This window comes from Gallinula chloropus (assembly GCF_964237585.1).
Source record: "Gallinula chloropus genome assembly, chromosome: 3".
Taxonomy (NCBI): domain Eukaryota; kingdom Metazoa; phylum Chordata; class Aves; order Gruiformes; family Rallidae; genus Gallinula; species Gallinula chloropus.
The window spans coordinates 86,077,543-86,221,721 of NC_140087.1; the positions used below are offsets into that span (position 1 = coordinate 86,077,543).

General features: G+C 42.1%; 2 protein-coding genes across 26 annotated transcripts; one reads left to right on the plus strand and one right to left on the minus strand.

Annotated features, from left to right (window-relative positions):
- Positions 1 to 32,553: 32,553 nt before the first annotated feature.
- Positions 32,554 to 101,063, plus strand: SNAP91 (synaptosome associated protein 91; the record flags this gene model as incomplete). Of its 25 annotated transcripts, XM_084261594.1 has the most annotated exons (28): positions 32,554 to 32,683; positions 56,850 to 56,992; positions 58,077 to 58,152; positions 59,938 to 60,040; positions 61,966 to 62,059; positions 64,097 to 64,208; positions 64,365 to 64,471; positions 65,569 to 65,610; positions 69,191 to 69,261; positions 70,603 to 70,630; positions 72,668 to 72,777; positions 73,851 to 73,951; positions 78,596 to 78,610; positions 78,756 to 78,926; positions 85,016 to 85,123; positions 85,663 to 85,932; positions 86,139 to 86,216; positions 86,317 to 86,388; positions 86,829 to 86,912; positions 87,818 to 87,901; positions 91,300 to 91,437; positions 92,730 to 92,879; positions 94,202 to 94,232; positions 95,434 to 95,545; positions 96,326 to 96,349; positions 98,576 to 98,659; positions 98,730 to 98,834; positions 100,971 to 101,063. In XM_084261594.1, the coding sequence occupies 28 exons, from the start codon at positions 32,554 to 32,556 to the stop codon at positions 101,061 to 101,063; spliced, it is 2,736 nt and encodes a 911-aa protein (XP_084117720.1). The 25 variants fall into 25 exon arrangements, with proteins under 25 accessions (XP_084117720.1, XP_084117731.1, XP_084117713.1 ...); XM_084261605.1 differs by lacking the exon at positions 96,326 to 96,349 and having other exon boundaries at positions 85,016 to 85,127; positions 85,688 to 85,932; XM_084261587.1 differs by lacking the exon at positions 96,326 to 96,349 and having other exon boundaries at positions 91,300 to 91,449; positions 92,790 to 92,879.
- Positions 101,064 to 123,268: 22,205 nt separating this feature from the next.
- On the minus strand, positions 123,269 to 124,525 carry PRSS35 (serine protease 35; the record flags this gene model as incomplete). The annotated part of the gene is made up of 1 exon (XM_084261545.1): positions 123,269 to 124,525. Exon 1 carries the CDS (start codon positions 124,514 to 124,516, stop codon positions 123,269 to 123,271), a length of 1,248 nt encoding a protein of 415 aa, XP_084117671.1. The 5' UTR covers positions 124,517 to 124,525.
- Positions 124,526 to 144,179: the final 19,654 nt, after the last annotated feature.

The following is a 144,179-nucleotide window of genomic DNA, read 5'->3' on the forward strand; positions in this document are numbered from 1 at the left end:
CAGAGAAGGACCTGAGAGTCATGAGCCAGCAGTATGTGCTCGGGGCCAAGAAGGCCAATAGTATCCCAAGGTACATTAAGAAGAATATGGCCAGCAGGTCAAGGTAGGTTATCCTGTCCCTCTACTCTGCCCTGGTGAGGCCACATCTGGAGAGCTGTATCCAGTTCTGTGCTCCACGGTTCATGAAAGACAGGGAACTATTGGAAAGAGCCCAGTGGAGGGCAACAAGGATGATGAGGGGACTGGAGCATCTCTGGTATGAGGAAAGACTGAGAGAGCTGGGGCTGTTTAGCCTGAAGAAGACTAAGGAGGATCTCATCAAGGTGCTTAAATATCTAAAGGGTGGATGCCAGGAGGAAGGGGCCAAGGTCTCCTCAGTGGTGCCCAGTGACAGGACAAGGGGCAGTGGGCACAAACTGGAACACAGGAAGCTCTGTCTGGACACATTAAAAAAAAAACTTCTTTCCTTTGATGGTGACAGAGCACTGGGACAGGCTTCCCAGAGAGGTTGTAGAGTTTCCTTCTCCGGAGATATTAGTGACCCATCTGGACACATTCCTGTGCAACCTGCTCTAGGCAGGCAGGGGGGGCGGGGGAGGGGGTGGACTAGATAATGTCCAGTGGTCATGTCCAACCTTGACTGTTCTGTGAATCTGTGAGCCCAGGAGGAAATTTTTGTTACTAACCTCTGATTTTGTGTGTTTCAAGCCTGAAGAACCTTTCCTCAGGCATTCAGCACAGGAACACATAAATCTGAGATTATTTTTGTTATACCTAGAACATTGTGCTTTCTAGTGCTTTTCCTCATTAGAGAACTGAATGTTTTACTCTTCATCCCATTTGCTACCATAGGGCTGACTCTGTATCATATAAACTGAGGAAAAAGATTATACAATGTGGTTGCTGGTGGTCCTGAGTCAAAATGAGCTTTGCCATCAGTGAGAATAGCTTCGTATCATAATTCCCACGACAGATCATGATGACAAACAGGATTACAATCTGTGGTTTAGTATAGGAAAGAAATAGTGGAAGGAAACAAAGTCTTAAGAAACAAAGGTCTTGTTTTCTTTCACCTAGAGTTAACAGCACAAAATAAAGCAATGTCCTGAGAAATTTTATTCATTGGTCCCTGACAGGCAGTTTATCCTGAAATTTTCATCATCTCACATTTGTTACAATTGTTAAAGCTTCAAAGGTGGGGTTTGCTGGCTGTGCAAGTACAGCTGTATCTATTCTATTTCATGATACAAAGTAGAAATAAAGAATCTGAAAAACTGAAACCTAATAACTCATTCTAAAGTAGAAGAAGAAAGTGTAGGTCTTAGACCTGTTATTACATCTCCCCTAGTCTCTTCAGTGGAGTTGAGGACTCACAGGGGTGTTGGAGCATCTAAGACAACAAAAGCTGAAGTTCTCTAATGCCACAAATCAGGAGGCATCATTTGAACTTCTCAGCCATGCAGAAAGCCTCAGAAATGCCCATTCAGCCTGTTCTAGTGCAGATTTATTTACACTGGACCCTTGATTAAAAAAGCTTTTTAGTGACAAAGTTTCATTCAAGCACGTTCTGTGCTTTAATGCTTATTCTATCCTTTCTGCTCTACTAGCTTAGACATGAATATCTTTTTTTGCACTTCCTAAAAGCAACCCATTCATTCAGAACCTGCTACCAGTGAGGAGTAACTCCTGTGTTACGGTCTCACCTCTTTTAAGTAAAGCCTCGCCTTTTAAACAAACTGCACCATGTTACAGCTATAACACCCATACGGGTACCTCTGGGGAAGCATCATCAAAAAGATATTCTTCTTTCTGCATTCAGACCAGCTCACTGAAAGCAGCCACCTTTGATTTCAGACATTCTTGGGGTTTGCCATCATTTCAGGCCAAGGCACTGCACAGATTGCTGAAGTCCCATACCCCATCAAAAGGACTTGGAGACAAAGCCTCCCTGTCACTTGCCATCTTTTGGGACTTGAGTATTGCAAGCTTTTGCATCCTCTGTGCTTCCTGCAGAAGGAAGTAAGTGACAGTTTGGAAAGTTAATTGCATTTCCAAGAAGAAGCCAGGGAAATACACCTTCTTGTCTTAAACTGTGTTTTGTTTGTCATCGACCCCTCCATGTCTAAAGAAAAGTGGAGTGGAAGAGCCCCCACACAAACCAAATGCATTTACAGATGTGTTTTATAACAAAAGCGATGCTTTTCCAGATAGATACCCAGAGTTTTGTTGCCCTACAAATGCATGTGTGACTTGTGTTAATGTTCTATCTATTGAACTGCTGCTGGTCTAGAGAATCTGGAATTGTCACGTATAAAAAGCAGAGTGACCTAGAAAAGCTCAGTTGGGCTGTTTATTTGTTTTGATTCTATGGTTCTCTGATACTTTAACAAGACCACAACTCAGCTGAAAGAACTGCCAGACACAGAAGGGCAGAAACTGCTCTCAGCCTGTGTGCCGATCCAGTGTCAGTGACAGCGCCCAGGTTTCACAGCTCTTTGAAGACCTGACTTGGTTCCTTTAGGATGAAGAATCCACCTTTAATTATATATTTATGATTATATTGTTCTTCAGATGCTCCACATGCTTGCCCAACATAGGCCAGCATTTAACCAACATATTTTGGCATTTCTTGGCTGTACTGGGGACACTAATTATAAAAAAAAAATGTTTGTGTTTAATATTTGCCATTAGTATTATATAACTTCCTCAAGAATGTGAGATCACTTATCAGGAGCGAGAGATTAAATGTGGATGCTCTAACACAGTAGGAATGAGTTCAGCTCACAGTTGTATGCCTTCATGAACATGCTAACTTAAAAAAGGTGCTGTCAAGTCATTTAAGTAGAAAACAGCATAAGGCAAAATTTTAAATTTATCTGAGCATATCCCTTTCTCTTATCTGGACATGCTTTTGTCTACTTGCTTGTCTATTGTGGAAAATTTGGTTACAACATCGGAACTGTTTTGCAAAATGATCTGACAGCAGAAAGCCTTTAGGATTTATTTTAATATCTCAGTTAAAGCAGCTGATGCTTACAGTCACAACTGTAGTACATGAGAACCAAACACTTAAACCAAGCAGTAATAGAATTAGGCTTGAATGAAATTCTTGTCTTACTGACCAAATGAAAATAATATTGTCAGAACTGGAGCCTTAGCTAGGATTCTAGTCTGATTGTCAGGCATACCAACCATCTGGCTCCATCCACTGAGCTTAGCAGAAAGTGAGGGCAACTTCACCAAAACCTTGATTTCTCCATCCCAGCAGCTCCTATGGGAACAAAACTATGAGGAAAGGAGACCATACCTTGGAGCCAGTCAGTCCATCTTCTCTGCTTCTGTGTTTTCGGGAACAACACGTAGAGCATCTTCCAGCGGCCCTTTCCTCACCCTTCTGTAGACTGTTGAGAAATCCAGACTGGAAAATATCTTTCGTTGTGTGTCTGGGGTATTCTGTCTGTGTCTTGCCTAACAGGATAAAAGGATGGCAGGTTTGTGAATGTGACCTGGTTCTTTACTAGAGGAAATAATCACAATGGTGCTGCAACAGCAGTTACGCTGCAAGCCATACACAGCTGGGCTGGTGGACCTGACATTTCCCCAGCCCTTCCCTCCTGCTGCTTTTCCTTCACCCTCCAGTTCCTGGCACTTTCGCATCATGCCATGGATGTTGTTCTTCTTCAGGTTAAGGGAAGATTTCTGGTTAGAGAACTATATTATGGTTTTTCATTAGTGACGATAGTCCAGAGAAAAACCAAGGATGGTTGTAGCTCATGGGGAAGCTGTTGGAGTGCACTGAGCAATCCCAAACCATGCCAGCAGTTGCCTGCTCAGGGTTACTGTGGCTACGGTGTGATGTCCCCACAAAATCCACTCCAGGGATGGATGTAAGCTGGCCCATGAGTCTCAGCCCATGGGTGATATCTTGCCAAAGCCCACTCCAGGGATGGATGTAAGCTAGCCATATGAAGCCTATTTCCACAGTGAAGGCAAAGCAATTTAAATAATCTGCTCCCATTTATGTAATTTAAAATTCAATACACTAAAAATTATAATTAGGATTTGGTGTAATCTGAGAGCAAAATGCCCTACCACAACAGAGAGGCAGAATTCCCAAACCACAGTCATCAATAACATCAATACCAATTAGTGTCTCTAGAGGACAGCCTGATATAACTATCTTAAGTAATAACTGTGGAGAGAAAGCCAGACTGGTAATGCAATTACTGCCAAGATACACAGTAGCTGCTTTGCAATCCGCTAAATTTTCTAGGGCTTAAATACACCCTGAAGATCAGAATTAAGTGTCAGTGAAAATAAGAAAGCAAGTGGTAAATCCACATGTTCACAGACAGGTCTCAAGCTATATGAGAATGGACACCTCTGATGAACTGGGATGGTTTTGTTGGGTCTCCCAGAATTCAGTTTCTAGTCCAAGGATATTCAGAATTTATGCTGGTGATTCACAGTGTGAGTCACAAAGTCTTTACTGACAAGATTTTTGGATCTCAGAAGACTGCATCAGTAACATGTACTAGGAATTGGCTACTGAGCACTATGCATTTGCTGTGTACATGGTTTTGATGCAGTAGGGTTTCTTCTCACATCTGCAAAAGACAGATGCAGTTATTGGGGGGGAGGGGGAAAGCTTATTTCCACACATCTTCAGTATGACAAAATACTCTGGAAATGAACAGCTCTGTGGAGAATGAAATGGGAAAGGAAAGCATGGGGCAGAAGACAAATTGTGGTTCAACCCTGCTTCTGCAGTTGTAAGGAAAGAGAGGGCAGCTCAGGAAAGAGGTGACCTGTGAGCAAGAAGACAAACCTGCCCCTTGTGCAGTCCACCTGGGGGACCTCACTCGTTGCACCAGCCTTGAGAAGATATCCAGGAATGATCCAGCGGTTAGGAAAAACAAGAGGAAGCTAGGAGGTGACTCATTAACTGTGTCTCACATAGAGAAGCTGCTCTACCGCTGGGGTGATTTCATCCTTGGAGATAGGAGCAAAATGTGGCCCAGGAATTCAGGAATTACCAGCTGAGCTTAGTTGAAATGAAGTTTCCTTTGAGCAGAAAGTGGAGAGAAAGAATGATCACTTGACCCAGGAAAGCAATAGATGCTGCTCATGTGTCTTGTGGTAAATTAGCTGTCTCCCTCCTGCCTGTAGGGAAAGCTGTGTGTGTGTGTGGGCTTGGTACCTGGGGCTCACCCCATACACCCACTGGTGGTCTTCTATAGAGGAAAGAAAACTCACTTCGGTGCTTTTAACACTGATAAACTGTTCATCTCTGCAATGGGACAATGATTATAATCCAATCTCATGCTTCAAGGCTTCAGGGTCAGGAAAAAATAACACCCTCCATGCCACCACCAGTACATGCTCCAAATCCCCCCGGGGACCTGACGAGAGAGTCTTTTTATTTTCTGTGAGCTCAGGCATGCCAGGGACCTTGGGAGCTTCCTACCTCTGCATGTGGAAATGGTTTTACTGTCTGAGAGCATACAAGCCTGTCCTCAATGCTGCTAGGCTTTAGAAAATGAATAACATTCAGTCCATCTAAAGAGCAACAGTTCGATATTAGGTGCCCTGGGATCTGCAGGAAGGCAGGTGAAATTATCTGATACTCTGCTTTGGACTTCATTTCTGTGAAGGAGATGGTAGAAAATATATTCCAAAGTGCAGCTGAAAATGTTCTGAGTTGTTAATACAAATATAAATTCACAGGGGGGTCATTGGCAATCAAAAAAATCCCAACTAAAACCAACAAAAAAATAGCGGCTCAAAGGAATAGAAGGACAGAAATTTGGGGAGCACTATAAAATAAAATTTCTATTAAAATATGAAACAAAGGAAGGATAGACAATAGTGGTTTAATTCCAGCAGATTCAGATAAGGGTAGTGGCAAGCCTAGTTATTCTACCTCGTCCCATTTTCTGTAGTGAGAGGACATTAATCAACATTTCATTCTGTTGGACAGTAATGGAGAAATGCACTTTAAAGAAGAAAATATACTAATACAGAATACAGTAAAACTTGTGAACATGGAATACAGCTGCTATTTGTACTTATCACAATAATCATGTATGACCAGTAGCAAATAAGCAAATATATTAGACAAGGGATAATTAGGATATTTTACTTTGTGCTGAGAGAGAATCTGTGATATTTGAGCGCGGGTATCAGTTTGATTATCTCACATATGCAATCTTACTTATGCATCTGCTCAAATAAATGTTGGAGTTAGTCAGAGGCCTTGAGACTGTGTTAGCTTTGCCACCACCTCATGGTCAAAAGGAAAGAAATGGATGCCAAGACATGAAATGTCTAAGCAACACATTTAACAAGATGAAGCTTCTCAAAGTGCATTTTACTACAATATTGAGATGATCTGAGAGTAAGCAAAACATGAACTAGAGCAAAACCCAGATTCCTGGAAGCTGCATATGTAAAGCAGTATCCCTTTATGTTCTCCTCCATTGCTTCTTTTTTCTTTTCCTTCTCTGAATTTTTGGGTTGAGTCGACCAAGACTTTTTTATATTCTAGTTCTGCCCTTTGTGTTCAATCTTTAACAAGGCAAAACTACCTACAGATTTATTATAGATTTCAAAACTAAAGTGTCCTACAGAATGCATAAGACAATCCTTGATTTCTGGAGTTTATAATCTATGTTTGATGAGAGACGTGTGCTGAAGAAAGTCTTAAGGATTTTAATTTATGTTTGCGAAACAGATTTTCCCATCCTGTTTCCATATCCATGTGGTACTTTCCTCCTCTTAGTCCCAGGAGCAATCACTCAGTATTAGTCAATATTCTTTGACTAAAATGAAATGGCAATGGAATGAATGGAAAGGAGTCCTCTCAGGTGTAACACCGCACATCTGAGTTTGGGATTATGAAAACAGATACTCAGCCTCAGCAACATGCAAATTTCCCAGCCCTTGGTCTCGACAAAAACTTTGTTTCAGTGAGTGCATTTAAGTTTGTAAAAAGAGTAGTAGAGTTGGACCAAAGCAGAGTAGCTGTGTTTGGGGACAAATTGCCAACCTGTGGGTAAGTGCGGCAAGTGAACATCCGGTGTTGTTGGCATGATAGGTTGTTGTATAATCTTTCTCTGTTTCCCTTTTTTAAAATAAATGACCTATTTTAGAGAGGAGAAAGATCTGACCAGACCTCCTCAAAGTATTTAATAAGCACTCCAAATGCAAAAATATTAGGTCAGTTGTACAAGGAAGGCATGATAAGGAGAGTTTCAAGATGACCATAGCTGAGGAGGAGGGAAGAAGAGATGTGACAAGAACAGCTTGTTGTACCCAGAGGCAAGCTAATGATTTGACAGAGGCCACTCTCAGAAGTGCTGAAGGTTGACCAGTGGGATCCAGTGTAATGGCCAAGTCTAGGGTATGGGTGTGCAAGAAGGTGCACGTAGCCTCAGGATACCAGCTGGTTAGGGGAGCATCCGGCAAGCAAGTCAGAGGACACTGATGACCCTATTGGCAAGAGAGGCAATAACATGTAGTGAATTGAGAGAAGCCTTGAGCTCACGTGCAGACTACAACCACTATTTTATAGACAGGCAGTTATGCTTGAAACAGGCAATGGCAGAAGCCTCCAACAGCGTTGAGGACACCGTGTGCCCTAAGCTATCTGTATCACTGCCCAGCCCACCACCTCTTCTCCAGAGCTCCCATCCCTTCACTTCTTTCCTTGCTACTTAAACGCTCATCTCACCTGGCTCACACCTTATGGACAGTCCTCAGCAAACTGATGTTTCTAACACCTTTGTCTGGGTTGTAGTGTTCCAGCCCCAGTGGCATCTGGGTATTTTCTGGGGTCAAGGAACAAGAGTCCCTGGGCATATCTTCATGGTAGGGAGGTGGAGGCTGAAAGAGTATGTGTTCTTCCTCCCAAGCCTGTGAGCACGTGGCTGGGAGTCACACTGTCTAACAGGCCCAGTGGGAAGCTCTATTGAGCAGGAAATATTAGGTAAGGAGAAGAGCTGTTCAAGCTAAAAGGCAGCGTTAGTACAGGATAGAAAAAGGATAATATGTCCACAAATTAATCTTGGCTGTAAATTAAAATCTTTCTAAGCTGCAGAGAGGCCCAGCTGCAAAACACCATCCCAGTAGCTGCTGCGGAAATAAAAGAGAGTAATTGGATTTTAAGATAGAGCTTCATCAGTTTATGAATAAGATTACCTAACTGCTTGCAAAACCAAAAATTAGGCTGCATGACTCTGAAAGTCCCTTACCATCCTGTGCAACAGCCTATTCAGAACAGTAATAGTTCATTCCTGTGGTGCTTCAAAGTGCCATCCATGACCATGGTAGGGCTTTTTTGCTGTTGTATTAAAAACAAACAAACATGAAAAAAAAAACCCCATGAAAAAAATAGGTTGTATTTCTTGAGGATAAGTAGAATGTGTGGGCTGGAAGAAGTTATGAAATTTCTAGTGCCTCATGGCAGACAGTCTGTTTGCGGGGGCTCCTCTGGGGTACAGCCCAAGCCAGCAGCCTCAGCAGGGATGCTCCAGCAACAAGAACGAATTACTCTGCTCGTGGATGTTTGGTGCCATCTATGGCCAGATAATGAAAATCGTTCACACATCCCAAAATCATTTTAGGAAGACAAGCATGCAGATGCCTTAACGAGATCAACAACTACACTGATACACAATGCATCTATAAATGTGTCTATGGCTATTAATGTATTATTTCTCTGTCAGCTTTTGGACGCTACCAGTGAGGTCCTATAGGCTATTAGTAGCTTCTGAAGCTACAAAGCCCTTTTCAGATTTGCCTTCGTAGCCAAAGCACAGTATGTTAATTTGGGGTGAGGAATTAGGAAACTTAACAGGAGAAAAGGAAACATTGCCAGAGAAGATAGAGAATTTGTTTTTCTACATGAATAATGTATTCGTTACAGACATCAGTTGCTGCGTCTTTCCCCCTTCATCCTCAAGGACACACAGCAAGCCATGCCATGGTCAGAGGTCAGTGCTGTTTTGGGGGATGCTGTCTGGCTGTGCCCATGGCTTTGCAAAACCATTCTCTATGTAAAAGCCAGATGCCTTGAGAGCATCATTTGTCCCCAGCTGTGCTCCAGGATGTCTGTAGGTCCACTTCTTGATGATCAGTGTCAGCAATACCATCGACTGCCCGCCCAGCAGCAGCTCCTCCATGGGGATCAGCCAGCAGTGCTGGCAAGAGCATGGACCCAAACCCAGGGCTGCCTGGAGACCCTCCCCATCCTGAGTTATGGGTCTGTGGCTACCCTTTCCTCCCTTTTGGTTCAGTCCCGTTGTTGGCATTTGTGGACAGCTGTGAGGCCTCCCAAAGCAATTTAGGGTACACCAAGGCTAGGACCAATTCTGGATCCTGACTTAAACAGCTTATTGAAATGAAATTAAGGTATGCCTGAACAGTTTATTGAAATGAGTCTCTCTCCTAGATGGCATATAGGGAAGGATAAAAACACCTGCATGTAGAGGTCTGCACATCTAGGTCTATGTGAGGGCCAAGTGTCCAAACACCCTCCACCATGGAGAAAGGGCGTAAGTGGGCTGCAATGCCCACACACAGGCACCTTGTGCCACTCAAGATGCCCTTGTGTATCTCATTCATCCCCACAGAGCTGCCACACACCAGTGAGACCTGCAAGACCACCCAACCCTTCTGCAGCAGGAGCTGGTGGCCCAGCAGGACACCTAAGGGATGTTTCAAAGGCTCTAGATGCTTGCATGTGGGCAATGGAAGACACTTAAAGTTCAGGTGTGTTGACCTGGAGCTGAATCCTACTGACTGTATTGCTATCTTTTCAGAGCTACTGGCAACATGCGACCAGCTGGTGCAGCCTCTATGTCTACAAAATTGTCTACAGCCTCTATGTAAAACAGACCTTAGAATTTCCTCCAATTACTCATAATATTGCACTAATAATTTCTACTGACATAATTAATGTCTGCAATGCCAGTTAGTTCAGGTGGTGGGACCTTCTAATGAATTTAATAGAAGAAGGATATTTTAACAAATTATTTGTTCTTAAGAGAAGGCTTCAGAGGACCAGATAGTAGCCTTCCAAAGCCTGAAAGGTGTCTGTAAGAAATCTGGGGAAGAACTGTTCACAAGGGCATGTAGCAATAGGACAAGGGGTAATGGTTTTAAACTAGAAAAGGGCAGATATATTGAGGTTGAGTATTAGGAAATAAAATTTTCAATGTGAGGGTGGTAGATCACTGTAACAGGTTGCCCAGAGAGGTAGTGGAGGCCCCATCCCTGGAGATATTCAAGGTCAGGTTTGATGGATATCCAAGCAACCTGATCTAGTGAAGCTGTCCCTGCTCACTGCAGAGGGGTTGGACTAGATGACCTTTAAAGGTCCCTTCCAACCTAATGCATTCTATGATTCTATTTAGCTAGCCAAGTGACGAAAAAAATGTCTACAGATTGTTGTCTATAGTCTCAATCTGTTGCAGTGTATCTCCCAACAACATCTTGAGATTTCTGGTGTAATACTCAAGTGAAAAAGGTGTTGTGCACATACATGTTGTCTGTGTGAGCCAGAGAAAGGAACAGGGGAAGGGGGGAGATGTATTCCCATATTTTGACTATGATCATCTGTTTCACATTGATAACAACATTGTGGTAGACTACATATGAACCAGAATTTTACTAGTCAGGGGTTTGAAGGCTCAGAATTTGAAAGGCCCACACTATTTGTACCATCTACTTTGCCAATAGACCACAAATTGCTTATTTGGATTTTAGAAAATGGTAATACTTAGAAAGAGGTACTGCTTTCAAGTATTCCAGCATCTGTAGGAACCAAATTTAATGAACCAATGCTAGTTATCTAAACTGTTTAAGAGGGAGACATTTGCCCAGAGAAGCTGTGGCTGCCCCCTCCCTGGCAGTGTTCAAGGCCAGGTTGGATGGGGCTTTGAGCAATCTGGTCTAGTGGACGATGTTCCTGCTCATGGCAGGGGGGTTGGAACTGGATGATCTTTAAGGTCCATTTCAACCCAAGTCATTCTGTGATTCTGTGATTCTATATAATAGAAAACAATAAATATAGCTGGGAAGTATATAAAAAAAGGAAAGGAACACTCCACCAGGTGTCTATAAAATATGCAAGTATATTAAAAAAATAAAAGCCTATTGTGAATATACCAGAAGTGGGTGCAGGATCACTGAAAGAGAGTTTAATATGAAGCTGTCAAATTAAAAAAAACCCATAGTACCAGGACCTTTTCCTCTCAGGCATATGCCAGAGTGGGTTGGTAACCTGGAACTTATACATTTACACATCTTTTTCTCTCCATGCTCACAGCAGGAACTGGCATTTTCAAAGACCTAAAGCATAAACTTAATCATAATTGTTTCACAATTCTGATGGCTTCACTGTACACACGATCAAAAATATTTGAAGTATTTGACATTGAAATCCTTTTGGGGGATGCTTCATGGGCTTTCCAATCAACTGTATGTTTATGGTTTTGCTTGTAGGTGAGCATTCAGCTTGGATATATATGTCTGTATTTTACTGGATAGCGTTCATACTTAGAGGGACCTCTTGCATTTCATGATCTAGTGCCTCATAATCCAAATCTAAGGGGAAAGCAGGAAAATAAAAATATGCTTTCAGTAACTGCAGGCTTTTCAGAATATTTGTTGTACTTGACCTTTAAACCCAGAATATTTTTTAATTGTAGCAAAGGTTTTAGCTCTTCTTAACATGGAAGGGGTTAAATGGCTCACCAGCCTTTTATGTGCAGGGTATGCTGTGGAGACAGAAAGGAAAGAAACATTTGCAGATTTGTAACATTTGAACATGTCTTTTTTAAAAGAAACTAGTACATAGCCAGCAGCCTCACTTCTGGCAAGGCAGCTAAATGTGGTTATACAAATAAGCCAGTTTCTGAAGTCGAAGCAATAGTCAACCCCGCTGAAGCAGAAGAATCTATCCTTTCTCAGCTCATGGACAGTGACGCAGCCATCTCCAAAGCCCAGAATTACCCACTGCTGTTAATCCTGTGTTCCCTTCACTGAGAACACAAATGACCTTCAAATTGCCCCATCTTTGACAGCTTTGCTCGCTTTCAATTCCCAAAATTGCATCCGTTCTTTCAGGGAAATCTGGATCATTAGGATCTCTCCTAATGCTGCTTTCCAAAGCCTGTATGCTGCCCTGATTCACACTGTACAAGGGGTTATGTCTCAGAAGCGCTCTATAATTAGAAGTGACCACACAGATGTGCTTCAAGAGACCAAGCAGCTGAAATACAGAAAATACTTATTTAAAAAAAAAAAAAAGTTGGTTTTGACTTGCAACACTGCTGCTTTCTGTTGGCAGCCTTCCCCCACAGTACTGTACAGCATTCTGCCTCCATTCGAGCAGTGGTAATTAATGCCTTTTCCATTATTAAAGCCTTGGAAATAGAAGATGAAATCCTGTCTTCGTTAAAGTCAATGGCAGAACTCCTGTGAACTTCAGTTCCTTGAGTGTCAGGCCAAAAGGGATCATGAGATCGTCCTGTATATCATTGATATTGATGTTGTTTTGGACTACTGCCTATCCTCCAGATGGCATCCAAGCTGTGAATCCAAAGGGACAGAAAATCCACCGCTATCCTTGGCGATGACATGTTCCCATGATTAGCTACCATCCCACAAAAAAAAAAAAAAATCATCTTTTATCCTATTAAGCTTGCCCAGTTAAAAAATTCAGGCACTAATTTTTTTTATTGCTTTCCTTCCCAAATTGAAGAAACTTATCCTACTTATACTTTCTCCAGAAAGATGTTGATTAACTGTAAATTAATCTATTTTAAAAATTTTAACTTCTTTACCCTAAGTAACAACTGCAATTTCTGGCACTTTGCCAGAAATGACCTCATTTCTCTGTCTTTTGCCTGCACTTTTTTCATTCTCCCTTGTTTTTCGAAGATGTGTACAAGCTACGCCCTGTGGTGTTTCAATATCCGTCTTACCAGCTCCACCTTCAACATTGTCTTCCCACACTTCTGCTGGTTGCATCCCCATCAAGCACATCATGTGTGGTACTGAGTTCTCACAACGTGCAGCTGGTCTGCTGTGGTCCTTACGTCCCCTCCCAGACTCATCTCCCTTATAGAGACACCACTGGAGTATAATGCTGCCGGATGTATATGCCTACTTTGGGCTACATGAAAATATAATTTGGTATATGGTTAACCTAATCTAAACTCCTGTCAGTGTGTATGGTAGTCCAGTCCTCATCATTGCCATATTTCCTGTCCTTGTCCACTGCACACCAGAAATGTTACAGGTCTGTTCTAGATCACAAAGAGCATAGCATATGCTGCAGCCACACATCCCATGTAGACCTGCATTAGAAATACTCACATTTGATAGCAATCCCCAAGGATAATTTCAAAATGCTTCATTTAGCTCGTTCTCAGTCCTGTTTAAACATACTTTATTGGGATTTTGAGCTCCTAAACCATGCTGAGAAAAACAGATAAAATGTCATTATGGAAGTTTCTCAGGTGGCCATCACATAACTGTATTTATCAGGTTAGAGTTTCATAGAAAGACAGAATACGCTGGGCCAAGCTCCTGGAGCCAAGGCTCCTATGAAACTGACAACGTTCAGGCTATAGCAGAAAATTGAAAAGGTAAAGAGTCTGCCAGAAGCAGGGTATTAAATACATAAAACTACAGTGAAATCCTATTTGGACTCCAAGTCATCCCAGTTAAAGACAAGCTGTATGTATGTACTTGGTGTTCTGGGTAAATACAGCTCTGAAGCCAGGCCAGTGATGCTGGACATTTTGTACCAGCCATCAGAGACCTTCATACCTAATCATCATGGTCAGGATAAGGAGAAATGATAATATTAACAAAGATATCTTATATAGCACATAAAGGATTTATGGAGGCTTATCTCCTAATACAATTATACCATTATTAGCATTTCATGAACCACTTTGTGTTTGACACTTGTGTTGCAGCATGCTATTGCATAATACTTCACACTTTCACAGCACATTCCACCTGAGAATCTGATCCTTTACCAAGAATAATGAGTCGAGCTCCACAAAACTGCCCTGAAGCAGGCCTTGTGCTACTCCCAACCTCAAGATGATGAAAGGCAATGACAGCAAGGATAAGGAGTGCCCAAGGTCGCTAAGAAAGTCTATGGCAGAACAAATTCTTGAACTAAATTTCCTATTTCCTTGCTTTAGGCTTTCACAAGAAGACAGTTCCTCCCGAGAGAATAACACTGGGGGAAAAAAAAGAAGAAGGAAAAAAGAAAGAAAGAAAAAAAAAAGAAGGAAAATGTAAAAAGAAAAAAAAATAATAATAAAAAAGAAAAAAAACCCTTTTATTAAGAAATAATTTCAACATTTTGCATGGAGATGCCCCAGGGCATTAGTGCATTGATGTGCTAGAGAAGGCGTAGCCAGCATGCAGTTAAAGCAAGCCAAGTTTGCAAAGTCAGGCTCTCAGGAGTTGGGAAATGCTAGAATGAAGGTTCAGGTGCAACTTGGTCTGTTTTCCTTATGGGATTTTTCTGCAGATCCCTCTCTCTCTGCACTGAACAGGCAGAAATAACTGGGAAAAAAATCATACGCAATCACATAATTAAAGAGTTTTTTTCAGGGTCATGTAGCTGGTCTGGCTGTTGTCAGCCTGACGACTCATTCACTAGCTCCCAAAGTTACAAAATGTGAAGTGACTGAGGCAGGGGACTGCAGGCAATAGAATGCTGCCCTGGAGAGATTGATGCTCTCCCTGCCTCCGTCATTTTGCATTTTCCTGTGGCCCAACGGGAGACATCTGGGTCTAAATTAGAAAAGGGCTGAGCATTCACAGCTGCATTTAAAATTGCTAGCTGTGATTTGAACACGTGGGAAAAATCAGGCTCTGAGCTTCTAAAATTGGGCACCCAAATTTAGACAACGCTTGGTAATTCTGGGTTTAACATCTCTTCTTCAGGCCTCTCTGTCTCTGGTCCCTGGGCATGAAATTGATGGTACAGTAACTTCAAAACAGAGCTGTAGGAATCCATTAATTAATGTTGGTAAACAGTGAAAATATTGCAGAGGGATCATTGTAGTAGATCTCATGAGGAGATTAATAATTCAATAGAGGGTTTGCACAATTGTGTTAATGTGTGAGTAAGGCTTACGCTTACTTAAAGTGGAATATTTGATTAGCTTGCCCCTCAGTGAGGTGTGTCCGTCTCCAGACAAAGCAAGGCAGGAATGCTGTGGGGAAAGGATGTGACTGTGTCATTAGGAATGGTATTATACAGTATTATTACTCACAAATGGACTAAAATCAAGACAGACTCCTAACTTTGGCACTCCATAACTTTTAAAAGGCTGAACAGCTCTTTGAAAACATTAATATTCTTTTATTACTTGCCTTTACATACTAACGTCTCTGTATATATATATTTTAGCATAATTTGGGTGTAATTACCCAATGGCAATTAGCAGCTCCCATGAACTTGCAATTCATGTGACAAGTACAGGGAATTACATATAAAGAAGGCAAGCCAGATTGCTGTTGTGAGCAGACTGAAATGTCACGTACAGATAAGAGTCAATAATGCCATTTTGTTTTAAGTATGTCTTTTTTTGCACAGCCTTCCTCCGGGAAGTCTATGAAAGTCACATGTTTCTGTTGCTCCTGAGAAGCTGGTATACTTTTCCATATGGAAAAATCTTTGGCCTCATGGTGGGATCACAGGCTGTTACACACAACATGCAAACTGCTGCCTTCAATTACAGGAGCGTTGCCTTCACAGTGCTACAGAGCAATCTCCACAAGGTCCTTGACATCCCACTGGTGGGTTTTGGCAGACCACACCCCAGGAGTGCCATACCACCCCTAGGAGTGCAAAACCAGGGATTTTTGTTAAATGATGCATGGATATTGTGTTTCAAAATACACGTGGTGGAGAGATGCTAAAAACTGCTAGTAACTGCTACGCTGCTCTTTCTCCACCCCAGGAAGAGTCCTTGTAAGGCTTTTCCACCACAAGCTTCATTGTGCCTCTCCCATGGGCCCTCCCCATCACCACAGAGAGCTCCCTAATGCTTCAGAGGTGCAGAAACCCAATCCCACTGTCAGAAAGCAGCAATATTACAAGGCTGGAATTTTTCACACTGATAGTCATCAGCCTACATACTGCATCTCCCTTCAGCTGGTGTTGGAAAACCAGGCTACGCAGACCTGTGGCTATGACAGACCACAGGGTAATATATCAAGGGGAAGATGTAGTTCAATGAAACACCGTGTTTCAGGTTTATCTTCTCTCTAGATGGTAAAATAATCCAAGCTCTGGTGGATTCTTTTGATGCCACCAACCAGTTCATTTCAACTGCTTTCAGGTGTCGGCAGCCCCTGTTTCAGTTTGGGGCCAGACCTTGCAGACCGACTTCCACATCACTAGGAAGTGGTGCAGTTACTTTTATTGATTTACATCTACCCAAATAAGAACAGGACTTTTTGCTTTTAAAAATAATTTTTTTATTCATTCACAAAATTAGAGAGTGGCCAAAACTAGAACCCTGTGGTCTATTCTGACACCGAAACAGATATGTAATGGCTTAATTATGACACCAACTTGTAATGAAATATTCTGTTTTATATTATTTCTGGTCTAACTTCATACGACATATTTTAATAGTTTGGGGTTTTCTCCAGTATGTGTTTTAATTTGGAGAGGAAGGACTTTTTCTTCTAGCTTCAGAGAACTTTTAAGGCAGCCAGCCAATATAGAAGGTGTATTTGGAAACTTTCCCTTTGTTCAATTAAGACAGCTGGGAGCAATCCAGATTCAATGTGATGCTTTCTTTAACCAGCTCTCATCAAATTTATTATTCATTTTTTTTAGCCTAGCTTTCAAGTAAAAAAGATGAGGATATTAAACTATGAAAAAACCATTCAGATGAAGGGCTGACCTCATCTCTCAAAAAGCAAGAGAGCCAAGGTTAAAACTGTCACTACTGGGAGACCTCGGTAATATTAAAGAGACACAATGAGAGCAAGCTAAAAATGGTATTTCAGGATTAACTCGATTTTTTGTGTGTGTTTGCAGATTTGTTACAGAACCAACTCCTACTTATGTTAGGTGACTAATCTCATTGCAATGTAATAACTCGCATAAATAAGGCAAATAGGACTTAGCCTTTACTGACTGCTAGCCTGCTGAATTAAATTATGGCTTATTTTAATAACTCTTTAAATATATATGCCCTTAACTACACTGATTTATAGTTTTGATATTTGGTCCTACCAATGACAGAATGAATTGGATTTTAGAGGGAAGAATTAGGAAGAATAACTGTGTAAATCAAGCACAAGCATTGCTTGGCATACTCTGAGCACTGCCATGACAAGTGAGCCAGAAAGCAAGCACATAAAAATCGATGTTGTATTTAACTCTGTTCCATGGTCTCACAGATTTTTAATTAAAAAAATAAAGGACAAAAAATACCAGTGTCTCCCACATGTATGCACAGATTGGGGTGAATTCAAGGTTTAGAGTGGTGAATTGTCCCATGATTGTTTTTTGATAGTAGAATTAGTATTATGTTTGAAGCTGTGGCTTCAAAACCTGTAGCAAGAATGCTGGCTAGCTGGTGATCAAATAACATTTTATTTTATTATAGAAGCACGACATGGTAATCTGGAATGGAATAGTACCTTATTGGTCATCTGTTAGTATATCAACAAAATTTTAAATGTCATAAGGTAGAATAACATCTATTACAAGTTTATGTCCTGACAGTGAAAGCATTGCTTTTTAAAACTAAATAACTAAGTAAAAGAAACAGATGTATATTTGCGAGCAATTAAACACATCTTGAAGTCACAGAACGTGCTGAATTGTAAAGAGAAGCATTAAATGAAATCACAGAGTCACAGAATTCTAGGGGCTGGAAGGGACCTCAAGAGGTCATCAAGTCCAACCCCAATAAAGAATCTTTTCAGTTCTGAAAGATTCTGCCTAAGTTATTTGTTGCAAGGGGGCTGGAGCAGTGTATGTTGTGATGATCTATGCCTGCCACTTCTAGGCTAGTTCAAAAATTGGTGAAGAAAAATCTAAAAACATTCAGGATGGTCTCTGAGATTCAAATTCTAAAACTTTTATTCACATCATAGAACAACTTATTCCCATAGTCAGCGCTCATCTTCCCCAGTGGGGGACTTTTCAGCAGATACATAGAGTGACCATCTATATTCTAGTTGCATCTTTCCTACCAGTTGCTTCCCTGGTGCTTACATATAAATTCTCTTCTCCTTCGAGGAAAGATTTTTTTTCTTTTTATTTCCCAAGTTTATATGAGCTTAGGAGAAGCAACGAGGGCTATTGTGTGGGCACATCTTCACATACTTCCCATGTGTTGTGGTCCCTTCTTGCTTTGTGTGATCGTGATTGCTAAACTCTCCATAGCATTATGTGTGCTCGGTTGCATGCTTGGGTGTGTGCATGGACACATGGAGTCTCTTGGTAGATTTTCTTCCAACACTCCTGCTAGTTAATAGGGTCTGGAGCTGCCACTGGGTCTGTGTCACTGAACTGGGTGACAGTACAGGGCGTCTTCTCTAAATTCTGAGGTTTCTCCTCCTAAGAAAAAATAACTCTGATTTACGGTGAATCTTAGTGTATTTCTAGTAATGAGGGAATGGGATGGTAATATGTGGGGAAAACCCGTTCACTCATCTTACACAGCGGCGTGGACAGGGTGGGGTGCCTGAGCAGTGAGAGACGGGAGTCCCTAAAACAGGTATGTAGATGGCTAAATAAATCACAGTCACTTTCCCTGCTCTAGTATTACTGGGTCATGTAAGTAGCAGGAGATAAAAGGACATGGCACAAATAGGTCAGAAACCCTCCTGATGGTCTCTTCCAGGGAAGCAGCCACTACTGTGGCCCACTGGAGGAGCAGATGTCCTGTTCCTCCTCCATCTGTGTCTTCAAAACAGAGGGAATTTCCTTTCCCTTCTCTTCCCTCACCCCTCCCACTCAGTTTCAAGGAAGAATATTAAAGCCCATTTATGCAGGACTTGTGCAGAGCTCTAATTTTGCCCCCTCTTGAATCTCTTTTCCTTTTAAAAGGGGACTGCAAAGGAGGATGATCTGGAGCACTTTCAGCAGCTCAGCAGGCCTCAGATTTTGTGACCTCTGATACAGCCTGGAGCCTTTATTATTGCTGAAGACCAGGTGTTCATCCTACACTTCAGCAGCCTCCAAAATTGTCAGCTATAAGGAACTGGTTATACTCCTGATATCCCCAGTGGAAGCATACAAAGCCACTGGAGAGGTTCCAGCATGTTATGTGCTTCCCAGAGCTAATGCTTGTCAAGCGTCCTATCCTATCGTCTCTGCTTTGCATCATTCATTCAGGGCTAATAACAGTGTTAACAGGGAAGCAGAGGCCACGGAGTTTTCCTTATATTTGTGAAGCTAAGACTAACATTCTTCTAAGGTCACTTTATATGCCCACACCATGGGTAATCGTGTGTGAACTTGTTACCTGGTTTTTCCTTTCTTGTCAAGGGAGAGAAATATGTGGGATTCATCGGATCTTTATGAAGATGTCTATTCTACTGTAAGATGGATTGTACCTCAGAATTGCCACTACTTGGCTAAAAAGCAGATAAATGGCTCAGATAGATGTCCACATTGCAACAAATGAATTACATCCCCAGAGCTAGATCTCCTTCTCTTCAAACCTGTGATATTGCCAGAGCAATGTACTCTGCTGTAATGATGGCAGGAGTGTAAATGAGAATAACACCACGTGTAACTTTGAAAAGGTTACAGAATACAGAAACAGCCAACGAAAAGGACACCACCCTTCCAAGGGAGAACTGGAGAGTAATGTTTCTGTAATGATCGTGTGCTTCCCCAGCTACAAGTATCTGGCCTCTTTTAATATTTTACCCATTTATTATTTTTTTTGTTATTTTTCTACAGTGCTTATTTTTCCAAGAAACTTCTCATTGTTTACTCAAAAGAATACTTATAAGTTACGTGCTGCAAAAATGCAACGTGAGTGTATTCTTTATTTAGGTAACATCCTCTCAAGAAGCTATCCCCAAAGTATCCTCAGCTGATTTCAAGCTGGGTATGACTCAACTCATCTTTTTCAGATCATTAAATGTTAAGTAGCTGGTTTTTTTACTTGTCCCTTGAGTGGGTGCTTGAAACAGGTTCACTGCAGTTTTTATTATTGTTTTAATAACACCCTATTTTATTTTCTTTGCTGTGAATTTTTGTGGTTTAGTATTGTCCTTCTGGGAGAATGGAAATATAATGACCCAAGATGAAATATATCCAAAGCCACTCAGAAATATTATCTAATTATTTATTTTCTATGTATGTCACATGGAGAAGAATCATAGAATGCATTAGGTTGGAAGAGACCTTTAGAGGTCATCTAGTCCAACCCATCTGCAGTAAGCAGGGACATCTTCACTAGATCAGGTCACTCAGTGCCCCATCAAGCCTGATCTTGAATGTCTCCAGGGATGGGGCCTCCGCTACCTCTCTGGGCAACCTGTTCAGGTGATCAACCAACCTCATATTGAAGAATATTTTCTTAATATCCAACCTAAATCTCCCCTTTTCTGGTTTAAATTGTTACCCCTCGTCCTACTGCTAGATGTCCTTGCAAACAGTTCTTCCCCAGATTTCTTATAGGCACCTTTCAGGTACTGGAAGGATGCTATAAGGTCCCTCTGGAGCCAACCAGTCTAAATTCTATGGTAACCTCTAACAGTTTGAATTAACTCTACAAACTGCTCTGGAATTTGAAATAAAGGTTTACCACATAATTCAGGCCCAGTTTCATCAATACAGCTGAGCTATGGTCTATTTGATGTATTGCAGTGACCACTAAAATTCTCTTTGGTGCCTGCTATAGGTTAGAAAAGCCATGATGAAGGGCTGTAGTGTCCCCATTGCTGTCACTCATGGTTGAGGTCAGCCATCTTTCCTACCTAAGGGCTGGAAAGAGACAAGGTGCCATCCATATATTGGTTTTATGCCAATAGAAATACTTGTGGGATGATCCTGGTAGGTTTTCATATCCTTTCTGGGGCAGAAGTGACATGAAAGGGCAGCAGAAGTCTGGAAATACAGCCCCACTGTTCTGCTCAGTTCTTTGTTTGCCAATGCAGATCGTCAACAGCTACTTTTAATCTTCAAAAAAGGGTGTTTTAAATTAATAATGATGTTGACAAGATGCAGTCTAAATGAGTTATTCCACTTCATTACATCTATTCCAAAGTCATTATCGGAGATCAGAAGGACTATGAAGCATTCTGGGTATCAAACTTTCACAACAGATTCAGCGAACCCTCCCACATCAGTCTCGAAAGGGTAAGAACAGTTCATCCCCATCAAAAAATGAATTTTTTTACCAATGATACTACTGTTGATGCACACAAACTGCCCACATTCCAGGTCTGAAGGCATGGTATGCACCTTCTGTCTTTTTCCTGAGTACTTATCAAATAGCCGCAGAAATTCAGTGAAATTCAGTGTTAAGTAAAAAGGAGTGTCTAATCCAGACATACAGAAAAGGCTGTGGATTCCAATGAGTGCTTACTAAAGAGACATAAATGCATGTGATTAATTATTAAAAAGACATATAAATATGTTAGCATTATGCAGTGGGTTGGCCTCACTCTACAACAACCCCCAGCTCAAACTCATGAGGATGAAACACCCACAAAAACTGACTGTTCTGTCCTGATCTGCCATGCCTGACACTGTAAATGCAAAAGAGAAGCAAAAGGGTAAAATTCCCTATTCTCCACTGTTAAGGATAGCTGCTAAGAGCGATTAACTGCCGCTTCCACAGCTGAAAGCCACGCATGCATCCACGTGCTTATTCACACTGTTTGTACACCGAAATATAAATGGAGTACAATATGGCATATGTGTTTTCTATATGACATCCTTGCTGTGTCTTTTTTTATTATTTTTAAACTCTCTGCTTAGAGGTTTACTAGCAGCATTGTTTCACACTGAACAAAGATATCCCTTTATTGGTTTTGCTCCTTAGGTATCTAGTGCTGCAAACAGCTTATTACAGCAGGTCTCTAGCAATGCCAGCAATATGGTAAGCACTTCCCTAGTTTAAAGAGAAGGCAGTCCCAGGGGGTAATAATACTTACCTACCACACAGTCAAGTTGGGAGGTTAAATTAGCATTTGTGAAGTACTTGGAGTTCTTTGAATGGAGGATGCCATAGAAATGAAGGTTAAAGCAAAGTACATGGTGAAGCAAAAATGTCAACAATCAATGCTATTTTGTAATGGCCATAATTTTTCTATTAGCAACACAGAGAAATGAGACTCATGTTAGATCTGGATCGGTTATTATTTTAGACTGAAGTCTTCCATACAGGCACTTAATTATATACCCAGGAATATGAATAAGTAGCCAAGTAAATATGGTCAGATGGGCAATCCCTGTCCACATCTTGGTCTGATCCACATTTGCTTCTAGAGGTTGTTCCTCTCTTCCAAGCATAAGAATTTGTTATTGTCTTTAGCCTCCTGCTCTTGCAAGCCCTACTATATTTCTTCTTTTGGCCTCACTCCGGGATAATCTGATGATCAAACCACTTCCCTTATCACAGTTCCTCCTAGAGATCATTTTTTGCCATCATACCCATTGGAAGCTGCATTTCTTGACTAAACTATGCATCCTGCATAAGTGTAAAGGCTTAACAGCACCACATTTTCTAGTTCTAGGCTTGAATTCCCTACTTCACCCCACACGTAGCACAACATTAGCTCCCACATATGTAATTTCTAATCTGAAGGCAGGGTCAATAACTTCTTCCTGTCAATCACTGGTTCTTTAAAAAAACACTACCACTTTCCAGACCGGCAAGACATCACTTGCAAGGAGAGTGCTGGCACTCAGCACTGCTAGAAAATGGGCCGTCTCATCAAATAGCTAAACAAAGATTGAAAAATCTCAGTAACGTTGGACTCGTTCTTCTCATAGGCTGAACTCAACCCAGCATCAGGAAATGTTTGGTTCTTTTACTGAACATAAATAATTAACATGTAATTGTTTCCTTCTGAGCGTGGGTATTCTACAGCAGCAGGATAAACACTGTTTGGTTTAGTTAAAGATGATGTTTAAACACCTCTTCTTATTTTGTATATTTTTTGAGCAGTTAATGTTGTTCTTACCCAACTGGACAAGGAGAAATTAACTTTGATGTGTTTTCTTTAAGTAATATATTAGTTTACAAACTAAAGTCAGGTCCTGCACCTGCTGTGGAAATGATGGTTTCCTGTCATGGCCCATGAGAAAACATTCCTACCACGGTCTCAAGAATAAAATGAACTCACCTGTCTACCCAGTGCCAAATCCATGCTTGTTTTTGTAGTCCTGATTTTCAAGAAGTTAAGGACTGTTTTTCTGGATTTCTATTCAAGAATAAGAAGCGTTGTCTAAGTGAGAAAATCACCCTACAGCCAGCAGTTTCATGAAAAGAAATGGGGAATGCCACATAGGCAAGGAAACATGGCCCTATTATGTACTCTGGAAAGAACTGCTGAAGGAAGAAGCAGTGGTGAACACTGGGGTTGCACTGGGCAATGCCTATGTCAAATACCTGTGTGGGATGTGTGCAAAAATAAGAGTGGTCAATTTTCCTCCTGCACTGAAATATATTGGATTTTTCCAAGTAAATGTTCATTATCAGCCTGCACAGTGAACTAAGGAATGGGCAGTTCTCTGTGTCAGGCCTGGAGACTGCAAACAGCCTGAGTACAGTCCAGCCCTTGTGAGAGCCAGTGGAAAATCTCTCTTTTGGCTTGGAAGAGCTTGAACCAACCATCCTGTGCAAAAGGATGCATCACTTGCTCTACAGAAATAGTAGCAACATCTACGTCTGGGCTGAAAAAAATATGCCAGAAATAATATCCTACCTATTATAGATGTTCCTGAGAAGGAGAAATATCTGTCCTCTTCTGCTTCCTCTCTCATCAATTGATTTAGCTAATTTGCAGACGAAGGAAAATTCTTCACCATTTAATGAAAGCAGCCTACAGCCACGGTCTCCATGTCTGTCATGAGGGGATACACAGACCTCTCTCTCAAGATGACAGAAAAGAGCCTCCCAAAACTCCAGTCCATTTTCTCAAAATTCTTCAACAAGGGCATGAAAATCAGAATTTGAGCAGTGTCATCCATGCCATACATAGAAGTGGAAATCCCACCCTGGTCCAGTTGGTGGCACCTGATCATAAAGTCACAACTCTCACCGGATCTTTTCACACAGCATCACACAGGAAGTTCAAATATGTTGTTTGCCTGCTATGACCCATAATCCTTTTTCAGAGTAAAAGCTTTCCAGCAAGCAATCTTATAGGATTTGCTTCTAGATAGATGCACTTGACTGTATTAAAGTATTGGTAATGATCCCAGTTCACCAGGCAATCCAAAATCAGAAGGGCTTAGTCCTTTATATGGTTGTGACACAGTCAACGTTGTGAAAGACCAGTTGAATGCATAATGCATAAAATCAAGAAGAAGGAGCTGACTGACTACACCCCACCATCAAAATGACCCTGAGGTTGCCACTGTAGGCCAGGACAGTCAAAAGTGTCCTCCTGTGGGTGGACAAATAGGTTAAAGAACAACTTCAAGATTGGAAGCATGGGAAGTGACAACTTACCAAGCCATACCAGTTATGCTACTGCTTCAGAAGCATAGCTGAAGAATTTGGTCTAACATTAGCAGACTGAGCTTCATGCTCAGAGGCCTGAGCAATATTATAATGTGTGCTGAAAATGCCAGAACTATTAAAAGAGTAGGAATTAAATACTGCTATTGCTAAAAGCATAGAAAACCCCCCGGTGTGGTATACATATCAGCATGTACAAGTTTTAGCATACCTTCAGGTTTCTAATTGTCTAACATAGCTTATTTTCGAGTGAACAGAGGCCATATTTGTTTATAAGGTATTACAATTCATAATCTCCCTCCCCTATTAAATATGCGCTTAAATTTAAGCAATTTTTTGCTTAAAACTTATTCTACCCTCTGGGTTAAAAATTCTGCTGTTTGTTTGACATGTAACTGACATCTATTGAACCTGTGCTGAACAAATCTGTCACTGAAATTATAACTTCAGAAAATTTTAGCAGACTTTGACAGTACTTTGCTGTCACCTTACTGTATGGCTGTATTTCTGAGCCTACAGTAGTAACAGGACATGTGGTATGCAGTCGAAAGCTCAGTACTGAAGCTTGGACCCTTCCACTGACCCTGAGGAAAACACATAATGCTGAAGACCAGCAACTTCTTCCTTGTAGTGCAGCTTCATCCTACAGTACAGCAAGTCCTTGTTTCGTTAAAACCTGCTTCCAGGATGCCGAAAAGCTCAAATAAACAGTTCATGACACTTGGCTGAGCTCTTGAACAGGATGTCAGTTATTCTTCCTGGCCTTGACTGAAGGTCCACTGTCTTTTGCCTAACATTCTGTCTGTCAGCTCCTGCAGATGCTGGACAACATGTAAAATCAAAACATGCAGTAAATGCACATAATTTACCAAAAAGTATTCATCACTGTCTTACGGCAGCCAGCCTTCTACTGAAATGGACAACTTGCCACCAATATTTTCTGCCAAGGGCCAGACAAGTAGGTGAGAAACCAGGCTTAGGCTTCAGGAGGGCAGGTATGCTTTACTGATTTGGCACAGTGAAGAGATGAAATTGCCTTCTCTTGACAGGCTTTTTTTTCTTTCCCCCAAGAGCACAGAGCAGTTTTCTCCTTTGCAGATCACAGCTAACTGCTGCTCAGCTGTAATTTCAGGCCCTTGTGCTGCTTCCCCTCAGTGTAATCTCCAGCAGTGTAAGGCTTGCGCTGGCAGAGCAGACAGCAGTTGGACAAGTGACACTCAATAAAGACAAGAGCCATAGTCAGAATGCGACCGCAGTTGTATCGAAATGCAATTATTACAGTTGTGGAATTATTGCAATTATTAATACAAAAGCAATTCACCACTGGCAGCAAAATGCTGGCACTGGATCACTATGGAAAAGAAATAACGCACCTTTTAGGAAAAAAAAAAGTTGTTTTTTGTCAGACATGAAAATGTAATGACCACAATGCCAAGGTAGGTTGTGTTGTCTGTTCCATGGATCACAACTTCTTGTTGAAAAAGGCATAGAGAGAAATGAAATTTGGACTTTATTTCAGGCAGCAGCATTCTCTCTTGAGGAAATGATGCAGCTGTGATCAATGCCTTCAGAGTTACCTTGTGTTCAAAGACGGGACTAGCAATTAGTCAATAAGTAATAAATTTTAAAAGTTAATTAGTAGTGAATTATCTGTTTGTGTATACTCCTGCAAATCTGTTTCACGCTAATGTCTGTGAGGCCTAGCATGACTTTGCCTAAATTGTTCGACAGATGTTCCCCTTCCTGCTACCAGCAGCTTCAATGGAATAGTAAATATTTGTATTTAAGCTGACCTGCAGACTTTCTCAAATTAATTCTCACATCTGTCTAATGTCAATATAAAGCTGCTATTTCTACATTGAATATATTAGAATACACATCACCTATAGAAGCAGCAAGTTAGGCAGCTTTTGGTACACAGACGTGCTTAAATTAATCCATAGAATTACATTAATGCTCAGTACAAAAGTTTAAAAAAATATTAAGCGTAGCTTGAGTCTGTTGTATAGAAGTGTAATACACGTCATAATTCCACACTTTTGCATTGGAAGCTTACTAAGATTATAAGACTAATGTCCATACTGGATATTAAATAGTGAGGAGTTTCATGGGTGCTGACTTTCATGTTTACAGGACTTTGGTCCCATTTCTGATACGTGTGTCCATGTGTCCCACTTCTATTCACCTCAGCATTATTGCCAGGCCCAATCCTAAAGCTACTCCAGCAGCAAAAATTTATCCTTGTGTAGTGGGTGACCAACTCCACTAAGCATCAGAGGTCTCTAAGATTACACGGATTTTAAGGTTGCCCTTGTGGGAACGAGCATGATGGATAAGGGGAAGGAACACAGCTGGTTGCTTTGTATCAAAAAGCACAACATGAGCTAATTACCACTTTTCTGTAATCACCAACTCTACACTATGCCAATCGCTCCATATTCTGCAGAACATGACCTCAGTTTGACATGGCTTAGCGATGAGTAAAAGAGCCAGTTAGGTATTCTTCTTGTAACTTTCTCCCTCATATCAAACTCTCTTCCTTTTCTAAATTGCCTTTTCTGATTTTTGAAGTTCTTCAAACATACACAAAAGGACAGTTTCTATGGGATATGGAGTATGTACCCACACCTCCTGGCCTGCACCTTTACCACTGCGTATTGTTATTCTCTCAAGTGGTCCCCCAAAACTTAATGAATAGCTTACTCAGGATGTATGAGCACATCCAGGCTACGTCTTTCTTGGACCATCATTCTGACCGGAAGACTGACAGACTGCTTTAATTTCTCATTGGTGCTTTTTATCACAGTAACCAAAGGAACTGCTGGAACAGCTGCCATTAAGGAGGGTGAGTACAGAGGCCGAATGAATTATTGTGGACAGAAGCTGCACAAGACCCAGCAATGAGGTTATATTTAACAACAGGAACATAGGAACTCCCGGGTATCACATGATTTGTGTATCTGCTGGTGTTTTGCAACTTCTGCTGCACGTGCTGTAGAAGAAGAATATTGCTACCTACCTGGCGCTCTCAACCTGACACAAAGTCAGGAAGAAAAGTAATTTTCTCCCCCTTGCAAGAGATAAACAGATCGGTTCAGGACTGCTGCCATCACTATGGTTACAGCCAGCCTCTCCAGGAGGTCTTCTTGTACCACTGGCCCTAACAGCAAGAAGGAGAAGCAAAGCAACAGGGCTGGGCTTGATGCTGGCTCTGGCACGAAGAGGATGGGGTCTGAACCTCTGGGCTGTGAAGAAAGGGACATCCAAATTGGCTGAAGAACTGGAAGACTTGAGAGAGAAACAAAACAAAAGTAAACAAAAAGCAGAAACATGGTGAGAAATATGCTAATTTAAAGTGCAGGAAGTAGAGTCCTATATGCTTTACATCACCTGAGACACAGGCATCTCTGCTACAGAATTCAGGTGTGAGGTGTCACACCTCATAGCCTCTAGACATGCATCCTTCCCTATACGTGGATGTCTGAATCCAAGATTAATACAGACCAACTCTTTTTACTTGTCTCAAAATGAGTTAAGAATTATCCTCGAGGATTTGTCTCAGTGTGGCTGTTCAACTTGCCATTAAAGTATCTTCTCTCCTCTAGGGTCTTCACTATAACCTGTGAAGTCACAAGCAGAGTTGCAAACAGTCAAGAAAAATCCCACAATTCTGGGTTATTCTTAAGAGCAAGAACCCTTTCCAGCAGTTTATATGGCTCATGTCCAGACCTCCTGTGTCCCACCAGCCAAACTGTGAACCTGGGTTTCACAGAGCGAGCATACCAGGTGACTTCTCAGGACTGAGCCTAAAACTACCTTGCCAAATGGAAGCCCCTGTCTATTTAGGCCTGGGAAGCTCTCTCTGTGGCCTCTCCTTAGGAACCCTCCTGGTTCTTATTTCCTGAGTGGGTTTTGTTAGAAATCTGACCTGGTTTATGAGGTTATTGGGGATTTTATTTTGGGTGGTGGTGGTGGTTGGTTTTAAATCAAAAAGCAATAGACCTTCCCTTTACTCTAAATCATGTCCCTTTACTCTGAATTTTAAGAGTGTGTGTGGTGTCTTCTACTTTCACCCTCCTAAAGCATCTTAGGTTTCCAGAAAGATCATCATGCACCAAAAATTTAGACAATATGCTTGTCGAGAATGAGATTTGTCCGAAATACCTCTTGAACCTCTCAGGGTTAAGTGATCCTGGTTTTGCTCTACACAATCTCTGTATGCGGTGGTCAACGGAAGTCCATCCACTGTCTTGAAGAAGAAACGAGGAGCCCGACATAGGGCAGCACTGGCCAAACACAAAGCAGATGTAAATAACACAATTTTCATAGTGGGCTGTGTTCATGACACTGGTTATTTGTTGCTGAATGTGCAAGCCACGGGAGATGAATTAACATCTTTGAAATACTTCTGTAATTGTAGTCTTGCCATGTGTTCCTTTTGCATTCTCCAGCTCATGACTTGGCAACCTGCTGGCGCATAACAAAGGTACTGGGGAATCTCTTTATTCTTTGCATTTAAATTCAGTTTGCAAAACATAGATCTTAAGGCAATACTGCAAATTGTCTAACTTCTCTTTTGCTTAAATACTTTGACAATACAAAGATATAAAATGAGCTGAGTATTAACAATGGTAGTTTTTTTGTGACACAGCCAACAATGTGAGTGACAGAAACTCCTGATAACAATACAGACTAGTTTAGAAAATATCCAGATTTTCATGTTAAACTTGGTTCAGAAGATGCACACGAGACATTAATAAAAAGGTTGCACCACTGATTAAATACTTTGCCAGCGTAAAGTTGAAAACTATCTTGCTTGCAGCAAGTGAAGCTACTCCCAGTGTTTGCTGGGTGAAATCAGCAAACTCCAACAGTCTTTGTTTTTGGTTTTGTTTTCTTCTTCTTTTTAATACACTGGTTTAAAAGAAGCCTCCTGTCTTTTAGAAAGTTGAGCCATTCTAAACTGTCAGTATTTCCAAGAAGAGTTCAGAGACACTCTTAATGCCAGTAATGGAACATGGAGTATCTGTAGATCCCAACTAGTTCTTTCCTCTGAAATCAATTGGCACTCGTGGCCCAAATAACTGAGCCTGAAGTGTAGAGGGAAAACAGTTTGTGGCCCTCTGCTATGATGTGCTTCTAGCTCTCCCAAATCACCCCATTAACGATGAATTTCTAGGAATGGAAGCTAATATTTCTGTGGGAAATGAAATGTGATTTCCAAATATGACTAAAATTTGTCTGTACTTGAGCAGCAGACCATTGTAATGTGCAAGAACATGGTATTACATTATCTTCCTGTGCAACTCCAGCATTTATTCATTTGCTACTCATTACCGAATAGAGCTGAGAAGCACGGACACGTTCTCAGTATTGGAGTATCAGTCTCACTTACGGGAACATTCCAAGTTTGCAGACTCCTGAGGTTTATTGCTAGCAGTTAGCAACATATGTTTTACATAATTAAAAAAAAATAAAAATCCCTCTCTATATTCAATCACCGCATTTGAGAAAACATTTGAATCTTGACATCTCTATCTGCTCTGTGAAATTTAACCAGTATCAAAAGCCTGAAAATCAGAACACCTTTCTTTAATGGAAACAGGTACCACTGGAAAAGTTATTTGGGCAGAGATTTTCCATAGAAACGGTAACTTGAGTTTTTGAGCACTATTGTAACGGGATTCCCAAGCTTTCAGGCTACCTAGGGGTTTGATAGGTTAAAAGAAAGGGGGAAAAAAAAAGTAGTAGTAAAAAAGCTGCTGTTTCATACTGTCACAGAGCACAATCCCTTGTCAGTATTCTGCTCTTGGCATAATAAATGAAAATGGTGCCGTATGGCTTTGTGTGCAACACAACCCAATTATCGCCTTGTATGCACAAACCTTCAATGCTGACTGTACGTACTGTTTTCTCCAGCTAATTAATAACACGCACTTACATCGCCGTCTGAAATTTGTTCTAACGGCAGCTCGAAGTAATTGCTACCCAGTACCATTTCATTCAGACCCCACCCACTGAAATCACTTCACTCCGAAAACTAAGTTCAGCCAATTTGTGGCGATACGTGTGTGCCACGTCTCTCAATACTTCATGGATCACTCCGTTAGGCTCTGATTGCACTATAAGGTCGTGCCAATACTAATCCTCCCTAGCACTGCGCTGTGTCCTAACCAAGACCTTTAGGATATCTTAGGTAACAGACAGAAAACCCTTCTGGGGACATATTTCGGATACCTTTGGTAACTGTAACAACATCACAAAAGGATTCTGGAGAAATCTGGTGTGCGTGCAGTTTGGGGGTCCGCTGCTTATTATTTTAAGCCTCCACGACAGGACCACACTGCAGACAGGGGAAGCATCGGTGGCTTCGGCCCCGCGTCCTGCCCTCCACCCCACAGCCCACAAACCTCCGGGCTGCTCCCCCAAACAGCACCCAGACGGAAGCAGCTCCGGCCGGCCGCCCCGGCCACCCCCGCCGCCCCCTCCGGGAAGCGGGAGGCGGGGGGGGATGTAGGCGGCGGCCCGGGCCGCGCCTCGCAGCACACCTCTCGCTCGGGCCGCAGCGTCCCCTTTAAGAGGCGCGGCGCGGCGTAGCGGGGGGCTCTGCCCCGCGGTACCGGGCGGCCCGGCCGCACCGCACCGCGCGGGGTCACCTGACTGCGCCCGGCCACCGACCTGCGGCGGTAACGGCAGCGCCGCGCCGGTCCGCTCCGCTCCGTCCCGCCCTCTGCACCGGGGTAGGGGGCGGCGCTGCTGCGGCAGTAGCGCGGGGATTAGGCTGCGGGAGGATTAAGCCGCTGGCTGGAAATAGCAGCGGCGGCGGCGGCTCCCGGGCGTGGACGCCCAGCGCATCCCCGGCGGCAGCCGCGGCGGGAGGGGGCAGCCCGCCCCGCACCTGGGGCTACTGGGGCCGGGGGGAGGGAGGGGGCTACGGGCGGGCGGACTGCTGCGCCGCGGGGCGCCTCGCCAGCAGGCAGCGCGGCGGGCCGGGCCGGGGAGCGGTCGCGGCGGGAGGCGGCGGTGCCCTCCCCGGAGCGGTGGCAGCAGCAGGAGGACGGGAGGGAAGGACGCACTGACAGGTCGGCCGCTAGCGCTCGCTTCATCCTCTTCTCACCGCGCCGCCCCGGGCTGCTGCATGGCGCTGAGCGCCGGCCGCATCCAGCGGCGCCCCGTTTCCCAGCGCGGGGTGGGGGTGGGGGGGTTCCCATCGGGGCCGGGTGCTGGCTGTGGGGGAGGTACCGTGAGGGCATAACATGGCGCAACGGTGCCATAATCTCCCACCCGGGAGGCGGCGGGGCGGGCGCTGCGGCGGGGCCGGGGCGCGGCGGCGGCGGCTCCCCGCGGGCCCGCTGGGCGGGCGGGCGCTGCCGGGGCAGGTGTGTGTGTGTGTGTCCTTCCCCTCATCCCGGGGGCCCGTACGTTATGTGTGTGTGCCCCCTTTCTGCTGCCATCGCTTCCCCTTCAGCCTTTCCCCGCAGGGTTTAAAATACCCTTTCCTTTGGATTTTTAAATGTATTTATTTTTTAATTTTAATTTTTTTTTTGCCCCAGGCAGCTTCTAGCGAGGCAAAGGCTTACACAACGGGGCGGGGGGAGCGGGGGGGGGGGGGGGGGGCTGCGCCTCGGGAGGGGCCGGGCTGCCTGAAGGACCATTGTACGTGTGGCGTGGCTGCGTGTGTGTCCGTGTGCGTGTGCCCGTGTGCGTGTGTCAGCCGGGTCCGTCCGTTCTCCCCCGCCCCCAGCCTCCTCCTGGCGATAAACCCGGAATCTCCCCTTCCCCTCCCGTGTTTTCCGCCTCTGCAGAGCAGGCAGCAGCAGGCACGCCAGCGAAGATGTCGGGTCAGACGCTGACAGATCGCATCGCAGCTGCTCAGTACAGCGTTACGGGATCAGCCGTAGCCAGAGCCGTCTGCAAAGCCACCACGCATGAAGTGATGGGGCCCAAGAAAAAGCACCTGGACTGTGAGCATCCCTTTCCGTATTCCCTGCGGAGACCCGGGGCTGAGGAGCCTGCCCGCGGGGCTCTTCAGTGTGCCTTTGAGCTGCCTGGGGGTCGCGCTTGCCTTAATCCAGCTTGCAGACCATAAGGGTTATGAGAAACCTCCATGAGGGAGTGGGTTATTATTGCATTTCTTCTTTTATTGCATAATACTGCTCTTTCAGCCATTTTTTTTCCCCCCATATTTTTTTTCCCCCCTCATGACCTCCTGCCTTTTATCCAGGAAGGCAGGATGAAGTGTGCCTTACAGAGCAGGTGCTTGGAAAGGGGGGAGGCAATTGGATATAGGGTAAAATAGCTTATCAACACCTGCTTTGGTCAGAATGAAGCTAGGTAGAGGCCTAAATGCTTTGCCAGGAGCTGGCCAAGAAGCACTGGTTCTGTGGTAGGAGTGTGGCCATCTCCACAACAGACTTCGGAAGAGGTTTAGATGGTGGCAGGCTTAAATAGCAAAACACTTGGATGATGCTATGCTGTGGACTAGGACAACCTTTGGAGAGTTTAAGAGCTGGTGCTGAGGTCCCAGGTATCAAAGAGCAAGTTTGCCAACTGACCAATGCTTTGCATCATGCTTCATTGAAGATGACTGTAGTTTTGTCTCAAAGATTTATGATCTATTCTGGACTGGCATTAAAATCATGTAATTGTTCTGGTTCTAAGAGACCTTTAAGATCATCAGGTCCAACTGTTAACTTAGCACTGCCAAGTCCACTGTGTTGGTTACTGCATCCAACAAGGTTGAAGTAAAAATGCTTCTTAAAAAAATCCAACGAGCTAGTGATGTTTTGTCTTGACAGTTTTATTTATTTTCAACCCACTTAACTGTCAGTCCCTGCTTGGAGACACCAAGGAGTAGAATGATGAAATATTTTAATTGCATGGTGATAATTGCCCTTGTTTACCAGTAGTAACTGACCAGCATTGAACTTTATGGTTTTCTTTCAGATAAATAGTTATGGTTTTCTTTCTTTCTTTTTTTTTTTTTTTTTCATGTAAAAAGCAGGTTCAAGTAAAGATCAGCAGGTTTTATACCAAGCTGTCTCTTGGCTGCTGGCCGTTACTGAGTAGTGCAGGTGCATGCAAGTACCATTCTGATGATGCTGTGCTTCTTAAAAGGAGGTAGTATTACTTCTGGAAAATAATTCCAGTTCTCAGTGCTAATGAATTGATAGCTAACCCTTAAAGTGGCAAACAGCATGTTGGTCTCCCAGTATATCTAAATCTTGTATGTATGTCTGAGATGCTGATGTAAGCAGCATTCATTGAAAACTGACTTGGGTCTAAACTGTTGCTTAAACAGATTGACTGTCTCCATATCACTTATCTCATTTTCTTGTACATTTAAAAAAATCATCTTGGTTATTGATGTTTCTTATGTTACCGTTTGGTAGCTGTTGACACCTTTTAATCTGTAGGCTGTGTCTGGACAGTCCTGCTGCATCTGTTACTAGGAATTTTAGCTTAAAAAAGCTTAGCTCACATTTAAAAGCATGCTGTATATCTGTGTGCATATTTTAATATTTGTACATATCTATATGTATATGTGTGTGTATATAAAGTATTATCTGGAATAGGAGGGATTAAAGCAAGGTTGAAATAATTTACCAGTGATATATCAAAGTCTGAAAAGGGGTTGTGTTTGGATGTTGGTGCTAATATTACTACTTCAGAAAGCGAGCCTGGGAGAGACTGAAGTTGGTAGCATGTCATGTAATTTCATTCCCTCTTGCATATAAGACACACAGGAGGAAGAGAAATGATTATTTCCTAGGAAGATTCTTCTATCTTCCAAACTGTATATAACAGTTGAGAGCTTAACTGGTATCATTAATGACAGAATCTTGTTAGAGGGAGAGATGGACACTTAAAATTGGGGACTGTAAATGAAAATCCTGTTCATGTTTCAGAAGAAAAAAAATACTATCAAGCTCTTAAACCTGAGGCATCTCTGCAGAACTATTAATTGTTTGGCAATTCTTTGAGCTCTGATATGCATCTTGCGAACAAGTGTTAAAATGGGCCTTATGTATTGTAATGAGACACCTAATTAGAAGTTCATCCTTTGAAAGAGCAATATCCCTGTGCATGCAGGAGGTACTGCTGGGTGGAGGTAGATCTGAGCCACGTGGCTAACTGCACTTCAGGTTGGATGAGTAGCCTTTCAAGACATGGAGAAGGGAACAAAAGGTAAAACTTGTCAGTGCCTTAAGATAAGTTTTGAGTCAAGGTGTGGAGGGTTTAGATGATTGAAACTTAGGTACCAGGGAGCAATGTTTGGAGCTATGCTTTACGAAGCGCTGTAATTTTAGTATTGGTGTGAGAGTCCTGTGTCATTAGGCAACTCTGTAAGTTTGTTTAGTGCTGTAGTGGCCAGGTGTCACATCACATAACCTATCTTCTGCTGCCTTGCATAGAGGCTGAGCTTTGTAAATTAAATGGAGAGACCAACTATTTAATGTGACTTAAGTAGTCATGTGAGGATGGGACACAGTGATGCCTGTCCTCATGTTTTCTGCCAAAGATTTTAGTTCCAGAAGGCTATAAAAGATGATAGGTGACAAGTTATGAGGTTTTGTTTTTAATTTTCCTTATTGGTTTAGATTTGATCGGTTTTGGTGGGGCTTTTTGTTAGTGAATGCTACTTCAGAGGGAATAAAAATCATGATTTGGGTATGAGTGTGTGCCTGTGAGGAATGAACAGAATGAATGTCTCAGGCAAGCAGCGGCTCAGCTCTCGTTCACTTTTGTGTGGCTTCCTGTACTCACCTAGATGACGAGCACGAGCTCTAATGCGGATGCTGTGTAGTGACTGCTTTTGGGACGGGCTCTGGGTACTGCACAGGCTTGTCATCACATAAAGAACTTCTGAAGTACAATTAGGTTGCTGTCAGATACTCATTGGTAAGATTTACCATTTTCTTGAATTCTAGCTCTTGTACTAGTGAATTTCCAGCAACTGTGGGACGTGGTGCCAGCCAGCAATAAATGCATTTCCTGACTCCCTGTGGGGAGAAGGGGAACTGAAATTTAGGATGCTCCAATGGCTTGGGGCAAGCCATTGCCATCAGCATGTTAAGACCTTTGATCCTTTTGGACTTAAATTCGTCATCTTGAAGCTGTATCACTGTGGTGACTTTATCTCCCTCAGCTAACAGTGCTGTGCTAAATAAATTACGGTTAGATGCAGCAAGTGAGGAAAGTATTTCCATGGAGAAGTGGAGATGAGCAGCCTGATTTTGCTGCAGTGAGAAGGACCATTTCAGAGTGGGTGAATGAGATGTATGGACTACGTTAAAGATACACAGGCTGCAGTAATTAAACTGGAAGGGCAATCCTGCTGCACAGCATGTAAGCTTCATTCTTGGAATTGTTCTGAAAGGGTTTCTGAGGGTTTCTTTGCATGAAGGATGTAAAACACAGCTTCCAGCCTCAAGTGGGGGTGAATCTGATAGTATCAATAGGGAGAAACTTTTGGAGAACGGAAGTAACTTTCAAATGTTAAAAACACCTGATAAATGAGGGAAAAACAGGTAGTTCTGAACTCTGCTCCTTTTATAAAAGATCTTGCGCAGAAACAGACCATCAAGCTTTTGTTTAGAGAAGTGAATTGGAAACCAGTGAGATAAAGTCTGCAGCTGGTTGTAACAAGTTCCTGTTTCTGAAAATGATCAAAACGGATGGGATTTTCCTTGACTGACTTAGAGTGAATTGCTTTGCAGCTGAAGGAAGTTCCAGAGTGTGTGCTCTAAAAAGACCATGTGGTGCCTCCTTACTTCTTCAAAATAATTCTCATCAGGTAGAAGGCCCTTCTGGAGGCCGGCAAGAGCTGGGAGATTTTCATGAAATATGGAAACAAAGCAGATGAAGAGCAGGAGTTGATTTTTCTGTGGCTGTGGAGATGACCTGTGTATCCAGAGTAACATCTTTCCATCCAAAGTCTAATTTTGCGTATTTGTACATGACTGACAAAGACTGTAAAGTAAAATTTATAGTTTAATTCATGCTGGTGACTGTAGGGCTGCTGTTGGTATTTCACTTAGCAGACAGATTTGTTCCTGCGGTGTTTTGCCTTTCTCCTGCAAACCGTGAGGATGACCTAACAAGTTTGAATCACTCTGGTCTCTAGTGTTGAAACAGAAGTGGATGTTGACCAAAAGCAATAGGTTAAGGTTTTTTTTTCCATGGGGTCAGTAAAGATTAAGTTGCTAAGCCCCACAAGTTAGTCTTAGAAACTTCTATCTCAATCCTGAGGAGTATGTCACTGTCTCTTGGGGGTTTTTCTGGGGGATAGGTGGGGATCAGTGGAGATATCTTGAGTCACTAGGCTTCAGTGGCTGTTTAGGTTAACTTGAATGCGTATTTCAGAAGTTGTTTGCTGTTGAAGTGATTTGGGAAGCATTCCAAGTCTTCTGGCACTTGGGGCTCTTTCCTGCTGGGAGCAGTGTGGATGTGCGAGTGCTGCATTGCTCTGCAGTCCAGGTGACACTTTACCAACAAGAAAACTGCCGAGTATGGATTCTCTTTACAAACTGGGCTTAATCCTTCACACTTTACTAATGAAGCTACTTGTGTATATTTTGCTGTATCTTCTTACATGGCAACAATGTTACAGTTTCCACCTCTGAGAGAACTGACTTTGTTTAAAAGCTAGCATTGAAAATCAGCTGGAATAGTGTCTTAGTGTTTGTTGTCACAGCCGGGGTGTATTCTAAATTGGGAACTCCTGCTTGTCACCCTTGTCTCTTTCACACCTAAAAGAAAAATAATCCAAGCAAACAAGTATTTTCTTTAATTCATTAATAGATACTGGATTAGCATCTTTCTGTGTGTGTGTAAGGACTTGTCATCAGTCTCTATGTTGAATAACTTTTGTTTCCATGGGCTTCTACTGTGTCCCTTCCCAAAGTAGTTTTGAGGACTCACTTCATTTGCAGATGTGTAGATCTCTCCATAGGAACAGAAGTGTCTGTCATGAGTAAGGGGAGCTAATAAGGTGGCTTTTTGGATTTGTTGTTTGTATTTCATTTTCGTTAACTTTCAGCTCCCCCTGGGCCCATGCTGTTTTTAAAGCATGTGTAGTACCAAGAGAAGGCTGCCCTTTTAATTAAGCTGAGACTAATGGTTTGATAACTAATGGGTTTTTAAAAATATGTTTGAAGCTGCCTAGAGGATTGAATTCATGTTAAGGTACAGAGGTTGAAACATGGGCAGGATCACTTGGTCTTGTGCATCTGAACTGTTCTATGTTTAAGTTGTCTTATAATGCAGTGCCTAAGGAGAGGAAAAGGAGGATGAAGGAAACAGAAGAGTGGGTAGACAGTGTAATATTAAACTTTCTTTCATTCAAACAGTGTAACTTGATAAAGCTAGATTGACTAGTCCTAACCTCCCTCCCCTTGGCTCTTCCTCAGCTGAAGGTATATATTCTTAGTTTTCAATAGTCATCAAGATCCTTTTGTTAAACATGTTTTGTCAAGGTCATGGATGACAAATTCTGGGATTTCAGGTCTTATTGCTATACTGACTTCCACTAGTAGACCTTGATAATGGAGTAGGAGGTCTTTCTTTGAGGCCCCTTGTTTGTGAGATGGCAAGTATGGCAGTGATCAGTCCATAGTTTTAATCGCTTCTATTCAGTAGCTGAACATGTTTCATAATAGACTCGTAGTGTTACTCCCTTACAGCCTGGGTGGCAGCACTTGAGCATCTTCTAAACAGACAGACAAAATCTGCAGTTTGATTGCCAGTGGGTTGTTTTGATCTGTGCCTCTCTGACTTCTCAGTCTGGCTCTTAAACCCTCCATCTTCTGCATGTGCCTTACCTGGGTCTATCCCACTAGTGAGGAATTCTTATGAAGCCTCTAGGAAAGTTGGTGTGGTGAGGCTGGTCCATGCTTCTCTGTCTGCCCTGTGAAAGTGCCTAAAAGTAGATGACAGGATAACTCTGAAGGGCATAGAACAGTTTGGATGCTATTGGTCTTGTGCTTCTTCCTGGATAGAGAAACTGGTAGCCAAAGAGGAGAATTCACTGCCTTTTCTGTCCCTGATTATGATGAACCATAATCCAGCAGAGGCACCCTGCCTCTAGTATTTTTCTGCCTATTTTCAAGGTCTTGAGACTACTTTTTTCATTCTACCCTACTTGCCTTTCCCTGGTGTTGGGTGTCCATGACAAGGTGACTGCTGCAGGAATGGCCTTTGAGAAGAAGAGATCCTGCTCCATGCCAGACACATCCAGCTCCACAGTGAACCCACCTCAGGACACAACTGAGCCCATCTACAAAACTTGTGGCATCTCCAGGAAAATATTTGAGAGGGCAGGGAAATGAGGAGGAAAAAAGTGGGAAATGGCTCCAAGGTCAGAGGTGGAGCAGGAGGTACTACTCTGTGGTGCAGAAGCAGATATCCCCTGCAGCCTGTGGAAGTGACCCCTGTGCTCAGAGGTCACAGCTGCAGCATCCTCCCCTATTACTGAAACCTTGCCATGTGCACCCACTGCCTCTGAAGAAAAGAAAGGGAGAGACCTTCCTCAAGTCACCTGTGGACAGATTGTATTGCTTGAAGGAGCTGTCTCTGGTGTTTCTGGAGGTAGGGAAAAAATTGAGGTGGGCGGGTGACATTATATCCCTTCCTGTAGTCTTACTATAGCCTAAAGATGAGTCAGTGGTACCAAACAGTATCATTAAGTTAACATGCCCTGCTCCTTTTTGGAGCATCTTTTCACAGCACAGATCAGAATGTGATTAAGTACTGAAAAGCACAAGTTCTTGTTTGTGCCTGGGGGGTCACACAGAAGTCTCACCAGTGAATCTCTGATGAAACTTGACTCTCTTATCTTCAACACATGGCAAGCAGATTAGGAACAATATTCTGCCTGGCTTTGGAGAGAAGGGTTTCAAATACCCCCAAAACTAAAAAGCAAGGGGTCTAAATCTCAGCACGGGGCATCTAGTTTGCTGAAAGAACAGGTCATCTAGCACAGCGCTGAACCCTGAACTCAAACTAAACAATATGCCAGAAGAAGCCTTCCTAGTAGATCTGCAGGCAGTGATCTGCAGGCAGTAGAGCTGTGCAGTAGCACAGGGTTTGCGGCAGTACTTCTGTTTCCTGAGTCAGCAGTAGCAGCGAGATTGCAGTGTTGAAGCTTCACTGGTAAGTTGATATTAGATTATCCCACCCCATCAGACGAGGCATGGTTGCTTGATTTTTCCTACCGGCCAAAATTTTGCTTGGATGAGAGCTTGGTGGCTTAAATAAAACCTGAATAAACCAGATGTTGGCAATTGCTAGAAGGCAGTCAGAATACTTGGCAGAGGCTGGCTTGTCACTTTGCAGAGTATGCTTAAGTCTGCTTTTCCTGGACTCTTGCAAACAGCATGCTAAACCCTTAGGACTGTCTTTAATAGTTTTAACCTTGCTATTTTATCATGTTTGCTTTTGTAGAGCTGCTTGGAAACACTGAAAATCAATACAAAACAAGTTTTGAAAGCGTAGGTTCAGAGGTATATTCAACAGTCTTGGCTTGTAACTGGTCAGCTGCTTGTGCTAATAAAAATTTATTCTCTTCAGTTTGTGAAACACATTTGCTGGAGCAGTTAAGAGTTGTAGCCCACTAGGAGAGAGAATATATCAGCAATCTGGACTGGTGCCACAAATGGTATTGGGCATCAGCCTTGAGATGTCACTGGGAATGTAGGTGGAATACTAGAACAGTGTTTTCTAGGTTGCTGGTAAATGGTAGCACCCACTTGGGTGTCCGAGCCTTGTAGGTTAGTTGTAGGCACAGTATAGGAAATGTCAGTGCAGTGTATTACTGCTGACTTCCAGGTAAACCAGGTCTAAATACCCTTCTGTTCCTCCTCCTTGCCCAGGATAATGTGATCTCATGCTTTGTTTTAGATAATATTTGTATCTTGGTTTAATGAAAGGGATTGGCTGCTGAAAGGTCCTGGTGTCACGCTAATATTATGTAATCTGTACTCTGGCCATTTTGGTTGAGGCAGCATGTCAGTTGGTTGTCTTTCCTAGAGTCTGATTTTTCTAGTTATTGATAAAACTCAAATGCATTAGAACATTTCCTGTAAGAGGAGATTTTACAAGTACACAGGCTTGATCATGCTTGAAGGCCACCAAGAAAGCACACTCTGCAGCTCTTATGTACTGAGAACTGTAACTTGCTGACAGGACGTGTCTGCAGCTTGGGTCTGACTCTTGCCAATCGGCTCTTTTCTTGGCCATAAGCCAGTACGCAAAATTACCACAGGTAGAAAGCGAGTTGGCAGGAACTCGTGTCTTGCAGTTGGGCCACAGAGCTCTAACAAAACAGTTGAGCTGTGTGCTTTGCCAAGGTGGCTTTACTTTTTCGGAGAAGGAATGAAAAAGAAAGCAATGTCCTTTGTTAGTGTTTTTTTAGATACTTAGGTGACTAGGTTATGGCTGAGATGTGAAACACTGATGGGGTAGGTTGGAGAGCTTGGTGTCCACTTGAGCCGAGACTGTTCTACTGTATAACCATTTAAAGGCCCAAAGAACATATCTTTTTCTTGAAGATGTCTTAAAACTCTGCTGTCCTAAAAAGGTGGGACAAGACTGTGGCTTGATTACTGACAGTGTAGTTGATGGAACTGCCTCTTGGCTTGGCATGAGCATGGATGACACAATGGCAGCGGGTTCTTGCATAGCAGATGGTCAGCTGTTAGCCTGCAGAGCCTGGCAGGCACCTAGTGCCTCTGGCATAGTTTTGCTGTATCTCTTAAGTCTCTCTTATAGTTTACAGAATGTTCTAAAATGGTCCTCCATAGAAGTGAGAGGAAGGCATGACTGCTCCAAACATGAATAAAACATACTAACTTGTCACCCACGTTCTTAAAATGTATGCAAGCTTACGAGTTTGGGGGAAGGTCCTCAAGATAAGGCTATGATCAGTTATTTTGCAGCAGTGCAGGACAGCACTAGTTAGAGCATCTGTCTTTACACATAACTGAAGAGCCCACATAGATGCACTTAAGTGGGAGTTCAAACTGTCTTTAAAAGGACTCTTCCTTTCACTTCTCGTTTCAGTGTAGGACTTGTATGAAAGGGGGAAGCCAGCTGGCCCGTTTCCTGGCTCTGAAGGCTGCTGTTTCTCATTATGCAGAGGTCGAATATAGATGCAAGCCTTAAAATACCATTGCATCAGTTCTTTAGCAACCCTTGAGTTTTAAAACCTAACCTTTTCAAATGGAGACGTGGGTTTGGATCTTGTTGCCTGACAAGGGAATCCAAAGTATAGGTATTGTGCCTGTAGCCCTTAATCTAAGTTTTATGCCTTCATCTAAGCCTATTTATAGGAGAAGGTACCTGCTGCTAAGGGGTAGCAAGTCAGAGGAAGTCAGCGTGTCTAGCGTGCCAGTGTTTTGAAAAAAGTATGATTTATCATGAGTGAGGTTTTGTTACTGGCATCTGCAGCAGAATGCTGCTTTCATATGTGAGCTTTGCCTGTGACTCTCTGATCTTTCATTCTAAGCCATTTAGTCTGCCTAGATTTGCTAAGCTTTATTTAAACTCCAAATTGCTCCGTTGTTTGTGAATGGCAAGACTACTGACAGGCAGTTTGCTGTGTTTGGAATAGATAAGTTTAAAGAACTTCATCTTGTTTATCAAGAAGCTGGAGGTTGTATTATGAGAAGTTACCTTTTAAAACTCGCCTCCATGGTGTGCTCAGGAGTTTAACTGACATTTTTGGTTATTCTGGTCTAGAGATCTGACTGTGCAAAGCTATGCTGCCTGGATGTGAGGCTGTGTGGTGGATTCCAACTTCAGCAGTCATGATGAGCTTGGTAGGAGACTTCCATCACCCATGGCAAATGCATGTTTCAGAGGCATCAGTGGCCTTGAACTGTTAGATAGTAACTTACTGATGTCAGTTTCTTTAAAAGTTAGTAGTCCTAACTGCATCTTCCATCTGTCAGGTGGTGGTTCCATTGAGTTTAACAGATTTTTATTTTTACCACGTCAAGAAATCTGTATTGCATGGAAGGCAGCAGGCTCATGTTGAAGAGTAAAGTCTACTGATAGTTAAGCGTAGTTTTACCAAAGTTGAGATTTAGCTATCTGTGTGGCAGAAGCAAAATGTTCTTGTTGGACTGGTGGAGTGCAAGGGAATGAGCATGTTTGGTTTCATATTTTTTTTTAGCATGGAGAAAGTAAAGTTCTGTCTAATTGTGAAGGACATCAGTTGGTTTGTTATAAAAACCCGCCCGAAAAAAAGCCAACTCCTTTAAGACGCAGCGTGCACTTATGAGGCTGCCTTCTGGTTTTAGAAACTCTTCAGGTCTGTCTTTTGCTTATACATAGATGTAAGACTAAATGGATTGAAGGGATTTCACCTGTTTACTTGCTGCAACTGCTTCAGTATGCCTCTATGATGTCATAATGTTGCACTGTCTGTATGGACAGGCTTGCACTACACTTGGTTCCTTTTTCCTACAAATATGTCCATGTTTTCATCAGGCTTGTCTAACAGTTACGGGCATTTTTGTGCCCAGTTAAGAATTTCAACCCATGCTAAGCTACTGGTGGCTTGTCAGCTCGACACAGTGCATGGGCACTCAGGCCTTGCTTCAGACTGACCGCACTGAAGGTTGTGATGTCACCTGGTGTCCACTGACAAAATAAATAGACTCTCAGAAGAATCTTGCTGAGTGAGCAGGAAGAAAGTGGATCGTGGTCTGGATATTGAAAGTTAGATTTGTGACCTGAGGAGCCTGCTTCTTCAACAGACCTGTTTCTAGATACAGGCTGTAGCTGACATGTCACTGAAGTCACTTGCATGTTGCCTCATCCTCACCCTATTTTTTTTTTTGTGTTCCCAGAGTGTAACACCAGAGTAGTGCAGCTGAAACATCACACTGCTTCTGGTGTATTTTCAGTCTCATTCAGATTTGTGGTGAATTACAAATTGCTGTTCTGGGCAGAGTTGATAGGCTAGTGACAGTTTCACTTCTTTAGTTGAAAGAAATGGTTGTTCTGAGGAAAGTAGATCACTTGGGGGGTGGAAAGTACTAACAAGGTTTCATTCTTCTCAGAATAAAATGGGCAGCAGCATGACAACTCAAATAGCTCATGTGGTGTGCCTCAGTTTATTACCACTTTCTGCCAGATGTGGTTGGGGTGGAAGATCAGCCCAGCATTAACAGCTGACTAGAAAAATGCTCTGGTGCAGAGACTACAGTAAATGACCCCATACTGCTGTGGCAAACACAAAATCCTTACTTTTCTAGTGTAGTTGTGCTGTTTTGAATAAAAGCTGTGCTTGATCCTGTTATTGATACTCCAGTAAACAGCTAAGTGATAAGAGTTACAAATTGGTGTAACCAACAGGTAATGGTAGGGGTTGTTCACCCTCATGGAAGGATAATCACAGGCCACAGCTGGAATCCTGGTATCGAGTTGGTAATTAAGTAGATCTTACTGAATTTTATCCTTTTAAGCAATAACCTTGCAACAATATACCTCTTTTAAATTTGTTCTACTGTTTGCAGCAAGACCTAGGATGTACTGGGACTCTTGCATTAATGCTTGTATGGATGGAGAGAAAAGTTCAACCCTTTATAGAAAACTGAATAAATGCTCTGAAGGCTTGGCAGAAGATTGGCTGGTGGCCACAGTTTCATATTTCTTCTCTAAATGACTATGTATTTTGCTTAAGGCTTCCAGGTTTGAGCTGCTTGAAAGAAATGGCTTGCAGAATGATGTCTGGGACTTGCCATGCAGGATAAAAGTTCCTTTTTCTCCAAAGTTATTGGTCAAATGCTTAACACAAATGTTACTGGCAATATTAGTAGGGTTTTTCAATGTCCTTTCCTCCCCTAGAGTTTGGCATCTAAGATGTCATATTACGACAGGATGGGGAATGTCTCTCCAAGACAATTGCTTTTATATTTTAACCTTGTAACCACTGGTTGGTGTCCACCAAATGCAAACAGCACATTGCATGTCTTAAACTGTTGAGAGCTGTGCAAAAAAGGTAGTAAAATGATGATTTGTGGCTCAGCTGCTATTTGCAGTAAATCAACAAAATGGAGAAGTAGCACATCGAGCTCCAGAGTTACTTGATGTTTCATATTGACATAAGCAGAACCACTCAGTTCTTGTCTTTGAGCAGAAAAATACAGGCTCTGTTAAGCTAGTTGTGGAGCAGGATTTGAGTGTCTGGAACAAGGTCTGTGGGTGAGAGGAAAGGATTGTTAGAGTCTTCCCTTTCCCCTGCTTTGGTGTGACAAATGCTTTTGTTTTCAAAGTGAGTGACTTCTATACAAATGATGTTCAAGACTGCCCAAAGTAGTAAGAAGCTCAGGGGAAAGACCCCATGCTTAATAACAAAGGCTTTTCCTACAGTGGAGTTGCTTGAATAAGCTATAGTGGCCGTGGATTCTTTGACCATGGAGCCTTTTCCCTGTTGCTCAGTGTTCTGGCTTCATGTGTGTGAGATTAGAAAGCTGCTTTCCTTAATATGTTTGTACTGGGGAGTTCATGTAGCCCATCTTCTGAGTGACAGCTTTATTGTTCCCAATACGTAATTCCTGATTAAAGTTGAATCTGTTATTGTGAATAGTTGGGTCATGGGTGTCAGTAACATCTTGGACTTTGTCTATAAAATGTATTTATCACTAATTAATTAGCAGTCTTAAATACTATGCTTAAAACCCTAATGACTGATGCTTAAACTTGAGCTTTTGAAGCTGGCCTGAATGTCATCTTTCTGTTGTATTGCTCTCAGGGAGAGAACTCCAATGTAAACACTGAAGCTAATGCACACTGTTATCCCCCAGAGGCAGTGGAGCTGTAAGTCCTGGGATCTCTTCTGTAAGAAGTATTCCTAGTTCATGGAACTTGAAGGAGTTGCTTATGGCAAGAATTTTTTTAACCCAGTAAAAACAGACTTTTTCCCTGCTAGTAGTACCTGGGGAGACTGCTGCCTTGGTTGCACCCTCTCAGATACAGTAGAAGACCACCTGACAGTCAGCTTTTATTTTCCCCTTTCCATGAGAGCTGCAGCTGAACCTCTTGGGAGGAAAAGCCATATGTATAAATCATTAAGGGCCAAAAGGGACACAAATGCAACATAACTGTTTTAATGCTGCCAGTGAGCTGAGGTAGTTTTTCCAGAGGACTAAAAGCCATCTATCTTGTCTTGATATGGTGGGGAAGAAGGGGTGCAAAATGTATGAAAGTGTGTTGGAATAAAATCCATCAATGTATATGGACAGCAGACTTTCAGCTTTGTTTTGAAAACAGGCATTTGGTGAGATAGGAAGTGGTGTGCTGCTGTAATTAAAAAGTATAGTGATAATAAGTCAGTGAGTGATGATCAGCAGTGACAGTGATCACTCAGGTAAGCCCAGAGGCTGTGAGACAGATCGAGCTGTGCAGAGAGGTTCCCTACATCTGGGGACCTTGTGTGCAGCTCCTTTGACCGGCAGTGACAACCCGAAAGCACGCCAAAACTCACCCTCCCCCTGACGTCACATTGTCACCCTCTAGCCTTAAAAGGGATTAAGGAGGGCAGCACCCACACAACACAGGAAAGCAAGTAGCAGAGCTCAGACAAGACATCCAGCCAGCCTGCCCTCTGGGCAGAGGGAGTAGGGGAGCTCAGCTGACTGACAGGTGAGGCTCACTAATCTTTGGTAAGGTATTGTGTGATGGTGTCTACCCGGTGCAGGGCCGTGAACCCAACACCTTCCAAAGTAGGAACCCAGTTCAAACAACCCAGAAGCATGTTGCAGCGCAGGTCTTGGGGTGCAGGGAATGTCATAACATGCTTGCAGCAGGAGATAGCTCTGACCATGGCTGTGTGCTGTGTGAGCTGATTAGGGATCTCCACAGCCGAGCAGCATACCTGCAAGAAGAGGAAGATGTGCTCAAAGATAAACTAGACAGGCTCATGAGCATCAGGGAGGCTGAAATGGAGCTAGGTCGGAGGAGCCAGGCTCTGTTCTCCCAGCCACAGGAGTGCGAGTACCCAGCAGGTAGTGTCCAGGACCAGAGTGACGCTGTACCCTCCCCCAGGCAGGACAGTCTAAATGAAAGGGACGAATGGAAGCAGGTACATGGCAAGAGTAATAGGAGAGTGCCTTCCATGCCTGTCCTTCCTCCCCAAGTTCCTCTGAGCAATAGATATGAGGCCCTGCTACAAGGGGACCAGCCAGATAATGAGACAGCTGATAGGAAAACTACTCCTAGATCCCCTAAGCAAACCATCAAAACAACCTCTGTTTAGGCAAAAAGATGGGTCATTGTCTTAGGGGATTCCCTTCTGGACAGAACTGAGGGCCTGATCTGTAGGCCGGACCCTCTACATCAGGAAGTCTGCTGTCTTAAGGAAGCTTCAGTTAGGGACTTAACAAAGCAACTCCCAACCTTGGTCAGATGCACAGACTATTATCCACTTTTAGTTTTCCAAATAGGTAGTAATGAAATACATAAAAGAAAACTGAGAACCCTTAAGAAGGATTTAAGGGCCCTGGGAAGCATGGTATGAAGATCTGGAGCACAGGTAGTGTTTTTCTCCATCATTCCTACTACAGGGAAGAGGGAGGGATGGAATGAGAAGAGCCAGGAAATTAATACTTGGCTTAGAGCATGGTATGAGAAACAGAACTTGGGTACGAGAAACAGAACTTTGGGTACTTTGACAGTGGGCTGGCTCGAGCCTCACCAGCCTTGCTTTCTAGGGATGGGGAACACTTATCCCCAAGGGGCAGAAGAAGCTAGCAGGACTCATTAATAGAGCCTTAAACTAGATAAGAAGGGGGAGGGAGACAGGGCCAGGCTAGATGGAAAAAAGCCCGTGTGTGGTGGTCAAGTTACTGAGGGATGGTGTGCTGGCAATGACCTCTGGTCAGCCACCCTAGTTAACCAAGGGGATAGTGTGCAAATTCAGAGTAGAGATTTAACTACTACTGATGGGCTAGGTAACTTAACCAGCTGTCAGTTAGGAAGCAAGGCTTCCCCTAAGGGGCATATCAACATCAATAGACCAGATGAAGTGCATCTAAACCAATGCATGCAGCATGGGTAACAAACAAGAGGAATTGGAAATCCTTGTAACTAAAGGAGACTATGATGTGATTGCCATCACTGAAATGTGGTGGGATAATTCACATGACTGGAGTGCTGCAATTTCTGGTTATAAACTATAAAGGTGTGACAGGCTGGATAGGAGAGGAGGTGGGGTAGCCAGAGAATGCTTTGTCAGCCTGGAGATGGAGTATGGTGAAGACAGGGTTAAGTGTCTCTAGGTAAAAATCAGAGGAGAACGAAATCAGGGAGATAGTGATGGGAGTCTACTATAGACCACCTGATCAGGAGGAGGAAGCTGATGAGTTGTTTTTTAATCAACTGGGAGAAGTCTCATGATCACTAGCCCTTGTCCTTATTGGGGACTTCAATTTACCGGATGTCTCCTGGAGGTACAATACAGCAGGGAGGAAGCAGTCTAGCAGATTACTGAAGTGTTTATAAGACAACTTCCTGACCCAGCTGGTGAATGAACCCACCAGTGAAGGTGCCTCGCTGGACTTGTTGTTTGCAAACAGAAAAGGTCTAATGGGGGATGTGAAGATTGGAGGACGCCTGTGGCATAACGATCATGAGTTGATAGAATTCGTAGTACTGGGAGAGGTTAGAAAGGGAGACACCAGAACAAGCACCTTGGACTTCCGTAGGGCTGACTTTGGTCTGTTCAGAAAGCTGCTCGATAAGATTCCTTGGGAGGCAGCCCTTGAGGGCAAAGGAGCCTATGAGGGTTGGTTGCTCCTCAAGAAGGAAATCTCGGCGGCACAAGAACAGGCTGTCCCAGTCTGTTGGAAGAGGAGTCGACAAGGAAGGAAGCCAGCTTGGCTGAGTAGAGAGATCCAGGAAGATCTTTGGGAAAAGAGGGAAAAATATGAGCTTTGGAAGAAGGGGCAGGTGTCTTGGGATGACTATAGGAATTTAGTGAGATCATGTAGGGAGAAAGTCAGAAGGGCTAAAGCTGAACTGGAACTCAGACTGGCCAGTTCTGTAAAAGATAATAAAAAGTCCTTCTATAGGTATATTAACAGTAAGAGGAGGGTCAAGGAGATTCTCCAGCCCTTATTGGATGCTGAGGGAACATTAGTGACAAGGGATGAGGACAAGGCTGAGGTCCTTAATTTCTTCTTTGCCTCAGTCTTTAATAGTAAAGATGGTTATTCCCTGAGTAGTCATCCTCAGGAACTGGCTGACAGGGATGGGAGGAATAACAAAGTTCCCATGGTTCAGGAGGAAATGATTAGCAACCTACTTGTCTAGTTAAATACCCACAAGTCAGTGGGGTCAGATGGGATTCACCTGAGGGTGCTGAGAGAGCTGGCAGATCATAGAATCATAGGGGTTGGAAGGGACCTTGAGAGATCATCAGGTCCAACCCCCAATGTGCTTGCCAAACCCTTTTTCATCATCTATCAGCAATCCTGGCAGACTGGGGAAGTTCCACTCAACTGGATGCTGGCAGATGTGACACCCATATATAAGAAGGGCCAGAAGGAGGATCCGGGGAACTACAGGCCTGTCAGCCTGATCTCAGTCCTGGGGAAGATCATGGAGAGGGTCATCTTGGGAGCTATCATGCAGCACATGCGTGATGGCCAGGGGATCAGGCCCAGTCAAAATGGGTTTACAAAAGTTGGATCTTGTCAAACTAACCTGATCACCTTCTATGACAAGGTGACCCACTTATTGGACAAGGGGAAGGCTGTGGATGTGGTCTACTTGGACTTCAGTAAAGCCTGTGACACGGTTTCTCACAGCATTCTGACTGAGAAACTGGCTGCCACTGGCCTTGACAGGTGGACCCTCAGCTGGGTTAAAAACTGGCTGGATGGCCAGGCCCAAAGGGTGGTGAATGGAACTTAATCCAGCTGGAGACTGGTCACAAGTGTCATCCCCCAGGGCTCAGTCCTGGGTCCGGTCTTGTTCAAGATCTTTATCAATGACCTCGATGAAGGGATTGAATGTTCCCTCAGTAAGTCTGCAGATGACACTAAACTAGGAGGAAGTGTAGTTCTGCCTGAAGGTGGGGAGGCTCTTCAGAGGGATCTGAACAGACTGGATCAATGGGCTGAGACCAACGGGATGAAGTTTAACATGGCCAAGTGTAGAGTCCTGCAACTGGGACATAACAGCCCCATGCAGTGCTACAGGCTTGGGGGAGGCTGGCTGGAGAGCTGTCAGGCAGAGAAGGACCTGGGGGTGTTGGTTGACTGCAGACTGAATATGAGCCAGCAGTGTGCCCAGGCGGACAAGAAGACCAATGGCATCCTGGTTTGTATCAAAAATAGTGTGGCCAGTAGGTCTAGGGAGGTAATTGTGCCCCTGTATTCAGCATTGGTAAGGCCACACCTTGAGTACTGTGTGCAGTTCTGGGCTCCCCACCATAAGAAGGTGTCGTGGTTTCACCCGGCTGAGGGCCAAGATCCACGCAGCTGCCTGCTCCTTAAAGGAAAAGAGCAGGTTAAAGGGAAGGGGAGGGGGGGTGAGAAGTAAGGGAAGGGAAAAGGAAGAGAAAGGGGCAAATAACCCCAAGATCAAGAAATTAAGAGGCCCGTGGGTTGGGATAAGGATAGTTTACTAAGATAACAGAAAGATACAATATAACAATGCTAACAGGACTTCAAAGCAGAAATATATGAAGCTGTTGATACACAATGCAGTTTCTCACCAAACCACACAACTCAGGCCGTGCCACCCAGAGCCGTCCCAGAACCCGACCGTCCCCCAAGAACCGCGCGTCCCAGAGCCGCCCCAGGCCTTCCTCCCGTCAGCCCCCGATATCCTGGGCAGGACGTAACAGGCGTGGAATACTCTCTTTGGCCAGTTGGGTCACCTGTCCTGGCTTCGCCCCTCCTTTCTCATGAAGAGCTGAGAAAGTCCTTGACTGTCTGACAGCAACTAGAAACATCAGGGTGTTATCAGCACTACTCCCATTTTACTCTCAAACACAGCATTCATCTGCTGTTACAAATGAAATTAACTCCATCCTGACCAAAACCAGGACAGAAGGACATTGAGGTCCTCGAGCGAGTCCAGAGAAGGGCAACAAGGCTGGTGAAGGGGCTGGAGGGCAAATCCTATGAGGAGTGGCTGAGGGAGCTGGGACTGTTAAGCCTGGAGAAGGGGAGGCTGAGGGGAGACCTTATCACCACCTACAACTACCTGAAGGGAGGTTGTAGAGCAGTGGGCAATGGTTTCTTCAGCCAGGTGACAGGAGATAGGACAAGGGGAAATGACATGAAGCTGTGCCAGGGCAGGTTTAGATTAGATATTAGAAAAACATTTTTACTGAAAGAGTTGTCAGGGCCTGGAACAGGCTGCCCAGGGAGGTGGTTGGGTCATCTTCCCTGGATGTGTTCAAAGAAAGGGTAGATGAGGTACTTAGGGATATGGTTTGGCTTAGGATGGGAATGGTTGGACTTGATGATCTTCAAAGGTCTTTTCCAACCTTGTGATTCTGTGATAAGATGCTTCTAATTTAATTGCTTGATAGTCAAAGCTAACAGCATTAAAATAATCTAATGTTGTTATGAGCAATCATGGTAGAAGCAGAAACCAGTAACGTTGTTCTGCTTTCTAGTACTGGTTCTGTACACATGGAAGTTCAGCTCTTGCACAGGTTAGCACAACGATTGGTAGCTTCCTGACATGCTTCTATCTTGTAAGGGAGGACTTGTACTGTTACTTGCCTATTCAATTTTTTTGGTTGAGGCTTGTAAACTCTTCCTTTGAGCCACTTTCTGTTCTTGACTAGGCTGGAACAGTCCTGTATTTCCTTTTCTATAAGTTCAAGGCATTGTTTAAATACTAGTAGGCAAGAAAGTAGAACACTTGTGAAAACTATAATAGTGTTCAGCATAATAGTGAAGGTCTGTAAGGGGGTTACAGTCAAAGAGAGAGACTTGGCAAAGTTTATGATCTGAATGTATGATGCAGCTCAGATGCTGAGGCACCTTGCATGTTAATTCAGGCTGTAATGACAGCTGCTCATAAACTGGCACCGGTATCCCAGAACAGAGAGGTTCTGTGCTCTGCTGCTGTTCCTCCACATTCTGAAATGTAACTTGGAAATAATTAACTTTGAGCTGGGGAATTCCAGGTCTGTTTATTAAAGAATCCAGTAAAAAACTAACAAAAACCAAAACCACACAAAACGGGGAAATCCTGCCCAGGTGCAGAATACAACCTGAAAAGGTAAAGGAATAAGATTCTTTAAAGTGTTGCATAATCTTTCTCATTAAAAAAAAATACAATCTCAAAACTAGGAAGTAGTTTCTAATGAGACTGACCAAGTCTGAAATTCTGAAGACTGAAACTTTCCTGTTGGTTTGTTTTGGGTTTTTTTGCCTTAACAGCTTAGCACACACCAAAACTACTCACATCTTAAAGTGGGATCTTTAAAAGGTCACGAAGAGCTATGGTGTCTTAATTTACTTCAGTATTCTTCACTGAACCCTCTACTGATCTTCCTCAATTAGGTAGCTTTGCCTTTTTCTTGATTGAGTTAATCATAGTCTAGCTTTGCTTCTCTTCCTTAATGAAGTTAAGATGCCTTAAGACTAAGTCAAAGCATTGGTTAGTCAGAGTTTAAAGACTGGTGTTTAGATTTAAGTTATAGCATCAAAGAATTGACAGCCATTTATTTCTTCTATGCACGTTGGTTTTGCATCTCCAACTTAGCTGGAAATTGAAATCCAAATTACAGTTTAAGCAAGGATCTGTAGAAGATAAATGTTCAAAATAGGAACCACCAAAATGTGCAGAGGAAATAGGGGAAATCGTATATTGAGATTTGGCATTTATAAAGTCCCACAGTAAACCAAAGGATTCATTGAAGGGTATATAGGTATTTATTCTTCAACTACCTTATTTCTGTGTTGGTAGTAATGGAAGTACTTGTGGCTACTGCTGTCCATTTCCTGATTCTTACTCTGGGACTTGTATTTGAGCTCAGTTTCTGGGTTTGGTGATTAGCTGTCAGTGCACTTGGGATGAATGTCTGTAGTAATAGGAACTTCATTGGGCAGGTAGGTACCTTTAATCCTTGTTTGTCCTGTTTGTATGTGGCCCAAATGGAATCAACTTTCTAAGATTGCTTCATATGCTTCTGATGGGTTAGTCTTCATTTGGTGGTGCTTAGTGTTATCTATTTTGTATTAACAAGTTCACCTGTGACTTGTGTGGAAGACACAAGTCTCTTCATTGTCTCTTTAGAAAACATAAGTTTGTCTCACACCAGTAAATGTCTGAATCTATCTTTTGAAAATTTAGTTTCTAGATCTTCTTTCTTGTAGGTATGCTCTTGTTCTTTGTACCTATTCTTCCCAACCACACTGAAGTCAAATTAATTTTCCCAAGTCTTAATTTAAATTTTAGCTTAGCCACCAAACTCTGCGTTTCAGAGTCTGCTAAACTTAGCTGTGCTTCTGAGTTGCTCCAGATGCTGATGATTGCTGGTTAAGTTGAGACTCTATGATACTGAGGAAAGAAACCCAGGAAGCTTGAATTCCTTAGCTTTGTGGTGTGTAAACTTAATGGGAAACAGCTCTGCAAGAATTAACCCCCCCATTTCCTTTTATTCCCCCTTTCAGATGAGGAGTAAAATCCTCATGCGTGGCTTAATTCTTCTCTGTGCACTGAAAGTAGCAGGCCTAAATTTAATCATACCTTTCTACTCAGTGCACTATAATTACTCATGTCCTAAAACGTTCAGAGTTGCAGACTGAGATGCTGTACCCTCCAGCAGTTTGGAGATGAAGCAGAAATGAGTGAGTGACTTCAGAAGCAGTGCCGTGGTATTGTATAGAAGTAGTGCCTTGTAGCCCCTGGTGCCAGCATGGCTGTGGGTGGACTCCTCTGAGGTTTCATTATGGAATACACAATTTATAGCACCCCTCCTCAATGAAGAGCTACATGCTGAAACTTAGGACTGAAAGCTTACAAATTTCACAGAATCACTAGGTTAGAAAAGACCTTTGAGATCATTGAGTCCAACCATCCCTGTCTTCTACTAAATCATATCCCTAAGCACCTTGTCTATCCATCTTTTAAGTACATCCAGGGATGGTGACTCAACCACCTCCCTGGGCAGCCTGTTCCAATGCCCAATAACCCTTTTGGTGAAGAATTTTTCCCTAATGTGAAACCTACCCTGGTACAGCTTGAGGCCATTTCCCCCTTACCCTCTCACCTGTCGCTTGGGTGAAGAAGGCAACATCCACCTCTCTACAACCTCCTTTCAGGTAATTGTAGGTGGTGATAAAGTCCCCCTCAGCCCCCTCTTCTCCAGGCTAAACAACTCCAGTTCCCTCAGCTGCTCCTTCTAAGGTTTGCTTTCTAGCCCCTTCACCAGCATGGTTGCCCTTCTCTGGACACACTCCAGGGCCTCGATGTCTTTCTTGTAGTGAGGGGCCCAAAACTGAATGCAGTACTTGAGGTGCGGCCTCAGCAATGCCAAGTACAGGGGCACAATCACTTCCCTGGACATGCTGTTCCTGATATGGGCCAAGATGGCATTGGCCTTGTTGGCCACCTGGGCATACTGCTGGCTCATATTCAGTCTGCAGTCAACCAACACCCCCAGGTCCTTCTCTGCCAGGCAGCTTTCTAGCCAGTCTCCCCCAAGCCTGTAGCTCTGCATGGGGTTGTTATGTCCCAGTTGCAGGACTTTGCACTTGGCATTTTTGAACCTCATCCCATTGGTCTCAGCCCATCAATCCAGCCTGTCCAGATCCCTCTGAAGAGCCTCCCTACCCTCAGGCAGATTGACGCTTCCTGCCAGATTAGTGTTGTCTGCAAATTTGAGGGATGTGTTTTTACTTATACAAAGGGCAAGTGCTGTTGTCTGCTTTAAAACCTCTGAACAGAGTAAGTGGTGAGCAAGCCACTTGTGACTTGCTTCTAGGCTTTTACAAACCACTGTCTATAATTCATTAATCAGCAGTACAGAATAAAAGGTTACTGGCCTGTCTGTATGACAAGATCAAGGAGACTTGTTGGAGCTCTGTGAGCTTGAACTGCTGTCATTCAATAGCATGGCTTTACTGCTGTAATATTTTTGTCTGTAGAACTGCTTCCTTCAAGGGTAGTATTACTGAAGTTACAGAAGTTAACTTTACATTTCAGAAGGTGTTCTTCAAAAAAACCCCAAAACCCAATACCACCCACAAGCAAAACAAACACCATGACAACAAACGTTTTAAAATCAAACTTGGCAAATGGATCACCTAATTTGTCTTCTGTCTTATTACAGAAAATCTTTCTGCTGACCTGAAACTGAAGAGAACTTGCAGCTTTTCTGCCCATACAGAAGACAATTTAAAACACAAGAACCACAGTTTTCACTGGCTTTTGACTCTGAGTTATAGATTTCTTGCTTCTTAAATGAGTCTGTTTAATAGACATAAAACCCCCTTTAAAAATCACTTGCCATGAATTAAAAACCCAACAAAAACCCAACCAACAAAACATGAAAAGAATTACGAAACTTCTGAATGCTTCTGGTACAGTATGGGCTTCTGAACACACCAGGTGGTTCTCAGCAGCTGATGCAGCTCACGGGTCTGTCTTCTGGACTTTTCCTGCCCCATAGAGGCAGAATCAGTAGTTTCATAGTAGTCTGAACCTTGGCTTTCTGCTCCTAGCAGCATTAATGTTCCCCATTATATGGGGTTGGGTTGGGCAGTGAAAGCAAGTGTGCAAAAGTGTTGATCCTGCTGCCTAGGTCAACTGAACTGCTGTAGAGTGTTTCAAGCAGGCTCTCATAGTTTAAGTGTGCAAGGATCAGTTGCAGAATAGCCTGTCTGCTTCTAAGGTAGAATATTTGTTGTCACTGAATGACTTCAATAGTTGGATGAACGTTTCTAGTCTGGAGGATGGAAGGAAATATGTAGAAAATCATTAACAATGATTACTTTCCTTTTAGGGAAAGCAAAAGATGAGTATTTTTATTATTAACACAGACAATTCTTTGTCTAGTAGTTAAGCTTTTTAATTTTTAACTTTTTATGCTTAGTTCTTCAAACTTTAAACCTCAGCATTACAATTAGGTCTGTATTCTGTGATCTTTCTGTTGTGTGAACTTGTCTGAAGTCTTGCTAGATCTGCATCTGGCATCATAAGAGTTTTGGTCAGGCAATTGCAGAATGCAGTTTCCAACTGTTTGTCTCTAAAATAGATAGTAACTTGTAGGTCATTGGTGACTGCCTCACAAGAGTCTAGAGGTAATGGGTGATGTAGGAAACCAAAGATCCTCTCAGTAGATGTGGGATATAGATGCTAGCGGAAAGCTTGCTGACCTGTTGTTTAAGTACTTACCTTAATTTCAGACTGCTGTACAAGTCTACATCTTCCTAATGTACAGGACACAAAGCTGTCTTACTTTGTTCCCTAAGAAAGTCTAAAATTTTACTTATACATAAAGTGCAGTTTCTTGCAGAAGACTCTTATTCTTCAGTATGAGCTAATGTGTATCTGTGCCACCTTTTACTACTTTTGAAGGGGTCTTCATACCTGCTGAATGTATTCTTCTGCTGCCAAAGTCTGTAGGGGCTCCAGGAGGCGTGCTGTAGCGTGCTGGTGAAACTCTAACCTCTGAGATGACTAGAGTGTCTGTTTCTGGCAGTGCTGATATGACTGGGTTCAGTGCACTTGACATGTTACCTGTAAGGGAATAATGCAATAATATTTATTTGTGTAACCCAGAGGTTGTGAACAAACACATTTAATTTGAAAACCTGCAAGGAGTAAATTTAGGTGGTCTTGTGCACCCTGACTTCATCTGAGGTGAAGGTGGAGAAAGGCTGGGACACAGCTCAGGACAGAATTGTTGGAAAGCAAATACAGCTGGACAAAAGGGTTAGACCAGTGTTGCTGTCAGCATGTACAAATACAGTCTCAGTTCTGTGGTGGTTTCTTTGTTGTGTTTTTTTTTTTTTTTTTAAATATAGAATGTAAGCCGTGAACTTGCTGTTTGTCATAACCATGGCCTGCAGCCTGGTGGGCCGACAGCTTGGCCATCCTGCAAACTTTTTTGTCATGTAGCACCTAACAACTTCCTTTTCTTTCTTACAGACTTGATCCAAGCAACTAATGAAACGAACGTGAATATTCCTCAGATGGCTGATACACTCTTTGAGCGAGCAACAAATAGTAGCTGGGTGGTTGTATTCAAAGCCTTAGTTACTACGCATCATCTAATGGTTCATGGCAATGAGGTAAATGTAATTAGCTTTCTTTTGAGACCACATTGGTACTGAGCAGTCTCCAAGCCAAAAACATTAGTGGTGAAAAGACATCCCTTCTGAACCAGTAAGGACCTGAGAACAGAGCACAAGAATGATTTTTGATGAGTGAACTTGTCTTTTAACAACATAGTTGGAGACATGCCGATTATCTGTCTTCTTATTTACAAAGCCATAGCCTAAAAGCAAGCAGCAGCCTGTTCAAGGATGTTGACAATTTATGTGCTGTCTGAAAACAGCTATGCAGTATTAAAGACTACCTGGGATTTTTTGACTAGAGTCAAAGTTGATGTTCTGGCAGATGTGTATTGCCATCCATATAGCTGCTCTCTCTGTGTGAGTGTTAAAACATTCCTGGAGCTGTAAATTCAACTTGATAGCCTCTTGGATTGTGTTTTCCTTGCTGTTGTGTTTTATTGACCTGTATGGACTGGTATGTCTCTATAAAAACAAAAAGCATACTTAAAGAGCTTTAGTACGACTGAAACAATTCCTCCCTGGCTGTATATAAAGTGTTTTTGTGCAATGAACTTCTCCAATGTCACAGCATAAACTCTTACTCCTGTCCTTTTTATTCCCCATTCCAAGCTTCAGCCAATACTCTGATTTGCTTTCCTTAACTGTTTCAGTCTGTTAGTGCCTGTACTTGATGTGGGGCCTGCTTGTTATTAAAACAGGCCCTCGACTTGGCTGAAGCTGGAGGCTGCTGGGTTGAAAAGTCTGGGACTAGCCTGGATATGCTGCTTTGCAAGCAGATAAATCTTATGCTTCCCCAAATCTCTTTGAGAATTCACCACTTCTACTGCTTCTTCCACAATCTGGTTTGTATTTGCAGAGAATCTATTTTTATGCATATACAGTAGGATGCTTAGTAGAGATTCAGGCTAAATATAATTAATCTGAATGCATGAAAAAAGTTTTGTGAAAGATATTGCAGGCTAAGACAAAAATTGAGGTTTTCGTGTGTGTATGGTGGGGCTAGACTGGTAATAATCCTGCTAGGAGGTACAGAGCCTTCAGATACAACCTGTGATATAAATATAACTTTGTGTTGCAGAGATTTATTCAGTACCTGGCATCTAGAAACACATTGTTCAATCTCAGCAATTTTCTGGACAAAAGTGGATCTCATGGTAAGCCTACTCATGTCTATAATCCTAACAAGATTCCAAGTAAGATACTGTTGTTAATTTGCAGCTTCATTCACAAGATGCAGATAATATAAAAATGTTCTACTGAAGCCTTTTTATAAGTATTTAATCAATACAGGAGCTCAAGTCAACTACTGGACAACTTCAGAACAAGGTTTCTCAGTTTCTGTAAAGTTTTTATCAGGTGGTGAAAGTGTATAACTCCCTTAGCCGACCCAGCCCTGATTTCAACCAGTGCTATGTCAGCTGCTACGGGAGTTAAGGATGAGATTCATAATATTCCATTCTTTTTTACTTGTTTGGTTTTTACCCAGTCTTAAATAGTAATTAGGCTGCATGGGAACACTGCACTGCTTAGGAACTGTCTATACAGATGTTTAATTTGGGAAGGCAAGGGGAAGGCACCAAAAGATGTTGCTGGTTTCGATCTGAGTAGTGAATTTAGAAGAGCTAGGCAAAAAATAAGGAGTTGTTCTCTCTAAAGCTTACAATGTCTACTTTTCTATGTTGACTCTGGAAGTATTAGTGAATTTTTCTGCTGCTTTACTTAACAGAAAAAAATGCTTCGTGGTAGCTATAGTAGAGAAAAGAGGAAGCCTATAATTTGGCAACTGTTGGAGTATTTGCAGACTGCATGCAGAATTCAGAAATGCTGCTGTAATGGGCAAGATTGAAGCAATGCCACTTTACTCCATCACTCAATGGAGACATGTTTTATACTGGAAAGGCTTGAGGATCTTTCAGAAATGGTAGCACAGGGAAGGAACAAAGCGAAGCAAATGTTGTAACTGGTTTGTCTAAGCAAAACATGCCAGGCATGTTCAAAGCTACTTGTATTTGGCAACAATGAGTTCTGTTAAATGCATGCTTTTGTATTCTTTGCCACTTTCTTTAAACTTAAATTGCCCTTTCATAGATAATACAACAGCATGTCATAGATAATGAGGCATCAGACCTGGTAGTGTTAAGCCTGAGTTGACAGAGATACTTAATGTTGGGAGATATTAAGGAAAAATACAGTCAATGACTAAGTCAAGAGGATGTAGCAAAAGGGACTTGTACAGAAGAGAAGATTGAGTTGCCTTATGCAGACATTTCTGCAGCTTAGAGGAAGAAACTTTGAAAGAAATACCTGAATGGTCGAGTGTAATGCTAATTGTGCAGAAGTCTTACAGGCTGGAAGGTCACTAGTTTGAGGCTGCTTGTACAGGATCATGTGCCTTGAAGATCACTGGTGTAACAGTTCAAAGAAGGCACTGATCTCTGTGTGCCATCATAATTTCATTGCTCTGGTAAAACTAGTCAGGGGAATTCTGAAGCTCAAGGTAAGAGTTGGAGTCACTGACATACCTGAAATAACGGGAGTCTTTAAGTTGAAATCTATCCTGGAAGGCATGTGCCATTGAAGTATGAACTTTCTGTTAAATTGAGGTTTTTCCTGTTAATGGATGAGTAACTAATTTCTCCATCAAATAATGTCACTGCATAACTGTAGAAGCCACTAGCAGGTTTCCCTAGGAACCATGCCACTTGTGCTTTGGATGAATCTGTTGGAAGCAGAGGTCAGTGGTAGATTGTTTTGGTGCAGCACTACTGCTTTTTCTTCAGAAGCTGGAAGATGTCTTGTGATGCCTGTATTGTACATGTGGTTGTCTACTGCCACAGAGATCACAGAACCTTAGGGCCTATTGACTATATATTGTTGTTTGTCAAAGAACCTCTAAGCAGGCATGAAAATGAAATGTAAAACATGTAACTTTTTTGCAGGTTACGACATGTCCACCTTTATAAGGCGTTATAGTAGATACTTGAATGAAAAAGCATTTTCCTACCGACAAATGGCATTTGACTTTGCAAGAGTGAAGAAAGGGTAAGCAGACTTTACGTGTGTAAGCTAATAGGGTTACCTGACCCATGATAGTCTTGTTTGTGGCATTATGCTTCATTTTAATATCTCAGTAACTTAGTTCTTATGTTCTTTGTTTAGCTACAATGAAACACCGAAATGGTTGGGTTTCTTAAGTATTTGTAATGGGTTAAATTGCACAAGGAGGAGAGGATTGTAAGGCAAATACCGAAGACCAAAGTTAAGGTGCCTTCCAGAACCGGGAGCATTTAGTGTTAGGTGTTATATCTGCCTCTGATTAAGTTGTGCTACAGCAAGACTGTGTTAAGACTTGGAGAAGGAAATGCTCTGAAATGATGCTTCATAACTCTCCGGACCTTTTCTATAAGAGAGATGACCGATTACAAAGGAAAAGCTGAAGTGAACACCTGAAGTTCTTAGTAGGCAACACAGTGAACAGTTATAAACTGGACGGAATGTGGTTGCAAGCTGATGGTTTTATTTCCCACAAGGACTGTGTCTTTAAAAAAAAAAAAAGCTAATCCAGCCCAGAGGAGTGTGTTGGTATTTATTGGAACACTCTTTTGTCTCTGACCCCTCTAACTGGGACTTTAGGAGCTCTAGATTTTCTCTTGAAGCACAGACAACACAGCAAGTGGCTTGACACCCTCTGAAGGTGCAGCTTAATTGATTTCATACTAAAAATGTCCCTGCTAATCGTGAGTTGTGTATAGGATCATTCTGGCAGCTCCAGAGTATTCTGAGCTGTTAATGCAGGTATTGCTGCCAGGCTTCTCCTGCTTCTCAAATTGTGGTGTAACTGGATGCCATTCCCACAGTGAGGATCAAAGTAGGTACCTCCTGAAAAACCTATCTGGAATACAAATCATTAAGAAGTTTTTGACATGAAGACTAGTAACTAGTTGGATTGACGTTTCAGGCAGGCTTTGATCCAGCAGACTACTCTAGTGCTAACATCTTAATTTCCCTTTGTCACCTAATGCCTTCAAACACTTGGTGTTAAATAAACATAAGTTTGAGTTGCTGGGAATCATTCTATTCCTGTGCTATGTATTCCTGGAAAGGCTTTATGCTTGTTATTTCTGGTGCTGCGTCAGATTATAGAATCAAATAAGTAAAAATAGAGGTATGCATTCCCTGAGAGCTTGTGTGTGTATATGTATATATGCATGCTTATATCTGTCAGTGTCCAGAATGGGGCAATACATCATGGTAGTTGTGCAGGTTTGTGATATGTAGAGATAAAAATGGACATGTGTGAAGACTTCTGTAAGACTGTGAGTGGCAATTAAGGAATATTACACATTCATAACTGCCATGTGATTCCGTTGGAGTAATGGTTCAGGACAGGAAGGCAGGTCAAAGTCAGTGGAAGTGGTATGAAGGAGTAATGGAGTGAATTAGTATCCATGAATGCTAAGGAAGGAAGCTCTAAGCAAAGACTGCCCTGATTTAAATTGTCACTAAATTGGCATGCATATATAGTGGCACTTGATGGGGAGAAAGCAAAATTGTTTTTTTTCTCTTCGTTGACCACAGACATGTCATTAAAAAGTACTCTTAACAAGGAGTTGTCATTAGTTATTCGTAACAAACTTGATGTACAAAGACTATCAGTCTGCTAACTACTTCTGCAAGGGTATTTCTTGTTGAGTTGTTTAAACTCTTGGTGCTGTCTTTTCATAAAGAGATTAGTCTCTTGCATTCATCACTCTAACGCAAAGGCCTTCTTTGCCTGCTCTCAGGGAGGGTGGCTGGGTGAAGTGTTTTCTGTGCCAGCTCCTGTGAGGTTTTGGGAAACAGGATAATCAGACAGCACTCCAAATATTTGAAATGGGTTATAGCAGATTTAAGCTGAAGTTTAGACCACAAATGAGTTTGGGGAGAGGGGCAACTCCATGGCTTCTAACCTGTGTTCCCTCTTGCAGAGCTGATGGTGTAATGAGAACAATGGCTCCTGAAAAGCTGCTGAAGAGTATGCCAATATTGCAGGAACAGATTGATGCATTACTTGAATTTGATGTATGTATTGAAGCTGACCCAGCATTAACACTGGGCAGTGACTCATAAATGCTGCACTGTAATTAAAAAATTTCACCTTGTAGGTGATGCTTTACTCATCATCCCACGATGTGGGCAAAAGCCAAACAAACAAATCCCCTTTTCAGTATCCCACTGAGGTAAAGTGAGGTGAAGGATGGCCCTTTCCTATAAGTACAAAATGTGCAAATTCTACCTTTTTTTTTTGTATAGAGAAGGTAGGAGAACAGCAGAGGAAATGTGGGCTCTTGAAGAATGCTGACTTGAAGCTGGGAGTTTCTTCTGTATCTGTAAGGGGAAGAAATGGACGAAGCAAGGAGACTGAAGAATATATTTTGTCTCTTGGCAACCAACTTTTTTTTTTGTGGTAGAGAGAAAGCCATTACAGTAATCACATGTACATTGTTTGGCTTCCTCAAAACCCTCATCTGGTTTTCAGCTGTAAACTGGACTGGATAAGCTTTAATCCAGATTATTCGTAGAAATAAGTGTCTACAATATTATAACGTTATGAATATTGGTGAGATTATTTATGTGCCTTAAGAGGGTAAAAATAGGAGTCAGTTGTTATAGGAGGTAGAGTGTAATGTTGCAGAGGTATTTGAAGTTCTTTTGTTCTTGGTGGGCAGAAGGACCGACTCCCAGCTGACACCACTCCTACTATAGCTTTCAGAGGGAAAGCCTTAGAAATATCTATCTCACTAATATGTTTTCATTTATTTCACAATTCCAATGTTTCACAATGCCATTAAAGCTTGGGAATTGTGATAACAGCATCGGAAGAGGAGATACTTTTTTTTTTTTAATCAAACAAAGATCTTTTAATAAATAAGCACTTATTTACTGCCCAAGCTCATGTCAGAACTAGAAGGGTCTTGACATAACCGGATGAAGTTCAATAAAAGCAAGTGTAGAGTCTTGCACCTGGGAAGGAACAACCGTTTGTATCAGTACAGGCTGGGGGATGGCCTGCTGGAGAAGAGCTCAGTGGAGAAGGACCTGGGGGTCCTGGTTGACAGGTTGGCCATGAGCCAGCACTGTGCCTTGGTGACTAAGAGAGCCAATGGGATCCTGGGGTGCATCAGGAGGAGTGTCGCCAGCAGGTCAAAGGAGGTGATCTTCCCCCTCTACTCTGCCCTGGTCAGGCCCCACGTGGAGTATTGTGTCCAGTTCTGGGCTCCTTGGTATAAAAAGGACAGGGATCTCCTGGAGAGAGTCCAAAGAAGGGCTATGAAGATGATTAAGGGCCTGGAGCATCTACCCTATGAAGAAAGGCTGAGTAAGTTGGGACTGTTCAGCCTTGAGAAGAGAAGACTAAGGGGGGACCTAATTAAAGTCTATAATTATCTTAAGCAGGGGATGCAGGGGGAATCAGCCAGCCCCTTTTCAGTGGTCTGTGGGGACAGGACAAGGGGCAATGGCTGCAAGTTGGAGCACAGGAAGTTCCGCACCAACATGTGGAAGAACTTTTTCACGGTGAGGGTGACAGAGCCCTGGGACAGGCTGCCCAGGGGTGTGGTGGAGTCTCCATCTCTGGAGATATTCAAGACCTGTCTGGACACCTATCTGTGCAATATGTCCTAGGGAGGCTGCTTTGACAGGGGGGTTGGACCCGATGATCTCTCGAGGTCCCTTCCAACCCCTACAATTCTATGATTCTATGATAATTAACCCAACTGTATTATATAGTAAACTACTGAGGTTTTATTCAGCTCTGAGCTGACAACTTTTGTCCAGTTTCCTTAAAGCTTTGTTAATACCATCTCTGCTTTCTACCTCTGATAGGTGAAGGACTAAGCTGTTTACTGTTGATGGAGATACTTTTATTCTGTAGTGTGTTGTTTTGAAGTGGTGAAGAACAATCCTTGATCTGCTAGCCGAAACCTTTGTTTGGTTTCTTTGTGTGAAAGCTTGTTGTCAGTGCCTGCTTCTGTAACAGCGTCAGATACCTGGTGCAAGCTAGAACTTCTGATTGCATTCAGTAAATCTCCTGTAAATAATGTGTTATTTTATTTGTAGGTTCATCCAAATGAACTGACAAATGGAGTCATAAATGCTGCATTCATGCTTCTATTTAAAGATCTTATCAAACTTTTTGCTTGCTACAATGATGGGGTTATTAACTTACTAGGTAAGTGACCTGGTGCCTGTATCTTGCATACCACAAACAAATGAAAAATGAAATTAAATATTCTTGAAACTTGAGTTGCCTGAAAACTAGAGTTACTGATGAATACAGACCTAATGTAAGATATCTTAACTGACACTTACCAAATTATTTCCCTAGAGAAATTTTTTGAAATGAAAAAGGGACAATGTAAAGATGCTCTTGAAATCTACAAACGATTTCTCACTCGAATGACCAGAGTATCAGAGTTTCTTAAAGTTGCAGAGGTAAGTGACTTTCAGTCTTTGGGAGTCTGGCACTTAAGTATTTAATGATTTTTTTTTTTTTAGCACTGATATAGGGTATTAATTTCACTTGCTAAGCATCTGACTCAATATGTATAAATGAGGCAGTGTAGAAATTCCTGGATCTGCTTGTTCAGCTGCTCTTGAACTAGTTGAGACCTGCTTAAGACTTCCTCATGTCTCTACTGTGCAGCCAGACTCAACTTCCCCGCTAATATATTAATATTTCTTGGAAATGCTGTAATAAATGGATGCTTCTAGGACAGGATTGAATGTTGGCAGAAGATAGAGCAATTGGGTATAAAAGAATGATTTTCAAAGTCTGCTTTGTAAGTCTTTGCAGCCAACTCCAAGTTAACTGAGATGCGAGATTTTCCTGGTTTTGAACCTGGTTATCATCGTCTTATGTGGATAATATAAATATTACATGGTTAATTAACTCTTTTGCTGGGCTTTCATTTGTGGTAGTTGGCTCCTTGGCACAAGATACACGTTTTCCATGTTTCATGCTTCATTATAATGGACAGTGTAATGAGCTGAATGAAGTCTGTTTCTTGGCCAATTTACTTGACTATTTATAAAGGAGCCTGCTAGAGACTCACGAGTGGCATGTAATGTCTGATATGAATGGTGGGCTGGAGGCAGTAGGGTACTTCAGAAACCTATGGGTCAGCTTTGCAGGGCAGAGATTACAGTGATTATGTGCAGTACATCTTGTTCTGCAAAAGCTAAACCATCAGGTACTTTGAAGAGTCATAGTGAGGCAGCGGGACTACTAGTAGAAGATTACAGACTTAGACCTCATCTTCCTGTATTTGAAGTGCTAGGAGAGATTGGCAGAGCAGCATAGTGACCTGAGCTTTAGCTTTGTTTTTTTTAAAGTGGTATCTTACAGGATTTGTTCAATGGTTGATTTTCAGATATCAGGATAGACAAGTATCTGGATAGTATGTGTTCAGCAGTTGACTAATATTGTCTTTTGAGACAACAGTGTGTGACCAAAAAGCCAAATTTTGGTCAAAACTAGTGACTGCTGCAGTAGAAAAACACACTTACCTTTGCCTCTTTTATATCTGCAGCAAGTTGGAATTGACAAAGGCGATATCCCTGATCTTACACAGGTAAGCTGCTCCTTTTGGATCTCTGCAATAACTAAAAGTTCTGTGACTAGGAAGCATGCCAGGAATGTAAATGTCTAGTAGGAAGTCATACCACCTAACGTTTTAAAGCCCTCACAACTTGCAATCAAGAATGACCCAAAGCTGTTTTTGAAGATGGATGCAAATGAAATACTGTCTTTCACAATGGCTTCCAACCTGTAGTTGAAATTTAGACTGTTTTGCTCTGCTTGGTAAAAGACATTTTCTCAGCTCTCAGAGAAACTTAGTTTTTGATGACACACTGCACAGAGATTTTAGTAGTGATTGGCTTCACAGTGTCTCCCTGACACAGTCTTGATCCAGAGGTGATATTCAGAATAGCACAACTGTCTTGATAGTCCAAGTGCTGCAAGTACAAGTTCTTGGTACAATGAACTTGAAGTTCAAATGTGGAAGTCATTATTTGGTTACTGAACTTCTCTGTCAGTATGCGCCAAACCTTTTAATATCAAAATTCACTTGTGTTGTATCTTCTTAAATTCTATTGTGCTGGTCCATTTTCAGTATTGCTTGTAAATTGGCTTGGGTGCCTGGCTTTGTGTTCAGTGTGAAAAGGATATGTACTTGGATCAATGCTGAATAGCTCAATCATGGCAGTTTTAATGCCAGTAACATTGGAACAGAAGAGCAGGCCAAACTCTTTAGCAGTTGTAAATCCTAAGTGTTCATAACCTATGATTGTGTAGTTCTTGAAAGCATCTTGAAAGCCTAGTGTAAGTCAGCATTAGAATGGTGGTTCTCTTGGTTAGAAAAGTCAGTTAAAAATGCTGAGAGCGAGACATGATATGGAGAGTACTAATCTTCGTGGGTTTCAGCTGCTACAGGACTATGAAGTCTGGCTGCTCTCTCAGCAGAGAAAAGCTTAGGCTGCTAGCAGCATATTTAACAGCAAACCCAATTCTGAAATAGCTGAAAGAGTATTCACCTAACTCTACCTCAGGGGCTCTTTTTAACAAGTTCCAGTGTCACGAACTAAGTCCTTGAACTAGAAGAATTCGCCTTCAGCTCAGTTAATGAAATATGCTTTGTAAATTCCTGTGGCACTTCTATCTGCTGCTGCTTGTGTTGCGTCAGCCTGCCAGAAAGGGACTGTGCAAGCCCTGTTCTGCGTCATCACTTGGTGTCACACTTGCTGAATGTCACATTAGCTACTGCTACTGGAGGGTCCCTTTCCCCTCATGAATCAACACGTCAAAATAGAATGGAATAGTTCAGTTGGAAGGAACCCACAAGAATCATCTGGTCCTACTGCCTGACCACTTCAGTGGTATTTTCAAATAGTCCCCTGTAGCTGTGTGCTCCACAAGGCTGCTTGGACTCTCTTGCCAAGGCTAATCTGCAACATGCTGTAGATAGTGTGTAAGACCTAGACAGTGTATAAAGTGGAACAATAAAACTTAGTTTCAGCTAATATCTAATATATAATTGGATATAACATCAGTAGTATACTTAAATTGCTAAAGTGAGCCCTGGCATGATTCTACAGCCCCAGTAATATTCTACAAGAAACTGTTTGCGTTGACATGTGGTGTGTATAAATCCAAAGAACCAATGTAAATCCAAAAAAAGTGGTCACAGTGCTGAAATACAAGTTGATAGCTGTCATCTTTAGGCTTTCTAGTTTGGCTGCAAGGTTTTGGACACTGGAGAGGCATTTTGGCAGCTAAAAAGCTGGCTTATTTTTATTTATTAGCAATTCTGAGTGTGGCAGTTTTGCCCCATGTAGCTAGTGGGGAGCTTGTATCTAAGGTTCCACCATGGGGCTGGCTGATTAATCTAATGTTGAAACAGTATCTAGAAGAAGGTAAGCAATGTTCCGTGTTGCTTTATCTTGAAAATTAAATATTGTTTGGTATCCAAATTTTTGCACCTTGGTAGAATTTTTCTGGAGATTCCTCTGAATTCTGTTTGATAGAAGAGTTTCGCGTTACCTTGTTGGCTTTTAAGAAACCTATGAATAATATGTTGGAAAGTTATTTAAAGTATGTGGATGTAAGAGGAAATAATGGATTTTTGGTGGGTTTTTTTTTTAAAAAACATAGCTTTCTCCTTACATGTATAAGTAGACAAAACTTGTATCTTATGCTATAGCTGTTTTGAATACATAGGAGTCTGAATTTACTTTTTTTTTCTCCAAATGAGCCTTTTCTCATCTTGCTGCTGGAGATTTCTTGTAAACAAGTCACTTGTATTTAACTGAATTCTCTTGTGCTCAAATTATTTTCAAATGAGTAAATACGCCTATAAAATAGCAGCAGCACTTAAGATGTTTCTGCATTGCGTGTGAGACATATTTAAACTTCACTTAAGGACTTTTTTGAGCATTTTAAATTTCTGCATGTGTTTAGTTACCTTATTGCTGTGCTTTAATGCCAAAACTAATATGCAGGCGCTGTACTCTAAGTACACGTAGCTGTGCATTGGTACTAGCACGTACTAAGCATCCCTGCAGCATCTGATGTAGCCAGCCAGCTGCTTTTTGGCTCACTGTACCTGTGAGCAGTGAAGAGGCTGTTTTCAGGCACTGGAAACTGTGTTTTTTTTTTTTTTTTTAAATGCATATGTTTACACTGAAATTAAAGACATTATTTATGAAAAACACTGTAGGTATTGCTGTCAGGAATTGTGGTTGATCTGAAAGAGACTGATAAAGACAATTCCCCATTTAAAGACTGTACCACTGATGAACCGGTAACCCTGAAGAAACACTTGACTCTTACATGCTACTGTATCTCTCAAGGGTTTCCTCCTTGCTTGTTGATCTTGTGGGACTTTTCTTACCTGGATGCTGTTTTTATATTGGAGTAGCTAAGCACAGTCCTTTGTGTTCAGGACTGCTTTTCCTGTCTACCCTTGTTAACAGCAAGTGCATGCCTGGGTGTGTTGCCTGACCATAAAAAACGTTGCTTAAAGTAAACCCCAAGCTCAAGAAGGCTTGGTCAGGCTCAGTTCTTTTAGATGTCTGGTGCAGTAAACCTTCCCAATTTTGAGTTAGCTGCTGGGCTCAGTAGCCTGTACCTGGCTGTTATTTTGATAAGATCCAGCTATGTTTTATGGTGTTGGGAGTCTTGAGTGAGAGAGAACTGCTTTTCAGGGTGTTGGAAAGGACTTCTAGTTTGGTTTTTTTAGGCTGCACATATCTAAGCCTCTAGTCATGTGAGAGGTGTTGGAGGTCTGACTAAAAGCAAAACTGAAGGGGGGGCCTTGAACTCTTAAAATTAACACTGTGGTTACTGGTGCTGTTGTCAATGCTTAACACTGACTCAAAGCATGATCAGTGGCCCATCCTGGATTTAGACCTCAGGCGATGTTCACTAGAGATACATGTTTCCTTTCTGCGAATGTGGACACAGTATTATCTCTTAAAAGCTGTCTTTGCCTGAATACTTCTAGCATGGAAATCCGCTATTTTCAGTGGTGTAAATGAAATAACAGCATGAGCATGCACATAGTGGACTTCAGGGAAGTTTGGACTGGTTTTCAAAGCACCCTTAGGTCAGTTGAAAGTACTTAGAAGGGTATCTTTTTCTTTGCTTTCCAGGCTCCTAGCAGTCTCATGGAGACCCTTGAGCAGCATCTAAACTCACTGGAAGGAAAAAAACCTGGCAACAAGTAGGTATATATGGTGTACTATGTATCAAGGCAAAACAGTAACAATCTGAGACTAGCTAATACTTAGGTTTGCCTCCCCCAATCTCCTCTTGCCACATAGCTGGAAAATTAGCTTGGTCAGACTAGGCTTTTCCTTTCCCTTTATAAAGTCATCAGAATGGCTTTTTTTTTTTTCCTTACTGGAGGGTGGGTGGAAATGACATACTAAACAACTAGACACTTTCCAAAGTTGAGTAAAAGTAACTACAAAAAAATCCTGGAAAGAACTGTTTTTCCCTGATACTAAGGCTTTTATCAAAATTGATTTGTTTTCTAATGACTTTGCACCTTCTTACTAGATACTTGTGTTGGCTAAGTCTAGGAAGGATTAAGCTAAACCTGTGTTTTCTCTTTTACTGTTGCTTTCCTTGCAATTTAGCGAAGGGTAAGTACCTAAATGTGCATGTCACTTGCATGCAGACACAGTTAGGTGTGTGTTGTTGGTTTTTTTTTTAGGATGGCTTTAAATTACAGCTAAACTGTTACTTGCTTTTGTGTATGGCCACTAAGTTATTTTTAGTTATTTCTGTCTTAGATCCAGATTTTCTAATCAGTTCTTCAGCTCCTAGGACTTACCCAATTCAAGTAACATAGGATGGGTGGATGCTAGTTCAATACTGGTTCAGTTTTGACTTCAACTCTTCCTTTGATGTCTTAGATCAAAGTAGGTCTAAAAATATGTAGCAGTATTTTCATACCACACAATACTGACGTACACTTTAACTTACAATTAAGGCTCTGTTATTTAGTGCTAGTCTGACTTTCTTGAAAGTGGAAGAACTTTCAGCTTGGACTTTCCAACTACCTGTTTCCATACTTTTAAATATAATTTTTTAAATGTAGCTCTGACTTTCTATGAAACAGAGGTAGACTTTAAAAACTTGCTGACACATCCTCAGAAGACTTATGTTAGATAACTGCTTCCTTATTGGTCTTATTCTGCTGCTGTTGCATGATTTTATAATATGGTGATGTCCTGCCCCAGTAACTCTTTCCTACTGGTTCCTGTAGGTCCTAACACAAGATGCATGCATGCATCTCTGCCTTTCGTCCTTTTAGTAGAGCCTCTTTAAAAGGCAGAATAATGCTGTGATACCAATAAGCATAAAAGATTGATTTAAGCTTCGCAATAACATTTTGTGTTTGCATCAAAGTGTGAGAATGGGGAGGGCACAAAATTGTAGAGACCTTCAGAGAGCTGTCATGCTTAGCTTTTGGTCTTTGTGTGACTTTTGATGGCCAGAAACAATACTTTACAAAAGCATACTTAACTGGGACCTTCCCCCCTTTTTTTTTCCTTAGATCTGGGGCTCCTTCTCCTCTGAGCAAGGTAAATACTGTCACATGCTGTTTTAGTGAATTCTCATTCTGGCAGTGTGCTTTAAGCATCTTGAGGGTGTAGGATTTAAACTTTCTCTTGTCTCCTAACTTGCTTTTTAGACTTTGCCACCAAATCACTAAGTGACAAAGTTGCATCTTTTAATGGCCTTGTAAATAATGGCCCCTTAAAAGCATTTTGTTCATCTGAAGGGCCGCAATACTTACACCAGTGATGGTCACGCTCTATGAAAATATAAGATCCCCATAGCTTTGTCTCACTTTTTTTTTTTAAATCTTCATTTCATTGAGAAACTTAAGCTGCAGCATTTTAGGAGGAAGTGATGATTCCTTTAAAACTCTATTTCTATGAAAAGCCAAGAAGAAAACTTTCATCTGATACACTCAATTTCAGAACTGACCTTTTATTAGTGAGACTACTCACTGTAATTTAAAGCAAGAGTTGTGGTGAAAATGTCTTAGTTCGGGTGTCAAACTAATAAGCTTTATGATGTTGGTAATTGCAGTTCCTTTTATCCCTGAAGTCTTGTCAGGTACTGTAGTTCTGTGTCTAATAGCAGGTGTTGTGCAGGAAAAACTCAATGAAACTTCTGAGTCTGAAAGAGACAGTTCAATGGTTGATCCTAGTGAAAGCTCTTAAATTTCTTTTCAAAAAACCCTTTAAAAAACCAAAACAAAACACAGAAAGCACCAAACTCTTTGCTCAGTACTGTAGCATTTAGTGAAAACTACATGATGGCTTGGTGCTCTTATAACTTTAAGTAACCCCCTCTTCCCTGATTTACCTGAAGGATTTGACCCACTGTAGTTTCAAACCTTTGTAAAACCATACAACTGCTGCTAGAGTTGTGATGATGGGACACTAGCAGCAGAACTCAGAAGAGAATTGCTTCAGATTTGCTATTTGTTTTCTTTCTTGGAAGTGGCTGGAATGGCAAACTGTACTAAGCATAGGACTTGTTTTCGTTTGTCAGGAAAAAGATCTCTTTAGCATGTGAGATGCTGTAATAAGCTTGTAGTATCTTTTGGAATTAAATTGGCAGTCTTTAAAGTAACTTGAGTCCTCACATGCACAGAAGAGTTGCAATATACTCTCCTGGGTGTCTGTCCTTGCCATACGTGACGTGTTTTTGAGGAGCTAATGAAGCAGAATCATAGGCTGAGGTGTCTTTTCTGTCTTCCCAAGGACTTAACCATTTTCACTGTTGGTGGTTCTTTAAACTTCCTTCAGTCTGAAGGTTTGCATACATACTTAGTTTCTAACCATTTCTCTTCTCTCACTATTTCTATGTCTAGAGTACTAAGGTTCTGTTGTGGATGAACAGACACCTCATTCCATTGACAAATTGAAGGGTCTGACATGTAGACTCAAACTCATGGGATTACAAAATTATTGTAAACTCAAATACTTACCTAGTTCCACACCCCACCCCACCCCCCTCCACGAACAGGGACACCCTCTACTATACCAGGTTTTCTGAAGTCCTATGCAACATGGGCTTGAGTGCTTCCAGGGATGAGGCCCCCACAAAAATACTTGTTCCTCCCATCTTCAGGTTGGTCTTAAAACTGGGAGTAGGAAGTTTGCTAGGGAGCTAACTATTTTATTGGAACTTGCTGAATATTCTTTGCCACATAGGGAACTGTTAGTCACCCTAATCAGGATTTTAAAAGGCAGGTAAGGCACTCCTAGATCATGAGTTAGTTGCCTAGACATTGAGCAAGTCTGGAACCCAAGGGACTAAAGCCCCTACTAGGCTTGCTACTGGTTAGCTGTGTGTATTCAGAGTACCCACAATAGGCATTTCCTGGAGACAGCATTGCTATGTGGAGTCACCTTGGAGTTTTTCAATTCAGCCATCCTCTGAAAACTTAGCCCAATCTTCCTTAAATTCTGTCAAAGTGGGGAGCAGCTTGCAATAAGAAGGCGTGATGTCGGTGTTGGATTTTTAAAGTACGTGAATCTTTGCACAAACTTGTTGTGGAGAGATGCTGGTATATTGAATGCATGTTTAAAATATTTCTCTAGTCTTCCCCAGCGACAACAGTTACATCTCCTAGTTCTACTCCAGCAAAAACTATTGATACATCTCCTCCAGTTGATCTTTTTGCAACTTCATCTACAGCTGCTCCAGTCAGGTAAGTTAAAAAGCGTATTTGAGTTACTGAGTTTGATGTAGGTGCCAATGTCACATTTGTAACAGGAGCCTTGCCCGCAAGATTTTGTTTACTTTACAGTTAGTGTACATCAGTATCAAATGGTCTATGTTATTCTGCCAATATTGATCACAATTGAGCTCTGACAAAACAATAAAATAAAATACTGTAGTTGCTCTGATTTGCTTTCACTGTAGGAATGATGTTGTACCATTCCCAAATTAAACTTCTAATTTAATAGACTGAAATGACGTGCAAATAGAAAATATTTTGTTTCTGAACTTCCTTTTTCCTCGCTGTTCGAATTAGTTAATGAAGCACAAAAATAATGAACTTAAAATAAAATCTGAACACTTGATTAATGAGAAATTCTGAGTCTTAAAGTCTGTAATGAGCAGAAATGAAAGAACTCTAGACTTGTAAAGACTCTAGGCTTGAACCAGAAGTTTGCAGTTGTGACTAACTTCAATGAAGCACTTCATTTGACATTTAACTGAAGTTTCTATTGTGTATTATTTAAATGATCAAAATGAATGAGACCTTGTTTCTAAGCAAATTGCTTAAGCCCTCAAAGTTTTACCATCTCTGTTCTATCTAAATCCTGTGTATTGCCTGGAAATGTAGGTTTCTTGCTTTCTGACATTGCACAATGAAGTATTGCAGTGGAACGGAGCTGTTTTCAATCACAACATTTGTTTGCTCTGCTCTTAGGAACCACCTGGGATCTTGGTTTGAGGTTTTGGTGTGGGCTTTTTTAGGATTATCAAAATTTAGTGATACCTTATAGGTATGTTTAGTGTTGTTATCAAGAAATGGAAGTAAGTTAAGGTCCCATCCTAAAGTGTATTCTTAGCACTTCCTGTAGTACAGGTGTTTCTGGCCACTGCTCTGATCCTCAGGCCCGAGAAGATTTGTTTATCTCTGGTTCCATCAGTCATTCAAACTAAGGAAAATTCCTACAATCCAGTATTTTTTCTTTCTTTCTTTTCTTTTTTTTGCATTTGAAAGAAATGGAGAAATTACTCCTGTATTTAATGTCTGTCTCTTTTTGGCAGCGCTTCCAAACCATCCAGTGATCTCCTGGATCTTCAGCCAGACTTCACTGCTACGGGGCAGGCAGCTCCATCAGCCCCTGCTGGAGCAACATCATGGGGAGGTAGAGAAACCTCACTGTCAGCATCTCTTCTTCCAGTCTCCATCTTCTTGCCTGGCTGAACTGAAACCTGGCCCGTTCTTTGCTAGCACAGGATGTTCCCAGCTTGCTCCTGGGCTTCTGCTGACCTGACAGTCGGGCATCCCTTTGCAACACAAGGCTACTCCTTTTCCTAAGGATATTGATAATAGTATAAGCTGCTTATAGGGGCCTGACTGCAAAGCTGGCGAGAGCCAGGATTATATGACTAAAAGTGAGCAAGAAGGGGATGGCTGAAGGTGAACAGGTAGGGTAGGTGCTTTAAAACAGAAGAACTAGAACTGCTTGTGTGCTTATTGGCAAGGTGAGGGCAGAAATCAGCTCTTCTGTTCATAAAACCAAGCCCACATATCAGCAGGAGAAGGATCAAAAATGCATCTAAAGCCAGTGGTGGCATACTAGTTCTGCTGCAAGTATGATTACTTCTGACAAGCTTTAACATATTGTATTCAAATCTTCCTTGACTCCTTATTATAATACAAAAATAGAAGTTGAGGGCTAACTGCTTTTCAGTAGGAATACTGAAGCAGCTCCCTGAAATTTGAGCCTTGTGAGGAACAGAGCCTGTTCTTCCAGGCAGCACTAGCAGCTGGTGATCTGAAGAGAACAGCAGTAAATGTAGGCAATGTTCACTCATGTCCTGTGAAGAATGAGGAATTAGGCCAGTAAATGTGATTTAACTTACATAGTTGTAAACCCACTGTGGTGTAATCTTAAGAGTTCTTTGCTTGTGTGGCAGTTTAATGAACTCATCAGCCCTCTCACGGCAGGAATGCTACACTGAGTTATGCTGTCTCTGCTGTGAATGCTAATACTGGGTACTAGTGGCCTCTGCATTCCCTATTTCTGCTCTTAGCTTTAGTTCATTTAAGATGACGTTGTATCTCAGCCACTTCGTTATGAGAGGATAGCTACAGCTGTCATGTAGACCATGTTTTGGATATTCCCATTTAATCTGTTGAGTTGACTTTTTTTCCTCTTGAAGTGTCAGTTTTATTAACTGAAAAGTAATCTTACTCAGAAAACAAGACCAGAGTGTCATCTATTCTAGGATGCCTGGGACTAATTATTCTGCAATTTTTTGATTGCATCCTATTTGTCCTGCTCTGTCATTGCCAAGTGCTGGAACAAAAGCTTTTGAGATGATCAAAAGAGCTCGGGCCTTTTAGCTAACTTTTTTAAGCAGTTTCTCATTTATGCAGAGTAAATAGCTGCTGTTATTTTCACATACTGATTCTCATTCAATTGAATGCTGATTTTTAATATTTTTTTTTTGGTGTGGGGTGGTTGGGGTATTTTTTTCTTTGGTTTTTTTTTGATAAAGTAGCTGTAGTTTGGATCTTAGGTGATTTTAGAAGAGGTGTTGTACATGTATTCTTCTGAATTACTGAAAGCTTGAGACTTAAATAATAGTGGATCTAGTCCTCTTACTCCACAAAAGGACAGCTAACTTTTTCTTTTGGCCAGGATTATCACTAACATCATCAAGTGTACTTCAGTCATATCTTTCAAAATAACATTTTGGTAGCTTTTAAGCTTCACCTTTGCTTTACTGTTGGCAGGAATGCAGGTATGATGATGATCTGTTACCACACTGGAATCTTGATGCCTTTTTTTAATCCTTCAAAATAATTGCCATATGACACCATGTTAGATATGCATAAATTGAGAACTGGAACATCATTGTTACAAAAATAATGACTTTTCCATCCATGTTTGTAATGATAGAACCTTTGAGCCTGTGTTAATTTTTAAACTAAATCTGCAGGATGAAGCTGGTATTAATTATGAACAGCATGCTCTTGCAGGTACTACAGGACTTTCTAGTCAGTACAGATATCCCACATTTGGGATACCACATCTGGTGCTGGGTTCTCCTGTTTAAGGGAGACTTCTGAAACTGGGGGTTTGGCAGAGAGCTACCAGGACTCCAGGGGGCTAGAGTGCATCTCAGCAGAGGAAGGTTGAGAGGGCTGGGCCTCTGTCATCTGGCAAAGAGGAGACCAAAGGGGACTTTTAATAGTGATCTACAACTACTTGAAGGGGACCTAAAAGCAGAGCCAAAAATTTGCTTGGAAATGAGTTGATTATAATGAAGGGTAATAACAGATTGCAGCTTCAGAGGTTTATGGGACATAAGGAAAAAATTATTTCATTTGGAGGGTAGAGCAGTGCTAGAGCAGATCCCTGTTAAAGGAGGTACTTGCAAGAGAAGTAGCAAGGAGAGGAAGCTGGAAGAATTGCTGCAGTTTAGACTAGCTAGAAAAATTTAACTATTAAATACTTAAAGAAGCAGCCTCAAACTGTCACTTTCAATGTCATGTAAACCTCAGGAATATATATCACTAAAATGATCCTGGTTTCTCAGCTGTTCTGGTAGTGTAGATTCGATGTGTTCTGGCATATATTGTATATTTGGCATAGTACACTGTGCATTTTGCTGTACACCTGGTATATTTCTGAATACAACATAAATTTGCTATCAAATGAGCTGTAACACGCAAAAAATATACATTTCTGTGCTAACAGATGATCAAGGCAGGGTAATAAGTTGCCTGCAGTGTACACAAGGTGAATAGATAGGCATTTGGCAGGCAGGCAAAATAGACTGTACTCTTCCAAAAAATACAGTAGGTCGAATTCTGCATCCTCACAAGGTCTGACTGTCAGATATAAAAGCAAATTGACTTGAATTTCTGCTCTGAGGTACCTTGCGCTGTGCCTTAGAACATGGATTAGCTATTAATGTTGTTACTTTAATATTACTGTACAATAAAGCATCAGTTTTACACTTACTCTTAATGCAGGAAAGATTAGACTGCCGTGCTGGATAATTCTAACTTCCCTGTATTGTGGTCTATAACGTAACTGGATAACCAAAGTACATTGAAGAATAAGCTAATGGAAGGCAAAAGTTTGCCAACAGCTTTTTATTTCAAGTGTAGCTGTGAGACGTCCTCCTGGTGTGCAGTAATGAGATACCAGACTGCTGCATTTTTAATACACTCTTACGCCCTTTCAGAAGGGTATTTTGACTTAGCCCAGTTTGCACAGTCAGTCTCAAGTTGAGCTCTCCCAAGGAGCCAATTACGAAAATACCTACGTGTGGTTTCTTGGTGCCTTTCGAGCGAGTGGTGCAAAATACAGACAGACTTGAAAAGCTTGAGCTGTGCTTGCTCAGAGCATTTTGCTTCCTACCTACTGACCCGTAGTAAAGCATCTGGACTCTGTGCTAGCTGCTCAGTGTGGATCAGGTGAACCCATGACCCTGTTAAAGTGTACAGTGGATCTAGGAGCAACACTGAGCTACTGATTAGTAAATGGGTAGTTGGACTCAGACTAAGTGCAGTGTAAAAATGTAATAGACTAAAATGATTAGTTTTTACAGCTTATAGCTGTTATTTTTATGTAGGCAAAACTTCCTCTGCCTGTGAGCTCAATCTGACTGATCTCAGTGGATGTCAAATTGTAGGAAAGTGTCATTAAAAATCCGTCATTGGCTTTGAAAAGCAGTGACTAAGGAACTGAAGATGAAACAGAGACAAGCTGCTTATGCTGTCAATCATTTATACTCATAGCAAGTGTTAACAGAGGTAGTAGTTTCTGCACAGGGCACTTGCTTGATCACAAATGGAGGAAAAGCTTTCAAAGAGGAGCTGCTCCCCTATTTTATTTTATTTTTACTAAACAGTTGTCTCTAGTACAAGAGCCATAGCCTGTCTGCTTCTCAGAATATACTTGGGAGTAGGAATGCCACATATTGTATCCTGAAGTAACACTGTATTTGTGAGATGCTCTCTGGTAGAGTACCCTGGGTTTAGTGCCAGCTTTGTGAAAGGTTTTAGTGCTGATAGTTGGATCACAACAGCTCACTTAAACAGCATTCAGCTTACTGTTTTGCCAACTTTTAAGGACTGTAATGTTGATTTTTGATGGTTTTTGGACTACTTTGGTCTAGAAAATACTTTCAACTAAGCAGAATTATTTTGAGAGTGTCTTTGAATATCTGAGTGTGTTCTGCTAATAGCTCATTGATTTAAATAAGCTTCAAGTATGCATGTTATTGTACTTCTGTGTGAGCTCTTCCCATGTATGCTTCTATGTGGTGAAATGCTTGAATCAGTGCACTGTTAGGCTTGGGAACTTGCGTTTAAAGTGCAAGAGAGAGAAAGTATAGCAGTGAATTGCTAAAGACGTGGTTCTTGGCTTTACCCTGGGGTAGTGAAAGGTAGGAAGACCTTCCTGTCAATCCTTACAGGCTGCTACTTGGTCCTCTCTCTTGCAGTTTAAGGAAAGAAAATGTATAAGATAGAAGTGATAAATACATGCTGCTAGTATTTTAATATCTTGCTGGTTGGAAATTAAGGAACTTATCAAATATGTGAAACTTACCTTCTGGTTTTGTTTTGAAAAGAGCTATTAAACAGAATGAGCTTTGTCATGTAGCAATAACTTCTTGAATGTTGGAAAATCAAGGGCAGAAATTATGCTTAACCCAGGCATGTTGCTTAGAGAATGAGTTTATGGCTAATGAACATCTTCAATCTGGCATTTCTACTAATTGGTCTGTTTCTTTATTCTGCTGTCATTTTAATGGACAATCACTAGACCTCTTGGGAGAGGGTGAGTAATATTTTTGATGTCTAAGACTTTTGAATATTAAGATGCCTTATTAAAAGCTCCAACTTTCTGCAGTTGAGTGACTGTGGTCTCTCTCCCTCTTCCCCTTACTTGTCCTGTTTGATCTCTGTTATATGGTTGTATATAGATAATCTGGCGGCGCTTTCCGGTGTTACCTCTGAGCCACAGATTTCAGATCCATTTGCCCCAGAGCCTAGTGCAACTACTGCTGCAACTACTGATACTACAACTACTTCAGCTGCTGCCACTACAACTACAACTATTACTGCTGCCACTGCTGAAGTGGATCTCTTTGGAGGTTAGTGTGGTTGCTCTAGTGCTCTATGCCAATGCATAAGGGAGATGAAGCAATATGGAGTTCAGCTGCTGTAACCTCTGACTTAACTAACTCTGTACGTACCAGAGGTGCCCGTATGTTGGTTGCTAGATGGAACAGGAAATGTAAACTGCCTGACTGCCTCTGTGTTTGCTGTGCTTTTAGCTAATAGACTCCTCTGCATATATAAGTAAATGGAAAATTGTATGCACTTAAGACTGAGTTATCTTGTGATTGAACAGCTAAGAATGTTAGTTTTCAGGTCCACGCTGGGGTGAGCAGGTATTTTTACCACATTATTCAGTAGCTAAGCTCTATGCTACAATTTCTGGGAAAAGCAGTTGTGCTTTCATAGTTATTGCACTGGGGAGGATGGATGTGGCAGCTTCCTCCCCCTTCATTACATGTCATGCTTGAGCTGTGTTTGTTTCTTTTGGATCTTCCTGTAAATATAGTGTTGAGCCAGCTGAAATGACTATATTTCAACATGCTGGAGTCTGGGTTTGATTTCACAAAACATTAACAGTATATTAAAGTGGCAATGAACTTATACTAAATGCCAACCGTTACGACGAATGGATAGGTGTGGTGGTTTAACCTATTCTTATAGTTTAGTTATGCTCTTTCAGTTTCTCAAGTTAGCAGCTAACCTCTTGAGTAAGAAAAAATATCCCCCTGGATGTTTCAGGTTTCTTGTCACTCTCACGAAGCAGGGAACTTCTCAACAGCATGCCAGAAATTATTGTTTCTTTTCCATGCTGTACCAGCCCAGGTTAATGGAGAAATGTTCTGATTTACAAACGACTGACATGCTTGAGATCACATGCCCACTATTTTTCTAGTTGCCTCTTCTATTGATGCATCCTTCCATCATGACAGTGGATATTGGGAATTAGTAGTAACTTTCTTGCTCTCAAAACTGAATTCCAGTATATTTTCTGAGGTGGTGTGTTTAGCTATCACTTCCAGTTCCAGGAGTGCTGGATAGTTCTTGTACATAAACAGTTTGACTACAAAAGTATTTCCTAAAGGCTGAAAGTTCCCAGTTAGAATTTTTGTTTAGGTCCATCTTCAACAGACACCTCCAAGATGTCCCCAGTAAAACTCTTGAGAAGCTGCAAGGAAGGAGTACAACTGCTATCTGTTACTCATCTTTGTACAATGCGGGGTTAGCAGTCCAAGTGCCACAGGATCAGGCAGTTCAAGAGCAGCTTTGAGTCATGGGCAGTAGTTCTGAACATCACTAGGAGCAAGAGAGACCCTGATGTTGGTTACTTTCAGAAGCCTGTTGTGGAAGCAAAGGCTCATTAACACCTTTGCAGATGTGTAGCATGTGAAACTCCTGGTGTGTAGACATTGGAGCCAAGCCAGTCTTGGATACAACACTTCCAAATTTCATTATTGATTTAGTATAGATATATGACTTTTTAAGAGATTAAATTATAGTTAAATGGCTAGAAATCACTCTAAACTTACAAAGGATTAGAAACACATCTGCTCTTTCCTCTTCTTCGAGTACTACAGCAGCAAGATGTACCCTTCTCTTTTAATTCGTTTTCCACTATTTTGTGCCTGGAAAAATGGATCCTGCCAAATCTTGTGTCTGCTTTCACATTTAGGAAGTGGCAAAAAGCTTGGATCCTTTTAGTTTCTAGAGATTTAACTGATTATTAGACTATGTAGTGGCACATGTTAAGAAGCATTTTTTCTTCACCTTTGCAGTATCCAGACTTCTGTGACTTGATTTCTTCTTAGAAAGATATTTTGTTGCTCAAATACTATAAGTCTTCAGTGGATTGTGTATCAGATAAATACTGACTCTTTCCTGGAGAACTTCAGGAAGAAGAGAGATTTCATTAGATACAATAGTATCAAGTTCTGGATTTGAATACCTCTAATTCCCGAGAAGAAAAATCTCTAAACACACTTGGCAGTGAAGGTGCTTTGGCAGTGCCTTCAAGGCATCTACAGGACTAACCCTTTTAAGATCCTGCAGTCCATATTGAACTTCCATCTCTCTATTTATGGTTTTTTTTGTGGGGGTTTTTTATGTTGGGTTTTTTTCCTGAAGCCTCTGCTGTATGTGATGTCCCATTCCTCATTACTTGAAGACTCAAGTGGTGGGTTTTGGGCAGACACTGTTGCTCTTTATCTTCTGTGGTGCTAGGCATGCTGACAATCTTAAGTAGATATTTGACCTTTGAGGTCTGCTGGAGATACAGTCTCCAGGATCACCATGCCTTATTTGCAGCTTGCCAGTTCTTAGTCATTTGACACACTTCCTTGTGGTAAGGTGCAGCAGGGAAGGGTATGGGAGTGGTGTTCTCAAGAGAAAGAATGAAAAGAGTCTGCAGGGAGTAGGAAAGGAAGCTGAAAACTGCAGGAAAAAAAGCAGCTGAATTGGTGGATGAAGAGGAGACTTCTCAGGAGCAAATGTTGACTTAAACTCTTGCACTATATTGCTGGTGCTTTTAGACCGGAGTCTGCACGCTGCCTGAGGCTGGGCTTTTTTTCAAGAGAAGCAGCTCAACATTATTTCTTCATGTCTTAACATAGTCTTGGAGAGCAGATCAGAAATGAAGGATTGATCCACCATAACTTGCTTTTTTAAGAATTCCATCTGATTTATAAACCAACTTAAAGAATTCCTTATCTTTCTAAGATAAACAAGAAGAGACTGTTTTCAAAGTACAGCTAGAATCTTTCCCAAGAGGGAAAAAATCTAAAGGTAGATAAGAGATGAAATAGGTTGAAATGCAATGCACCTCAATAGTAGAACTTGGGCATGGTGTTTTGGGATGCTAGTTGTTTGCTCTTGAGTTACATCATGTTGTGTGACTACACTGTAAGCGGTGTAAATAATAAGTCATGGCAGACACTGTGCAAATGTCAGTTATAAGCATTTGGATGGCATGACTCATAAACAGGGATGAGAACTATGGTATTCTCTTTAAAGAAACTAAAGGAAAATTGATCAAGACTTTCTGGTGCTTCAGGGCTGGTGAATTTCCTTTGTGCTGAAACAAGCTGGTATAGCAAATTAATGCTTATTTAAAAAAAAACCCAAACAACCAAGGACAACCCAAAAAAATCTTGTAATTCTTATGATTATTTTTTCCTATGGCTGAGCATAGTGGAATATTTCTTGTTAGCTCAGGTCAGCTTCTCTGTGTCAAACTAATGAAGGATAACTGAAGAGGAAAAAATCCTGCAGAAACAACAACAAAAAAATCTTTGCCCTTGTAGACTTTAGTTCTACAATCTCTACTTGTGACTTTTTCCATAGGGTTGTTTCACATGTTGCATAATACGTGACGTCATGGCAAGTCAGCTATATCATCATGTGGGAAATAACTTTTGTAATGTATTGATGCCATGGCATCAAATAAAGCCTGAATGTATGAAATCAAGCAGATCATTCTTCAGGAACACTTATTTTGCTGCAGCCAAGATGTATTGAGGCACTGCTTCAGTATCTCATAACTTGAAGATGCCCTTGTTTTTGCACATCATTGCAGTAAGAGCTATTTTTATTTAGCAATTTAAGTGTTACACAGTACATGATACGTACCTATCGCTCTTAAGAGATGTTTCATGCAGTGTGAACTTGAGAGGGTTTCAGCATCATCTCTTTGAACTTCCAGACTGCGTATAAACCTAAGTGAGGATCATGTGCTAATTGATTCTGGAAGTCAAAAGCTAGATTAACTTTTGAAGCAAAAGATGCACAAATGTAAGAAGTGACATAGCTTGAGTAAATATAGTCAAATGTTTTAAAGGGAGAAGAACTCTTACAGGGTTGCTATGCCAGGACTGTATGGAGAAAGAAAAAAGAAAATAAACAGTCCTGTTTTAATCTCTTTTATTGACAAAATATTCAGTTCTTAATTGTATCTATTTCTTCATATGATGCTAGATTTTAGCAGAGGGCATCTCTGCAGGTGTAGCGTCAAAGAATTTGATAAGCACTAACTTCAAAAAAACCCCAAACCAAACAAGACCACCAAAAACACCCCTGGTTTGAACTGTGGTGTAGAGTCACCTGTTCAGGTTACTCAAATAGGTTTCTTGAACCTTTCAGAGTAACTGATAAAGTTCTTAATATGACTTTTTTTTCATTAGATTCCACTACGAACTTTAGTGTTTATCCCACCTAACGTTTAACCCAGAAATGATGATAAAGAAAAGTATAGTGCATAGCTAGAACCTTATTCACAAGTTGCAATAAGTAATAAAGCTGGTGCCAAGCTAACTGTTCCTTTCCATCTCTGGGATGGATGATATTTGTGCCTAACTAGATTTCTGTGGCTGTTGCACGTGGAACTTGTGTTCCTGGCCAGATGTAGAGTATTGGTGTTACTCGAAGGCTGAAATGGTCTCAACATAGAACATGTGACTCACTCTATACATTCCGAAATCTCACTTTGCGAGAAATCTGGAGCTTATCCTTTCATGCTGGGAAGTTATAAGTAGCATTGAATGACTTCTGTGGTGTTGGCCTACAAGCTTGTATGAACAGAAATGTGTTCTTTTGAAAGAGCCCTGGATCACCCTCCATCTGAAAGCTGCCCTTTGGTGAAAAACCCAACGTACATTGACCCATATATATATAAAGCATATGTTTTAGTAGTATGATTCAGAACTCTTCAGTTCTCCGTTGAATTTCTTCTCCGCAGTGTATGCCGGTGTCTGCTATGCATACAATACTGTGTTTGACTAATGATTTTTTTTTTCACTTGGACAACTGCCATCCAGTTTTGTTGTTGTACCCTGTTATATGAAAAATAGAATTATATTTGAAATGGCTTATTAGCAGGCCTGTTTTTTGCTACTAACTCATTTTAATTCTATTGTACAAGATTAATTAGCTTTCATCTCTTCTGTTGAAGTTTCAATGCATGTTCTTTTGAGCTTTTTAGATTATCTGGCAAAAACTTGTTTTTAAAATGGTTGTTTTCATTTTAAAATTGACACTCAAGTTAAAGCATGTTAAGCTTTTTCCTGTACTAGTTTGACAGTGCAATTGCAGTATTCCCCAACAGGTTGTTTTTTTTTTTTTTTCTTTAACTTGCTGACATTGTAGCAGTAGAAAAACAGCCTTTATGAGCATCTTGAAGCATTTAATCTTGTGCAGTCTTTTTGTGAAGAAAATGCTTGCCTATGAGGATAGTCCAAATGGCACTGTCCATTAGGACTACTCTATGGAATTAAGAGCTACAGATGGTGGTTTAAACCTAGGAATAATGCTGAAAAGTTCAGAGATTGAAATTTAAGCATACCATTTAGCAAGTGGCAAACAAACTCAAAACAGTCAAAACTCATGTGCAAATCATTCCAAAAAGCCCCAAACAGTTATTTTCCCTGATTTGACCAGTTGGCCTCAGAGGTGATCCTCAAGAGAGAGACAAATCATGGCTGCCCAGTAGTTAAGATGAACATTCTTGATCTGTCAGAAGCAAGCTTAGTAAATATAACCTATGCATCAGGTTATGGCTTCAGAAAGATCCAATTGGGTTCCTGTTAAGAAAAAAGTAAGTTCGATGTCTCAGATATTGCATGACTGACTTGGCTCAAAAGCTAGAAACAGTAGATGCAGATCTCTGCTGATGTAATTGGATTGTCATTTGTGACAGTGCTTAAGTTTGCAAGGCACTATGCAAGTAAATTCACAGTTGCAGATTAATCACATGATGATTATGGGCTTTGAGCATGCAAGTTTTAATATCCTTATTAACACCAACTTACTGCCATATCTCTGCTCTTTCTTCGTTAGTTAATTTTGGGTAGTACATGACCATGCTGCTCTGAACCCTTATACAATGAGAATAACACCTTTTACACTCACTGTGGGCAACTCAAGAAGGTCTATCTTCAAACCCTGTGTAGAATCTGCTCATGTGGGGTTGTGGGAGACAAAGCGTTTTGGCTGCATGACTTGTCTTGCTGTCACAGTAACAACATTCATGTTGTATAAGGGGATCTACCTGTGCAATTTAACGTGGTTCTTTTACTATATTTTTCTTCTCTTTATCCTTTTTCCTTTTGATTTCTGTTCTTAAACTGCACCCAAGATGCCTTTGCAGCTTCTCCTGGGGAAGCCCCCGCAGCAACTGAAGGGGCAGCAGCACCAGTTACCCCAACCCCTGTAGCAGCAGCTCTTGATGCATGTTCAGGAAATGGTGGGTTTTTATGTCATTAGATTAGTCTCTCATTTTGCTGGTTTTTTGTTTGTTTGTTTGCTTTTGTTTTGTTTAAACTACATGGCAGTGTGTTTTTCTGAAATTTTCATACTGTGTGCAATTGGTCAAAACCAGCCTTAGCCTGAAGAGCATGTTTAACAAACCTGCCTGTGTCCCCAGTAACTTTGTGCCTTGTTTGGTAGTGCTAATAAACAGTTCTGGCAGTGCTGAGTTTTGTAAGCAGTAACCTGCTACCCTGGATATTCTTTTGTCATATTTCTGTCTATTTTTGGCCTTGTCAAACAGCTGTTGAAAGTTCACCCCTTTTAGTAACTACACTCTTCAGCCTTTCAGATGGTCTGTTTTGGAAAAACATAAGTAACATGTCTGGATAAGTAGGCTAGCTGTTAAAGTGACCTCCTCCGTGTGTGTGTGTGTGTATTTGCAGTATGTGCATTGCCTGTAGTTGCTTTGTTGACTTCCTCCCTCACTGATCCTAAGTATGCATACACATATATTTCCCCTCTCCTTTTTACAAGACCCCTTTGCCCCATCCGAAGGTAGTGCAGAGGCTGCTCCTGAGCTGGACCTCTTTGCTATGAAGCCAACAGAGACTGCAGTTCCTGTAGTTACCCCTACAACTAGTGCAGCCACTCCAGTTCCTGCAACAACTCCTTCTCCAGCTGCTGCTGCTGCTGTTGCTGCTGCTGCTGCTACTGCTACTACTACGGCTACTGCCACTACCACTACTGCCACCACTTCTGCTACCGCCACCACCTCTGCTCCTCCTGCTCTAGATATCTTTGGTGGTAATTTTGTTTTTAACTCTTTGATTCTGGTGGATTGATATGTCAGAAGTACAGAACAAACAAATTGTTATTGCATGCATGCTGTGTGCTAGGCTTTCAAACCAGAGAGCCTGTTAACTCCAAATGTGATGTGCAAAACTTGGAAGTTCTGCTTTTGGTCCTGCCTTTCAAAACGAGTTAAAGACGTGTTGTGTTCTTGGCCTTAGATTTATTTGAGTCTGTTCCTGATGTACCCGCAGCACCTAAACCAGATGCTACTCCTAGCATAGATCTCTTTGGTACAGGTAAAAAGAGAATTCTTCCAATACTCTGCTGCTTTGATGCTGTGTAATGGTGTAAACTGACTTGAATGATACTTACTTCTTGATTTTTCTCTTCTGGAAGATGCTTTTTCATCACCGCCGCATGGAGCTTCTCCTGTGCCCGAGAGTTCTGCCACTGCTGATCTCTTATCTGGTGAGTGCTTGTCTTCACAGGCCGTCCTACAGACGTTTGGTATTTTGGTTTGGTTTGGTATTTTTCTGAGGCAAAAAAACCCCAGACTTGCTGCCAATTTACGTCTTTATGCTGAATTACTAAATAGTGGGTTTGTTGGGGCTTTGGTCACAAGATTAGCAGATGCTGAGGATGCAAACCATGAAGTGGCTGACACTGAAGTTGAGTAAGTAATGTGGTTTAAGAGTAAATTCTTTAATAAGTGTGCTTGCTTTAAAGTACTGTGGCTCTCAGTTGCTGTATGAGAAATGTAACACTTCTCTGTTTGCAGTTCTGAAGATTGTTACCTGAGTTTACCAGCCCTGTGGTTCTAATTGGTGGAGCCCATGTAGCTTTAAAATATTTAGCTATCATTGTTGCCTTGCTGATACTAAATATTATTTATCCTATGCTTACTGCAGTGGATGCATTTGCAGCCCCCTCTCCTCTACCCACTGCCTCTCCAGCAAAGGTGGATTCTTCAGGTGTGATTGACCTATTTGGTGGTGGGTATTTTTCTTTCCTCACCACTTCAGAGTTGAATCACTTCATTTTAATTACCTTTGCACTTGGCTAAAGCTGCAGTTTCCCCTTCTCACCACTTTTGCTTGTCTCATCAATGCTAATAGTAGTATGTTCAGTTCTTCATATTGCAGCAATAATGAACTGCAAATAAGCCATCACTGTGGCCATTATGTCATCATACCTGTCTTTCTGTCTTCTGTCAGTGCATGTATGGCTCTTCCTGTGTGCTTTTTTCTTATTTTCAACTGTCCATGCTCACATTGTTTTCTCTCGGTTCCGTTTCTCAAAGCAGCTGAAGTTTTGAGGGTGACTTGTCTCAAACTGGATATCTGAATCATGGGATCGTTGCTGGATTTGATAAGGTGGAAATTAAGATGGGCCCAACAAACTCTTGGAAGTGTTATAGAACATGAATCTTGCTTAGAAGCAATGAATTTTCAAACATCAGTGAAATAACCCTCTAAAAAGACCTAGTGTGAGTCAGTAAATTCTGACTGGAATTATTCCAGTCTGTCATCTGACACATTCATCTCCAAAAAGCTTAACCTCTCCTAGAATGCTGTGGTTTTATGGCTTTTCTGAGAAGAGGCCCAACTAAAAAGACTGAGAAACCTAACTAACTTAACCCTGATACCTTCTCTAGTGCTATTCTTCCCTAAAGAAAAACAAATTCCTAAGTGCTGATATGTCGCACCTCCTTTTTTCCACCTGAGCTTTGCATCCATGGTACTGCTTTGCAATAAAGATGGCCAAGCACTTTCATTTTATTTCTGATGAATTAAATGATTGTCCTGTTGTCATACTTAGATTAAACAAAGTAAAGGATTGCTGCATTTAGTATTGAACTCGATACCTTTTTCTTGATGCTTTCTGGAATTCCCTTTAGATGCTTTTGGAAGTAGCGCACCTGAACCCCAGCCCGCAACCCCGGCTGCTTCTAGTTCCTCAGCTTCTGCAGACCTACTTGCTGGTAATTAAGAACTTCTTAAAAACTTGTTATTTTAAGGCAAAACTAAGAAATGGCCTTCGAAATCCTTTATGTTCCGTGGGAGTAAGTGGATTTTTGCAGTGGAATAAAGTTCTTGTTCATAAGATCTCTTAGTACTTTAGAAGCCTTAAATTGAAGCTACAGTGATTTGTGACGGAGGCACCATACCAATGTCTTAAGTTCACTGTCTACGTTACCTTCTTCACATACTCTTTGTTTTCCTACCTCCTGCACAAGCCTTATTTTTCTCTACTGTTTATTGAATATAGAGGTGTTTGTGTAAAGTTTCTTTGGCTGCCTGTAGCAGTACTTCAGCATCATTGCAGGCTGCACTACTTGTTCCTTACTGTTAATGTATCTTTGTTTCATGACTGTTGAGGCAGGTTACACTTAAACGTTAAGAACTTGAATGTATGACTTGGTAGCAGTCTTGCATTTAGCCAAGGAGAGGGGAGTGATGAGACAGACACCTTTTCTGAGAACAGGGGCGTAGAAGTCCTAGAGACCCTCCCCTTCTCATGATGGGGGGGATGAGGTCTCTGCTAGTGCTGCATGGGGCATCACTATCACATCTAATTCAAATGTTGAATAACTGTATCATTGTCTGCATCCTACAGGTAAGCAGTTTCAGCTGAATTCTGTTTGTGCCATTCTCCAAAATTTGTGCTATACCATGTATTTTGGTGGACGTGGTGATCATGCTGAACAATTGTGACTCCCCCCAACCCACGCCTGATCAAAGTTTGTAAAGAACAAGATCCCAGCATGTCTTCCCCAAGTTCAATGGAAACTAATGCACTTGTGCTTTGAGGAAGACTTGGCTTAGTTTCCCCCATGTTTCTGAAAGGTGAATCTGTCAGTGGAATTGGTTAGTAGGTTATCCTTCATGAACTTCTGAAGACTATTGTTAACTTCATGTTGTACCTTTGACTTCTGATCTGGAGAGATAGTCTGCCTTTTATGCAACTGCTGAGCACTCAAAGTATGGTGGGTCCCGATGTCAGTTGCTGACTGATGTCTGCAGGTTTTTTTGTACCAACTAACACTATCACAAGGCCAGCCCTGTGTATGTTTTGTCTATGTATGCTCATATGAAGCATATATAATGTAAATGATACATCAGTACATAATCTGCTCTGAGTGCTGCGAGATCATACAAGTGGCTGCTTGCATGCTGAAGCTGTCTCAGAAGAGGGAGGACACTTTCTCTAGTACCTGTTCTAGGTGTTGGCATCACCTAGCTGTGCTGCAGGAAGGTAGTAGTAGTCTAGATAGTAATAATGTGTATGTCAGTTCTCAACTGGTTCCTGTGCTGACAAGTCAGCTACTTAAAGTAGGATGTAATGTGTAAATGCCTACTAAAGCTTCAGGGCTGACAGCTTCAGGATTTTCATGTCAATGACCATATTTTTTTTATAATATTACTTCTGTAGGTCTTTGCATTAGTCTACGGATAGGTTAAGGGTGGAGATCAGCCATTGACTAGCAGATTCTGAAACATGCCAGGCCTTTGCAGTTCTTTGCGTTACTGGGGGACTGGTTGCAAAGATGTTGCCAGGCAGAAGCTAATTCTGCTTATGTAAACATTAAAATACAAAATATTTTATGTCGTTGTCTGTAACTAAGCTTAAATTCCAGTAGGAATTATGTTCCAGATGGTGTGAACTTCATCAGTGTGCTCTCTGAATCTGATGAGTCACGTTAAATTAAAACCTACATTATAAAAGGGATGTTGTAAGTCCTAAATGCTCAAGCAGACCTGGAACAGTTGGGATGAATAGTTGGTTTTTAATGTCTTGTATTTGCTTTGGATATGCATTCAAAATGGTTCCAACTAGATTTGAAGGGTTTTTTTGGCAGATATAGAGAGACTGTAAACATGACAGCATATTGCTAAGCATTTGTTCACCCTAGATAATGGCAGATGTATAGCCTGCAGTGTAATTCAGTTTTAAATTTAAGACTGTCCAGAATTCATGTGGTTGTTGGCTTGTCCTTCATGGTTTATGAGTGTGTGTGTGTGGTTGTATGTACTAAGTGCTTACATGCATAATGTTGCAAGTATACTTCATTGTCTGAAGTGTTCTGCTGTCAAGTATGTTTCTAGTCTCCTCTTGGCTCACTTAAATATGTTCGATTTTTTTTTTTCATGCTCTTTTTAAGGCTCTCAGCAGACAAAACTAGAACTGTGCTTAAATACTGTGGCCTAACCATTGTTCCTTATAGATCTTTCTATCCAATGAAACTGTCTATGTGTATCCCAGTGCGTACTCCAATAGCATGTTCTTATAAGGAAACTTACTGAATGCGTAAGTAATGTTAGGACTTAAAATGGTACCCACAAACTGGAGAAAGTTATTTAAAGGTGAAATTTGAAATTAATAAAAGTTCAAGCTTCTGTCCATAGGTAGCAATGTTTAACTGGTAAAAGAAGGACAGTAGATGGTAAGACAGGATGTTTCCTGAAAAGAAAGTGAAGGCAGCGGTAGAGTGCCAGCTGGTCACTGTCCTGTGCTCAGCTTTGGCAAAATAGTACACTTCCTACTTTGAGAGGGGGAAACATGTACAGCCTGCAGGTTGTGCAGAGTTATTTTCCTGCTGTATTTGCGTAATCACAGTTCTTTGCAAGGGCACCTGGGGAAAAAACAAGGCTGGGACTGAAGTAGTAGTGTAGAGGTTTGGACATCACTCTGTCAAGAAGAGATTGAGTAAGAGGAATGGCTTGGTGATTGAAGAGAATTGAGCAGGTGTCATATGTCTGTTCTTGTTTTGACAGTCTTTGCATATTTAATTAGTTTCTGGAGTCTGTAGATAATACAAATAAGCTTAAATTGCAAGGGACATCAAATTACGTAGTGGGCAAGGGAAGGGATCTTAAGAATAGTCAGGCATAGGTATGCATTGCTTGTAGGCTAGAGATTCTCTGAATAAGGTTTATTTATATTCATACAATGTTTACAATATATACATTAACCTCAATGGTGGAGATTCTCTGTTATACAAGCATTTCACTCGTGGATACAGCTGTTCTGGTTTTGGCATTCTGACATGCAAGTGGGGAGGGACAGCAGTTTGAAGGTATCTTGACATGGAGACCAGGATGTTTGAAGATGGGGAGAGGTGCTAAAATGGATTAGTAAAAGACAACCGTTGTTGGGTGATCATATGCTTTTCTCAAGTTAGTCTCATTTTTCTCTTTTTCTGAACTAATCCCTGCTTGTGGCATTCTGTCTGTGAGATTAGGCAGAACTATAGTCTGTAGTACTGGAGGAACTGTGAATTGTCTTATCATCCTGCCTTCTATAGATTGAGCTTTTGTTCAACACAGCCCAACAGGACTGACTCTAATCTCTACACCTTTCTTATGTGGCTTTTTCAAGGCTTTGGAGGTTCTTTTATTGCGCCCTCTCCATCACCATCCCCAGTCACTCCAGCTCAAACCAGCTTACTACAGCCTAACTTTGATGCAGCCTTTGGGACAACAGCTCCAACGACTGGAAGTTCATTTGATGCATCAGGTGAGCCACAGGGTTTCTTCCTGTGAATTTTTTTATGTGTTTTGTGTGTTGGATGAGTTATTGACATCATGGTTAGGCTTGAAGTACAAACAATAAGTGATTTCCCTTTTCCTTCTCTACTGGAAGATCTCAGGATAGTGTTTAGGATGGTGTATGCTCAAGACGTCTCTGTACACATTTCTTATTCTACCATGTCAGTAAAAAATAAACTAGTGTGAACATCACCTTTGCATGTGCTTGATTGCATGAATCAGGAGTTACTCAAGGAACACATTGTTCTATAAATCAGGTGTATATATATAGGCAAGTCATCTTGCTGCTGCTTCTAGAGCTGTCCTTGAGCTTGCATGGCACCTGAAGGTACACAAGAGACTGAGGTTGCGTTCTTTGCCTGACTATAAGCTTAAACTTTCATCACTGCTATCATTCTGTTTGTATCTCTTCCATTCTATATTTTCCATGCTGGGTCCTTGCTACAAACTTAAAATTGGTGAGTTTGCAATTGTACAAGAAGAAAAAGGTTGTAGTAGTACTGCTGGTTGGTTGGTTACTTGGTTGCTTGCCAGTGCACATGCTACCCCTTCCTGTTGATGTAACACTAGCATGTACCTCAAATATAGATCAGAAGATAGAACACTGGCATGAAATGTACTAGGTGGTTTGACTTCAAAGGATCTAAAAAAAATGAACTTCTGAGTCAAATGAATGGGCTAAGGAGGCTAGCTGTGTCAACATGGATGGTTCTGGTTCCTTCTGATCTCATAAGATGTTAGTAGGTTTTCCTGACTCCCTGCTGCTTGCAAGTGAATAGTAACATCTTGAGACTTTCAATCCTATTGCTGTAAGATGTCAAGATACTAAGATCGCCTCTGCCACAGTAATTCTGACTGGTGTTTGCTGCAAGATGTTCATTTTAAAAAACCTTTAAATGAATATCTCCTGACAAATATGTGTGCATCTGACATCGCTTTAAGGATGGCTGTAAGAAAAATAGTGTCATGTGGAAGTGGTGCTGTATCTATGTAGATTCAACTCTCCAGTTAAAGTCCTCTCAGGCATGACCTGTCATATTAGTTCTCGTTGGTATAGCTCTTTCAGGATTACTGTACATTCAGTGCCTAGTAAAATTAAATGCATGCCGTTGTTGGCATTACTTTTAATGTCAAACTGTGTTTTGGTAAGACTTGTGACGTCGTTGTCTGTGCTATATTTGTTGGAGCAACAGCGAAGTTGCAGGTAGCGTATGTCTTACCATGCTGGCTGTTTCTAACCCACTTTGCTTTCGCTTCCAGTGTTTGATGGCCTAGGCGATCTTCTTATGCCAACCATGGTTCCTTCTGGTCAGTCTATAGCACCTTCAGCCACAGCAACAGTCACCGCTTCAGCCGCAAGCAAAGGCCTGGGAAGTGATCTTGATTCATCTCTTGCAAGCTTAGTAGGCAGTAAGTGACAAATTTCCATTTTAAGTGGTGTGGCATGCAACTACGTTGCTCTTCTGCAGAGCCTGTGTATTTTAGCGTGCTGCTTTAAATGTACTCCTGTCTCCCTGGGGAGACTGGAGAAGCTGTGGGTGGTTGTAAGGCCTGAATCAGATAGCTGATAGTCTGGGATTGTAGGTCACCCCTCATTCTGCCCAGGATCTGAGGGACCTGTTTGTTAGGTATGATTTGTAATGTGTAAACCTCCTGGGTATATTCAGAGGCACATCAGACTCTTAATGGATGCTGCCCTGTGTGATTGCAGATGGAAGGGGGAAAATTATCCAGAGCATCTGATAGCACTGTAGAATTTGAGCAGAAAAATGAGTGGATGCAAGTAACTGACTACTTGTTTAATGAGAGGAGTCATATCAGTGGGGTGAAGTGTACACAACAGCCAAGAACAGATCTCCTCTCGGGCAGTGAGCTTGCCAATACATGTTCTTGAAATGCTAAATTAAAATAGAAGTTCTTTTCTGTGGTAGGAAAAGGATTAGAGCCTTTATAACTAGAAATCAGTAGCCACAGCCCTCATAAAAACTAGCAGAGGCCCACTTAGGCTAAGGTATAATACTTTGGGAGGTGCTGAACTCTGGGCGATTGTATAATTGCATATGAAAACACAGCAAAGAGAACTGCTCTTCTGTTGCATACTCTTCTCTTAGTTGTGTGTGGGGGGAAACTCCTAGTCTTAGATGTTGGGAGGACTCTTAATCACTTGAAACCACTTCTGCAAGTCGCTATATCCAAGCTTGAGAGAGAAAATCAAACGTGACAGTTTGTGACTTACAGGACTTTTGCTGGTCATGCGAGAAGAATACTATTTAAAATTTACCTTAAAATGTCTTTCAAAGGGTAATTAAAGAAACTGCTCATAGTTCCTGTGTATGAGAGAGCACATAAAATGGTGCCAAACTTCAAGGTAGTGTTCAGATTTATGTGTATAAAAATAGCATTTTTTATTTCAGTATGTATAATGAGGAACAGAAACTAGTCTTGTCACTCATATTTAAGAGCACCAAAGCTATTTACTAACTTAACATTTTGTAGACTTACACTGTTACTTTGGATTACTTAGGGAGCAAAAATGGCTTCCTTGAGGAATACTGTGAATGTCTTATATTCAAGTTTGTCCTGAAGACAGGGGTAGATGTGGCCAGTCCTCTGATGAAGATACAGAACTTTACTACTCTGTGTAAGCACCCGTGCAATGAAACGTGAGCGGTTATGACATGCTTTAATAAACACATGACCTTTTTTCCTTTCTCTTGCCTTACAACTTTCAGATCTTGGAATTTCTGGTACCACTTCAAAAAAGTAAGTTCAACTCTATTTTAAAAGAAAAAAAGAATAATTCAAATCTGTTGAATAGTCTTACATCTATTTCAGTGCTTATTAAGCCTCAATGAATTGGTTGTGTGTCCCCTACTCCCTCAAACATCAGTTCAGAAAAATTCTGGAAAAACTACTGGTTTATACAGGTTCACTAAATAATCAAGGTTAATTGTTCCTGACATAGCTTTTTAACTTGCTGGTTTTAGTGAGTTTTTAAAAAAATAAATCACTGCCTTAATATTTGATTTCAAAGCATCTTAAAGTGAAAAAATAGTTCAGATGATAAATTGTGTAGCTATCCTCAGTAATCTAGGCTAACATGTAATAGTTTTGTTGTCTTTTTACAGACGCTGGATGTGCTTATTGTGTAGGCATTGGAATACTTGTAAAATAGGAAAGAAGTTCATTCCATGCAGTGAAAAGCTGCTTTTTTGCAAGAAGAAATATTTACTGTGCTGCATTTATTTTTGAATGTACTTTCCTAATCTTTCTTAAGATTTACATCTGTGCTGAGTCTTCCTGTGTATGCAAGACCAGTTTATGATGTGTATACTTCAAAATAATCTTGTGCGTCCATGGAGATGATAGGGGGGGATATGTATAAACACATCATGAAGTTTATCCCTAAAATCTAGCTACCTTTAGTCTCCTTCATTCAAATGGTGTAGCTTATTCTGGATAGAGCGGCTTCTGACAAAATCTGGTGTTGCTCTTTTATTCTATGAATGATTTGTTTCTCTTGTATCTGTGGAATTTTTTCAGAACTGAATGCTTTCTTCCTTCAGCTGTCTGAGCAAGATTTCCAGCAATGAAATGACCTTTCAAAGACTTCTAGCAGGCAGCTCTATTGCCTGGTCCCACTAGCATAGGCAATAGCAGTCCCTCTTCCTACTTTCCAAGGGTATATGCAATAATATGTTACCTCTGGTCAATACTAAGTAAAACTTGTCCTTAATTCTCACCACAAAGGCTGTAACCATGTAACTGATGCCATTATAGAGTGTAGTGGTGTCTGCCACTAACAACCCTTGAAACTGAGTGGCACTAAAAGTTTATCTTGCTGTTAATAACTTAAACTGCATATGTCATAAACTAACATAGATATGAGCTTAATGTATACTGCAGTTGGATTTCACTTTCACTGTGTGCTAATAGCAGCTCTGTCTCTGTCCCTCTCTATTAGGGGAGACCTTCAGTGGAACGCTGGAGAGAAAAAGTTAACAGGGGGAGCCAACTGGCAGCCAAAAGTAGCACCTGCAACATGGTCAACTGGTGGTGTCCCAAGTGGTCCATTGGTAGGTGGTTAATCCATTGATACTACCAATTTTTTTTGAGACTCTGCAAGCCTGTGTCTAGGGACCATTCCTGTATGCTTCAGCTAAAGCGTTTGCTTCCATATAAATTACATGATTGTTTCAAGTCACACTTCTAAGACCAGATTTACAGCTGAGTTCAGGTCAATAAAAATACAGTATGCATCAAGATGTTACTGTACATACACACTTAGCTGTAGATATTTCCAAGTGTATGGTTAGCTGTATAGGTCTTGCCAAACACCAGGCCCGGGTTGATTGCACAAAAGACAATGGTATTGATCCAATGGAAGGAGAGAAAATTAAGGATTTTTCCCTAAGCTTTCTGAATAAAGTAGATCAAAAGACTGCACAGTATTCAGACAGTTTAGGTGATTGCTGTTAGATTATAAGTGGGTAGCTTGTTCAACAGAGTAAAGCAGTCTGTTGCAAGAGTTGGGATTAGCCTGTAAAATGTATCAGAAGGCACTAACCGTGAGAGAAGAGGATTGAATTGAGCTAAAAATCTGAATCTGTAACACAAGCAACTTGCTAATGAATAAGCTACAAGAGGGGTAACCTCATCTCATCGAAGTTGCACAGGGAAAGATGGTCAAGGGGGGAGAGTATGACCAGTTCAATTCCCTTCTGCCACAGAAGGTGTTAATGTGACACTAAGCATGTCCCAGCTTGTTCCATGGTTTTATGGAAGATACAAGAATTCCCTGAACTTGCTACATCATTGAATGTATTAGTTGTAACATCAACTTTTTTTCTTAATAGAAAGGCTGGGCAATACTGTACAGTGTAAGTGAATATTTTTTTTTGGTCTCTTATTGTACTTACTAAACACAAAGATACTAACAGCATCTCACCTGCACTACAGATACTAGCACTGGCTTAAAACTAGCTAGAAGCTAACATGGCTCTTCTTGGACTGTCTGTCCAGCAGACAACTCTCAGGCAGTATGTCGACTATAATAGTAGTAATTAACTATTTCTGTGCTGTAAGCTTGAAAATAATGGCTTCAAACTGTCTTTGCTTTATTTGAATGTGAACTATCTGGAGGCTGTTACTACCTGAACATGCTGTGATTTTTACCAGTAACTAGCCTTTCTGGAAAACTGGGTGGTTTGGATAGCATTTCCTAAAATATGGGTGCTGTATATATTTCTTCAAAATCATGCACTTAAGTATTCTTTTTGAAACCAAAGCAAGCCAGGTCCATGGGAAAAATATGTATGGAGACCAAAAGGAAGCTTTTCCTTCACATCACTGTTGAACCACTGAAGTTTTGGTGACTTTTCCCCTTCCTTGTGACCTTTTGCCTTCTGGATTACAATCAGCAGAATTTCATCAAAGCCCGTTCCCTTGAGTCACCCTAGTGCTTGAGGCCAAAGCAGATTGAGTTTGGTGGCCCTTGTCTTAGTGTCTGCCTAACTGGACTTTTGAGCTAGTGTATTCCTGTGGCTGCGGTCGGGTCACTGCATCTGATGTCATTGATATGTATCTTCCTATTCCTTGCTTTCCATATCTGAACATCCAGATACCTGAGCTGCACATACAGACTGGGGGATCAGATGCTGGAGGCCAGCCATGCTGAGAGGGATTTGAGGGTCTTGGTCAACAGCAAGTTAAACATGAGCCAGCAGTGTACCCAGGCAGCCGGGAGAGCAAACTGTATCCTGGGGTGCATCAAGCACAGCATTGCCAGCTGGTCCAAGGAGGTGATTGTCCTCCTCTGCACTGTGCTGGTGCAGCCTCATCTTGAGTAGTGGGTGCAGTTTTGGGAGCCACAGTACAAGAGGGACACAAAACTATTGGAGAGTGTCCAGAGGAGGGCAGCAAGGATGGTGAAGGGTCTGGAGGTGAAGTCTGATGAGGAGAGTCTGCAGTCCCTTGGTTTGTAGCCTGGAGAAGAGGAGGCTGAGGGGAGACCTCATCACAGTCTATGGCTTCCCAATGACAAGGGGCAAAGGGGCAGGTGCTGATATCTCTTTGGTAAACAGTGATAGAACCCGAGGGAACGATATGAAGCCATGACAGAGGAGGTTTAGGCTGGATATTAGGAAGAGGATCTTCACGGAGAGGGTGTTCAGGCACTGGAACAGGCTCCTGAGGGAAGTGGTCACAGCACTGAGCTTCACTGAGTTCAAGAGGAGTCTGGATGATGTACTCAGTCACATGCTCTGACTTGGCTGGCCCTGTGTGGAGCCAGACTTGATGATCCCTGTGTGTCCCTTCCAACTCAGGATATCCTGTGATTCTGCTAGGTGCGTGGGTGACCTTGTTTAAAGATGCTGTTGTGCTGTATGTATATCTAGTCAGACTACTAAACTAACAGTACCCTCTTCCTGAATTCTAGTGAAAAATCACCTTTGTTTTCCTTCTGTTATTTGAAAGAAAATTGTAACAAATGAGACATATGAAAGAAAAGTATAACTAAAGTCTCATTAGTAAAGCATGTAATGATGGTGATTGTGGCTTAAGTGTGTGAAATTATTTAGTTTAAATGAATCTTGCTGCATAAAAATACCTCTTTTTTCTCAATTGGAAGCTAATTATAGCAGCACTTTCCCTTAGCTTTTACTAAAATACAGTGCTTCAAGAAGTGCCATAGTGTGCTGGCTATGAATTATGAAAATGGGGATGCCTTCTTACAATATGTAGGAGGAAGAGGAAAGTACATCTTTTCTTGGGCCTGTTTTGAGTTGTATTGAGTAAATGGACTTCATTCGTGGATCTGGTTAAAGGTGTCCCTGCTTACTGCAGGGTGGTTGGAGTAGATGACCTTTAAAGGTCCCTTCCAACCTTCTATGATTCTGTCACCCTTAGTTTCTTATGAAAAAGCAAGCTGAGCATTAGCGTAAGTCTCATTCATCTTATAACTCAAAGCTTTGCATTGTTGAGGTTATCTGCTACATAACAGCTATACTTCCCAGAATAACTTGAGAATGCTGGAGACTCTAGTTTCCAGGTAGTTGGTGTTACATTGATTCTTGTACTTACAAATTTTCTTTAATAACGTTTAGACAGGAGCTGTGCCTCCAGCAAGTGCTGTTCCTGCCGCAGGAGGTACTCCACCTGTCCCACAGCCAGGAGCAGCTTTTGGGATGGTGAGTCTCTTTTGTTGTGTTGCTCTCCTTTCTTCACCCAGAACCCTACTCACACTGCATTAATTTGCAGCCCCCAGCAGGCACAGGCGTACCCATGATGCCCCAGCAGCCAGTTATGTATGGGCAGCCTATGATGAGGCCACCGTTTGGAGCTGCCACTGGCCCTGGTGTACAGGTAAGTGTTACTACTAGATGAATGTGTAGTTCTTCATTTCTCAAGCAAGTAGCTTGTCTTAGTTTATCTAAGCTCAATTCTAAAGGGATTTCTCATAGGGTTAGCCGCCTGACTTAAAAATCACAGAATTGGTTAGGTTGGGAAAGACCCTGAAGATTGTTGAGTCCAGCCATTAACCTAGCATTGCAAAGTCAACCAGTAAACCATGTCCCTAAGTGCCACGTCTGCATATTTGTTGAATACCTCCAGGGATGGTGGCACATCCCTGGACAGCCTGTTCCAGTGATTGACAACTCTTCTGATAAAGAAATTTTTCCTAACATCTAATCTAAACCACTGTAGCACAATGTGAGGCCACTTCCTCATCTCCTATCTCTTGTTACTTGGGAGAAGAGACTAACACTCATCTCACTGCAACCTCTTTTGAGGTAGTTGGTTGTCTCTCAGCTTCTTTTTTCTCCAGACAAAACAGTTGCAGTTCCCTCAGCTACTCCTCATAAGACTTGTTCTCCAGCCCCTTCACCAGCATTGTTGCCCTTCTTTGGACATGCTCCAGCAACTCAATATCTGTTTTGTAGTGAGGAGCCCAAAAGGGAACACAGTACTCAAGGTGTGGCTTCACCAGTGCCGAGTGCAGGGGCACAATCACCTCCCTGGTCCTGCTGGCCACACTGTATCTGACACAGTCCAGGATGCTGTGGCCTTGGCCACCTGGGCACACTGCTGGCTCATGTTCAGTTGGCTATCAGCCAACAGCCCCAGCTCCTTTTCTTCCAGGCAGCTTTGCAGCCACTTCCCCTGCTCCTGTAGCCTTGCATGGGGTTGTTGTGACCCAGGTGTAGGACCTGGCACTGAGCCTTGTCAAACCTCATGCAGTTGGCCTCAGCCTATCAATCCAGCATGTTCAGAACCATCTGCAGAACATTCCTGTGCTAGAGCAGATCAACATTTCCACTCAACAACCTAGTGGTGTCTGCAGGCTTACTGAGGGTGTATTTGATCCCTTCATCCAGATCATTGATAAAGATATTAAAGAGAACTGGCCCCAGTACTGAGCCCTGGTGAACACCACTTGTGACCACCTGCCAACTGGATTCAACTCCGTTCACTGCAACTCTTTGGGCCCAGCCATCCAGCCATTTCTTTTAATACAGCAAAGAGTACACTCATCCAAGCCAACTGTTGGCTTGCAACAGATCATGTAAACCTCCTTGATGTTTTTTTTTTTTATTCAATTCCCTTGTACGAGATGAACAGAACAGACTTGAAAAGACTCTAGTTATGCCCAAGATCTGTTTTTTGGGATACACTTGAGTAAAGCTCAACATGGAGCGGCTGGGCATTCCTATTCTGTTCCTTGCCTGTCAACATTTGCTAGAGCTGTGCTCTGCATCGTCCCTCCTAGCCCACCAAGAGAATTCTTCACAGAACCGACCTGTTTATGAACAAGCTATGGTCTCAAGTTCTTGGGTTACAGCTGTTTCTCAGCAAGTTTTGGTTTTTGGTTTAGAATGGTAACTTGCTGGGTTTCTTTTGGTGCGAAACACCTGGTTCATTGAATAAGGTGGAGGCAGAAGGGGAATAGGTTAGGATGGGAGAATCATTTGGCTCCATAGTGGAAAGAGTTGCATGGAACTTGACAAACTAACACTTTCTGTGGAATAATTGATGACTAATTATACCTACTAGAGGAGGAACAGTGTAAAATACCATCACATCTCCAATATGCTTTGGTCTGCATTTGCACTGCCAATGCAGAAAACTTAAATGCAAGTCGCTGGGATTTTCAGATGTGCTCTGCAGCACGTGCTCTGCTTATTCTGCACCTTGGTGTTTAACAGTTGCTTAACTTTTTTTCTGGGTTGATGATCCTAACACCATTCTGTCTTAGGAGTGGTTGAAGCTGCACTGATTAGAATATGCAGTTTCTGTTGCAGTGTCCATTAAATGAGCCAAACATTGTTAGCCCTGAAGTAAGAATGGAGTCTAAACAATGCTTGAGCAAAATGGCAGCATGTTAAACCTAAAGAAAACTTAGAACTTTGTGCTTGGGAGGTGACCAGATATATCTACCTAATGCTTGTGTATCCTTGTCTGCTTTTTTTTTTTTCTGCCTTCCTGGCTGGTGTCTGTCAGCTTTCTCCAAGCCCAACTCCTGCTACTCAGAGTCCCAAGAAACCTCCAACAAAGGACCCATTAGCGGATCTTAACATCAAGGATTTCTTGTAAACGATAAGGTATTCTGTGACTGCCTACCTAAGCATGTTATGCAGTGGTACTTGTCTGGCACACAGATGTTGATTAGGCTGCCAGATTGAATATGACTGGTAAAATTGAAGCTGCTTAAATAGGTAGAAATATGCACTGAGAATGTAGTGGTTTAAACAGAAACATGACTTTTCTGTCTACACTCTTTAATTTTAGCCTGAAATATTGCATTCTGGTTAAAAAGGAAAAGTTATCTTCAACCTATAACTTCCATGTTTGCCATATTTTGATTCAATCCAAGGGTTTATGATTACTTTCTGTTCTTGCAAATAAAATCATAGCAGGGTAAAAGAGTGCTGAAGAGCCTTTTTCCAGTCTTGTGAGTGTGGAGACAGATTCAGTATCAAAAGAGGAAAAGCTTAGCTATACTGATCATCCAGGGAATGATACCTGCATCTCTTAACTACTGCCAGCTAATGTTGTCCTCCAACATGTCGTTGCTTTTCTGAATGTGAAGGCATGGGGTCCTGAGCAGTAGAACAACAGTGAGGGAGATCAGAGGGATAAATAAAAGTGAAAAAAAATGGCTGAGAAGCAAAAAATAGAGTACTGCAGAATGTAAGGAAAAAAGGAAAAAGCATTATTTTAAGGTTTTGGAGAAGGATGTGAAGAGGGCCAAGTAGAAACATCTTACTGAATTCAACTCTTAAATAGATTAAAAAATAATGCAAGAGTGCAGTAGAGGTTAAAATAATTTTTTCAGTTTCCTAGTACAAGATGAATAGAACAGTTTTGAAAAGTCTCCTGTTATGTCCAAGATCTGGTTTTGGGGGAGACTTGAGTAAAGCTCAAAGGGGAGCTGATGGGCATTCCTCCAGGTGAGGAGAGAACAGTCATTACATGTCTTCAAAATATTCTTAAGTCCCGTTTCTTTCTGCCTAGAGCTTCATTCTAAGACTTTTTCTAAGCCTCCTCTGTGTTGTAGTTAGCAGCAGTGGATGGGCTCAGGCTGCTCTTAGCAGACACCACCCAGTCCCACCTCTCTCTTTTCCAAATTCTAGCCCCAAGGAGGTGTAACTGGTGCTTAGTGGAGATGACTGAGAGTTGGAGATACATCTTCATTGCTAAGACTCACTGCTTTTGATTTGGGTTTGTAGTAGACAGTTTTGTAACTGTCCATGGGAAGACTGCTGTGACACTAAAAATGTACCTCCTTTGAGGTGTGAAGTGATGAGCAGATTTGGTGTCTTTTCTAGAACATGCTTTTATCTAATTCATTATTCTGGTTTTCATCTAATGTTTCTCTGCTTTCACAGCTGCAGTTTTTCTGACCGGATAATAAAGACGTGAGTTTGGAGTCTACAAACAGACGCTCAGTTTCAAAGTGAGCCGCCAGTACCAAACCCAGCGCTTACTCAGACTTTCTCTTCCTCCTGAAACGTGTAGCACAGCTGTGAAAGTGAACATTAGGAATGTGTACTACCTTAGCTGTTATCCCTACTCTCTCGGAATTTGTGTACTTGGGTTATTTGTGTTTTACAATTTAAACAATGGATGTATGTTTCTGATGCCTTCTAGTGCTTTTCTGAACCTATCCCACAGGGACAGATTATGCAGCTGTTGTTTGGTGAGCCATTTGGAGCGATGTCTGTGGTTTTTGAAGGTTTCAATGTATATAACTTTTTGAGGACACCTAAAATTTCCCTAGGACTCAATTTCTCCTATATCTGTTACAAAACATAGTGTGATAATACCAGATAGTAAGGAAAATACTTATGAAATTGTGTGGAATACATTTTTTTGTCACAGGAATTTCAATTGTCGTGAAAAAAATGTTTTATTTTTGTGGCACTGTATATGTTAAGATAATTTAAAGTAATATAAAGGTAAACTTCCATGGCAAATACTTTTCCAATGATTTACCAAGAATGAAAAATCATATCGAAAAGAATACCCTACTTACTGCTGGTTTTTATTTTAAAATCTATTTTAGTTATTTAAGTTTTTGCATTTAAAATTGGCGTATTTATTGGTTCTTGCTAAATGCACTGAAAAGAAGTAAAGGGTCAGTTTCTCTCCATGTAGTTGGAAAAAACAACCATAGTTCTGCTGGCATTAAGGGATTTCAAGTACAAGAGCACTCTTTGGTATACCTGTAGTCAAAACATTACAAGTGATGTTACTCATGTCTGTTGGGTTCTTACATACATCTCTTAATTTAGTGCTTACCTGTGTATGCCTTAGGCTAGTGTTTTCTCCATTGCCCTGAATGCGCTGTGAGTAGCTTTTGTACTACTGGTGATTAGATTTAATTCTGATCCAGAGATCCGTGCCCTTTACTGTACATACTGTGTTTATTTAATTTTTATTCGTTCTCATACTGTTTCAGCTGATGGCTTGGCATAAGATCTTGAGTCTTCAATAAGGTCACTGTTGATCAGTGTTACAAGTGGCTTGGCAGTTCTCTGTAAAAGCATATCGGGTTGGAAAGGTATTCATCTAAAGTCTTTCAAATGAACTATTTAATCAATGTATGGTACCATTAAAAGTGGTTGTATCTGAATTTGCTGTGGGGATAACATACACCGTAATGGGAAAGTTCTATAAAAGGTTAATTTCAAAATGGCTCTTCTTTGTATTTCAGTTTAAACAAACAAACAAAACCACCCCAAAAACCCTAATCAAAAAAAAAACAACAAACCAACAAACCCCAACAAAAAACCCCAGTGCATGTGTGCCCTCTGAGATGCAATAAACACCTTGATCAAAGTAAATATTTTGTTTCCAGTTTCATGGTCATTGAGATGTTGAGCACAATAATACACTGAGAGAGGGGAAAAATGCATACAAGTTCTGGCCCTGCTGGACATGGTAATGACTTCTGATGATCTTTAAGCAGTGCAGAAGAGATCCATATGGAACCACAACACTACAAGGAAAGTGGGGAGAGGGAGAGGAGAAGTCTCTAGTTTGACCTATAACACCTCAGAAGGCTTCATTAAAGCTCTTCATCTCTTTAAACTAGAATAATATTGGAACTGTGAAAATTTATAATACTGGTGCTGATTTATTTCCTATCATTCAACAGCTTATTGAGCACTGCTGCAGCTATGATGCTGCAGGAATTGCTTGTGCTATGATTCACCTTATGGCAGGATGGAAGATGGAGAGATGTTTTATGCAGTCTAGTACATTAAAGTCTTTCTGGTATGCAGTGACTAACTAGAGACCTCCTTGGTTTAGTAACAAAATGAAGTGATGAAGCAATGCCAAAATGCAAAGGATTGCTTCAAACTACTTTATAAACAACAAAATGCTGAAACGACTCGGTGCTCTGGTAAGGTTTGAATTTGATTTGGATTTCAAAGACACTTCCAAGTTGGGGAGTGCCATTGCCTAAGAGGGCTTTTGATCATTCCTTTGGTTTTTGAACTTGCTACTATGTTGGCATTCCGAATCCAAGTTTGACCTTGGAAAAATTGATTTTATATTTCAGCCTTAGGATGAGCGCCTTGTTGACTCCTGGATTAGGAGTCTGTAGGGCTCAGCAAACCCCTGTGTTTTCACAGTGTTTAAGCACAAAGACCTGAATGAGGTCAGTAACTGCACCACTGGAGAAGCTTACCATGGTTTTGCCCATCCTTGCTATATGCTGCCAAATGCAGGGAGTGCTCAACTTCATACCACTATGCTGTGCTTGTCTTCTTGAAGGATTTTCAGAGGACAGTCACAACCAAACATGTAAGTATATCAAGCCAGTTCTTTAGTGTCTCATTCAAATTAAGATGATAAATTCACTGAATTACAAATGAATGCCTGCAGTGTCTCATGTTTGAAGGGGCCAAGCCTCAGCAGGAGGGCTTTTTCTTTGCTAGGTATGCAATGGTTGTACAGCAATTGCCCTTCTCCATCCACTTCACCCATGTTCACAACACTTGTTCCTTGTTCATGTTAGTCTTCTTAAGGATCTTATGGCAAATAGCTCTGTGCAAACCTGCTGTGTGTGTGGAGCTTGATAGCCTGTGAGGAAATAGAAGCCTGGATGGGGAGCAAACTTGGTGGAAGAGCAAGAAGTTTGTGCTCTGTGGGAAGTAAACCCAGTGTGTTTTCCTCCGTATGCTGAGTAAGGCTAAACAAAAGTGATGCTTGTTCTCCCTATCACAAAGGAGTTAATGTGGCTTGTGAGGCAAATAAGTGGTTGTCTCTTGGCCTCTAGACAAGAATATGTTCTTTTTATCTGAGTTTCATCATCCATGCATGAACACATCTGTGTCCTGCTATGACTAACCACTTCTCAATGCAAGCTATAGAGAAGAGTGGGTGGGGAGGAGGGCTCCCATCTGTGGGAGGAAGAAGCTGTCTCTTCCCTCTGCATTTTTCATGAGGGGAGGACAAGTTTCAGACAGCCAATACCACCCTTACCTAAGTTCTTGCTGTGCTGGGTGCTTTAGAAGCTGACACATCTGGCCACATGAGACTTTTGTAGCTTCCCCGTTAAGCCCTGGGTGCCTTCAGGAGTGGAAAATGCCTGGAGAACATGAATTCTGCTTACTGTAGAGGTTTGAACAAAAAACCTGCTCCTCTTCCCCACTACTTTGCCACTAATTTTAACTTGCATTATTTGAGACTCTTTGCTGTGTGTTACAATGTTTGCCTTTCAAAACACAGTGGCTTTTGCTGAGGGCTTCTGGATTGATGCTGGTGTGTTCCTAGGTGAAAGCCTAGATGGTGAGAACTAATTTCTTGGTGTCTTCTAAGATCCTGGGGACCACTGTAGCATTTCAGGCTGGTTGCAAAAACGAGCTGCTAAACTTCTATTCTTAAGATTTAGTAAGGCAGCTGCAAAGGCTAGAGACTTGCCCTAAAAATCATGCAGGAAAGTCCAGAGCAGAAACTGTAGCAGAGGGGGAGGAGAGGAAGATTTGCTTTGTAAATGCATGTGGGCCTTTGGTAAGACGAGGTGCTACTTACTGGTGGGTGACAGCATCTAGTTAACAAAATGTCCAGTAACCACAGATGACATGGTTTGGTCTTTTTGGCATGAGTCCTTGCTCCTGCCCGTCCTCCGTCCTTCCCTGGCCTCTTGCCCCACAAACTGCAAGCTCAGGCATCTCTTTTTTCTTTTTTTTTTTTTTTTCTTTCTTTTGGGGGGTAGGGGAAGGGAATCCTGGTAACTCTTCACGCCTAGAAGAGCCAGCTGAAACTTTCTGGGGTAGGAGTAGTGGCAGTGACAGAGACAGAGCCAATGCACTGAGTTACTTATCCAGCTCTTCTAGAACATACCATATATCAGAATATTTTATTAAAAGAGAAAGCCTTTTATTCTGTTTATTGTATCACTCTCTACCACTACCTGAAAGGAGGTTGTGGTGAGCTGGGGACCAGCCTCTTCTCGTAGATAAGTAGCAATAGGACAAGAGGGAATGGCTGCAAGTTGTGCCAGGGGAGGTTCAGGTTAGAAATTTGGAGAAATTTCTTCTCAGAAGGAGTGGGTGGGCATTGGAACAGGTTGCCAGGGAGGTGGTGGAATCACCGTCCCTCGGGGTGTTCAAGAAAAGGTTGGATGAGGTACTCTGGGACATGGTTTAGTGAGTAATATAGGTGGTAGGGGGATGGTGGGACTAGATGATCTTAGAGGTCTTTTCCAACCTTAATAATTCTGTGTTGCTAGTGCTGCAAGCAGCGTGGGAAGTGGCAGACGCTGAGCAATCACGAGGGAACGAAATAAGAATTTCAGAGCTGGGATTGCAGGAGAAGAGAGGATATTCATCTTTTAAAGCAGACAGTGCTGCTGTATTTTCTTCTGTTCCAGATCTTGGTTCCCAAAGCTTCGCCACCTTTTCTTTTTCCCTTAATGAAACTCTACAAATGATGTGGGTAGCAAAAGTCTGGTGCTTGGTCTTTTGCCCAAGACATCTCTGAATGCTGTTACAGGTGTAAGAATAGCAGCCTTTGGGAGTTTTCAGGGGTGGTAGAGCAGAAGCAGAAACTGAAGCAAGTGAAGAGATATGTGGGTGTGACATGGTAAGGACTAAAGAGAACGAAGGATGTGCAGGGGAAGCTGTGAAGGGTGAGGTCAATGTCTGCTCTGCACAGCACTCTAAAGTACCTCCAAGTGTTCATGGTTCAACATGATGAAGTTTGACCCATATATTTTGAATAAGAGGGTTTTTTTAATGATGGAAGAGATTTGGCAGATACCACAATATCATAAATATTTGAACTAGCTGTCTTTTTAAAGCTCTTGCCAAAGCACTGACCCACATTGTTGGAAGCAGAGATTTCATACCCCTAAATACCACATGAGGTGCGTTGAAGGCATGTGTGACATGCAGCTACCTTAAGGATTACAGAATCACTAGGTTGGAAAAAGACCTTTGAGATCATTGTGTCTAACTGTACCTGTCCTCTACTAAACCATATCCCTAAGCACCTTGTCTACCCATCTTCTAAATATATCCAGGGATGGTGACTCAACTATCTCCCTGGGCAGCCTGTTTCAGTGCCCGATAACCCTTTTGGTGAAGAACTTTTTCCTACTGTCTAATCTGAACCTGCCTTACAGATCCAAGGAAATATAGGAGGGAAAACTGTGTCAATCTTTCAGAGTTAAACCGGTAGTTGGAGAGAGGTTGGTTGTCATCAGTGACAACCTCTTCACACCAGGTTGCTCCTTCCCATTGCTGTCATCTGTACTTGTGCCTGCCCAGGCCTGGAAAAAAGCTGCTTGTGTGGGAGTAAGGATGGCATTGTGCTAAGGAGGGGGAGGAGAGAAGTGGGCTGGGGTGGATGCACCTGGGAATGGTGTGGGGGATAGATGGGTTGTTCTTCCAGCTGCAGGTTGTCCGTAACTGAGGGAGGGAGTGGGCAATGGAGCAGCAGGAGGGGTGCAGAGTGACCTTGGGGAGTGAGCAGCTTCTTGCCCTCAGCCTTGTAAGCTGCTGCAGTGTTCCATGTCAGCAAACGGATCTTGTGCCCAAGAGGGCACGGTGCAGAGTACAAGAGCAAGTAGACACTAGGCTTTAAAAGAAGCAGGATTTCAGTGTATAAATAAATGGGACGTTTTTTAAAATGCTATGCAAATGTGAGAGTAAAACAAGTTAGTCTGAAGTTAATTTTAAGACTGTGTTGTATGTATCTATGGTGTTTCTACAATTATACTCTGTCAGCCTAGGTTGCTCAATCAAGAGGGGTTTTAGTGGTTCTTCCTTACTGAAATCATCCCACACTGGCTCCAGCCAACTGAAAGAGCAGTTTCAAAATTGGGTAATTTGGCTTTATTTTGAAAAATCAAGTGGGAGAATAGGTTGCTTCTCCTTTGAAACTTGGGAAAAACAAGTTCAGTAGATTAGGAAAGGATGAAGCAGGGGGAAAAATAGTAATACTGAGACCAACATCCTGCATAAATAAGATTGTCATACTATACAAATTCTGGCTTGGGTATTAGAACATCTTTGAGTCTACTGATGTTTTCTGAACATTTGCACAGATTATTTTCTGTTATTCACAGGGTTTCAACCACTTTGAGGTTTTGGTCTTTCCACTTTTATAGGAGAGCCAAATTTTAGGAACTAGTTCTGTGGCTAGAGAGAGAGCACCATTTCCTCCGTGCTTGGAAGACGTTTCTAGCAGCGTATTGAAGTTGCCACTTCCCAACTCACCTCCCTCCCTCCCCCCCCCCCCCCCCCCCCCCAACCATCATGACAGTATCTAGCACCTGCCTGGCATCCCTGCTGCTCAGGGATGACTGAACACACCAGCCCATGCTCAGCCCTGTGCTTTGCAGGACACGAGCTGCTATCCATATTTGAAATATATGTTTAAACACACAAATACCTTTGCCTTCCTGCCCAGGTCCTGTGCCACCATCATCACAGCTTGCTTGGTGTTTCTTTCCCCAAACTTTTGCAGCAGCATGACTGAAACACTTTCCCATAGCCCAATGCAGCATGCTCATTTCAGAGAAGGGATTGTTGGAAGTCCAGCTGCTTGCTTCGGCATGTTTTCTTGAAGGTCTGCTTGTACAGAATTTGTGTATAGAGCCCTTGGTTCCAAGGCAAATCATGCTGGAAATTCACTTCTCTCTCAAAATATTTGACACCTGGGATGCCTGTAGGATGTCTAAAATGTTTTACTCTCCAAGTCACAGTCCAGGCCCAGACATGGAGAGGGGCAAAGCAGCATTCAATGCACAGTAGCTAATCTTTAAGTGATGCAGAAGCCCCATTACCTCCAATTACATATGTATCACCCAGCAGTGCATCTATTTTTGTGCATGGTTTGTTATTAAAGATCCTCCTAAACTTATGTGAAATTAAATTAGGCTATTTTTTTTTTGGTATCACGGAATTGTAGGAATTGGAAGGGACCTCAAGAGATCATTGAGTCCAACCCCTGTGCCAATATAGGTTCCCTAGGACATATTGCACAGGTAGGTGTCCAGACAGGTCTTGAATATCTCCAGAGAAGGAGACTCCACACCCCCCTGGGCAGCCTGTCCCAGGGCTCTGTCACCCTCACTGTGAAAAAGTTCTTCCACATATTGGTGTGGAACTGCCTATGCTCCACTTGAGGTCATTGCCCCTTGTGCTGTCTCCACAGACAACTGAAAAGAGGCTGGCCATTTCCCTCCATGTCCCACACTTGAGATATTTATAAACATTAATAAGATCCCCTCTTAACCTTCTTTTCTCCATGCTGAACAGCCCCAGTTCTTTCAGCCTATCCTCATAGAGGAGCTGCTCCAGGCAATTAATAAATAAAATTAATTAATTTATTTTTTATTTCTAAAGCTTCCCTTTATATTTTACAATTCAAGATACATAGATGAAATCACTGTCTTATTACCATGGTCCTCATACAGCCTAGAAATAGAGTTGATTCCCATTTATTAACAAAGAGACCGTGCAAGAGATCCTGTTCTTCTTCAAAGTAATGTAAATAAATTGCATAGTGACAGCAGACACTCTGTTTAAATGCTCAGCTATTGTTCAGGATTGTAATTAGCAAACTAACATGCGTGTGTGTAAGTCTGTACTGCCCTGCATGCTTTTTAGCTGGAGATACTGCTAAATAAACCTGTTTCTCCCGAGCAGCCCTGTAACTGTGCTACTGGAGGGCAGGTAACGCTTGTTCCTGTGTTTGCTTAAGCTTTCCCGCTTTTCCCAGAACCTGTTATCTTCAGTTTCCTAGAAAAAGAGCACCTTGTGATTCCAAAGGGATGGATTTATCTTCTGAGGATTTTAAAACATAGCCTGACAGATTATGTTCTTGAGTCAACAAGATGTAATAACCATATGCTTTGGTATATATGTACCCTTTCTAGATATCGTATACATCTTGCACATATGTAATCAGTACAGTTCAATGTAATTTAGAAAAGTGCTATGCTGTTCTGTCCACCCAAAATACAGTGTGGTATATCCAGGATTGATTTCCCCAGGATTTCAGGATCCTGGCAGACATTTACTGTAATAAAGGAGCTTATGTATTTGTTAAAATATTTTGCCACTTTAGATTTTTGGCTCCATGACTGGTCATCAAGATCAACTCTAATCCTAGTCTGTCATTTAGCTTGGCTAAATTTTTGTCAGATGTTGAGGGCTGGATTTGGGTTTGTGCTTTTAACAGATTCTAGAAATACCTCAGAGAATTTGATAACACATCACTTAGAACCTCCATCTCTCTTTAGACGAGGAGCATATACCAAGAAGTGGGCAAATGATCCATATTTTGGTCAAATGCAAATTTTAGAGGAACAGAGAACTTTGCTGCTCCCAGGGAGTGCAGTTATCTCAGTGACACCTATGCCAGGCTCTGTCTTCTCATTGTCAAGGAGCATCCCCTGCCTCAACCCCGCGGTGGTATCTTTGCTGTACCCTTACCCCTTTGGGTAGGAGTAGCCCTCGCTTACATTATAAGTAAACCAGTTCACACCATTGCAGTATTGCCAGCGGTTGGTCTGCCTTAAAATGAAGTGTCTGGTCTGGTGTATGATCTGTTTACAGTGCAGTTCAGCAGGGTTTGCAAGAAGAGCCTGTCATGGATGTGTTTCTCTCATTTAATGACCTTTAAAATAGCTGGCAGGCTTACAGAGTATTATTTTTTAGCTGTAGGGTTCAGCTTGCCAGCCGAGCGTTGCCATTTGAGGCTGAACTTAGTGGCTGGAAACTTTAACTGATAAGTCCAGTATTTTGACAGATCTGTCAGAGATGGAAGAGAGATGCAACCAAAATGAAATTGTTTTCCCCTGGCCAAGCTGAAGAGCTAACCTGATTCAATCTACACTGTACTGGAACAGACACTTATATGAAATACAATATTTTTTCTCTTGGTCAAAGCATTTTATTGCCGATATAAAAGTTCTGTGTAACTATGCACACTGTTTCACTTAAAAATTGGCTCTCTGCTAAACAAGACCAACACAGCTTGCTGCACTCCACGGCAAAGGCAATGCATTCAGTGCATGTAAAGCTTCCATTTTAAGTCTTCTGGGCAGGATCATCTCATGGAAATCACAGAAACTAGAGAACCATCTACTCTATCCCTGTTCTAAAGCCAACATTGTATAATTCCCAACAGATTTTCCTAAGACTTCCATCACACCACAGCCTTTCCAAACACCTCTGCAGAACATCACCACCTTCACCCTGAGGAAGCTGCTGTAGCTGTGTTACCTGATTACTCCTCGTTGCCCACTGAACTATTATTTCTTCTGTCCATGGGATACCCCCTTTGTTCTCTGTGGCAGCAAAGATGATATTTGGACAGTTCTTCTGTTTTATGTCCTCCTTCTATCTTTCCTTACCAGTCAACTTTTCATAGAACCACTGAATGCATTAGGTTTGAAGGGACCTTTAAAGGTCAGCTAGTCCACGCCCCCCTGCAGTAAGCAGGGACATCTTCACTGGATCAGGTTGCTCAGAGCCCCATCAAACCTGACCTTGAATGTTTCCAGGGATGGAGCCTCCACCACCTCTCTGGACAACTTGTTCCAGTGTTTCACCACCCTCATATTGAATAACTTCTTCCTAATGTCTAATCTAAACCTACCCTGCTGTAGTTTAAAACCACTGCCCCTTGTCCTATCACCAGATGCCCTTGTAAACAGTCCTCACCCAGCTTTCCTGCAGGCTCCTTCAGGTACTGGAAGGCTGTTATAAGGTCTCCCCATAGCCTTCTCTGAACAAGCTCAACTCTCTCAGCCTACCTTCATAGCAGAGGTGCTCCAGCCCTCTCATCATCACGATTTTCTAGGTATCTGCTCCGCTGTCTTCACTGTTTTGTGCCTCCCATGACATGCAGCATCTGAAACGTGATGCAGCAGCAGAGTGAAGATGCACCTCTGCTCTGTGTGACAGAAATACCATGTCCCAGGGCTTGTGAGCCAGGGCTCCTAGTTAGAGAGCCGAGAGTGGCATCTGCACTTTGCCCGGCAGGATTGCATTGTTGGGCCATGATCAGCCTCTGCTCTTCCATGCTCTTGGAGCCCATTTCCTGAAGAGCTGTGGTTTAAGCAATTGTCCTTCAGTATATGTTTGTGTGTAGTGTGTAGCCATTTTGGGGGGGGGGGGGGGGGGGAGAGAAAAACAGAAATAAAAATTTTAAGAGGAAATAATTTGGAAGAGGAAAATTTTGACAGTTTAAAGAATTCCAGTATTGAGCATGACTGTTTGGCTCTTTGTGACATTAATAGGACTCATCACACTGCTAAATCTTTTCAGCAAGGGAAGAAATTTGAGGGGGGCATGGGCTGAATGTCTCTCTGCACCCTGCTTGTCAGCTGGCTGGATCTCTGTGTGCATGAGGAGTGGTCCTGGGAAAACTCAGCATACAGCAAAGACCACGAGGCAGAGTGGGTCTGGAGGAGATGGCATTGTCCAGCACCCCTCTGCCCTCTGAATGCAGGGGCATCAACCTCTGTTTCTCCCACATGTGGCTTGCTCAGGGGCCTGGCAGGAGAGGCAGAAACCAGAAGCAGCTGCAGGTCTCTGGAGGGTGATGGGAGAGGTGAGGGCGGAGCCAGTGCAGTGTGTGGCACAAGGTGAGGGGCTCAGACACTGCCACAGCATCATTCATTCCTCTTCAGATGCTGAGTGTCACATTTGCAATCGCACTACTAGGTATGTGTTGTACGTAGTTAAATATACATATAGTATACGCACTGATATACCATATGTTTGTATACATATACACAATGCATTTGATATCTAATTTCCAGCAGGGTCTCTGCAATCGGCAGCTGTATGTTCTTTGCATCAAAGCTGCTGTGTGCAGGTCAGAAAGCCTAGAACCCCATGTTCAGTGACCCTAGCTGGCTTTGGCTGGTGTACTGGCAGTTTCTCTGGGGTACAAGCTTGGGGTTATCCCCCAGCACAGCTGATGGAATCTGCCCCACTGTGCAGGGATCTCGCTTGCAGGGTGATGAATGTGCCCCTCTGGGGCAATCTCCCAAAGACCATGATGTAAGTAGCTGGAAATAGCAGAAGGAGGAGTTTTAGGTGCCTCTTGAATAAGTATGGTGGTAGCACTAAGAGATCCAGAGCCCAGGTTTCTTTTCATGGCCAGCTGCGCTGCATTCACATGCTGTGGGTGTGTACTGGGCAATAGGGAGAGGCGGAATGCAGCTGCCAGCTGTAACCTGGACATTACACAGGTCTGAACCACTCTGGTCTTAGGGAAAGTTTTGTGGGTTTTAATGGCCATAACATCTGTATGTTGTTGAGATATCTATGAAAGGACTGTCTCATCAGTAGAAGGTCAATCATCATCGCGAATGGGAGCTACTGCCTTTGGACTGCCCCAGAGCACATGACACTGCCTGCTGAATCCCTCATTCTGGAATTGGTAGAGCTGCTTATAAAGCCCTCTGCTGAGAATGACATTGGCATCTTACTGAAATAAAAACAAGCACTCCACCAAAACACCTAATAGCTTGAAAATTTTCTTTCCATGCAGTCAATCAGTAGTAGAGAAAAAAAAGTCATGTCAAGTCTTTTCAAGAATGAATCTTGCAGTTATTTTAGCAATTACCTGCTTCAGAGGGATCTTTGTTCCCCACCAGTCTTGTGTCTCCGATACTCTTGGTTCCACAGTGACGTTGCCAGACAAGCCTAAAAATTTACAAAAAAAAAAGTTTGCTTTCAAATTAGGAGGTGGGAGCTGGCTCCTAGATCTAGAAATATGACTTTTTATAGGTTTAGAAAGACTTGCCTTGAAGCTTAGCCTTTGCCAGATTAAAACAAAAAAACCCCAACAAAACAAGCTGGTTCATGGCCTGGAAAAGTGTCTTCACCCCTCTGTCCCAGGGCCATGTAATTTTGGCTCTGCATGCAGGCTCTGAGTGATGTGGCAGGAGCTGAGCATGCGAAGGCCAGCATAGGCTCAGCAAAACATCTGTGATTGCAGCCCTGGCTCCACTTTGCACGTTAAAAAACCAAGGGCTGGTGTAGGGATATCATGAAGCGTGGAGTTTCCTACAGGTTCCCCCCCCCCCTCCCATATATACATTGTTGTTTAGTAGTATTGAGAGGGAGGAAAGGCAGGTACTCTTCACTGTACATGCTGGAATATGAAGGCTTTGCTCCTTCTGTAGAGTTGTGCTTTTACTCTTTCACAAGTGGGACATCAAGAAAAGCTGCAGATAAGACCTATCTGCACCATCTGTAGCTTTTCCAGGTTTAGTCCCTGGATTAGCCCTAGAAGGTTGTGCTGCTGCAACAAGACATTACCTTATGTGGTGCAATAAACCTCACCCGCAGCCGGCTACTGAGAAGGTCCCTGCCAAATTTCTCCAGGTGCTGAGCAGATGTGGCTCCCACACAGACACATCTCCGTGCCGGGCATTGCTTGAGCACTTTTCACTTGAAACTGTTTTTTTCAGTGGCTCTTGTGAGGCTTTGGGAGCCATTTGCAGCCCAGTTAGTATAAGCTGATTAATAGCACCAAATTATTGTTAATTCTGTGGTCAGTTAAGTCAGTGAAATTAAATAAAGCCTTCCCTGGAGAGGAGGATGTGTCTAGGAGATGAAACCCTGTGCTTGCTGCTGGGGTCCAGAGCCTGTGACCTCTTCCTCAATCAGCATCCACAGTGGGAGGAGCTGTCAGGGCAGCCTGGAGCTGTTCAGCCAGGGACATCATGAGACCCCTCCTTCAGCTGGCAGCCTGTATTTACATTGACTCAGAGCTTATGAAAGCTGTTCCCAAGGCTGGGTCCAGATTCAACGTGTTGTTTTGGAGCTGTGAGCAATGGTTTGGTTGCAGTGATTTTGCCTTTAGTTCTCTGTTTGCAGCTGTTCCCTCAATAGCACATTTTCTTTAACCTTCCTTTTCTGATTTGTATGTCTGTAGAAGCCCTTCTAGTTTTTCTTGGCATCCCTTAACAAATTCAGCTCCAAGCTGCACCTTGGCCTTCCTGATCTCATCCATACACGACCAGGCAATATCCCTGTATTTATCCCAGGCTACCTGTCCTCACTTCCACTGCCTCTGTAGTTCCATCTTGCCTTTTAGTTTGACCAGCAGGTCTTGACTCAACCACACCGGTCTCTTGCCTTCTTTGCCCGATAGGATCAAGGTGAATAAAGCACACTGGCAAGTAAAAAAGTGGCCTGTATGTAAGCTTTCCAATATAAAAAAAGAAAAGAGAAGATGCTTCGTTAGTCTGGTAACAAATGCACTAAGCACAGGGGGGCAAAGTTGATACTGGTAATGTCAAGGATGCAAAAGTGAAGGCTGAATTGAGAAGGAATGCACAAATGCTGTATGACATTTCTTTTGTGTTTGTAGGTGGCAATAGCTTATGTTATCTCTGTGGAGCCTTCAAGCTGATGATGATTTTAAAGTTGCCCCTCCTTATGTGCGTGTAGTGTACCATGGATTAGTACATCAAAATAACCCAGCAATAACTGCTTCCAAAGCTGTAACCCTGTAAACGATTCTCTACCAGTTTAAAGGTAAATAAACACAATTTCGTGCCAGCTATTTTTATTTTTTTTTGAACTTATGGGCACTGTTTTCACAGTATGGGCAGAAAAACTGACCTCACATTGGTCATTGCATAGATGCCTGATTTTATTTTGTCCCGACCAGTAAAGGAAAAACCCTATAAACAAGAAGTGAAGGACTCAAGCACGCCAGTTGTATAAGCAGCATTACTTGATGACAGATCACTGTTGTAACAGGTTAATTTACAAGCAATAAAGTATCACACCTAAAATGAGAACTGACAAAGCTACGTTCCCTTTTGACTATTGGCTTCCTTTTTATTTCTTTCAAAAAGAAGGAAACCTGTCTATAGACCATACATGCCATGTGTATAACAAGTAAATATACATCGTATGTGGGGGGTGAAATTTCCCTCTCAGGTTCAGCACTGTATATGAGAGGAGAATGTGATGCAGTGATTGGTTACTGGAGCTTACTATTTCAACCCACTGCTATTATAAATGACTTGATACATCCTCCATGGGTACATACAGCAAAATGTATAAAGCCCTACACTGTCAATGGCCCTGTGCCAGGCAGCCTCTGCTCATGTCTCTGCCATTTAAGATGAGGTCTGAGTCCTGCCTCACAGTAAGCAGCAGGAGTTTGGTAACGGGATAAATCCCTACCCCTGAGGGAAGGTGGTGGGTTGGACAACCAGCAACTGGTGGTTCTTTCGCCATGTGACTCATCACAGTGCTGGAACACATCCACGTCCTGCAGAGACAGGTGCAGCAGAAAATCCCATATGCCACATATAGCTATCAGGTCTCCATTGCCTTTATGCATACATATTTTCCAAAATATCCCTGTTTTGCTTAAATAAAAATATGGTGCTTGTCTTAGGTCCTGTACAGGAGCCAACAATGTTTAACTGAAGAGTTAATCCTTCACAAGAAGGGAAAGGAATGTAAAAACACAGGTCTCCTTTCACCGTAGGAAAAATAGAAATCACATTTTCTTCCATTCAGTAAGGCACTCTGATTTTTTGCTGTTTATCACGGACTCCACCGTCATTTTCTCTTGTCCTCTTCTTCTGGGGCCTGCCCTGCTTCGAATTACCCACAGAGAGGTATGGTCAGAAAGGGGCCTTTGTCTTGTGCCATCTCCTGGTTGCTTTCGTCTTTTATCAAGCAAAGCTGAAACCAGCCTTTAATCCATAAATCTAAAATAAGCTGGAGGGGAGGGGTGGGAGAATGCTGCAACTTCAGCCAAAGGGCAGCTGAGTAATTTGTCTGAAAACCAGCCCAACTTGGTTTCATCCAATGTTTTCAAACTCTATTTCGTATGGAAAAAAAAGTAGATCCATAGCAACTGCAATATAACTATGGTGTGTACATAATTGCCAAGAGGCACAATCTTTGTAAAATATTTGAGTAGCTTTTCCAGTATATCTGATGATATGGACGAAAGGTAAGCCATCGTCAAGGCTCGGAGACATATGAAGGAATGAATGACCTTCAGGAATACCTGCATAGTAACTGGTGGTGGATACCAATTTTAGGGCTGAATATTAAAAAATTTAGATAGGATACCAGGTCAAGGTCCTCAGGGCCCATGGGAATGTGAAACCCACAGTATGTCATGGAACGCATTTTCTATCAGAGCAACCACATTCCTGGCAGTAGCTTGGGAGTTGCCTGCAGAGAGGATGGATTTCACCCCCAGGCCTCTGTTTGCATTCCCTGGGTAGGGGTTGAGAAACATTTCTGGGGCACCAAGACATTCTCCTGAAATGGTGGTAAAAAGTAGATTCCAGCAATTAAAAGATTTATATCCTGTTACCCGCCCCTAATGGGCTTTGGTCCAGGTGATGAAGCTGTAGATCCTATTTACTCCCCTGCAGCCCTTTCTCCCACCTCATGTAAGGACCACCAGGGCTGGTGAGGAAGCCCTTGTCAGACCCCTGTTAAATATCACTTGTATTAGACACGCTGTTAATCACCGTTGTAATGATTTCTAAACTTTCCATTAAACATTTCCAGCAGCTCATGTCCTTGCCAAAAATCTCTCCTTTTACTGTCAGTGATCAAATCAGCACCAGCTTCAAGGACACGGAGTTAAGATAATGCTGAGAACCAAGATTATAATATTTTACGCGCTTCTAATTTGGCCTGGTTCAACAGCTCTCTGGGGTAGAAAAGACAACAATAGCTAATAGCAGAAACAGAACTAATTACTTATTTCAGAATTAATAAGTTGTGGCATAGTCTGTGAGTCATTTCCTTGCTGAACCAATTTTATTTTATTTTTTCTTAACTCATCAAATTTGCTCATGGAGTAATTATCTTGAAGACAGGAGTAGACAGGGAGATTTTTTTTTCCCAGAACAAATTTAAAGAGACATTAACATCTTGTAAGACTACATCCCAGATGATTTGTGATAACCTGTTACAAGCGTCTGCAGAGTGGATTTCATGTAACACCACCATAGCTCACAAGTTACATCATGACAGAGGAAAAGAAAAACAACAGAAAAAAAATTTATTGACATAGTATGTGCATTGTATAACATCTTAATATAGCAAAAGTTTGCATTCATTTTCCCAGACGAGTTATCATTTTGTGCAGTTTAAAGTATTATAAAAACCACATGTTTTGAAGTTTGCCGTCAGTCTTTAAAAAGTTAAGAATATTAAAGAATCATTAAAGCTACTTCTGGAGGTTTTTAACCTTAATGCTACCTCACACACAGAGAAAAAGGCTGGAGCAACAGGGATGCAAATATACTTCCAAATCCTTTGAGATTACTGTGCAATTTTAAGCTTTCATTACAATGATATTCTTTATTTGCTTTCCCCGTTCATTCTTTAATCCAGGAATTTGTAGGTAAGTATCTGCAACATTCTGTGCTTTAAAATTAGCAACAGTTGATTAAATTTCTACAAAGATACCAAACACAAACAGAAGGTGTTTTAAAAAATAAATAGATTACTGGTCAGAATTTGTAGGTACATGCAAAAAAATAGAACAAACATTTAAATGCTTTAAGGCTGAGAGGGTTTTTGTTTGTTTCTTTTTGATTGGTTTTGGATTTGGGTTTTGTGTTGGGGTTTTTATTCCCCAATGGAAACCAGCCTTGACAGGAATCCCAACAAAATGCTGGGTTTGGGAAACTTTCAGGTGAAAGAAACTCCCTTTACTCCCTACCCTCTTGGATGCCCGGTGTGCTGGGAGATTTATGCTGCCAAGCCTTTTGGCCAGGACATAGACCTGTTTCTTCCCATGGACTCTAAAGGAGCACAAGTGTAATCCCTGTGACTTTGGGCAGGGATTGTAGCTGAAGGTCAAACGCCCTGCCTGGTAGTGTTCCCTGCCAGATCTGAGCCCTCCTACAGCCCTTTCCTTGGTGCTGCTGGCTGGGAAGAACAGCCTCATCTTTAACAGCAAAAGGAGATTGCTCACGTAACTTGTGGGTTTTACATCTTAATTTATACTGTTACGCCTTTACCAGCTGCCTACTCTTTCTTACAATAGGTCCCTCTGCTACCTCACAGACATTTCATCTGTTACTTTTCACACTTTCTTTATCCCTTGACACACCACCTCCATCTTCTGGGTCTTCCGCACCATCTACTTACTCACTCTTTCTGTATTATTTGCTGTTTGCTGCCAGGTCACCTCTTATCAGCAGAACAGGAGGAATTCCACAGTTGCTTCTCTCCTCCACATGTAGAGGAATTATTTTTCTTACTTGAGTCATATTCTGTGCTGATTCATATGCCCTACAGACTCATCATTCTACAAGATTTGGATAGCAAATTATAAACTGAGTTGAGGAGTTTCTTGAAGCAATTTTTAAAGCATCAGGTACTCTATTCCTCATATAACAGAAATAATTTTGCTACCTAACATTGTGTTTTTCTTTTATTAAGACAATATAAACTTAGACTTAATTTTTCCTGTTGTAGATCACCCCCTTGACTTCCACAGTGTCTCTCAGAGCCCCAAATTAAATGCATGCACAAATGCCTTGCAGAAGCTGGTCTGGGTGTGTTAAAAGTTTGTATATGAGGTTTATCTTTGGCCCAGGAAAAACTTACTTGTTAACTTTACAAATTTCAGAAAAAGGGCTTTGCAAAGAAGGGATTTGAACATGTTTTTTTTTTCCTAAAGCTGGGAATATTATAAAGAAAAATATCTACTAGAGCAACTCTTACGAAAAGCATTACTACTGGTGAAAATGAATGATATACAGCCCAGTACTTAAAAGAGGGAAATATCGTTTGGGGAAACATCCCATCCCCTTCTGGGCTGGGAACCCAGCCTTGATGCTGGTGTCGTAGACCAGCAGATCTGATCTACGCAGAACACCCCACCTCGTATTTTCTCATTGATAACTAGATGCTAACTACAGCTTTTTGAGGAAATTCAAGACAATCACTGCTCAGAAATTCTTGTCCCATTTGCAGTGGCTGGTACCAAGAGCTCTACAGAGGACATTGACCTCCTGGGGTTGTGTGCAAGTACTTGATTTATGAACTATTTCAGAAGCCCCTGCAGTAAGCAGTCACAATGCCTACATAAAGCACTTCCTTCTCCATTAGGCCAAGTAGCAAACTGAAGTGTTGACCAGTGTGCAGATACAACAGGAATAACAGTTTGTCTGTGTCTGTTTGTGTCTGCCTTCCCTTGCCAGAAAACGCTGACCCAGTCAAAACAGCACGCGCTCTACGAGCCCATATATTTGTGTGTGCACTCAGACATAGAGGCTTGAATACATATGTAGTTCTGATCAATTTTTTAATGTTCCTCTGGTCAGCTTCTTTAATCTCTTAGTACCATAAAATGAGGCACTGATCATCTAATATTTATCCTCTGAGGATAAACTTTTTTTTTTATCAGCTTGGTATGAGAACTTCAGGTTTTGGCTGAGGTATTTATAGTGGATGATTATTATAACAAGACCATTCGAAAGCTGACATCAGTATTTTTCATTTTTACCTTCTCCCTGACTCCCAGAGTAATAAAGAAATAGATTAAATTTCTACTCCAAAGGAGCACACCTAGATAAGACTCACCAAGACAAGGAACTTTTTTAAGCAATTTCATCTTGATCAGTTTTGGACCCAAATCAACAACGAGAATAATTGTGGACCTGGGCTGAATTGCATTAGATTTACAATGTGGTACCTTATTCGTCACAGTAACTATGGGAAAAAAGGCACTTAAGAAAAACATTACAGAGCTGCCTAAAGAATATTGTAGCCTGGTTGCATAGAGTGAGACTATTGAACACTGGACTGAGGTGATTGGAAATTGCTGTCAGCAAAGCCATATGTCTTAACAGAGATGCTAACAACAATAAAAAATAATTAAACTTAAATTCTTAGATATTAATTTCTAAACTTTAAAATTATTATTAGTTTTCTGAAAACAATCACACACACACACACACAAAGTTAAGTGTTCCCTGGGAAGCTGATGTTAAAAGAAATAGTTAATTTTAAAGTGAGCTCTCTTCCAATTAATGAAATGGTTATGGTATGGAAGCAGGTCTTAAATGATTATACTTTGGCACTAATATGACAAAGTTGCCTGCACATTCAAAGTGTCAGGTTTCGTACTTTCAATCATCTACAAAAAAGTGGGTTATTAAAAATTATCTTATTTCATCAAAAGACATTACAAGCATATTTTAAAGATACCAACAAACAAATAATATTTTAAAAATCTTGTGATATATTTTTCTTCTCCACAGGAAGAAAATGTATTTTGGTCAGCATAAATTTATGATTAAAAAAGAAATATTGTGGTGGTGAATAATCTTAAAATTTTTGAAACCCAAAGGATATGCTCAGAAATAGAAAGTATCATTTTATGTTATTAAATTAACGTAGCACCATAACAATCCTGTGCACTTCAAAATCTTGATACAGAATGAAAGATATAGACTTGTGGAGCAATCAACAATTTTTTAAGAATTGATTTTTTTTTAAAGGTGTGTAAGTGTCAAGGTCGCCTTGTGTTTTCATTAAATATATGGTTCAGCAAACATATTGAACCAAATTATTTGCTAACTACTGCTGCTGCCTAACAAGGTATGCTATAACGTACAGGATAGTCCTTCTACCATTCAGAAGGTGGTATAATTTAGTTGGGAGAAATGTTTAGTTTAACCTTGTAACTCATGTTGAGGTGGAGTCTGGATATGGCATGATTAAAACTACCCATTTCTCAAAACTGTATAAAGCCAAACTAAAATATTCCTTCCAACTCCCAGTCTAAAAACATAGTACTTTACCTATGAAGCTGAACTTCTATAAAAGTAATTTATAAAAACTGCAAAAAATGGTTAGCACCCAAAAAAACTCTATCATCTGTGAAACTCTAAATGATTGTCAAATAGCCACTTCAGAGATCACTGACTTCTCCCAATGGTAAAGCTAAACATTTGACTAGAAACTAAACCTACAGTTCTCCAAAACCTAACTGGAATGCAAATACATGTGTTTAAGACTTTTACAGTTTCTCAAAGAAGATTTAAAGGCATAAAAATATGTCCTGATGTTACTTCTTCCAAACATGGAAAATTCTGTGTCACTTTCATTTCTTTTTGCTCTTTTTACTGAGCAATGAAGTGAAATGTGTCTTTGAGGTCTAACCCTCAGTTACGGAAATTTAGGACTTCAATGGAAGTGTTCCTGCAGCAACGAGAAGAGGAAGTTCTCCAAACTAACAAGCATGAACTAGAATGCTGCTTCTCAACTTGGAGCTGTGGTCTTTAGGGAATGCCAAAATAATATCCTGGTCTCATGCAGTTCTCTGGATCATTCTATATGTAATACAATGTGCTGTACGCACAACTTGCATTTGAAGAATTGGTACAGATCCCTGAGAAAAGCAAATCCATTGGAAAAATAGATATTGAGATGTTTTGAACCTTCTTTAGGGAAAAAAATTACCAACTGATGTAGTCTTTTTTTCTTTTTTTTTTTTTTTTTTTTGATGTGAATGATTTGAATTTGTCACAATTGCAACCATAATATAGTTTGGGATTTTAAGTGCTTATCTAGGGTTGATTACAGTTAGAAATGTTTTGGGGTTTGTTTTTTTTTTTTTTGACAACTCTACCCAATTCCCCAGCAATTCAGCATTCCTCAAGTCACCATAACATTACTTGTGAGCATTGAGTTCAAAAAAATCCCGACATGGAGTGATGTTCTTCCAGTAACTGCTGCAGCAGTTAGACTTTCACTCTACGGTAATACGGGTGCTAAACAAGTCAGCTGCAGCTCTCTTCAGCCTTGCGCACAATTCTCATCGTTCCCGTGTACCCAGAAGCAAATCTGGGCATATTTGAGAGGAGTAATTCTTACTGCAACATTGTAATCCTGCTGTTCACCATTGACATCCACCCACTGATGGCCTGAGTAAACAGCGATGATCTTGCGCTTCCACTTCTTTTTGTTCGGCTCCTTGAGACGGAGATAGACGCCGGATCCAGTGGAGCCAGGCTCAGCATCGCAGTACTGATAAAAGAGATCATTGGACTCATCAGAAATGCTACAAAATCTATAGACCAGCTGCCCAGATCGATCGTTGTCAAAACCTGAGAAGTGGATCATGCTCCCAGGCATCATTTTGATGGTCGGGCTGATTCCCAGGTCCATGTATTTCCTTTTGTGGGGACGCTTGAGCTCAAGAACAGCATAATCATAATCCATGGCAATATCCCCAGAGACACCCTTAAACCAGCCTTTCGGGATGTGGGTACTCTTCACCCTGGTCCACTGGAAGGAGGGCATGCCATCCGAGGTCCCCTGCTTTCTCCCAGATCTCCGCTGCTTTCTCCCACCACCTTTGGATTGTCGCCTTTGTGTGCCAACTGTGGCAACTTCGGGATCCTCGTGGGCTACAGGAACTTCTCTCCTATTTCTTTTAGCACCTTTGCGTTTCCTGCCATCGCCTCTGGACTTCGTCTTCATCAGGCCCACCCTCAGTCTTTTGCTGCCCTTGACATAATCCTTGCCATTGTGCAGGCAGTGGGCAGCTGTTAGCACGTGCTTGGGGGAAATGAGGATGCCACTACAGCCTGTGGAGATCTTCACAGCGGTGTTGAATGGAAAGTTGGTCATAAACCTCTTGTCATAGATGCTGAACCGACTGTCCGTTCCATAGATCTGCCTCTTCTTTCTTGGAGCCCTTCGTGTGGTTGTGTTTCCAGCTGGGTCATGCACTAGGCCGAGGACATTCACTTCAGTCAGTGTCCGTGTGCCGTTTTCAAAAATGGTCTCATAGGACAAGAGGTCCTTCAAGTCAGACAAGCTTGGCACTGGCAATTTTCTTTGACATTCAATTCCACATACACTGTTTAGCTCTAATTCGGTTCTTGCTTCAAATTTAGGGCTGTCAAGGGAGAAAGTTCTTTTCCTCACAATCTGGGGAATCTTCTTTAAGTGCCAAGTAAAATCTTGCTCAGTTTCTGTTCCTTTAGTGAGACCCAGTATAGGTATGAAAAATATGAATAGCAGCAACTTGTGCTCCATTTTATCTGTTTTTTTTTCTAAAACAAGAAAGAGAGATTTGAAAATACACATAGGAAATATACACAGTTATATTAATATATTCAAAGTATAATCATGCAATATTAGCACTGACATCAGTGGAACAGAATTTAATACTCTGCTCAAAATAGAAATGCCTCAGATATTCCCTGTATTGCCTCTGACTCTTCCAACAGCAAGACGGCTGTAGACAAGACAGCCAGCATCCATGCTGGGTTACCTACTAGAAGGTGGAAACAGCTGAGTTTTACCCGCTTGTCCCTCCATAGGGCAGTAGTCTGAGTGAGTCCACCCTGTACAATGCCCTGGTTTTATTTATCCTGTAGGATAAGTTATGATGTCTTACACTTTTGCTTTTCTTCTCTATAGCTTCTGCTTGTAGGTAGAACACAGTTGACAATCACCAATGTATTCAAAAGTCGCGTTCAGAAGTTAGCATCCAGGCACTAATGAACATACAGACTACCCTCATGTGACATAGAAACTCTTAGGTAAACAGACTGATCCTGCTTTTTCATGTGATGACCAAAAAGTAGCAGCTTTAAGTGATCTACAAGTTACCAGTGGTTTTGCATTACCCACCACCCAGGTAAGACCTGTGAATCTGCCTGCTATGGAAAACGGCACTTTGCTAATTGCTCTCCCAAGGAACAAACTTAGAAAGATCTCCTTTCCCCTTTAAAAGTTGTCTGTATGTGACAGATGGAACAATTTGGACACCTAAAGAAACTGGCAAGTCCCATTTTTAAGTCTTTGAACTTCTGCTGCTCTGAAAGGCATGGTTCTCCTGCAGATCTTGTGTTGTATCTCCCCGTGTGCTGTGGCCACCGAAACCTCATTCATTTCCTACGCATGGGTGTCTGAACCTGCCTTAGAATGTCAGAGAATTTCAAAACCCGTGGTTGGAGGGGACAGATAAGTGAGGAAAGTAGAAGGTTGCTGGTCTGGAGGAGTCTGGCTAAGTGGGAGGGACAAGTCTGCTGACTCATCACATGCCTTTTTCCTGCAGGATCCCACAAAGGCTGGAGGAACAGTGTTCTCTGTGCCTTGTGTGGAAAACTCCACCTAGATGGGGTGGTGCACCACACAAAGAACTGATACTTTAACTGGGAAAGACAAAAAACAGTTTTATTTCCATCTGTAGTTAGGAAACACTCAGAAAGAACATAAAAATTGTTAGAAGTCTGTGGAAGAGCCAGAAACTGAAGGAGTCTTGACTTAGAGCTCAAAACATTACTGAAAAGAGCATTTTCTCCTTTGGCAGCAGTGATGTCAGTGGCATTACCCAACTACTGGTCGCTGGCATTGGGAAAGCTGGGCTCCCTTCTCGTATCCTTCATCCCAATCAGATGGAAACCTCAGCTGTGCAGAAAGACAGGGCCTATGATTAAACTTTAAAAGCCAAGCAATTCAAGGATATGTATGTGGTTAAGCTCCCTGGTTTGTAATGGCAGTGGAAAGCAGGGCAAGTATAACCAACCCCTTTCCTTTTCTTGAGCTTAGTTTAGAATGCAGGTGCGGCTACCCAGTGAAACATCCTGGTTACAAGCTAACTAAAGACCTGGCATGAAAAAGGAATAATATGTGTGCAACATGGAAAAAAAAGAAGTGGAAACATCACTCTAAAAGCTGTATAATGGACCAACAATTCCTATAGTCTTGAAGCATCTTCACCATATAGACACAGTGCTTGTCTATAAGGGGTAACAATAATCACTTTTTAGCTAAGCACTACAGTTCAAACACATCTTGTTGCTTCTGATGCCAAATTCCAAGGGTGGCTTTGTTTTAGCATATTTTTGGTCACTTTTCACCTTCATCTGCATGGAACACAGCTTTGACCCGGAGTTTACTTACTGTATTGTAAAACATGGTTTAAAGTAGCTTACTGGGGTGTTGGAGAAGATGTGTGGACTTTTATAAGACACCTGGAGATGACAGTGACTACAGACCTGAGCTCTGGGGTGTATGCAGTCGTACTAAACAATATCTGAAGGGTCTTTGCACCCCAGGTGCAACATTTTGAAGACACCAGTTGACCATGGTGGTTTAGGTTATTGGTATAGTAGAAATGCCCATATTTAAACATTAACTTTTCTACACAAAATTATCTTCAAAATATTAATCTGTTTATTGCTCAATTAGTACTCAATTTTAAAAGGAATTATAATGTTACATATAAATATAAATGATAAGGTGTCGAAATAAAGAAATACTGTGATGAGAACATGAGAATATCTTTCCTGGCCTGACCAAAGGTCCACTTCACCTAAAATTCTGTTTCTGACCCTGGCCAAATGCAGGGCCCTAGGGTAGAGTGCATGAATAGGACAACCATGTGGGTCCCTCCTTCCTCATAGTCTCTTAACTTACAACCAGTTGCAACTCACAGACTTTAAAACTGAGAGTTCCTGTAGTGTCAGGAAGCCTAAGTGGATTTCCCTTCCACAGCAGCCCAGTGCTCCCTTTAACCCATATAAAATTTTGTATCCACAATGGTCTGTATCTGCATCAAGGAGTTTCACAGCTTAACATACAATGCATGTTGTATGAGGAAACATCTCCTTTTCTTTAGTTGCAGCCTGTCACAAACTAGATTGGTTTCATGATAAATTATGGGATATTACTGTGGAAAAGCTGATTTTAATTTGCTTTGCTCTACCATAGCTGTTGAACAGATAAAAGGTATTAAGAAACACAGTTCTATCAGGATTAAGAATGGCCTTTCTATGTTTTTTCCTAGAACGCACCTCCCTTCCTCAGGGTCCGGGTGTTTGATATTTTTCTGGAGCTGAATTTTGTCAGCCCTAAGGAAAGTTCATTCACTAACTGCTAGCTCATATATAAAGTCTGAGAGCTGCCTGGGTTGAAGTAATTCCACTGCGGTGGCTGAAGTCTTCCCAGCTGGACCCATAACTATCTTTGATTTCTAAAGCGCCTTTCTGCAAGCAAATGGGTGGAGTACTATTGCTCCTTCTGCCACTCTTTAGAAAGAAAAAAACCCGAAACACACAACCCTCTACTGATGCGCTGGAGCCTCCCATGTGAAATACTACACTCCAGTGCTCGCTACTTACAAAGGCAGCCTCTGGAGCCAAGATTTTCATCATTTATAACAAACCACTTGTTGCTCGTAATGAACTACACTTCAGTAGATCTGGAAGAAGTCCAAGTGGAGGAACTCGATGAAAACAGTAATTCTCATTACAGACCAGAGCGGTGGTCCTACTAGGCAGCATTGTCATTCAAAGCCATGCACTGAAGCTCTGTTTACCAACCCAGTCTCTGCTGTTTAAGCAAGGGCAGCTTCAAGCATGGGCAACGTCAGTGGTTGCCATGGTTCAGTACAGGTTCCTCTTGCCAGATGATGGAGATGGAAATGTGCAGACCCCTGCAAAGACCCTCTTTGAAAGAGAGAGAACATGGCATCCAGAGGAGGAAGGGCCCTGAGAAGGCTACAAGCTGGTTGCAAGAAAAAAAACCCTCAACATCTTACTCTCACTTTCTGCCACGCTGTGCCCTGCTTTTCCTCCAAACCCCAAGCTGCTCTGCCCTTTCCTTTCCTTCACTCCTTTACCATACAAATTTTGGGTTGGCTTACAGTAATTAGAAGTCTTCAGTCAGTTCTGTCTTTATGGCAGGAAAAATTGCTTCAGAGAAGCCAGAAGATGGAAACTAGAAAGTGAGAGAGGCATCTCTGGCCCCATGAAAATGTTGAAATCCTTCCCCCAGTTTCCAAACCCAGCTGATAATGGTGAGGATTGTATGTATGCAATTAAAAGAATCTTCAGCTGTTCTTACTTCCAACATAACATCTTTTTGCATTCACAGCACAAAACCTATCCATCTCCTAAATTTTCAGCATAGCCTTCAAATATTTTGTCTGTATAACCTATCTTACACCAGCAGAATGCCTCTCAAATGCTCAGGGGAAGGCTTGTAGTCAAGCACAACTAGAATATGCTTCTCTTCAGACTACCCCAGAATGAATTTACATATCAGAAGAAAAGTGGTGTCCAGCCACCTGGTAGCAGTTTGTTTTGGTCTGTTCAGTTGCAGCCTCTGCTCTGGGGTTTCCTTCTTATTGTAGGAAAGTCAGCACATTTCAAACTAAGCTTGCATAGTTTTAAATGCAGTTTTCAGACCATAAAACATTGGAAGCTGCTACACTAACCAGCTTCTTTAACTGCTTTTGGCCTTATTCTTGAAACGGTCTGAAAGTTGGAATTCTGAGTTCTACTCTGACAAAGCAAAATAGAGAGCAAACTGGAAGCCTCACACTCCCTGGAAGAAACCATTGCTCTAACCTTACCCACCACTGCCCCCTTCACTCCTCCGGGTGTGCTCACTCTACTTGGGTGCACAGGTTTCCCCCTCCACCCTCGACTTGGGGAGCAGACCCCGCTGCGGCTCCCGGCTCTTACAAAATCCCCGCAGCCCCAGTAGGCATAAGGAAAAACTGATTTTACTCGGTCGGCGTGGCCGCTCATTCCTGAAGTCACACACGCACGGGGAAACAGAGAACGGGGGCGGGGGGATGACTGGCAGTGGGGACAGGGGCTTCACTTCCGACGGGCTTTTCCCTTTCCCGGCCGCCCCCGCCGCAGCCGCGGGGTGGCGCGCCCGGACAGCCGGCGCCCGGGCAGCCGCGGCCGGCACGGCTTGAGCGGCTGCCTGCGATCCCCCGGGTCCCGGGCTGGCCCCACGGCAGACGCCGCTCCTCCCAACCCTCCCCGCCGCCGGGCTCTTCTCTCCGCTCCTCCGGGACGGGGGAGGGTTGGGGGACGTGGGGGCGGGAGGGTGGGGGGGAGGGAGGTCGCGTCCCGCTGTGCGGCTCAGGGGTCGAGCGCTGCTAACCGGGGCGGCCGCGGCCAGCGGCTCCCGGGACAGCACCGGCTGGGAACCAGCCAGAGGAACCAGGGGGACTAGGGGGCTTTGCTGGGATGGCCGCTTTTCCACTGCCCGCTGCGCTCCTGCCGTGCTCAAGCCCAGGGTTTTCCTGGAAGAAGCCGAGGACTTGGAGAGAACGGTTTTAACTCCACAGCTCTTCAGCCATCCCCTGGTCCTGCTTCCCGCGGGAGGCTCCGCTTTTCCGCCTGTGATCCTTTCTCCGGAGCCTGCAAGTTAAATACCTTGGCGCGGCTTTTTTTTTTGCCATTCCAATATAAATCTGCTTCCAGCAGTGGCCAGTCTGGATGAAATTAGTGTCATTTGCAGAAGCCCATGGGGATGGTAGCGCGAATACTGAGGGGATGAATCAGAATTAAAGGAGAGGTTGTTTTGAAGGGTGAGGAGCTTGCTTGCCTGCTCCCCGCAGAAGACACAGCACAGAGACAAACCCCTGAAAACCCAGTAAATATGCCCCTTGCTTTCGTCCCGTTACCCGTCTTGTGAAACCAGCACCAAATAAAAAAAATAAAGGTGGGTGGGGGGAATCAAAGGAACGTCTCATTTTAGTCCTATCAAAAATATATCCATCAGGCTGAAGAGGCAGGAGATTTACACAAAACCCTTTAGGTGCTGAGCCCAAGCTACTGACACCGCTCAGCCTCATCATTTTTTAAAACGACCCGTGTAGGAAGAACGACATCGCAAAAAAAATAAAAAAAAGAGATAACTTTACGGACGGTACCTCGGGCTGCCCGGTCCCCGGTCCCCCGCTGCCCCAGCTCCGGGCAGCCATCCTCAGCCCCCATCCCCAGCTCCCTGCCTCCCACCCAACGCTGCCTCGACGAGGTTTCTCGGGGCAGACTTTTCCCCCATGGCCGGCGTCCGGAAGGGTTTCTTTCATACCTGACAGCCCGCAGGACGAACGGAGGGGAAGGCGGCCACAGCCCCGGGGCGCAGGCTCCCCGCTCCGCGCCGCCCGCCCGCCGCCCAGCGCCCGCGGCTACTGAGGACCGGGCAGGGGGGAGCGGGCAGGTCTTCCCAGACGGGGGAGGGGATGGAAAAAGGAAGGGGGGGGAAAAAAAAGGGAAAAAAAAAAAAGGAGGCGAGAGGGAGGAGGCCGGGAGGGTGAGAGGGGGAGGGCTGAGGGGAGCGGAGGCAGATCCCGGTATCTCCTTGGATGGGAAGGGAAGAAGGGGCTCTGCCCGCGGGGCGGGGAGGCGCATCGCCCCAGGGGAGGCTTCTTCTCGGCTCCGGGCGGAGAGCCGGGGTGACCCGCGCGGGGACGGGGTGGGGGAGGCCGGCGGGGGGAGGCGGAGACAAGCGGGGAGGCGGAGGGTCCCCGTCCCGGGGGAAACGGCAGGAGGGCGCTGCACAGTCCGTGCCGCGCCACCTGCGTGGGGCCGGGGCTGCCGGGCACGACGGGGCTGGGCGGCAGCGGCGGCGGTGGTGGTGCCAGTGTCGGGGGGGCGCTCCGGCCTGACCTTCCGCAGGGCTCCTGGGGAAAGCGAGGAGCGGCTGCCGGCTCCACTGGAGAATCCTTGAGCCGGGCCGGGCCTTGAGGCTGCTAGTAGTAGAGTTTACCCGAGCCGTGGCCTGTTCCCTGCCCTCGCCCCTCAGGAGCGGCCCGACCTCCCACCTTCCCGGCCCCGCTCCTATGGGTCTCCCCCTTCCCCGCTGCTCCGAGGCACCTTTCTCCTCCCCATCCCTGCTCCTCAGGGCCTCAGAGGCCAGGTGAGAAGTGCCTCCCCCCTTTCCACATCACTGTTCACCCCTCTCTGCTTTCCTATGGTGTGCCTTTTGTCTCCTCTCCCAAGACGGAAAGCTTTGGGCGGTGGTCTCCTCTCCATTGCACTACAAGGTTTCCCACTGCTACACAGATGTGCAACGTGAAAAACCTCACTCACTAAGTGCTGTTGCAAGTGCTTGACTTAAGTTAAGCTCAAAGAGCTGATCAGCTGAAAATTCAGCTAGATGAGGGCCCACCGATTTGTCAAAACCGGCAGGGAACCTGTGGCATTGCTGGAGATCAGACTGACATCTCCGGCGTGCTGTTTCATTTTCTTAACCACAAGCATAGCCTTCCTTTAAAAGACTTAACTTCTGAAATGTAGGGGAGCCCGTTGCACAGACAGGTTGGAAATAAGGCGTTGGCCGGCAACTGCAGCCCGCAGTTTCACCAAGGTTGATTTCTTCGAAATGTAAATTTTGTTTGCAGTTCTGGTTTTGTTGTTGTTGCAACTTAAACCCAGAGGGTAATAATAATTATTCATATGCCTAAGAGAATGAGCTGAAGAACTCTCAAGTCTAAGTAACAAGGCAAGGCAGAAATGCATGTAAGGTAAAGCTTTGCAAGCACTTTCTGGAACATAAGAGTTTCCATACTGGGTCAGACCATGGCCTGGACTGGCATCGTGTCGCATGACCTTGCCATTTACTAATGCAATGGTGCCCTCCAGTGCTTTCCCTGCAGCCAGTATGTCAAACCCAGGGACCTTTCTGAGGCAGATGTAGTTTCTATGACCATAGTAACCTTCACCGGACTTCTCTGTGAGGCCCTTGCCTGTCTTCCTTTAAACCTACATAGATCTGTAGCATCCACAGCCTTATGTGGGGACAAGTTCCAAAGATCAACCACATGTTGAGCAAAAGCCCTTTTGTATATTTTCAACCTGGCTACCGCTGGCTTCCTTTGATGCGCAGTAGGTCTTTATCATGTGCCCTGTAGCCACTTTCCTGTCCTGAAGGATTCTAGCTAAGTTAGCTGTGCTTTATATGAAAGGCAAGGATCAAACCATCATCTGAAGGATGATGTGGCTAAACACTCCTTGGCAGTGGCAAGTAGAAAATAAGGAACAATTACTCCTTGCATTGGGCATCTGTGTTGAGCAACAACTAAATCTTGGGAGGTTCAGAATGGACATGGAGAAAAATTTCTTCACCAAAAGGAACGTGTAACACTGGAAAAAACTGCCCAGACATGTTGTGGAATCACCATCCTTGGTGGTTTCCAACACTCAGCTAATCAAAACAATAGCTGATTTGACTTAGTGTTGACAGTAGTCCTGCATCAAGAGGAAGGTTGGACTGGGTGACCTGCAGAGGTCCCTCTCAACCAATATTTCTATAATTCTTTACCTACACAGAGAAGATGGACTCAAAATACAGTTTTCTGTGGCAGCAGAAAGGTAATCTTTGTTCTCTACTGATTTCTTAACTCTTTCTAGTGTTTTTTGTATTTTTGGCAGCTGTTGAGTACCAGGCTGATGTTCCCATGGAGCCATTTTCAAAACTCCAGGACTCTCTCTCCCTGCCTTCTCATAACCAAAGTAAGGACCATTTTCCCCCTTGTGCATCACTTTGCATTTATCTACACTGAACTCCATCTGCCATTTTATTTCTTGGTACCTTCCATAAACTTCTCTGCAGATCTTTAAGGTAGTCACTTCTTTATTAACCTAAATAACTTGATAGCCTCATGAGACTTTGTGACCTGACTGCTCATCCCTTTTCCAGATCACGAGTAAGTATGCTGAATAGTGCAGGCCACAGCAGGTTGTTACTGGCAACTCATCATCCCTACAAGAACTGATCCCTTAGCACTGTATTTTCTTTCTCATCTTTGAGGAAGCTAGGCTGGCAGAAGTTCCTTTCTGTTTGTTGAACCCCAGGTGATGGGATCTGTGCACTTCCACTGCATCACTCCACTCGCTCCTGCTTTCAGAATCATTTATTTCATGCTTGCTTTTTTTTTTGACCCAAAAGAATTGCTAATAGTAAGAGGCTCCTGCTTTCACACTCCTCTGTCTTTTCAGACTACACTCATTGAAAGCTCTCAAGATAAATGAGCATTGTAAAAAATTTTTTAAGACAAATTAGAATATATTTTGGGGCATAACTTATGTTTTTTAATTATGAAAAAAAATCCTTCAGTCTTGTTCAATTACCAATACATCATTCTTGCAATAAAAATTATATACTTTGGATAATTCTTTGTAAAAAATTAGAATCTTTTTTTAAAAAAAAATCACATTAAAGATTTTTTCAAAACATAGTTTGCAAAAGAGATGAGGAATATGTATTTCAGAGTACTGATTCTTTAGAAACACACTGTATAATATACATGGTAGGCTGTAAAAATATAATTGTTGGAAAAATTCCAGCATGCTAATTTTATCCTTCAGAAGTAATTTTATCTCATTAGAAGATTAGTGAGCCCTTTTGGTATTTCTACATGTTCCAAAAATAAATTTGACATCATGTACCAACTGAGAGATGTTCACTTGGAACTGAGCTTTGAAAGGCTGATACCTAAAACTAAAAAAAAAAAAAAAAAAAGTGTTGGAGAAAAAAAAAAGCAAGTCTACATTAATATCAAGAATATACTGACATCTATAAAAAAACCCCTTTCATATTTACAAATAAAATAAAGGAAAGGAAAAAAATGCAAGTTTTAACATCAGGTTTGTACCCTGAATTTGGGAACTGTAGTATTCTTATCTCAGGGGAGGTAATCCACAAAATTAGCAACAAAATATTCCCAAATAGGCTTCTCCTAGATTTTTTTTTTTCAGGTAGAAATTTGAAATAGGAGCTTGAGCTTTCCTTGTGGGAAATATATGCTGAGCGTGGATGTACCAGCTGGGCAGGCGCTCCTGGAATGTCATCTGGCCTCTCAACGCTGGAGTAACGTGCTCTGCTCTCATCTGGGTCTCGAATATGTGTGGAAAATGCTGGGTTGTGGCAACAATGTGCGTTGTCTGCAAATCTGAGAGTTGTATTCCGTGTTGTGCCTCAGCAAACAGATCGACTTGCCCACAAAATGTTACTTCACATATTACCTGTGGGAGGAGAAAACAGTTGGGTACAACTCAGGAGAACCAGAACAAGGTTCATAGATGTCAAAAAGAATGCCAACACCTGTAACAACATTAAAAGGTCAGTGCATAGTCCCTAGCCATACCCCACAAGTAGTCAGCTTTAATCTCTTCCTTTCTTCAGCCCTTCTTCTACTTGTGTATACACTTATGCATGTACTTTTATCCCAGAACTAGTGATTACTTGGAAGGTGCAGGTATCTCATTTTCCTTCTCACTTTATTCTCAAGCTGCCTCTGGGTACTCTTCCAGCTCAGCTGATACCATACATTTCACTTCTTTTCTACATTTTTTTATGCCAGGAAGACTTTTTTTTTTGAGCTTTATCACGTTTCCAGTCCCCAAATGCTAAACTTGGGATAACTCATTGTCTCACGATGAATGGATGTGAGATAATTCCTACTGCTTTCAGAACAAAGGGATGTGAAATACAATGGATCTTTCTTACAGGATCAAGAATGGTCTCCATGGTAGTGTCTCTTCTGTGGCAGCTTGTTGCCACACAAGTCCTTTTGTTTTGTGGACCAGTTGGGGTTGGTTATTGTGCTGTTCATAGGTTCCTGTGACACAATGCTGACTGGTTACACTAAAACACTGAGTGAAACAGACCTCTGTTAGAGACCCTGGCTTTGAGGACTTGGAAAAGACACAAGAACTGCAATAAATTGCATAATTTTTTAAGTGTGGGCAGTGAGGACAAAAAGTAACATCAACAAAACAGCATCACAAGCTCAGGAGGATTCTGCATAGACTAATGGACTATTCCAGTACCAGCTAGTTAGTCATTTTAAGTCAGGTAGAGGTATATGAGTGCAATGTCATCAATACAAGAACTTACAGATGATCAAAAAGGAGGCATGTGGACCTCAAGGTGTCTAGTTGTGGCTTGAGGTTCACAATATGAGTTTATGAGCTAGATATATGGGTAAATAATAAGCTTGGGGAAAAAAACCCCAAACCACATTAGTACAAACAGATAAGATCCCATTTATGAGAGAAAACTATGTTGAGCTTGTGGTCAAATCAAGATGATGCTTCCTTCAGTGAGGCAGCAAGCAAAAATAAATGTGGATATGTGTAAACAAATGACCCATAGGAGAGAGGCTTTTCTTACTGTGCAGTATGGAAGTGAGGTAATAGCCCAGCCATCACAAAACTCATTTTGATTTTTATATCAACAGCAATTGTAAGTGAAGCCGGACAGGTTCATTGTTCTGACATTCGTAAGTTTAGTAGAAAAGCAGAGTGTATTGTTCACTCATCACTCATCTTGTTCACTCATCTTTGTTAAAAGACCAAAACCTACAATTCTTACCTGATGTGTATCATCATGGAGATTTTATATATATATTTTTATATATATATAAACATCTTCCTCGAGGATAAATTCCATAAGGAGAGGTACTTCTGGAGATGTGTCAGATGGCAAATATTTTTACACACAAAATGCATTGGCAGGTTGCAGGCAGGTACTTTTAAGAAGGAAAAAACCCAGAACCTCACCATTTTTGTGGGCATACTACTTTAAAGGAAACAATTTTCTCCAACTGGCATTTCCATTGCGCTCAGCACACCAGCAGCTTTACTGGAAAATCTGTGAACTGTAGATGGTAATACAGCATACTGTGATATGGATAAATGACATTTTGATGTGAGAAGAAAAGAAGTGCATGACCAGAGACTCAGAGAAGCTTTGGAAAAAAGTCCAATTTTGCCTGGCTAAAGCTGAATATTCATTCCCTCCCCAAGTCTCTAAATTCCTATAATGGAAACAGCATACCACAGAGGAAAGTTAATAGAGTGACGTTGACATGTTAGATAAAATAAGCTTTAAGCTACCATCAGCATGATTGACCCAACAGAGGGGAAAGCAATTCCAGGAAAGATGAACTGGCGAGGGACGTGGTGCCTAATCTTGCTATTCAAACCAGCAAAGAGTCAGTGGCAGTGAAGCACACATCTTAAACATCTGAGAAATCAGAGGAATTAGCACCAATATGTTACTGAGTCTGAGGGAGCTGGGACTGTACAGTCTGGAGAAGAAGAGGCTGAGGGGAGACCTTATCGCTCTCTACAGCTACCCGAAAGCAGCTTTAGTGAGGTGGGGGTTGGCCTCTTTTCCCTAGTGACTAGTGATAGGACAAGAGGGAATGGTCTCAAGTTGTGCCAAGGGAGGTTCAGATTAGATATTAAGAAAAAAATTCTTCACCAAAAGAGTGGTGAAGCATCAGAACAGGCTGCCCAGGGAAGTGGCGGAGTTACTATCCCTGGGGGTGTTTAAAAAATGGGTAGAGCTTCAGGAGATGGTTTAGTGGTTACAGTTGTGTAGGGCTAATGATTTGACTTGATCTTGAAGTTCTTTTCCAAGCTTGATGATTCTATGATTTAAAATGTGACATTCAATGTAAAATGAGTGCCTGTGGTACTTCCAAACAGAATACTGAGGTAATCTTCCTTGAGAAGTAGGAATAAAGTAGGAAGAGCAGTAGAAATTGCATTTTCAAGAGCTCAAAAAAAATTCAATAAAAGGGGGACATTGGCTTTTATCCATGGGTAGTGGGGAATATTGTCTTTATTGTTGATATTAACTGAAGGTGACCATAAACCATTTACTGCCATCATAAACATGCCCAGAAGAGTTCAAATTTAATTTTTCAGCTATAGCTCTGTGACTTATAAATTGAATACAAACCTGAGGGGAAAAGCACACCTTAAAAGGACCATTTACTTAACCACATTCCAGAATAATATTCCATCAAAAGGCAAATCTTTTTGTTTGTTTGTTCTTAGTAAACTGTAGGTACAAAGTCAGAGCCAAAGGAAACTTGATGATACTGGTTAAAAATTATATTCCCAACCCTGAAGTAGTGGGATGTTTCTGCTAAAATTATTAACGGTGTAATAGCTACCAACATTGGAATTTTTAAGGTTTCACTTTAGACTTCAAGCTTTATATTCCACTGAAGCGAACACAGGCATTTTATACCTCTGTGAGCCATAATTACTATTAGGAAAACAACGTTGTATTTATTGCCAAAACCCATGGTGAATACAGCGTGGGGGTTGCCAAGTAGGCCTTGTTGCTGTCCAGAGCACGTTAAGCGTACATTATCTTTCAGTCTCTGAAGCTGGCAGGAGAAACTAGGACCAAACAACATCCAGGACACATTTTTAATGCAATCTTCTGTTTTGCAGCCCACGTATCTCCCTCCTGTGTCTTCTGTTGGTGTGTTCTCGCTGACCTCCAGTGCGTTAGGCAGAACTCAGTCATGCTGGCAACTGAGGGGAGGTACAGCTGCAGCTAAAGTAATGGGGGACCGTTCTTGTGGGTGATACTATGCAGCAGATTGGAGTTAATGCTCATAACTGTCCTTCTTGGCTCTCAAAGTCTTTGCATATTTCTAATAGTTTTAAAGCTGTCTGTAGGTTTTCAGCTTGCTGCTGGAATCATTTCCACATGCTAACAACCCAGTGAATAGTTCAACAAGGCGAGGGAAGGCAGAAACGTTTCACCCTCATCAGACACCCCTTTGCAGTTTCTCAGTATGAATTTCTGCAGCAGTGTTTGCACAAAATCACATCTCCTGCCTGCTGCTCTGACTGAACCCTAAGGATTTCTGCAAGCCTGGCATTGTTCTCAGGAGGTTACAGGCAGAAGTCCCCAAAGGGAACCCTTAGATAAACATGAACGATTTAGCTTTTCTTTCTTTTATTTAAAGCCTGGCCTAAATTGGATCTTTATCTTAGTAAAGACATTTCCCGAGACTGTCTGGCAACCTGTCCTCTTTTACTGCAACTCGTTACACTCCGAGGTTCAGGCAAGGTGCATCCTCATGCAGTCACAAGGAGACTCACTGGGGCCTCTCTCACAGGCAACTGTGACAAAGGAAGGGCTTGGAAGGAGCAAGCTGCAGCATGCATTTTTCTCTGTGGCAGGCAAATTAACAACATGTATTAACTGCCCTGACAAAAAACAAAAGTAGGAATTAGAATACGTGTCATTGTTGTCTTTTTCAGGTGTTGCTTGGGAAAACTGTCCATTTGGGGGTAAGTCTCAAGGGTAGCTGGAAAAACAAGAGCTGAATTAACCACGATGTGAGCTGAATTTTTTTGGAAAGTTCTGCTTCCATTAGTTCCTGCCTCAAAACTCTCTGGTGGGTTTGTCAAGCTCCAACGCTCGCAGTGAGACATGCAGTGAGGGGTGGAACACTAGTAACACTTCGGAGCAGTTTTTATCAGACCCATGTTTTTTCAGAGGTATTATCAAATCAACAGTAGCATATTGGTTTATTTCTTATCCCAGCATATCCACACTTTTAATTTGGAATGACTTTTGGAATTAAACATACCACAGAGTCCATCCTTGATGGCATCTTCCACAACTCTGTGGATTATTTGATACCAATGTAATACTTACTCCCATTGATTTATTTGGTCTGTTTGTTGGTACAACTGACAAGTTTCGGGAGACTAACTCAAACCCCCAGCAAGATAGTGGAAGGTGTTTGGGTTTTTTTTTTCCACTTCCCAGGTTTGGGATGTGATACTGGAGATTCAACAACCACATGGTTTCACTTCCTCTGCCCATTACAGTTTTTGCTTCTAATTAACTCCCTAGCCCAGTCTCCTCGCATAGTTTAACTGTATTAAAGGAAAACAGATGTGACAAGATTGACTTTAAAATAAATTTCATGCAAGTTAAAATAAATGGAAAATTATAGCCCTAACTTGTAATGGAAAACTGATACTCATCTGAAGAATTATCACACATCCACGTACATCTTCTCAGCCAAGATTTTTAAACTAACAACTGCACATGACTCCGGTACCAAATCCTCGTTAACAGTATGTTTTGTAAAATCTCCTGGAGGTGGGTTTGCCAGCCTCTTATATTTGTGCAAACCTCATCTCGTTTTCAGCAGAGGCAAACATTTATAGACATTTGGATTACTACCAGAAGTTGTGGGACTACTCACTGGATAATCCTCCTCTATCACAGCCAGCACAAGCTATTTGTTTTCATCCGTGGCTTGTGCTTCCCCGTTCATTTTCATTAAGATGTCGGTTATTATTACAAAGCCAGCTTCTCTTGCTGCCTGTAACATCGTGCAGTATTTTCCACTCATTATGTATTTGAGTGAAACCTATCACACTTTGTCTACTTTTGGAATTGCCTCTCTGCTCTTCATTTCACTTCAAAAGGAGCCTCTCTCTTACTTCATGATGCCCCTTCAAATCCTTCCTTAAAGCTCTCCCTTCCTGTGACACCTTGTGAATAATCACACTCAGGCTACCCATGGGCAGGAACCAAGCACACAGACCATTATCATTTTATTATCTCTCTATTGTAGTCTCCTTTCTGCTTGTATCCCATTTACCATATGTATCAGCAGATGATTGTGGAGTCCCAGTCTAGGATGAAGAATTTATAAGCAATGATAACACAAATAATAAATGCATTTTTGTGGCATGGGATGAAATACATGTGCATGTACATTACTTCAGTTGCCACAATACTGTTTTTGGAAGAGATCAGAATAAATGTGGTTGCTCTGCTTGTGCCAATACCTATTCTGTTTCAGTCACAATTCCTGACAGCACACTGTTGCAGCTATAGCTCTGCATTTCCACTTGAAAAATCTCAGGTTTAGCAATTCATTATCTGCATCTAAAAATAAACCCTCATTTAAAAAATCTACATTCAAGCTACAGTCTAGAGGCATTTCCTGTTTAAATCTGTTTAGTTCAAATCTATTTAGTCAGTTCAGCATTTTTTGTCTAGGAACACAAAAGATACCTTTGCTGTTCCAGAAAGCATTCTTCCATTTTCCCATGACTTTCATGACTGACTTTGATGACGTTCTGCAATTCAATTATCACTAAGACAAACTTTTTAAAAAACCCTATAATTTGTTTACCATGTATCAGCTTTGTACTTCCTTGCCCTTTGACAGTCAGTGCTGAGTAGCAGTAGGAAGCCACTGGCTGCAGTCACATAGATTAGAGAAAGAACTATAGAATACCAAAAAGCATATGGAAGTGCCTTGTCCTTTCATTTACTTTGGCAAATACATGCTGAAGACTACATGCCTAATTTACAGACTTGGAGAACAAAATGGCATTGGTCTTCCAAGTTAAACAAGCACCCAACCAGGAGAAAGGCTTCCCAGTTGCTTACAGCATAATAAAAGGGTGTCCTCTTGGGCAATGTAAAATTCTTCCAGAGAATGAGGGTCCCGATTGAATGAGACCCTCTCTCGGTTCATTTGAAATTCCTTGTTCAATTTTATTACCTTTTTCTTAACCCTGGGATGGTCTCACAATGTATAGTCATTTACTCCAGCCTGAGCTGGGTTGTATGAACCTGAGTGGTTGAGCAAAGCTACAGAGCTGTAAGCATCTCCACCAACTCTTACACACTTTTCCTGCAAGATCTGTCCAACGACAGGGAAGGGGTTAAAAAGGAAAGAACCAGGCTGGCTGGCATGCCCTGCATTTAGCACATGACTGGAGATTGCTAGATGCCAAAGTTTTCCACAGTTGGATACATCTGGCTTAGGACTAATGTGCTTGCAATGCTACCTGGAACCTGCAGAAGGTCTGAATGGGGATGTGGCAGCTAGCAATATCTAGAAAGGGGCATCTGGCCTCTGCAAACCTCATAAATTTAATCCCCACTGAGGTTCATTCGGCAATTTATTTAAACTTTCCAAGCTGTGTGGTTACACAGGCCTAGAGCAGGATAAGCACTGTCCTCATGTTAGCGTAAATACATACATGTGTGTACATTTGCAAAGAAGGGCAAATAATGCAGGCATATGCTATCTGTAAGAATGTCGAGTGCCTAATTTAATTAGGTCATTTGATTAATTTGAGGATCCCATGGGACAAAAATCCATTATGTACTTACTAATGTGAGTAATGTAAAACTAAAGAAGCAAACGTAATGGGTCAAATTTCCAGGCAAAATTCACTGCAGCCCTCTGATTATTTTCAAATAATGTGTGCAAGCAGAGCCTGTCACAAATGCAATTATGTGTGCAAACCGTTTGAGTGGAGGTCACACCAGCTTCTGCACGGAGAAATCCCCCCAGGGAGGTAAACTCCTCATCCAGATTATTCACTGGGCTACAGAAAGCCAAGCTTTTTAAACACTTTTTAGCAATTTAATAATACATGAATATGACTCCAAGTTTAAAAATTAAAGCACAGAAAACAAAATCCAAAGGGAGTGAGATAAGACTAGTGGACGTATCTAGTGCCTTTCGTTTTTTCTTATGTACATTAGCACAGTCATGCTTTGTTGACTTCAGCAAATTGTATTCCTGCTTAGTAGCACTATTATCTTCACTCTAAAATATTCAATTAAAATTTTCTTGAATGGGATTCATTAGAAAAATATGATGGTATTCCCAAAGTATGATCCTGACTTCATTTTTTGCTTCTTTATTCTTTCACTTGCCAGAAAGAATTGGAAACCCTGGATTCAGTTCCACTGACTCAGCTCTTCCTAGTAAAACATACAGAATTGCAACTGGCTAGTCTTGTTTTTTAATTCTAGAATGATCTTTTTGCAATCACTCCAGGAAAAATTCTCATTTTATGAAATGTTCATATTTTGCTTCAATAAAAGATTTGTTTTGTCTTCTAACATATAATTCTAAAAAGAGATAAGATTAATGAATTACTGCCGTGAATTACTAAATGTGTATATAACTATTGGATAAAGGGTTTAGTTTACTGTAGAGTGGGACAAGCTGATGTACCTAAGTTAATTTGCCTATTTTTTTATTTTTCAAGTCCATTCTGCTATCCAAAGAATAAACTAGTTCTGCTAATGCTTGCAAAAGCAAATTCCATTGCTTTGTAATAAGCAAACATTACAAAACTGACTAAAACATAAAGTATTAAACATGTTACTATCCCATGTAGGAATTATATTTTTTTTAAAAAAATCAAGTTTTAAACCTATATTGCATCAGAAGTTCAGTGGGTTAAAAATACTACATGACTAAGTCATCAATTGGTCGGATCACCCAATTTGGAAAAGAAAATGAATCAAATCACAGAAGTTAAATGGACAAAGAATTATCTCTTATTAACCCTGTATGAGATGATCAAAGAAAATGAAATTGTTTTAATCAAAACCTTCTTGTTTCTCTGTCATTTCCAGCGCATGAATGTGGCATTGAAACAGTTGGTACAGGATCTTTCTACCCATCTTGATTTTAGGCCCTAGTTACAGATATCAACTAAAATGGTAACAATCAGTCTAGATAGGCCTTAATAGTTGTGGTGGTTTAGCCCTGGCTGGAGGCCAGATGCCCACTTAAGTCAATCTATTACTCCCCTTCTTAGTTGGACAGGGGAGAAAATATATATTAATGGGCTCAGGAGTCAGATAAGGACAGGGAGAGATCATCCTGTCATCGAATGATATGGGCAAAACAGACTCAACACACAGCGAAGAAGAGAAAACTATCTAATTTGTTACACTACACTAAAAAGAACAGTGAAACTGGAGTTAGGAGTGCGACTAGACCTTAAAACAAACGCAACCAGATCATCAAACACTTTCCCCCCACCACTCCCTTCTTAGCAAACTCTAGTCAGAATTTTGCTCCCTTCTTCCTCCCCATTCGCAGCACAGGGGGGGCAGGGACTGGGAAAAAATGGGGTTCTCGGTTACTTCTTCATGAGCAGTTTTCCTTTTCCAGATCTTAAAACACCTCTACCTCCCCCCCCCCCCCCCCCCGCTCCCTTCTTAGCAGACTTCACTCTAGTCATGAGTTCACTCCCTTCTTCCCCCGATCACAGCACAGGGGGGCAGGGACTGGGAGATGCCTGATGTTTACACTTTTGGGGGCCATCAGAGTATTCCAGCAGCCATTTACTGCAGCCCCCGGTCTCTCTCTCAGCACCCAGCTATGCAAAACTGCGACAATAGTTTCTTAAAATTCATATTCAGTTGCACAATTAAGGTTTGTACTTTGTAGTTGTGAAGCTGATCTAGTAAGTCTTGTGGGATGGAGAACCTGCAATGGAGCACACTAGGCTTTTCCAGCCTCCCTTACTGCAGGCATCTTTTGGTGTTTCTCAAGGGTTTTACTTGAAGAAAATTTTCAGTATTTCAGGCATTGCTGATTGATAGAGAGAATTCAGGTCCTTATTTATGGGCAGAAAGATTTCATATAGGAAAGTTAGATGTTGTCATTTCTCCTGAAGATAGAAAAGGATTTAGAGAAAGTCCCGTTGAGGATGGCTTCTGTGGCATGGCCACTACTGCAGTCAGTAATTTGGAGGAGGGAGTCTAGGGCTGCCTTTGCAGTAAAAGTCTTCTTGTTTTCCATAAATAGGCAGAAGTCATATGATCTACTGTTTTGGATTTGCATGGCAAGGCTTTGGTAGCAGGGGATGGGGAGGGCACTACAGGGATGACTTCTGCAAGAAGCTGCTAGAAGCCCTTAGGGATGACAAAGCAGGAGACACCTGAAGAAGTCTCTGAACCTGTGGGAAGCCTGTGCTGGAGCAGGGTCCTGACAAGACCTGTCACCCCATAGAGAGAGGAGCCCGCACCGGAGAAGGTTTGCTTACAGGACTTGTGACCCTGTGTGGAACTCACACTAGACCAGTTCGGTCCTGAAGGTCTGCACTGCATGGAAGGGACCCATGCTGGAGCAGTTCATGAAGGACTGCAGCCTGTGGAAAGGACTCACATTGGAGAAGTTCGTGGAGGACTGTCAGCTGTGGGATGGACCCCATACTGGAGCAGGGGCAGAGTGTGAGGAGTCCTCCCCCTGAGGAGGAAGCAAGGGCTGAGTTGCATGATGGACTGATTGCACCCTCCATTCCCCACCCCCCTGTGCTGCTCTGGGGGAAGG